Raw genomic sequence first — 144,179 nt, 5'->3', positions numbered from 1 at the left:
GTGCCTCAAGACCCCCACTTTCTCTTCCAGCAATCCAATCAATTTACATTTGGTACAGGTACTCTACTGCGGGCAAGAATACCTCAGAAGAAATGGAGTAGGCTTCATAGTCAATAAAAGAGTAGGAAAAGCAATATTGGGATACAACCCCCAAAATGACAGAATTATCTCAGTTAGAATCCAAGGCAAATCATTCAATATCACAGTAGTCCAAGTCTATGTCCCAACCACCAGTGCAGAAAAGGATGAAATTGACCGGTTCTGTGAAGCCCTACAGCACATTATAGAACTAACATTTAAAAATGATGTCCTTATCATCATGGGGGATTGGAATGCTAAAGTAGGAAGCCAAAAGATAATTGGAATAACAGACAAGTTTGGCCTTGGAGTACAAAATGAAGCAGAGCACAGGCTGACAGAATTGTGTCAAGAGAATACAATGGTCATAGCAAACACTCTTTTTCAACAACCCAAGAGACAGTTCTACACATAGACATCACCAGATGGTCAACACAGAAATCAGATTGACTATGTGCTCTGCAGCCAAAGATGGAGAAGCTCTATACAGTCAGTAAAAACAAGACCAGGAGCTGACTGTGGCTCAGATCATTAGCTTCTCATTGTAAAATTTAGGCTTAAATTGAAGAAAGTAGGGAAAATCACTAGGCCACTTGGATATGAACTAAATCATATCCCTGATGAATATACAGTAGATGTGACAAATAGATTTAAGGAATTAGATCTGATAGACAGAGTGCCTGAATTATGGATGGAGGTTTGCAACATTGTACAAGAGGTAGCAACTAAAACCATCTCAAAGAAAAAGAAATGCAAGAAAGCAAAATGGCTATCTGAGGAAGCTTTGCAAATAGCTGAGGAAAGGAGGGAAGCGAAAGGCAATGGAGAGAGAAAGAAAGATACACCAAATTGAACACAGAATTCCAGAGAATAGCTAGAAGAGAAAGAATGCCTTCTTAAATGAACAGTGCAAAGAAATAGAAGAAAACAATAGAACAGGGAGGACCAGAGATCTCTTCAAGAAAATTGGAGAGATGAAGGGAACGTTTAATGCAAAGATGGGTATGATAAAGGACCAAAATGGCAGGGACCTAACAGAGGCAGAACAGATTAAGAAGAGGTGGCAAAATTACACAGAAGAACTATACAAGAACAAGCTTAACGTCCCTTATAACCACAATGAGGTGGTCACTGACCTCGAGCCAGACATCCTAGAATGTGAAGTGAAGTGGGCCTTATGAAAGCTGAGCAACAACAAAGCTAGTGGAGGTGACAGTATTCCAGCTGAGCTATTCAAAATCTTAAAAGATGATGCAGTAAAAGTGCTACAATTTGGCAGCAAATTTGGAAAACTCAACAGTGGTCACAGGATTGGAAAAGATCAGTTTACATTCCAATTCCAAAGAAAGGCAATGCCAAAGATTGTTCAAACTATCGCACCATTGCACTCATTTCACATGCTAGCAAAGTTAAAATCCTACAAGCTAGACTCCAGCAGTATGTGGATTGAGAACTACCAGAAGTACTGGTAGGATTTCAAAGAGGCAGAGGAATCAGAGATCAAATTGCCAACATATGCTGGATCATGGAGAAAGCTAGGGAGTTCCAGAAAAACATCTACTTCTGCCTCATTGACTATGCTAAAAACTTTGATTGTGTGGATCACAACAAATTGTGGCAAGTTCTTAAAGAGATGGGAGTACCAGACCATCTTATTTGTCTCTTGAGAAACCTATATGCAGGTCAAGAAGCAACAGTGAGAACTGGACATGGAACCACTGATTGGTTCAAAATTTGGAAAGGAGTCCAGTAAGGCTGTATACTGTCGCCCTGCCTATTTAACTTATATACAGAGCATATCATGAGAAAGGCAGGGCTAGATGAATCAAAAGTTGGAATTAAGATTGCCGGGAGAAATATCAACAACCTAAGATATGCAGATGATACCACTCTAATGGCAGAAAGTGAAGAGGAACTAAAGAACCTCTTGAGGCGGGTGAAGAAGGAGATTGCAAAAGTAGGCTTGAAACTCAACTTTAAGAAAACCAAAATCATGGTATCCAGCCCTCTCAATTCCTGCCAAATAGATGGGGAAGAAATGGAGGCAGTGACAGATTTTATTTTCCTGGGCTCCAAGATCACCGCAGATGGGGACTGCAGCCAAGAAATTAAAAGTCGCTTGCTCCTTGGGAGGAAAGCCATGGCAAATTTAGACAGCACACTAAAAAGCAGAGACATCACCCTGTCAACAAAAGTGCATATAGTCAAGGCTATGGTCTTCCCACTAGCAATGTATGGCAGTGAAAGTTGGACCATAAGAAAGGCTGAGCGCCAAAGAATTGAGGCCTTTGAACTATGGTGCTGGAGAAGACTCCTGCGAGTCCCTTGGACTGCAAGGCGATCAAACCGGTCAGTCGTAGAGGTGATCAGCCGTGACTGCTCTTTAGAAGGCCAGATCCTGAAGTTGAAACTCAAATACTTTGGCCACCTAATGAGAAGGAAGGACTCACTGGAGAAGAGCCTAATGCTGGGAAAGGTTGAGGGCAAGAGAAGAAGGGGACGACAGAGAATGAGGTGGCTGAATGGAGTCACTGAAGCAGTAGGCATGAGCTTAAATGGACTCCAGAAGATGGTAGAGGACAGGAAGGCCTGGAGGAACATTGTCGATGGGGTCGCGATGGGTCAGATACAACTTTGCAACTAACAACAACAACAACATAATTTCCATCCTCCTTGACCTGAAATGCAAACATGGCACATACACTGTAGCTACAATGCTAGTCTCTTTTGCCATGGCTTTGTTATTCTTTGTGTAAATACTCCCAGTAAATGCAAGGCAAATAGAGCCTATTTTTAACTATCATTTCAATAATATTAGAATCTTTCTAATTCCTTTCTACAGAGGAATTATTGAGTCCATCATTCGCACCTCTACAACCTTCTTGTTTGGCATTGCAACAGACGCAGACTTCAACAAATAGTTAGAACTGCAGAAAAAAAACTATTGGTATCAGCCTGCCTTCCATTGAGGATGTGTATACTGCATGAGCAAGAAAGAGGGTTGTGAAAATATCTACAGACCCCTCACGTCCTGGACACAAACTATTTCAAATTTTCCCAACAAGACAACACTATAGGGCATTGCACACCAAAACAATAGTTTCCCCCCATGCCATCACTCTGCTAAACAACTAATTCCCACAACATTGTCAAACTACCTAGTAGAGCTGTATTACTGTTATTCTCCTCATCTTTTCTATTATCTCTCTCCTTATCTTCTTATGACTTAGTTGCTTGTATCTTACGATTTATATTGTTTAATTTAGTATCCTAGTATGATCTAAGTTGTTTGCTTATCTAGCATCCTATGACTATCACTAAGTGTTGTATCTTATGATTTATGAATGCATTTTTATGCTCATTATGATCATCATTTTATCATGTGTTGCTTATATGTACACTGAAAGCTTATGCACCAGAGACAAATTCCTTGTGTCTCTTGGCCAATAAAGAATTCTATTCTATTCTCTTGTGGCAAAGAGTTAATTCAGCAACCTTCTGTTAAAAATTGGTCTCAAAAAACTGTTTATAAATTCACAAAGACACAAGAAGAAAAATCAAGGGAAAAATAAAATCACTTATGCTCACCAAAAAAAAAATACAGCCATATGTTTGCAGGTAATGTAAAAAGGAATACAGAAAGTAACTCTGAGTTCCCTCTTGTGGCTGATACTGAAATAATATTCAAATACAATGAAGCGAAGGCTTGTTTGTTTTAACCAATTATATCATAGAAAGCCTTGTACTATCTCAAAACAGTTTATAAGGCAGTTTATAATATAGCATATAAGAACAGAACAGAACAAAACAGAACAGAACAGAATAGAATAGAATAGAATAGAATAGAATAGAATAGAATAGAATAGAATAGAATAGAATAGAATAGAGCTGGAAGGGACCTTGGAGGTCTTCTAGTCCATCTCCCTGCTTGAGCAGGAGAATCTATACCATTTCAGACAAGTCTCTTCTTAAAAATCTCCAGTGATGGAGCACCCACGATTTCTGGAGGCAAGCTGTTCCCCTAGTTAATTGTCCTCCCTGTCAGGAGGTTTCTCCTTAATTCCAGGTTGCTTCTCTCTTTGGTCAGTTTCCAACCATGGTTTCTTTTCCTGCCCTCTGGTGCTTTGGAGAATAGTTTGACCCCCTCTTCCTTGTGGCAGCCCCTCAGATACTGGAATACTGCTGTCATGTCACCCCTGTTTCTTCTTTTCTTTAGACCAGCCAAACCCAAGTCCTGCAGCCGTTCTTCATATGCTTTAGTCTCCAGGCCTTGGATCATTTTAGTTGCTCTTCTCTGAACTTTTTCCAAGGTCTCAACATCTTTTTTGTGATATGGTGACCAAAATTGGCTGCAGTATTCCAGGTGTGGTAGTATAGTATAGTATAGTATAGTATAGTATAGTATAGTATAGTATAGTATAGTATAGTATAGTATAGTATAGTATAGTATAGTATAGTATACAGTAGTATAGTATAGTAGGGACGCGGTGGCTCAGTGGGTTAGGACACTGAGCTTGTCGATCAGAAGGTCGGCAGTTTGGCGGGTCAAATCCCGAGTGCCGCGTAACAGAGTGAGCGCCTGTTACTCGTCCCAGCTTCTGCCAACCTAGCAGTTCGAAAGCACGTAAAAATGCAAGTAGAAAAATAGGGACCACTACGGTGGGAAGGTAACAGCGTTCCGTGCGCCTTTGGCGTCTAGTCATGCCGGCCACATGACCACGGAGACGTCCTCGGACAAGCGCTGGCTCTTCGGCTTTGAAACGGAGATGAGCACCGGCCCCTAGAGTTGGAAACGACTAGCACGCATGTGCGGGGGAACCTTTACCTTTACCTAGTATAGTATAGTATAGTATAGTATTAACAATATAGTTTAAAATATAGAAATTTAAAAAACACTTAGCTTACAAAAAGATTTAAACATACACACACACACACACACACACCCCTACATTGCAGTTAATGTAGAAAAAGAATGGAAAAAAGTAGATCCACGCTTCTTTAGTTCTTTTGTCACACCTCCCTCCTGGCCACTTTCTTTACTAGAGGAACTCCCTTTAGTTTTCTTTCCTATTGCAAGGAGAGCAAGAGAGGCCCTTAGGCGAGTGAGTTAGGAGCAAGTTAGTGTAAGAGAGGAGATGCAGAGTTAAGAATGGAAAATCTCTGGAATCAGGGGACCATAATACCCCCTCAGCCCTTCAGGCTGAGCTGAAGCCTGTTCACTTTATCCAGGCCTTCAATAGCCACCAGTCCCTGGGAAAGGACCTTAACAGCATTGCTTTATCAGCCCAGGGTGGAGAGGCAGTACAGCAACTTGCTTCAATACCAGGAGTCAGAATCAGAATATTGTATTAGTTCATGTCTGCTCCTTGGTTAAGGGTAAGATGTCTACATAGGTTGGCTTATCAAGGAAAAAAGAACAGATTTGACTTTCCAAATAGTCAAAAGAATGTGGTGATGAAAATAGTGTTTGAAGGAAACAGAGTGGGTGAGTTTGTGTTCCAGCCCCAAGGCCTAAATCACAAGAATAACTCATCATTGTTGCTGGGTACAACGTAGAGGAAAGAATCATCAGCTTTTAAGCATGATGAAAACTGCTGAATGATAACCAAGCTGCTTTTCACAAAAATCTCCACTATGGGGATGTGGTTTCTTGCTCTGACTCGCTTGCACTGACTTCCCTTGCTATTGTTTGTGTGCAGGAAGATGGCAATGATGCAAGCTGAAGCATCACTTTCCACCAAAGGCAATCGGCTGAATCATTCCACTTACTTTCTCTGAACAGGTCCCCTCCTTCCCTAATATGATGTCTTCCCATGACAGCTGTTCCACCAGTAGCTACCTCAACTGCCAATTCTTTTCATTCTCACTCTTTCGTGGTATGAACTATGAGTGAAGAAGAGAAACAGCTAGCCTGGCCCAATTGCTCCCCTGCCTGCTATGGCAGTTTCAGAATGAGGTACTCAAGGGCCATGCCCAAGGGCTTTCCAGCTCTAAAGAGAAAAGGGAGGGCAAGGGAGGGAAGTGCTATGGATAATTTTATTTTTTTTTATTTTAATTCCATTTATATCCCGCCCTTCTCCGAAGACTCAGGGCGGCTTACAAGCTTAGCAGTAGCCTTCATTCTATGTATATGCCTGCTTATTAGGGCTTTCACACACACCCCAAGCGGCATTATTACAAAGTCAGCTTAATTGCCCCCAACAATCTGGGTCCTCATTTTACCCACCTCGGAAGGATGGAAGGCTGAGTCAACCTTGAGCCTGGTGGGACTCGAACCTGCACTAATTGCAGGCAGCTGGGGTTACTTAAGGAGGCATTAGCCCACTGCTCGACCAAGGCTCTAATGAATGAAACCAGGAATCCACTCAAAGAACTGGTTGTAGGAAAGTATTGCTCTAAACTAGTGTTTCTCAACCTTGGCCGCTTGAAGATTTGTAGACTTCAACTCCCATAATTCTGGATGGAGAATTCCAGGGGTTGGTCCACACACATCTTTAAGCAGTTGACACTGAGAAACATTTCTCTAAGCATTTGGTAAGAGAAATGGGGGGGGGGCGGGGAAATCATTCACTTTGGAACTGTTCCCAAAGTGAGATGATTTCCAATGCATATTTTTAAAGCCATATGTACCATAATTTATTGCTTTAAAACATTAAATTTCCATACAGGTCTGTGACTGTAATAAAGATATTATTTTTATAGAACTTTTATGGCTGCACAGCTCATTCAGTGACTCACATCAATCAAAAAACCAAAGGTAAAAACAAAACCACCCTTCCACCACATGCCAGTTCAAATAAGATTTGATATTTTTTTTATCTTACATAACTCAATCCCAAGGAAATTAATTAAAGAGGTTCTTAAAATCATTCTTCATAAAAAAGCACACATCATAATCGAAACCATTAATGTTGTGGAAATGCCTGGGACTATCATCACATTCAGCTAAAAAGCCTTGCCTGTAGCACAACAGCGACACTTGTAACATGGCTTTATAAGGTTAGGATTTGGGTCATCAGGAAATTTCAGCTGATCCAGATTATAGCTGTGGACTGTAAATGACTAATTCACCAAGGAATTTAGATCATTGTTTATTTGGCCATATTTCAAGATTCTGGTCTTAATCATAAATCTACTAAATCAGGATAGAGAAACCATTTCTCTTACATCATCTTCATGTGTGGGGTTTTGAGTCATTTATAACTCCTCGCAACTACACTGGTCCCTTCACGTTTCTTGGAAGAATTCAGAAGTGGCTTGTCCTTGCTGTCTTCCTAGAGCTGAGAGAGAAGGTCTGGCCCAAAGTCACCCAGCTAGCTTTAAACTCAGTCTCCTGGTGTCTATCCTGGTGCCTTAACCACTACACCAAACTGACTGTTTAAGTCTGACCTTAGGCTCTATATAATGTAGTTGCTGGCAGCAATAACCAATGTTCCTGACTGCATGCAGAGGACTCGAATGCTTAGCTCTGTTCTTTCATTGTCTTTGGAAACACAGGTGAGCAATCTACTGTAGAGAAAGGAGCAGTGGAGGCTATGAAGATGGGGATAAAGACCAACCACACTCAATGTGTAATCCTCAATAGAACTATAGTATCTACAGTAGAGAAGGTAAGTGAGTGGGAATGGAAAGCAGGTCCAAGGCCTGCAGGAGCCAGGCAGGGTAGGATGGTGGGTGGGGAGATAGGGGCGGGGGGAGTGCAGTGTCCCTGCAGTCGGTCATAATGGTGAATCCACCCAGGTTTTGTTCACATGACCATAGGGACACTGTTTTGATACTTTCAGGAATGAATGATGAGACATCCCTCAACTACATTCAACATGGATTACTATAATGCACTGAATATACTATTGCTGTATGCTTCAAGAATTCTGTATTTACACTATTAAATGGACTGATGATGCAGAGCATGTTACTCCCTTGCTATGACAGTTTCCAAGCAATGTTCATGGGCTAAAGAAATCCTGTATCACATGGATCCAGTCTATAAGAAATATAATAACAATAACAATAATAAAGTTGGAAGGGACCTTGGAGGTCATCTAGTCCAACCCCCTGCTCAGGCAGGAAACCCCATACCATTTCAGACAAATGGCTGTCCAGTCTCTTCTTAAAAACTTCCAGTGTTGGAGCATTCACAGCTTCTGGAGGCAGGTTGCTCCACTGGTTAATTGTTTTAATTCTCAGGAAATTTCTCCTTAGTTCTAGGTTGCTTCTCTCTTTGGTTACTTTCCATCCGTTGCTTCTTGTCCTGCCTTCAGGTGCTTTGGAGAATAGCTTGGCTTTCTTCTTTGTGGCAATTATGAGATATTGGAACACTGCTACCATGTCACCCCTCGTCCGTCTCTTCATTAAACTAGACATACTCAATTCCAGTATATGTTCCTTATATGTTTTAGACTCCAGTCCCCTAATCATCTTTGTTGCTCTTCTCTGTACTCTTTCAAAATTCTCATTTTCTCCCAGACATGCTTACCTGTATCTTGAGATCTCATTATCTGAGATGATGTGGATATTATTGCCAACCTTAATGCGATTAGGTAAATGCATCACCTGGTGAGGTTAGCGCCATATGAGTTTTGTTTATATTGATGATGTTACTAATTTAAACTACCAATAAGCTTTCATTATATGTTAGCATATATTGCTGAACTCTTTTTTGAAATTCATTTCTCTTTTCCATGCTCCATTAGGTGTCTGCAACGTGATCTCAAGTCTCCTCGTTATGATACCAGATTTTGTATCTCTCACTCCTCATTATATATTTCATTGCTCAGGATACAAAATTTTGAGCTTTACCTTAATTAGCATAATTTGGTGCTTTTTGATACTGTAATAGAAACAGTTTTTCCAATTCTTTGTTGCTGTGGTTTTCTATAACTCCTAACCACATGTAGCATTTTGACTGCATCTTTTCAGGTTTTAATAGTTCTACTAGGATTTTCTCAGCCACTGAAGCTTTGTTTTGGCAATGTTTTCTAAGGTTCATTCCGACATTTACTTCCAGAACATCTGGTTCTGTTTTGGTGATCAATGTGTGTACTTATTGATTTGGGGAACTTCTGTACTTTCCTGAAAATCCCTGGAGCTCTTTCTGATATATATGCCCATCAATAGAATGGTAATACTCTGTGTGATCTTGATACTACTTCATTTCCATTTTTCTACAGTAGGTCTGTGCTGAATTCAGAAGGAGACTTAAAACTGCATCTCCAAACTTTCTAAACACCTGCTTCTAACTTAGTATCAAAAGATACAGGTCCAACTTCTGACATGATGTGTTATTCTACCTAATCAGAGTCTGTTCATCACTACTCATTATGTGACTGTTTCTTGCTGAAGTCTTCATGAAATTAAAAAGCAGGAGGCAAACGAATTATCTCTCCCAAAGTAGCAACAGGCACTGCACATTTTAATGAGCAATGAATGTATCAGAATGTAATAGGGAAAGTGGACATGAATGGACTTGCTTCTTGTAGCAAGCAGGTTTACCAACAGTAAAGTAGCATCAGTTCCCAACATCATGTTATGTACAGGTGTGTATGCATAAATTAATGGATTTTTTCTAAAAATTTGCATTCTGAAACTTTAAATATATTTAACCATTTCTTAAAATATTAAGGCTATAAAAATGCAGATCTATTGAGATCTTGCTTACTGTATATTAGATTTGTTTGGAAAATAATACCAAAGCTTCCCCCAAAATACTGAGAAACATACTTGGAAAACTAAAACAAAAGGTCATTTTGTTAAAAAAAAGTAATCTTTATTCAATGTTCAAGTTATAAATATGGTTAATATATGCATATTTGTCTAATTCCTATGCTAAATAAAAACTATTTAGTGAACCAATGTTATGAAGGACTTGCAGTCTAGTCATGTGTTTACTGTTCACATCTATTAATATGATACACAGTGAAACAAAGCAAAAATCATTAAAGCAGACAAACATGTATCAGAAATCTATCAACAACTGATAGAGTGATCTGAAAACCCTTTTTCAAAAAATTGAGAGGGAACCAACTTTTAACAGTAAAGTCAAGGGTTTCATGCCCCATTAACCAATTTTTAACACCATGACATTATGATATTGCCTTCCTCTCTACCCCTGCTCACAGCTGTGGCAGTTAAAAATTGCCTGTAGCTATTGCAGTTGTAAAGTAGCATTTTTCTATGGCCCATCTCAGCCAATGTCTCTGTATGACTCACAATTCAGAAAGATATATTACAATTAAAATCTTTAAAACACTTTATGGATTACTGCCTTGTCGTGGCAAAGGGGCTTGCGTAATTCAATGAAGCTATGAGCTATGTCCTGCAGGGCCAGGACAGGTCATAGTAGAGAGTTCTGACAAAATGTGATCCACTGGAGAAGGAAATGGCAACCCACTCCAGTATCTTTGACATGAAAACCCCATGGACAGTACCAAAAGGCAAAAAGATATGATCCTGGAAGATGAGCCCCTCAGGTTGGAAGGCGTCCAATATGCTACTGGGGAAGAGCAGAGGACTAGTACTAGTAGTGCCAGAAAGAATGAAGCGACTGGGCCAAAGCCGAAAGGACGCTCAGCTGTAGATGTATCTGGTGGTGAAAGGAAAGTCCGATGCTGTAAAGATTTTTTCTCCATAGGAACCTGGAATGTAAGATCCATGAATCAAGGCAAGCTGGACGTGGTCCAACAAGAGATGACAAGACTGAACATTGACATCTTAGGAATCAGCAAACTAAAATGGACAGGAATGGGTGAATTTAATTCAGATGACCATCAGGTATACTACTGCGGGCAAGAATCCCTCAGAAGAAATGGAGTAGTCTTCATAGTCAATAAAAGAGTAGGAAAAGCAATACTGGGATACAACCCCCCAAATGACAGAATGATCTCAGTTTGAATCCAAGGTAACCATTCAATATCACAGTAGTCCAAGTCTATGCCTCAACCACCAGTGCTGAAGAGGATGAAATTGACCGATTCTATGAAGCCCTACAGCACCTTATAGAATTAACACCAAAAAATGATGTCCTTATCATCATGGGGGATTGGAATGCTAAAGTAAGAAGCCAAAAGATAACCGGAATAACAGGCAAGTTTAGCCTTGGAGTACAAAATGAAGCAGGGCACAGGCTGATAGAATTTTGTCAAGAGAATACGATGGTCATAGCAAACACTCTGTTCCAACAACCAATGAGACACATGGACATCACCAGACGGCCAACACAGAAATCAGATTGACTATGTGCTCTACAGCCAAAGATGGAGAAGCTGTATACAGTCAGTAAAAACAAGACCAGGAGCTGACTGTGGCTCAGACCATGAGCTTCTCATTGCAAAATTTAGGCTTAAATTGAAGAAAGTAGGGAAAAGAACTAGGCCACTCATGTATGAATTAAATCATATCCTTGACGAATACACAGTAGATGTGACAAATAGATTTAAGGAATTAGATCTGATAGACAGAGTGCCTGAAGAATTATGGATGGAGGTTTGCAACATTGTACAAGAGGTAGCAACTAAAACCATCCCAAAGAAAAAGAAATGCAAGAAAGCAAAATGGCTGTCTGAGGAAGCTTTGCAAATAGCTGAGAAAAGAAGGGAAGCTAAAGGTGAGGGAGAAAGAGAAAGATACACCCAATTGAATGCAGAATTCCAGAAAATAGCTAGAAGAGATAAGAATGCCTTCTTAAATGAACAATGGAAGGAAATAGAAAAAAACAATAGAATAGGGAGGACCAGAGATCTCTTCAAGACAATTGGAGATATGAAGGAAATGTTTAATGCAAAGATGGGTATGATAAAGGACCAAAATGGCAGGGACCTAATGGAGGCAGAAGAGTTTAAGAAGAGGTGACAAAACTACACAGAAGAACTATACAAGAATGAGCTTAATATCCCAGATAACCACGATTGGGTGGTCACTGACCTCGAGCCAGACATCCTAGAATGGGAAGTGAAATGGGCATTAGGAAAGCTGAGCAACAACAAAGCTAGTGGATGTGACAGTATTCCAGATGAGCTACTCAAAATCTTAAAAGACGATGCAGTAAAAGTGTTACACTCAATTTGCCAGCAAATTTGGAAAACTCAACAGTGGCCACAGGATTGGAAAAGGTCAGTTTACATTCCAATTCCAAAGAAAGGCAATGCTAAAGAATGTTCAAACTATTGCACCATTGCTCTTAATTCACATGCTAGTAAAGTTATGCTTAAAATCCTACAAACTAGACTACCAGAAGTACAGGCAGGATTTCCAAGAGGCAGAGGAACCAGAGATCAAATTGCCAACATACTCTGGATCATGGAGAAAGCTAAGGAGTTCCAGAAAAAGCATCTACTTTTGCTTCATTGACTATGCTAAAGCCTTTGATTGTGTGGATCACAACAAATTGTGGCAAGTTCTTAAAGAGATGGGAGTACCAGACCATCTTATTTGTCTCTTGAGAAACCTATATGCGGGTCAAGAAGCAACAGTGAGAACTGGACACGGAACCACTGATTGGTTCAAAATTGAGAAAGGGTTCTGGCTGGCTGTATACTGACGCCCTGCCTATTTAACTTATATGCAGAGCACATCATGAGAAAGGCAGGGCTAGATGAATCAAAAGTTGGAATTAAGATTGATGGGAGAAATATCAACAACCTAAGATATGCAGATGATACCACTCTAATAGCAGAAAGTGAAGAAAGGGAAAGGATGAGGGGAAGAGAAGAAGGGGAGGACAGAGAATGAGGTGGCTGGTTGGAGTCATTGAAGCAGTAGGCATGAGCTTAAATGGACTCCAGAAGATGGTAGAGGACAGGAACACCTGGAGGAATCTTGTCCATGAGGTCATGATGGATTGGACACAACTTGATAACTAGCAACAACAAAAACACTTTAAAACAATAAACAATAATCATCATTAAAAGACTAAAAACATTAAAATGTCTAATTTGAGTACATACAAACCAAGACAATAAAGCCAGGAGGCAGAGGCCCTTGGTGCATGTAGCACCCTAGGCATAGACAGGTCAGGATTGGAGCCATTCTGATCTCTGAAGGGAGGATGTTCCACAAAGCAGGGGCTGCTGCAGAAAAAGCTCATCTTCTAGTCCCCATTAACCAGCATTCTTTGGCTGATGGGAGCTGCAGCATGCTCAGCCTATTTGATCTAGTTGGTTGAATAGAAACTCTGGAAAAAAGGTGATCCCTCAGGCACTCTAGTCCCAAGCTATGTAGAGCTTTAAAGGTGACTAACAGGACCTTGAATTGCATTCAGAAACCAATTGGTAATCAGTGCAGTTCATGCAGTAGTGGTGTTATGTGTGCCATATATCTGGCACCAGTTACCATCCACAAGGCTACATTCTGCACCAATTGAATTTTCTGAATGGTCTTCAAGGGCAGTCTTCAAGGGCAGCCCCATGCAGAATGTGTTACAGTAGCCTAACCTGGACATTAAAGGGGCATGAATTACTGCAAGCAGGGCTTCTTGGTCCAGATGTGGGCACAACTGATATACAAGACAAAGGTGTACAAAGGCCCTCCTGGCCACAGCTTGCCACCTGCTCTTCAAGAAGGAGCTGCAAATCCAGGAGGACCCCCAGATTGCATACTGGGTCTACTTTGGGCAATGCCATCCCATCCAGAACCAAAAATGAAAGATCCTTGTCTTATGGGGGGGTCCGCAATGCCCAAAGCCACTCCACCTTACAAGAGTTGAGTCGGAATCAGTTTCAACCCTTCCAGTTCCCAACAGCCCCCAAACACTGGGGTAGGGCATCCATGGCATTACTCAAGGGGCCTGGGATAGAGAGCTGCTGTGATCCACATACTGATATTTTCTCACTCTAAACCAACAGATCACCTCAACCAGCAGCCTCATGTATATGTTAAATAGAAAGGGAGAGAGAACAGAGCCCCAAAGCAGCCTCAAAAGTAGGGGTCATGGGCTAGATATCTCTCTCTCTCTCTCTCTCTCTCTCTCTCTCTATATATATATATATATATATATATATATATATATATATATATATATATATATATATATATATATATATATATATATATATATATATATATATATATATATATATGTTTTCTGAGGTTTTCGCGGGTGCCTGTATGTGGATCCTTGGTTTTTCGGGTTTTTCCCCGCGTAGAATTAAAGGTGTAGGCGCAACGTTTCGACGGAATCCCATCCGTCATCATCAGGCTTCTGCTTCCTTCTTCTGGGAGAAGCATGTGGCTGTTAGTTCCTCTTTTTTAAACTGCCAGAGGGGGTGTGTTCTGTGGAGGTGTGCTCTGATTGGGTAGGGGACCAAGTGTGTTCTGATTGGGTGGGAGTGTGTTTTGAATGGTGGGTGTGTTCTGATTGGGTGGGGGTGTGTTCTGAGTGGATGGGCTGGTCTCAGCTGCCAGCTCCAGACCTGAGCTGGTGAGTTGTGCTGCTTTTGTTCGGCTTCGTGTTTGTGGTGGTGCCATGTTTTTATAATGGGTGTCAGTTTGCTTATTGTGTGGTTTGGAGGGGTTTAAAGTGGCTGATGTTGCAGCTGTAGTTAGGTTTCTGTTTTGTGGTTGTGTGTCTTTATCGTTGTGGGTTCGGATTTGCTTTTTGAATGGTTGTGTGGTGGTGATGTCATGTGATGTTATCATGAGTTTGGGTCTGGTATCATTCTTGGTGGTTGGGCTTCGTCTGTCAATCAAGGCGGGTTTCCAAATGGCTGGTGGACGAGAGGTATCATCTCGTTTATTCATGCTGTGGGGGCGTTTTTCTATCTCAATGGCTTCTCTGATTATTCTGTTGTTGAAATGTTCAATTTTGGCGATAGTTTTGGTTTTTTTAAAATCAATTTCATGTCCCGTGGCTTCAAAGTGTTGGACCAGGGAGAACAAACTTCATCCCCAGGTAATCTAAATAGTTAACATTTGAAACATATCTTCCCTTGCAGAAAAAAAGCTAACAGAGCGAGAGAGACCTTGTGGCTTAGAGGCAAATAACACTGCCTCATATGCAATCAGCCCTGGTTCGAATCTCAGAAGGGTATGGCTGGCTGAGGACGACTAAGGAGTCAGAAATGCATCTCAGTTTCCCTTTAATTCTTTGTTAGTAATTTACACAAATATATGAATTGTCCGGTGTGACTACTGCCTGTTCGATAGCCTTCAAGATAGGCTGAAAACAGGAAATAAAGATTTGCCCCATGTTTGGGGCCTAGCAAGGTAATCTAAATAGTTAACATTTGAAACATATCTTCCCTTGCAGAAAAAAAGCTAACAGAGCGAGAGAGACCTTGTGGCTTAGAGGCAAATAACACTGCCTCATATGCAATCAGCCCTGGTTCGAATCTCAGAAGGGTATGGCTGGCTGAGGACGACTAAGGAGTCAGAAATGCATCTCAGTTTCCCTTTAATTCTTTGTTAGTAATTTACACAAATATATGAATTGTCCGGTGTGACTACTGCCTGTTCGATAGCCTTCAAGATAGGCTGAAAACAGGAAATAAAGATTTGCCCCATGTTTGGGGCCTAGCAAGGTAATCTAAATAGTTAACATTTGAAACATATCTTCCCTTACAGAAAAAAAGCTAACAGAGCGAGAGAGACCTTGTGGCTTAGAGGCAAATAACACTGCCTCATATGCAATCAGCCCTGGTTCGAATCTCAGAAGGGTATGGCTGGCTGAGGACGACTAAGGAGTCAGAAATGCATCTCAGTTTCCCTTTAATTCTTTGTTAGTAATTTACACAAATATATGAATTGTCCGGTGTGACTACTGCCTGTTCGATAGCCTTCAAGATAGGCTGAAAACAGGAAATAAAGATTTGCCCCATGTTTGGGGCCTAGCAAGGTAATCTAAATAGTTAACATTTGAAACATATCTTCCCTTGCAGAAAAAAAAAGCTAACAGAGCGAGAGAGACCTTGTGGCTTAGAGGCAAATAACACTGCCTCATATGCAATCAGCCCTGGTTCGAATCTCAGAAGGGTATGGCTGGCTGAGGACGACTAAGGAGTCAGAAATGCATCTCAGTTTCCCTTTAATTCTTTGTTAGTAATTTACACAAATATATGAATTGTCCGGTGTGACTACTGCCTGTTCGATAGCCTTCAAGATAGGCTGAAAACAGGAAATAAAGATTTGCCCCATGTGGGGCCTAGCAAGGTAATCTAAATAGTTAACATTTGAAACATATCTTCCCTTGCAGAAAAAAAGCTAACAGAGCGAGAGAGACCTTGTGGCTTAGAGGCAAATAACACTGCCTCATATGCAATCAGCCCTGGTTCGAATCTCAGAAGGGTATGGCTGGCTGAGGACGACTAAGGAGTCAGAAATGCATCTCAGTTTCCCTTTAATTCTTTGTTAGTAATTTACACAAATATATGAATTGTCCGGTGTGACTACTGCCTTCAAGATAGGCTGAAAACAGGAAATAAAGATTTGCCCCATGTTTGGGGCCTAGCAAGGTAATCTAAATAGTTAACATTTGAAACATATCTTCCCTTACAGAAAAAAAGCTAACAGAGCGAGAGAGACCTTGTGGCTTAGAGGCAAATAACACTGCCTCATATGCAATCAGCCCTGGTTCGAATCTCAGAAGGGTATGGCTGGCTGAGGACGACTAAGGAGTCAGAAATGCATCTCAGTTTCCCTTTAATTCTTTGTTAGTAATTTACACAAATATATGAATTGTCCGGTGTGACTACTGCCTGTTCGATAGCCTTCAAGATAGGCTGAAAACAGGAAATAAAGATTTGCCCCATGTTTGGGGCCTAGCAAGGTAATCTAAATAGTTAACATTTGAAATATATATATATTTCAAATGTTAACTATTGATGTTAACTATATATATATATATATCCATAGTGACTGAAACTGGACCCATAAGGAGGAGGAGAACTAGCATAGTACAGTGCCACCCACCCCAGAATTAAGTCTTTGTTTTCTACTTAATAGAATTATGCCCAGAACTATAACAACAACAACAACAACAACAACAACAATAATAATAATAATAATAATAATAATAATAATAATAATAATAATAATAAGTTGGAACGGACCTTGGAGGTCATCTAGTCCAACTCCCTGCTCAGGCAGGAAACCCTATACTATTTCAGACAAATGGCTGTCCAGTCTCTTCTTAAAAACTTCCAGTGTTGGAGCATTCACAGCTTGTGGAGGCACGTTGTTCCACTGATTAATTGTTCTGTCAGAAAATTTCTCCTTAGTTCTAGGTTGCTTCTCTCCTTGACTAGTTTCCATCCGTTGCTTCTTGTCCTGCCTTCAGGTGCTTTGGAGAATAGCTTGATTGTGGCAGCCCCTGAGATATTGGAACACTGCTATCATGTCACCCCTTGTCCTTCTCTTCATTAAAGTAGACATACCCAGTTCCAGCAACCTTATTGGTATTAAAATCCAGCTCTCTCTGTATGTAATAAATATTCGGTAATTATTCTTGTAAATAATTATTATATCAAACCAACATTTGTTCTGTTTCTTTTGGGCACCTGATAATATTTAAGAACATGTAGCAAAAATTTGTGTAAAAGACTAGTAAATACTATATTTTGTTTGCAAATATTTCTAAAGAGATCTTTCGCTGAATAAAAGGGGAAATAAGGTAAAAAAAACTGCCATTAACTGAAAAGTGCTATTAAAAAAGTAAATATTACACACATTAATACAACATTGTATTTTATAATTATGCATTAGACTGAACAAATATATCTCTATAACTATGCATTTAAGAAATATATCCTAAATCGGACCAACAGACTTTAGAGGTCTTTTTTTTTGTCCCCTATCCAGGAAACCAAATTTTTTTAATTAAATTCCAGAAACAGGGAGGCCCCCTCCAAGTGCTCAAGATTGCTAAAAAGATACAAGAAGAATGGAATGAGCCGAAAGAGGGGTTATCAAAAATTATTTGCAACTACAGTGAAATGTGCCATCAAAGACTTCGAGAATTGTTGTTGGAATGAAATGTTATACACACATTTGATTTTAGTGCAGTTCCCTAAGAATACATTTAACAACTCTAAACATCTGAAGTTCTTCATCTGAGGAACGATGCTGAAACTACCATAACTAAAGATGAAACTGCCATAACTGCCATAACTAAAGAGGAATGTAATAGGGTGGACATAAGCCAGGAATCTTGTCTAAAAGATCCCTTAGGGAGGTAGGTAGGAAGGAACCAAGTTGTTAAGGAAACAAAGGGAAAAATGCCACATGAACAAGACAAAAGAGGCTGGGCCTGAAGCTCCTCCCCAAGACCCATCAACAGCCACCAGATTTAAAAATTAACAAGGCAAGAGTAGCTGCCAATCTTGTCAATCAACAAAGCAAAACAAGCAAGGATTGGGGAAATAAAAGTGGTGTATTCTGGGAGGGATATTTAGAATTTGGAAAGCTGTACAAACTAAGAGGAGGAAAGAAACAGAAAGATTTAATTCTCAAAATCTTATTTATCAAAATTTATTAAAGTTTGAAACCGCCCCCTCCCTCACAGAGTACAAACTTTGAACAGTGTGCAAATAAAATATTAAAACATAAAAACAGTATATAAAATTTTAAAAGTCAAGGGATAAATTAAAAATCAGTGCTAAAAGTTAATTATATGTAATTCTTTGAGCACCCTAGATGTCCTGTGCAGCTGCATATTGTAGCAGTTGAAGGCTCTGGATACTTTTCAAGGGTAGCCCATATACAGCACCTTGCAGTAGTCCAAACAGGAGATGACCAGGGCATGAGTGACCGAACGGAGAGCCTCCCTATCTAGGAAAGGGCATAACTGATGTACAATATGAGGTTGAGCAAAGGTACTCCTAGCCACAACTGCCACCTGCTTTTAGAGCAGGAGCTGTGAGTCCAGGACCACCCCCCAGATTAACTACCAGGTCTGTCTGGGATAGTGCAACCCCATCCAAGACCAAAGATGATAAACTCCTGAATACAGAGGGGCCCGTCCACAGCAACTCTGTCTTACCAGAGTTCAGCTGAAGTCTGATGTTCCCCATTCAGGACCCTACAGCCTCCAGGGATCACAAAAAAATGTCCACAGCATCACTCACTCCACCCTGGAAAGCAGCTATCAGGGCCATGTAGCAGATTAGCAGGCATTTTCCTCAGCTCCCTTTGAAACCCAGTTGAGTACATCAGTTGCTGGGTGTGTACCTCCTCTCTCAGATCACATTGCTACTGCCCTGACAAGAAAACTGTGTCTGGAGTCTGGCCACTGTCCCATGTGAGGTTAAGAATGACCTGAGAGAGGCCCATGGCCATCATGGATAGTCAGGAACTCCCAGATCACTTTGGAAGTCCCCCAGAACCGTAAGTTTGAAGAACTCCACAGCCAGCTCTGAGATGGCCGTTAGCTGCTCATGCAGGGAAGTTGCTATACAGCAGGGAGGCTGGTACAGTCGTAACAATCCCAACTACTCCCATGAGCCTATCTTCAAGAACTGGGTCTCACAACTGCCAACTTGTGGAGCAGTGCCTCTGATGGCTACCAAAGATTCCCGGATGACAACTGCCACCCCTATTCCCCTGCCCTGGAGTCTTAGCTGGTGCTTTGTGTTTTGCTGTTATTTTAAATTCAGTGGGTCTCTATGTATTCTAAAGAACAGGTTGTGCCTCAGTGTTTAGTTGAAAGTCACTTGAGTGCAGCTGTTTTCCAGGGCTGTGAGTGAGTGAGTGAGTGACCATAAGCCGAACCTCGGGCCATGTGTGTAACACATCTGTCTTCTTTGAGGAAAAATACTGAAAGCCAGCTTCAATAGAACATTGAGATTGAGCCACAGCACAGCGTGGTCATCATCCCAAATATTTCAACAGCTAGTTGAGACTGTTGGCCTGGTAGCTCCACCTTTCTTCTTTTTTATCCTAGCATCCTCAGGGCAAGTTTCTTCTCTAGGGATAGAGAGTCTTTGTATAAGCACTTAGAGAATCACAACAGAAGAATTTTTCCAGAGAGAAAATCCTCAGAAATTCCACCCAAAGATGAGGGTAGAAGGAGGGCAGTGCACCAATGCCTCTGTCTGCTTTTGCATGGATGCCAAATAAGACACAATCACTTTCAATGGAATGTCTGGTTGCTTTAGTAGTCTATGCAGGACCTTTCCACAGCATTACTTGCATCTTCAGCATTACATGAAGCTTTTTTTTAAATAACCCTTCTTGAGCTTCTCCTCCAGTTCTGCTATTTGTTACAGTCTCTTTTGAACAGTCTCTTTTTTATTAATCTCAAAGACACCAAAGAAGTTACCAGAGTTTTGGAGAGCCCAGTCTTCCTCAGTAGATCCCTTTAATGTCCCATAGAGTACGTCATTACTTGACAATCGGTAAATCTGAGATGTGGAGTTTGTATAGGATTCATTTACAGTATCAGACAAATGCAAAGTGAGAGTCAGAAGAGCAGGATTTAACTCATTGTTATGATGAATATAGAAGTCAGCCTTCATCACCTTGTTATTACCGGTATAATAGCCACGACGTGTAACATTGATCTGGGCATAAATACAGTACAGCCCATCCTCTTTAATCTTTAGCTTCCGCAAGCTATATTCAAACGATGGTCCAAGGAATGCTCCTTCAACATCATGGTAAAACCAGTCTAATGTCCCTCGATTAAGGCTAGCTGCAAAGAGAGGAAAGAATCAGTTAGAAGCATCAACTGGTGTCCAATACTGCAGTTTAACTTTCCAGCATATAATAGAAGAACAGAGTTGGAAGAGACCTTGAAGGTCTCCTAGTCCAACCCTCTGTTCTGGTTATTCTTGGTGTGGCTCTGACAATATGAATTCATGCATTGCAATCTAACAGGTACAATATGAAGAAAGATTCCTGCATTACAATCTAAGAGCTACCTTTAAATGGATCCTACTTATAAAGTACTGTAAAGTTCTTTTTTATGTAAAATGTAAACACATTACTTGCATTTGGCCTTAAGAAACAAAGTTCTCTGCTAGAGAATACAGGTATTCATTGATTTGCAATTTGCAATTGTGACTGTCGTTTCTGTCATTCAGAAATGTGATCATAAAGCGTAATCACATCATTTAGCAATGACAAACCTTGCAGTTCCTATCACTGATGTTAACAGATCCCAGGGTCATTAGGTGTGGCAATGTCCTGCCAAATCACAACCAAATCAGTGGAAAATCTGCATTGCAAGTCTCAGGTGGTTTGCAAACTGGCTAGCAGGCAGGTGAGTGGCTGCTGCCAAGTGGAGGAGGGTATGAAGAGATGCATGGAGGTGGAAGGGAGGTGTGGCAAAAGTGCTCAAGAATGGGAGGGAAGCACGCAGTGAGGATGCGTGAGGGTGCCCAAAGGTGTGAGGTAGGTGCAGCAAGGCATTAGGGATGCAAGGGAAGTGTTGCAAGAGTCAGGGAGAGTGGGCAAGGGCAGCATGGTGAAGTTGTGTGAGGACACAACAGGGTTGGTGAGAATGGAACAGAATAGAGCTGGAAGGGGTCTTCTAGTCCAGCCCCCTGCTCAAGCAGGAGAACCTATACCATCTCAGACTAGTGACTGTATAGCGCCTCTTCTTAAAAATTTCCAGTGATGGAGCGCCCACGATTTCTGGAGGCAAGCTATTCCTCTGATTAATTGTCCTCACTGTCAGGAAGTTTGTTCTTAATTCCAGGTTACTTCTCTCTTTGGACAGTTTCCAACCATTGTTTCTTGCCCTGCCCTCTGGTGCTTTGGAGAACAGTTTGACCCCCTTTTCTTTGTGGCAGCCCCTCAAATACTGGAATACTGCTATCATGTCTCCCCTATTTCTTCTTTTCTTTAGACACTAGCCAAACCCAAGTCCTGCAGCCGTTCTTTGTATGTTTTAGTCTCCAGGCCTTTGATCATCTTAGTTGCTCTTCTCTGAATTTTTTCCAAACTGTCAACTTTTTTGTGATATGGTGACCAAAATTGATTGCAGTATTCCAGGTGTGGTCTTACTAGGGTTTTATAAAGCAGTTCTAGTATCTCGCATGATCTTGATTCTATGCCTCTGTTTATACAACCTAGGATTGCATTAGCTTTTATGGCTACTGCTGCACACTGCTGGTTCATAGTTAAGTGATCGTCCACTAGGACTCTAAGGTCCCTCTCACAGTTACTGTTTTTAAGCCAGGTCTTGCCCAATCTGTACTTGCACTTTTGATTTTCCTACCTAAATGTAAACCTTTGCTTCTCTCCACATTGAAACTAATTTTATTAGATAGGGCCCATTGTTCAAGTTTGTCAAGATCTGTTTGGATCCTGAGTTTGTCTACTGAGGTGTTGGCTATTCCTGTCAGATTAGTGTCGTCTGCAAATTCCCTCAACTATGTCATTGATGAAGATATTGAAGAGTACTGGGCCTAAGACAGAACCTTGTGGTACCCCGCTGCTTACTTCTCTCCATGTGGATGTAGTGCCATTGAGGACTATTCGTTGAATACGGTTTGCCAGCCAGCTACTGATCCATCTGTTGGTGATGTTGGCTATTCCACCTTTTTCTAGCTTACCAAGGAGTAGGCTGTGGCCTACTTTATCAAATGCCTTACTGAAGTCTAAGTATACTACATCCACAGTATTTCACTGGTCTGTTAGTTTAGTCACTTTGTAAAAGAATGAAATAAGATTGGTTTGACATGATCTGTTTTTAACAAACCCATGCTGGCTACTAGTTATAACTTTGTTTGCTTCTACTTGTTTACAGATCTGTTTTTTGATTATCTTTTCTAGGATTCTCCCAGGTATTGATGTTAAACTGATTGGTCTGTAGTTCCCTGGGTCTGTTTTTTTTTTTCCTTTATTGAATTTGGGAACCACATCAGCTCTTCTCCAATCCTCAGGTACTTCCCCAGTGCTCTAGGACTTTTGAAAAATATGGTGCAACAGTTATGAGATAACATCTGCCAGAGGGGGTGGAAAGGAAGATTACATGACCATGGGGTGCTGCAACCCATAATAAATTTTAATTTAATTTAATTTAATAATATTTATATACCGCCCTACTCCCTGAGGACTCAGGGCGGTTCACAGGGCAGAATAAAATACTAAATACAAACATTAAAAAGAGATTAAATGATTGCCCAAGTTAAAACAATTGGAATACAATTCTAAAAACCCCAAGATAAAATTAAGACACCAAAAATAAAACAACCCCACCAATCCCCATCAGGCTAGGCCAGCTTGTACAAACAGAAACGTCTTGAGATCGTGACGAAAGGAGCGAAGATCGGGCGCCATCCGTAGCTCTACCGGTAGCTGATTCCACAGCTCCGGAGCGCCCACAGAGAAGGATCTCCCCCTGGGGGCCACCAATCGACATTCTCTGATCGGTGGCACCCTGAGGAGGCCCTCTCTGTGGGAATGCACAGGGCGCAGGGAGCTTGATGCCGGCAGCAGATGTTCCCTAAGGTACTCCGGCCCCATGCCATGGAGGGCTTTGAACACCGTTACCAGTACCTTGAATCTCACCCGGAAGACAACTGGCAACCAATGCAGCTCACGGAGCAGAGGTGTAACGTGGGAGTATCGGGAGACTCCCAACACAACTCTCGCGGCTGCATTCTGTACCAGTTGGAGCTTCCGGGTGGTCCTCAAGGGCAGCCCCATGTAGAGAGCGTTGCAGTAGTCCAGACGAGAGGACACGAGCGCATGAGTGACCGTGCACAAATCATCCCGGCTAAGATAGGGCCGCAACTGGCGCACCAGGCGAACCTGGGCGAAGGCCCCCCTAGTCACAGCTCCTATATGGTCTTCCAAGGTGAGCCGTGAATCTAGGAGGACTCTCAAGTTGCGAGCCCTATCTACGGGGGGTAACAGTTCACCCCCCATAGCCAGAGGTGGAATGTCCGAATAAACCCGGGATGAAGGTATGCAAAGCCACTCAGTCTTGTTGGGGTTGAGTTGAAGTCTGTTCCTCCCCATCCAGACCCGAACCGCCTCCAGGCAACGGGACATCACGTTGAGGGCATCACTGGGGTGGTTTGGGGTCGAAAGGAAAAGTTGGGTATCATCAGCGTACTGATGATACCCAACTCCAAAGCCACGAATGATCTCACCCAGCGGTTTCATGTAGATGTTGAACAGGAGAGGCGAGAGGACCGACCCCTGAGGAACTCCACAAATGAGAGACCTCGCGGTCGACCTCTGCCCTCCTGCCAACACCGACTGCGAACGTCCCTGGAGATAGGAGGAGAACCACTGTAAGACTGTGCCTCCCACTCCCAGCCCCCTGAGACGCCGCAGCAAGATACCATGGTCGATGGTATCGAAAGCCGCCGAGAGGTCTAATAGGACTAGAACAGAGGAATATCCCCTGTCCCGAGCCCTCCAGAGATCCAGTCGCCAAGTGCCCAGACCAGGGCATGCTAAATTGGCTAGAACTCCTAGGACTGTTCATAACCACCATTCATCCAGCACCATTGTAACTTGAAATGAAATGGTCACTGAACAAATGGTTGAGAACTACCTGTACTATTGTATATTACACAGTTGTCTATAAAGTCACATGAAAGTGAGAGAAGTTATATAAATTGAATGAATCAATCTATCATCAATAAATACACTGTAATAAAACAAACCTATCACACAAAGCCATGGTTTGTTATAAACATATTTCACGTAATTCTAAGATACAAATGATGATTTATATAAAATAAGACTTCGCCCTTCAAGGATCTTCTATGTTATTATATCCATTTGACAGGCTTTTTTACATCATCATAATTTAAAAATATTTTCCAGAACTCACAACTTTTCATTTATACTATCTTGTCAGTCCATATTAGAGATCTGGTGTTAAAGTCATTTACAAACAGAAGAAAGAGTTGGTGAAACTCTCTTGAAAATATTTAGCTGTACTGTAGATATAATTCAGGGCTTGCCGGAAAAGCTTGGTTTTATCTAATATGTTCTGAAACTGATAAACTCTAAGTGGTCACCTTGGAATTTTTTGAGTCTGACAGAACTCAAATCATACAAAGCTCCAGAAATAAAGAAAAAGATCATATTCTTTACAATTTAGCATCCAGATCTATGCTCCTAATGAATAGCCTGGTAGTATATGATGCTATTTCAGTGTTGAAAGTAAGAAGATAGTTCACATAGTTTCACACAGTTTTTGGGATGACAGACAACTAAGAACTTTATATAAGAAACAACAACAAACTAATGCAAAGTCCCTTTATACCAACTCAACTTAACTCTTCTAAAAATAATTATTTTTCTGACTCTTCCATGAAGCAAAAAAGTTTATTTTAAGCTTTGAGACACCTGAAAATAGCACACAAAACAAACTAGCCATGCTGACTATAAGCATGTATATGTGCACATCACAGCTTTTTAAAATTTATTTATTAATATTCCATCTTTGTTATTTTAATAAATAAATCAAGGCAGTGATCATACACAATACACCTTCCTTCTCTGATTTTCACCACAACAACTCTGTAAGGTGAGTTGGGCTGAGAGACAGTGACTGATCCAAAGTCACCCAGCCAGTTTCCATGGCCAAGGTAGGACCAAAACTCACAGTCTCCAGGCTTCTACTCTGGTGTCTTAATCACAGGACCAAACTGGCTCTCTTAGTGGTCTTTAAAAGACCACTGAATTCCTGGAAGTAGTACTCACTTCTAGGAATCTTTTTCAACTATCAGCCTAAGATTCCCTCAAGCATCTATCCATATTGAACAAAACTGACTTCTGAGATCAGCCAAGATGGTTGGATGCTGCCACCAACTGAGGTAAGTGATCTTTACTTCTTTTTATAATAATGTTTATTAAAGTTTAAAATTATAAAGATAAAAAACTAATACAAACTAAGGACAATAGAAATAAGAACAAGAATAGAAAGTGCAAGAAGAGGAACGGGGCGGTGGGGGGGAGACATATAAGTAAATAGCAATAGCACTTGGACTTATATACCGCTTCACAGTGCTTTACAGCCCTCTCTAAGCAGTTTACAGAGTTAGCATAATCCAACAATCGGGGTCCTCATTTTAGTGACCTTGAGCCGGTGAGACTTGAACTGCAAAACCAGTAGCATATGAAACAAAGTCTGAGACTTATTTCCACTCAGCTCCCACAATATTGCAGCTGGTATCAATACCCAGGGCCACTTGGAATAGCCTTCCCATAACCAGGCATTCTCCCATTATTTATTATTTTACTCATCTAATTTATTGGATTCACCTACAGTACTAGTCTGTACATGACTCAAAGCAGGTGGAACTATAACCCTCGCTATGCCAGCAGACACAGGGCTAGAGCCCCTGAAGAATACCAATTTGGGGAAACAATAAAACTTGGGGGGCCTTCAGAGCTAGTAACCAGGTATCGAGGACATCTACTTACTGTTTCCATTCAGGTTAAGGACCAGATGAGCAGCAGATACCTGAAAAAGAAGGGGAAAGCTGATTTAGCCCTTGCAGAATAAAGTTGACCACAGTGCTCCTTCACTCACCTCAGGGAGGGGTTATGGGATGCCAGCTAAGAGCTACTACCCTCTACCCTCCAAGCTGAGGGCTGGAGCTGTCTCGGCCCTCACTACGGCACGGCTCCCTGTTATTTGCACCCTCCTAAGTACCTGGCTGGCGGTAGTTGGCTGGTGCGGCGGAGACTGCTGCTTCGTCAGACTCAGGACCAGCACGGCGAGCGAGGCGATGAAGAAGCAGATGTTCCCCAAGAACACCGCGCAAACGGAGGCAGAGCGCCAAGACCACCGAGTGCCGTCGACCCGCTCCATCAGACTGCTGCTCGGCTGCAGAAACCCCGGCTCTTGATCTCCGGGCTAGTTCAGGCTCCGCCCCACGGGGTTTTCTGGTGATTTCCTCCGACGTCGGGATTTGGATGATGGACCCGCCCCTCCGCCTTTCTGCTCCCGAGCCAGTGGCAGTTCTTCGGCAGTTGGCTTTCCTTTGACCACCGAAAGCCATTCTAACTTTAATTTTTTTCACTGACCGCACCTTCAAATGGGAGTCGCTTCATCAATGATTTCCGTTTTTGCTTTGAACTCGGCAACGCGTAAGAGTGAGGTTTTGAGGGAGAAAACCCCAATTCTCAGCGCTCTCCACAACTTCCCTTCCTTTTCGCCTCTGTTTCGAAAAGATCGGAGATCGCGTGGGAGGGAGGAAAGCCCTCCGGGAATTTTCAAATGAAACTCGGGGTTGTAACGCGGATCTCTCGGAACTCCTTGGACCGACCTTCCCCAGGCAGGGGCTCCCCGGATGGGTCAGACCGCCGTTTCCATAATCTCCAGTTGGCACCCCCAGAGAGGTTTATGGCTGTGGAAGTCTAGAATATCTAGGGAGCAATTGGTTGGGAAAGTCTCTGATGGTGGGAAGACAGGGATGACCTACAATATACGTCTTGAATCTTGATTATATCTTTAAAACACTTTATGGCCCCAGATCAGGTTCTCTGCCTACCCTCCTGTCTCTCAGAGTTATCTGCCCACCCCACTAGATCAGATGGATAGCAGGCTCCAGATCCCTTCCTTCAAATACTGCTATCTAGTGGGACCTCAGAAGACTTTGCCTTTTCTCTGGCTGTCCCTAACTTATGCACCATCTTCTCTCCGGCATTCCAGCAGACCCCCCCACACACACACACTTAGCCTTCTGAAAAGTCATTGAAACCTGGCTTTACCAGGCACTGGGATAGAGTGATGGGAACCTGCACATGGGTTTGGAGGCACCCTACAAGGATTATTGAGGCACAGTGCTTTTTATGTTTTTTGTAGTTTTACTATTGTGAGCCAGCCAGGTTGTTGTAAGATGAGAAAGCATACAAATCTTCTAAATAAAATAAATACTTTTTGTTAAGCTTATGAAAGAATGAGATGTGGGGAAAGAAGCACAGGAAGGAATTGAATGAGATGGCCAGAGGTCTGCACAAATCTTGCCCCATTCCTGTTAAAGCATTCTGGTGGAAATGTGTAGAAGAAGGAGGGCAACCGAGGCAGATGAATCCTTCAGCTTCCTTAAAATATGTTCCACACGTTAAATCATATCTGTAGTGTCAGTAAAGAAACCAAAGTCTGATAATGGGACAGCAGATTTTGTGCTGATGGAGTTTGCTATGATTCAAAGATGGTGTAAATTCAGCAATGAGAAAATGCCCAGAGCGCCCTAACTGTGCTAATCATTTTCAAAATTTCCACCAAGACAACACTGAACCAAGTTTGCAAAGGGATGTTTTGCAAGTTTATTCTTAAAACATGCCTTGCTGAGCCATAACAATATCATAAAACCTACTCCAAATGATTAATCTTAAAAGCTGGTGAAGCAGGGCAAGCAACTGATAAGGGAAACCTGTTATTGCTGGGCATCCCATTGGAAGATAGAAATTAAATCTGTGCCTCAATTTCTGAGAAAATCTGGATAAAAATTCATTCTATGAGGCAAATGATGCAGGACTTACTTGGTTTTACACCATGGACGTTTTAGCTCCAACCATTGGATATCGGATGAGAGGTAGCTGTCCCTAAGTCATTACTCTCCATTTCCATGGTTGATGATACTTTCCATAAGGTGACAGGCAGCAAGGAGAAAGCAGAACTGCTTAATTCCTTCTTTGCATCTGTTTTTACACAAAAGGAAGAAACAGCCCAACCTATCAATCCAGCACCAAGGGAGACAGAACATATATACAAGTCAAAATACCCAAGGAATTAGTAAGCAAATATCTATCCACCCTGGATGATACAAATCACCTGGGACAAATGGTTTACATCCCAGGATTTTGAAGGAGGTGACAGATATAATTTCAGAATCACTGAATGTGATACTTTCAAACCTCATGTAGTACAGGGGAAATACCAGAAGACTGAAAATGAGCTAATGTAGTTCCAATATACAAAAGGGGAGGGGAGGATCCAGAAAATTGTAAGCCAATTAGCTTGACCTCAATACCTGGTAAAATTCTGGAAAAGATAATTAAGTGGAGAATTTGTGAGTACCTAGAAACAAAGATTATTACCAGAAGCCAGCATGGGTTTGTCAAAAACAGATTATGCCAGACAAACCTTATCACCTTTTTTAATAAGGTAACTAAATTAGTGGATAAGGGAAATGCTGTAGATATAGTACACTCAGACTTCAGCAGGGCACTTGACAAAGCAGGCCACAGCCTACCTCTTGGTAAGATAGAACAATAGTAGGGTAAACAGTACTATCATTAGAAGAATTCTCAGTTGGCTGACTAACCACACTCAGCAGTTAGTCCTCAATAGAATTACGTCTATGTGGAGGGAAGTGTATACTAGGGTACCTCAAGCTTCTATCTTGGGCCCAGTGCTCTTCAACATCTTTATAAATGATCTAGATGAGGGAATAGAAGCTGAACTCATTCAATTTGCAGATGATACCAAGCTGGTGGGGGTGGGTGGGGGAGAATTGCTAATACTTTGGAAGATAGATTCAAAATTCAAAAGGATTGTCAACACTGCTAACATCGGATGTTCTTGCTTTGACAACAGATGGAAATGTAGCCATCTTTTCTCTTTCACTTTTAGAGTTAGTTGAGGGGGGATGTGGATGAGAGTCCAGTTAGTCATAACAATAATAACTCAGCCATGGGAATCAAGGTTATTGTGCCCAGAGTTGATAAAGATTTGGTGGCCTGGAGAGCTGGGGAGAAATCCCATGCTTCAAGCTAATTGGGGAATGTGATTTATGACTGTTAATTGGAGGAGGGAATTGTGTTTTTCTACTTTGTGCCCAAGGGAGGGGAATTCAGTTTTTGGCTTTAACTATGTAGTGCTGATACTTTGTTTCTCAAATAAAAGATTTTTTTAATGTAAACAATGCCTCAAAGTTCTTTTGAAGAGTTTCATCTGTCAGAACTATGACAAGGATCTCAATAGACTTGAGCACTTGGCCCTATCCAACATGATCCAGTTCAGTGGTGAGAAAAGTAAGGTCCTGCATTTAGGCAGGAAAAAATGACACATAGGTATAGACTACTAGGTAGTACCTGGCTCCACAGTAATAAGTATGAGAGGGTTCTAGATGTCCTAGTGGACCACCACTTAAGTATGAGCCAGCAGCATGCTGCATCTGCCAAAAAAGCCAATGCAATCCTAGCTTGCATCAACAAAGGGATAGCATCAAGACATCAAGAAGTGATGGAACTGCTTTACACCATGCTGGTGAGACCACACATGGAATAGTGTTGTGGTCACCACAATAAAAAAAAAGATGTGATCATGGAAAGTGTGCAAAGAAGAACAACAAAGATGTTAAAGGGTCTGGAGGCTAAATTGTATGACAAACAGTTGAGGGATCTAGCTATCTGTAGCCTATTGAAGAGAAGGATTGGGGAGGACACGATAGCTGCTTCCAGTACTTGAGGGTCTGCCACAGAGAAGAGAGATTTGACTTATTTTCTAGGGCACCAGAGGGCAGAATAAGAAGTAATCAGTGGCAGCTTACCAAAGAGAGATCCAGCATAAAAGTAAGGAGCACTTGTGAGAGCAATTAATAAATGGTATAGCTTGCCTCCTGGGGTTGTAGGTGCTCCATCACTGGAGGTTTTCAAAAATAGACTGGACAGCCATTTGACTGAGATGATATAAGGCTCCTGCTTTGAGCAGGGGTTCAGACTAGAAGACCTCTGAGTTCCCTTCCAACAGATATGATTCTATTATATCTCCCAATCAATAAGAGCCTTGGTGGAGCAGTGGGCTAATGCCTCCTTAAGTAACACCAGCTGCCTGCAATTAGTTCAGGTTCGCATCCCACCAGGTTCAAGGTTGACTCAGCCTTCCATCCTTCCGAGGTAGGTAAAATGAGGACCCAGATTGTTGGGGGCAATTAAGCTGACTTTGTAAAAATGCCGCTTGGGGGGGGGGGCGAAAGCCCTAATAAGCAGGCATATACATAGAATGAAGGCTATTGCTAAGCACATTGATTTGTGCTTAGATTGTAAGCCGCACTGAGTCTTCGGAGAGAGAGAGAGAGAGAGAGAGAGAGAGAGAGAGAGAGAGAGAGAGAGAGAGAGAGAGAGAGAGAGAGATGATGGATACCTTGACTGGGGATAAAGGGACTGTACTCTCACCAAACACATCCAGAAAGGTCTAAGTGCTGCAAGATTCTTCTGAACTGTACACATTTCACGCAGACATTTTGCTAGTTGTTTCTCAAACTTTCCTTTTGGCACGTTTTGTTCCTTCTTAATGGAGAATGTGCTGTAATGTAAAACCAAATAGACAACCACCATCCATGATTAATTCCTTTAACAACTGCTGAACTTGTCTTGTCATCAAAATTATGTTCAAAGCCAATTTTGCAATTCAGCAACTGTACCCATTCACACTTTGTGGTTGATCTGACAGCGTGAGTTATTTCCTCTAGATGAACTAGTAACATGGGGAAAAAATCTTTTATTTTAAGAGTCTGTATCAATCCATCAAATCTTTATTTCATCAGCATAGTGAAGCTTTATCTAGAGACATTTTATTTTTTTCTATAAATCAAAAGTATCCCCCAAAATGAACCCTCCACTTTTCTGAATATTTTACCATCATCTCCTGCAATGTAAGTGGGGTTTATTCATTAGAGAAATGGATCTATTATACCCCTAGGCTCAAGTAACTAATTTAAGTAACCCTATATCAGGATTGTTTCCAAAAGTAAAGCAGGATACATATGTTATCAATAGGTTTTAGATTTATCCGTTAGCTTAGATTTATTACATTATTATTAATAATTAAATAAATGTATTATTAATACATTATTACATTAGATTGATTAATATACCACTTTATTCAAACTTTGAGCATGCTATGCCTTTAGTCCTTTGCTGACTAGGTCCTGACTAGGCTTAGCGTCATTTTGGATAGGGAGGTCGGCAGCATATAAATTTAATAATAAATAAAAGAATATAACAGCTGTGGAAGAACTGCTTTTGTGACATTGCATGCACTCTATAGATCAATTTCATAACTTTCATTTTAATTTTGCTGAAGAAGTACTCCATCCCTAACACTGAAATAACCCATGGAGGCCATATTTAATCTTCAGTACCATTTCTTCATAGTACAAATATTGCTGTTTCCCTCATATTCCCCACAACTATTATGGGCAGGGCTTTTTTGTCATAGAACGCTCAGAACGGAGTTCCGGCACCTTTTTTGGATGGAACCTTGTAGGGTAGGCAAGGCAGGTTGTATGACATGTGTGAGTTCCGGCACCTTTTTCTTTTACAAAAAAAGCACTGATTATGGGGGAGGGTGTTTCAGATAGTCAAAAACAAAAGCAGTGTTTTCTATATGCATGAAGGCATACTGACATGAGACCTAAACGATTTTTGTATCTAGAGGCATTAGTACGTGCTACATCATCAGCTAAAAGTCATTTTATCAAAGCCCTTCCACTGAGTTGAAGTTCACACCTACAAAGAGAGACTGAGACAGACCCAGCCATCTGGAGTGCTTTGAACAGCTCTGCCTATCTCAGTAGGACTTGTCAATGCCAATCTCCTGGCCCCAGCTGGAACTGATGTGCCCTGTCTCATTCTGCTGCCATTGGTGCCATCCCAGACAAAACTTTTGAAGAGGGACTACAAAGCTGCACAATCTCTTTCCAAAGTTAATCTGTTTCTTGTTGTTTTGGTCATCCCGAGACCTAATTGTATATTTAATATTGCAGAGATATTACACATTTGCTTGATAAAACTCATATGGCATATTTGGAGTAAATTTAGTAAAGAAATAATATACAAGGACATATGAAATAATAAATAATTCAAGGACATATGAAGTTCTGGAATTGGGACATATTAAATTGAAAAAGAACGATAACTGAAATATGTTGGCTTCTACTAAAGGATTATAAAAATTCACTAAATTTCCAAATGGCCATGGGGCTACATTAATCTCCAAAGGGTCTGAACAGAAGTATCAGGGGACCTTAATGAGATTTGTAGCACCTATCTTGCTGAGAATAATAAATATGTGTAGAAATCTTGTTTGTGATAACTCCAATATAAAGTCCAGATAAGACTTTAATAGCATTCTCTTGTTGACAGAATATCATGGATCAGACATGTCAAACACAAGGCCCGGGGGCCGGATCCGGCCCACGAAGTGGTTCCATGCGGCCCACGAAGCCATCCTGGAAACAGTGAGGGAACGGCCCCCACTGCCTTGGCCCTGGCCCAGAGACCCTCCTCCTGCCAGAGACCCTCAGATCTGTCCCACTCCTGCCCAGGCCCCCATAGGCACCCTTGATGCGAACGATGTAGAGCTGGCCACGCCCACCCAGCAGGCCATACGCACTCTAGCCACGCCCACCCAGTCGGCCACGCCCACCCTGGCCATACTCACCCGGCCCCCTGAGGGCAACCGCAATGCTGATGCGGCCCTCAATGAAATTGAGTTTGACACCCCTGTCATGGATGATCCATCATATCAAGATCAATTTAAGTTCACTTCTGTTTTTATACTGATGCAGACATATATTTAGTATAAATGGGGGGGGGGAAGGCAAAGGAGGGAAAGAGGAAAAGCAGCATGTGTGGAAAGGTGTTCTGCTTTGAAAGTCCGTACCCTTTCTTTCAAAGGTTCTCTACACTTGCAAAGCAGGAATAACTTGTACTGAGCATAGCAGTGCTCCTGAATAAAGTTGTGCAGGACTAGCCTTTATTTAAAAAAAGTGGTGGGAAATAAAACTAATAGCCTTCAGTATTAATATAAAGCACTATCATCCCTTTCCACTTTAAAAACATATGGAAACAATGAATCGTGAGCTCTTTCAAATGTTCAGAAAGGACACAGAGAGCTTGAAGATGGGATGAATGAAAATCCGCAATTTTTGTATAAAGGTAAAGGTAAAGGTTCCCCTGCACATGCGTGCTAGTCGTTTCCGACTCTAGGGGCCGGTGCTCATCTCCGTTTCAAAGCCGAAGAGCCAGCGCTTGTCCGAGGACGTCTCTGTGGTCATGTGGCCGGCATGACTAGACACCAAAGGCGCACGGAACGCTGTTACCTTCCCACCGGAGTGGTCCCTATTTTTCTACTTGCATTTTTACATGCTTTCGAACTGCTAGGTTGGCAGAAGCTGGGACGAGTAACAGGCGCTCACTCTGCTACGCGGCACTCAGGATTCGACCCGCCAAACTGCCGACCTTCTGATCGACAGGCTCAGCGTTCTAACCCACTGAGCCACCACGTCCCTCATTATTGATATCATAAAAGAAAAGTGCAATGTTCCAGACTGCAGATGGCCAGACTCTGTAAAGAACAGAACAGAACAGAACAGAACAGAACAGAACAGAACAGAACAGAACAGAACAGAACAGAACAGAATAGAATAGAATAGAATAGAATAGAATAGAATAGAATAGAATAGAATAGAATTGGAAGGGACCTTGGAAGTCTTCTAGTCCAGGGCTTTTCAACCATGGTACGGGTACCACCTGTGGTACATTGGCACCTGGCAGGTGGTACACGATCATCCTAGAAAAGTGGTAGAGGGGGAGGGGAATGAGCTGAGCTAGTGGCAGCACCACACAAGCCTGAGCGAGAGATGGCTGGAGCTACAGGGCTGTCAGGGCTCAGTGGAAGCGCCAGGATCAGCGCCAGGCTCCAGCTGGAGCTCGGCGCTGATCCCAGTGCTTCTGCTGAGCCCAGAAGAAGTGCCAATCAGCTAGAATGTTGCAGCATCTTCCAGGGTCTTGTGATTTACATTCAGATGCTTGGCAACTGATTCATATTTATGACAGTCACAGTGTTCCAGGGTTACGTGAAGTGACCAAAACCTGTTGCAACCACCCAGCAGACAGGAGGGGGGGATAAAAACCAAACACCCCATCCCCACTGCCAATCCTCAACAGAAATGCTCACAACAATGAAAACCTCGGACAGGAGGAAGAGCTCCACTGAGTGGGCAGGCAGGTGTCTTGCTCGGCTGTGGCTTGCGGGGCACTTTTTTCTGTGCCATTGTAACTTCGAACAGTCACTAAGCGAACTGTTGTAAGTCAAGGACTACCTGCACTTTATTACTTTTTTCCTTTTTTTGGTCATCAAGTTTTTGACATCTGGCTAAGCGACTGGTGGTACTCAGATGTTGCCATATCCTAAAAGTGGTACAATAGGTAAAAAGGTTGAAAAGCCCTGTTCTAGTCCAACCCTCTGCTCAAGCAGGAGAGCCTATATACCATTTCAGTCAGGTGACTGTCTAGCCTCTTCTTAAAAACCTCCAGTGATGGAGCACCCATGATTTCTGAAAACAAGTTGTTCCATTGGTTAATTCTCTTCACTGTTAGGAAGTTAGGAATCTTCTCCTTAATTCCAGGTTGCTTCTTTCTTTGATCAGTTTCCAATCATTGTTTCTTGTCCTGCCCTCTGGTGCTTTGGAGAATAGTTTGTGGCAGCCCTTCAAATACTGGAATACTGCTATCATGTCACCCCTATTTCTTCTTTTCTTTAGACTGGCCAAATCCAAGTCCTGCAGCTGTTCTTCATACGTTTTAGTCTCCAGGCCTTTGATCATCTTAGTTGCTCTTCTCTGAACTTTTTCCAAACTTTAAACTGTTCTGTTCCAGCCTACGACTGGCCCTGTTTGTGTGTCAGGGACAACCCCCTTTTCCTTTTTACAGTCAATAGGCTGGAAAAACCCAACCCAAATTTATTTACAGTTGAAACAAAAAAGCAATAGAATATTTCCTTCAATAAATGAATCAAAATATCAAACAAAAGTCAACAAACAAGAGTTAAACAGAAGTATCAAGAACAGACCGGGATTCTCTTAGAATGTCTCCAAACGGTTGCCTTCAGCAATCAGCCCCGCCCATACCTTCCCCTTTTATTATCAATCCCAAGGCGTGGCTTCTCACTGCCTTCTTCTCCTCTCACTGAGTTGCCTCATTGATTTTCTCTGCTCTGCTCTACTGGATTGCCTTCTGCTTTTAGCGTCCCTGAACAGATTCAGCTGTGACTCCTCTGAGTCTGATACCTTGTACTCACACAACTGATCCTCATGAGTAACATGCCTGGAGGGACCAGGCTGAGAGTCCTGCAGTGCATCAGAGCCTCCCTCTGACACCAAAGACTCTCCAAACCCCTCCTCCTCCTCCTCAGATTCATCGGACCCAGCTGCTTGGAGCACAGGCTGACACTGAATCACAACACTAACATCTTTTTTGTAGTATGTGACGAAAATTGGTTGCAGTATTCCAGGTGTGGTCTCACTAGGGTTTTATAAAGTGGTACTAATACTTCACGTGTTCTTGATTCTATGCCTCTGTTTATACAACCCAGGATTGTATTAGCTTTTTTTGGCTGCTGCTGTACACTGCTGGTTCATAGTCAAGTGATCATCCACTAGGACTCCAAAGTCCCTCTCACAGTTACTGTTTTTGAGCCAGGTTTTGCCTAATCTGTACTTGTACCTTTGGTTTCTACTGCCCAGGTTTAAAACATTGCTTTTCTCCACATTAAATTTCATTTTGTTAGATAGGGCCCATTGTTCAAGTTTGTCAAGATCTTTTGGATCTTGAGCTTGTCTTCTGGCCAGTTTAATGTCATCTGCAAATGTGATGAGTTCCCCTTCTATTCCCTCATTTAAGTCACTAATGAAGATATTGAAGAGTACTAGGCCTTAGACAGAGCCTTGTGGTACCTCATTGCTTACTTCTCTCTATGTGGATGTAGTACCATTGAGGACTACTCACTGAGTACAATTTGTCAGCCAGCTACAAATCCATCTATGCCACCTTTTTCTAGTTTACCAAGCAGTAGAAGAGATACTTGGCAGAAAATTCCAAATCACCTTACAGAACATGATAATTTCTAAAGAACAAAACTATAATTTAATGTATTGCCTGAGATTCTGAGTAAAAGCTGGACTTATACTTAATCACAAAACTTGTACCAAGAAATATAGAATAGTAAACAATGAGATTTTAGCATAGTACTGAAAGAGATTAAACAAAAAACTATTGGATTTACATTTTCCATAGAAGTAATAGGCTTCCCCTACTTCTTTTCCTTTCAGTTTTTGGTAAAGTTTAATCAGACTGAACTAAATAATCATGTTCCCTTCTTTTTTCAACCTTAGTTCTCAATATCCAAGCATTCTGCCCTTTATTTTTTAAAGAACTAAACATTTCCATCTCCAGAAAAATGAGTAGCTAGAATGATCTGTCTTTGTATATCACCCAAAGCTATAACTCTTTTGAGGATGCAAATTTCATCTCTGACTCTGCAGCCTGCAATGCAACATACAGCATGCAAACAGCATACAGCAATAGCTCTAAAGACAGATTTAAATGTAGAAATGCATCAGTGAACAATTTATCAAAATCATATCAATCATACCCATGACACTTCCCGTTTGGGTTAACCAACATTATAGAAAGTGCAGAAAAAGAGTGAGAAGTAATAAATCAAATGCAAAAGATGAAACAAAAAGAAAGGAAACATAGTTAAAAGTAGTTTACACTAACGTCATTCATTAAACCTCTCCATATCTTTCATCTTAACAAAATTTCCTTGTTTCCACTCAGCCCATTATCAGTTGCTATATTATCTTTCTTCTTTCAACTTTTCACCTCTCTTTTTCTGATGTTTTCCTCAACAGAAACATAATACATTTGGATGTTTTGTTTTTAAATGGAATATGTGTACTTTCTCGGTATATATTTTAAGAAGAAGAACAATACTTTATTTGGCTAAGTGTGATTAGACACACAAGGAATTTGTCTCTAGTGCAGAAGCTCTCAGTATACATGCAAAGCAACAGAGTAATAATAATCTTAATAATGATACCAATAAGAGAGGGTAATAGAGAAGATGAGAAGGATAATGATAATGATAATGATGATGATGATGATGATGATGATAATAATAATAATAATAATAATAATAATAATAATAATAATAATAATAATAATAATAATACAGCCATACAACATGGGTAAATACTTATCTAAGTATATTTACTGTGAGGATTAGGTGTTCAGCAGAGCGATGGCATGAAGGAACAATATGTTCCTGGGCCTAGTTGTCGTGGCATGCAGTTCTATATAGCAGCATCTTGAGGGGAGGAGTTGAAACAGTTTATGTCCAGGATGTGAGGGAGTCTGTAGATATTTTCTCAGCCCTCCTTCTAACCCGAACAATACACAGATAATCTATGGAAGGGAGGCTGGTTGCAATTTTTTTATCAGTTGAAGTCAGTACCTGTCCTGTTTGGTTGCTGTACCAAAGCAGACAGTTATAGAAGTACAGATGACAGACTCAATAATCTTCTGTAGAACTATATCAACAGCTCCTGAGGTAGTCTGAACTTCCTAAGTTGACACAGGAAGAACATTCTTTATTGTACCTTTTTGATGTTAGGTGTCCATTTCAAATCCTGGGAGATTATAGAACCCCAAAACGTGAAGGACTCTACTGCTGATACAGCCAGCCATAGACAGCACCAACCCTCAACCAACCCATGCAAGCCCCACACACCAGCAGTTCACCTTTTAATGACCCTGACCTGATGTAACCTCCTCATCACAAGACCCATCATAAGATTCTCACTGATGACTCACACGTAACCCATCACAAGACCCGTCACAAGACCCTCATTTGACACACCTATATCTGAAGTCCTTATAAACAGAAGATAACACTGACACTGACATCCCCTAACTCTGCTGAAGATGTTACCTAGCCTGGTAATAAAATGTTTGGAAACCAACCCACAAGCTTGGAGAATGAACCTTCACCCTCATTTGAATATGTATTGCCTTTACACTAACATCCCCACTGGGAACAAAAGCTTGAAGATGGAAATAGTAATTTAACTTTAACTTTAAATTACCATTTAAAAACCAAATGCACAGGTATAGTATAGGTGGTACCTTGCTCAATAGTAGCAACTGTGAGAGGGATTTCGGAGTCCTAGTGGACAATCACTTAAATTTGAGCCAGCAGTGTGCTGCAGCTGCCAAAAAAGCCAACACAGTGCTAGGCTGCATTAATAGAGGGATAGAATCAAGATCACGTGAAGTGCTAATACCACTTTACAATGCCTTGGTAAAGCCACACTTGGAATACTGCATCCACTTTTAGTCACCACGATGTAAAAAAGATGTTGAGACTCTAGAAAGAGTGCAGAGAAGAGGAACAAAGAGGATCAGGAGACTGGAGGTTAAAACATATAAGGAACGGTTGCTGGAATTGGGTATGTCTAGTTTAATGAAGAGAAGGACGAGGCGAGACATGATAACAGTCTTCTAATATCTCAGGGGCTGCCACATAGAAGAGGGAGTCAAGCTATTCTCCAAAGTGCCTGAAGGCAGGAGAAGAAGCAATAGATGGAAATTAATCAAGGAGAGAAACAACCTAGATGTAAGGAGAAACTTCCTGACAGTTAGAACAATTAACCAGTGGAACAACCTGTCTCCAGAAGTGGTGAATGCTCCAACACTGAAAGTTTTTAAGAAGAGACTGGACAGCCATTTGTCTGAAATGTATAGGGTTTCCTGCCTGTGCAGGGGGTTGGACTAGATGACCTCCAATGTCCCTTCCATTTATTATTATTATTATTATTATTATTATTATTATTATTATTATTATTATTATTATTATTAATTTCAAACACTTCAGATGAAAAATGAATTAGCTGGATTGAGTAGTGGGCCCTATCCAATAAGAAGTGAGGACCCAGATTGTTGGGGGCAATAAGCTGACTTTGTAATAATGCCGCTGGCGGGGGGGGCTAATAAGCAGGCATATACATAGAATGAAGGCTATTGCTGTATTATATGTAAATAAGTTATTACTAATGTTAAACATGTTAAAGTTATGAGGTAAAGCCGTCTGACAGAAGAACACGCGGGAATTTTGACAGCTGTCAAAATTCCCCAGCAGAGCGCAAGCGCAACCCGGTTGACAGCTCGCGGCTGTCAAAACAACGCGGAACCGCCCAGCCACGAGGAGAGAGCTGTCAGAAGCAGCAGAGACAATTGGAGAAGAAAACCGCGGCGCAAAAAGACTGGTCTCTGATTGGACCGGCTAGCCGGCTGCCGGCTATAAAAAGCCGAGCCCGTCTGTACCTTCTTGCCTTGTTCTAAATAAACCTTGTTGATGAGCCAGCTGTCACTGAGTGGTCATTCAGCCACTTCAATTGCTAAGCACATTTATTTGTGCTTTAGATTGTAAGCCGCCCTGAGTCTTCGGAGAAGGGCGGGATATAAATGGAATTTTTTTTAAAAAAAATGTAGTTCAGTGGTGAGAAAAGGTCCTGCACTTAGGTAGGAAAAATCCAAATGCATAGGTATAGAACAGGAGGTACCTGACTCAATAGTAGTAATTGTGAGAGAGATCTAGGTGTTCTGGTGAACCACTATTTAAGTATGTGTCAGCAGTGTGGTGAAACTGCCAAAAAACTAAAGTAGTCCTAGACTGCATCAATAAGAGAGACAGGATCAAGATCACAGGAAGTGATAATACTGCTTTATACTGCATTAGTGAAACCCTGTTTGGAATACTGTGTCAGTTCTGGTTGCCATGTTGAGACCCTAGCAAGTTCAGAGAAAAGCAACAAAGATGATAAAGGATCTGGAGGCTAAATTGTACAGCTAAGGAAGCTAGGTATGTTTAGTCTAATGAAAAGAAGGCTTAGGAGGTGACATGAAAACTGTCTTCCATTTCCTGAAGGGCTGTCATAGGGAAGGGGGGGGTTATGGGTAGAAGCTCATCAGAGGGAGGGCCAACCTGGAACTAAGGAGAAATTTCCTGAAAGTGAAAATAATTAAACAATTAGGAAAGCTTGCCTCCTGGGGTTGCGGATGCTCCATTGCTGGAGGTTTTCAAGAAAAGATCAGACAACCATTTGTCCAGGATGGAATAAGGACTCCTGCCTTTGGCAGCAAGTTGGTTCCTTCCAGTCCTATGATTCTTTGTGTCCTATGAATCTAGGAAAGTAAAAAAAATCTAGAAATCTAGGAAAATAAAAAATATATTTTATTGGGGAGAATCGCAGCAGTGAAAATGAATGTTTTGCCAAAATTTTTGTTTTTATTTCAAATGATACCTATACTTAAAAAGGATTTAAATTTGGAGGAATGGCAAAAAGGAGTTAATATATTTGTATGGGCAGGGAAAAAGCCACGAGTTAAATTTAAGATAATGCAAGATATGCGTGAAAGAGGTGGTCTTAAAATGCCTAATTTAAAATTATATTATGAGGCTGCTGCTTTGTCAGCGATAAGTGACTGGTTTGATTTAACACAAGCGAGATTATTAAATCTTGAGGGTTATGATTTGTTATTTGGATGGCATGCATATTTATTGTATGACAAGAAGGTGGATAATGTGTTTAAGTTACACATTTTAAGATATGCTCTGTTGCGAGTCTGGAAAAAGTATAGACATAAGTTAAATTATAAGATACCTATTTGGGCAATACCTAAACACGCAATAGAAAATATAAATGTTGGATTTAAACATGATGTGACTACATATAATGAAATTTTAAGTTTTGAGAGGAATGTATGGCAATTAAAGCCATATAACATTTTAAAAGAAGAAAAGATTGTACAAACCTGGTTTCAGTATGGGCAATTACAGGCTAGATGGAAAGAGGACCAGAAAACTGGTTTTTAAATGATTGATGAAAATTTGGTAAAGCAAATTAGAGATCAAGGTCAAGCACATATAAAAAGGATATATCTTGCATTGATAGAAATTGATTCAGAGACGGAACTTGTTAAAGACTGTATGATAAAGTGGGCTCAGAATTTTCAAGAAGTTATTACAATGGATACTTGGGAAAAGATCTGGGTTAGAAATGTAAAATTTACACAGGCCTAAAATTTAAGAGAGAATTTTTATAAAATGTTTTATAGGTAGCATTTAGATCCTAAAAAATTAGCAAGTATGTATCCAAACTGCCAGCCCAAATGTTGGAGGTGTGGTTGTGAGGATGCAATGTATTTTCATATATGGTGGACTTGTAAAAAGGTTAAAGCTTTTTGGATTAAAATTTGGTGGAACATGCAAAAAATATTCAAGAAAAGGATAAAGTTTTCTCCGCAACTGTTTTTATTGGGTATTACCACAGATACCACCATTGCAGACACTAAGTTGATGTTGAATTTAATTACGGCAGCGAGACTTTTAATAGCGCAATATTGGAAGAAGGAAGAACTGCCGACTATAGAAGAATGGACTTTAAAAGTTTCTAACTTGGCGGAAATGGCAAAGATCTCAGCGTATTTGAAAGACCAATCGCAACAGAGATACATTGTGGAGTGGAGGAGATGGATTGATTATATTCAGAATAAATATGGGACTAAAAAGTTTCACTTAGCATTTGAATAAGTAGCGGATATATATGATGTATAACTAGATTGTAGTTATTTTACTGAGAGTTAAAGTGCGATAGAACTTAATATTTTATTGTTGTTTGCATATTTTAGATTATGTTTGTTTGTATTTTTATACCCTATTTAGCTCTGGGAAGTCGGGAGGGGGGGAGGGGAGGGGAGGGTTGGGGAGGGTTGGGGAGAGGGGAGGGGGAGGGGGGGTTGTATTCAAAAATGTATTGTAAAACTTTTCAATAATATATATATATATATATATATATATATATATATATATATATATATATATATATATATATATATATATATTTCAAATGTTAACTATATATTACCTTGCTAGGCCCCAAACATGGGGCAAATCTTTATTTCCTGTTTTCAGCCTATTTTGAAGGCCATCGAACAGGCTGTAGTCACACTGGACAGTTCATATATTTGTGTAAATTACTAACAAAGAATTAAAGGAGACTGAGATGCATTTCTGACTCTTTAGTCTTCATCAGTCAGCCATACCCTTCTGAGATTCGACTGATGAATCTTTGTTAGTAATTTACACACACACACACACACACACACACATATATATATATTTACTATCATAGGCCAAAATTTCATACCATACAGAATTCAATAAAAATATAATGTTAAAAATGTAAAGTACAGTACATGGTTAATGATCTTCTGGAACGAAAGTGATCAATCACATCCTATTTAAAAGCAGAGTCTCCTTATAGCCATCAAAACTGAACAAACTTTTGCAATGTTTAAAGAAATTTATCAGGAATCATCCATTAAGAAAAAGGACACTTTCTCTTGCATAAATCAGCCCAAGTGATGAACAAGAAGGCAAGATAGTACAGTGTCAGGTATTGTATAACCGAAGGAGTGATGTAGATTCACCTACATTCCCTGTGCAAGGGCAGATATGACCTTAGAAATGTCTGTTGCCCTATTTCCCTTCCAGCACCACTGAAGGTAAGGTTTTAAGTCTCCCAGGTATAAGTGGGTTTTTGTTTTGGTGTTTGTTTGTTTGTTTTTTTGGTGAAGGACAGAAAGGATATTTAACATATAAGTAATTAAGTGTGGCCTGATTTGAAAAATATTTTTACATCCAGGACATGACACTTAACTTTTCGTATGATAGGAAGAAACACCTTATATTTCTCATTTTATTTTCTCTCTCAGATGATTTAAAACTTCAATCTCATTTGCCCAATTTGGAAAAGAAAGTCTGATTTCTGAAAATGAGTCTAGTGGCTGAAAAACTTTCTATGACTTTTGGTTGGAAAAGTCATTTTGATGGGGAAAAAATCTCTGTACATGATAGGGATACTTTTTGCATATTAGATGTGTAACACTATCATTCAGTCTTTGTTTGATTTATCCTCTGAAGAACTGAAGATCTCAAGCCCATTAAAAGATGAAAGTGGTTATCTAAATAAGATGTGGCCTTAAGGGCCTAAATTGTACTGTAAATCCAACTAAAGCAGAAGATTTAGTTCCCAAATGAAAAAGATGTGACTCAATCTGTACTCCAGAAAAGAGGAAGCCTCCAATAGAAATGTGTGTTCAGTCAAAGTGCAGGGGAAGAATCCTGATTGATCAAGGCAAGTGAAGAAGTAGAGCATTTTGGATTTTCCAACAAGTCACCTCTGATTTTTGGATTTTCCAACCTGTCTCATGCAATGGATGGGGGTATGCCCAGAAGCATTAAAATTGTTTGGAAAGGTCCTTCACCATTGTAACATCTCTGTTGGAAGAACCTTTGATCTTTATCTTGTCGCTAGATAATTGGGAAGTTTGGCATGAAGTATCAGAAAGATTCTGACAGCATTCAGTGTTATTTTTCCATGCCATCTGAGTAAGTGCTAAACTAAGTATTAACAATTTAATAATTGGTGGATGAGAACCAATACACTGAAGTTGAATCCTGACTATAAGAAGAATTAAAATCTACATCAACCGAAAATATTATGTGATTGAAGAAAAAAAGGCATTTCTATTAAGGAACTCAAGTTGAGGAACAAACTTCCATTGCGTCTGTTTCTGTAGGAGATCAAAACCTATGATTTGCCTATGGCCATTTTCATTTAAAACAGGCTTATTAAATTAGATGTACCTGCTTTTTTATTTTGACTTTACATCAAAGTATTTATTATTTCAGATTCTCTAATTTTATTACAATTATTTTTAGTAAATTATCCTAGCATCATCTGAGGAGGCATATAAAAATGAATTCATAAAATATTGAAATATTGTCCATTGATGATTGTTAGTGTGTGAACAAAACCACTTTACTGAACTTCCATACATTTTTCATTTCATTTGTCCAGAACTGCAAAAAAAATAATTTTGGTTTAAGCAGTGAAATAAATAGTGTTGTTTTTCTTGGATTTTTGCAGGGCAAAAAAATGTCTGACATGGACCACGTTGCTAGTCATAATCAGAACCCTATGTTTCTGTGTGCAACTTCCCCAGAATAAAAGAATTGCCACTTGAATGTACCTGGGAAAAATAATGCCCCGTATGATTGAAAATATTAAAGAAAATTATACCTGACTTTTGGATGCAGGTATTGATTGTTGATATGGTTCAACCTAGAATGGAATGCAGAGCTTTCCATAATACCCAGGTTACTGTATGCTTCCCCTTTCATCTCAGTCTATAAGCACCTTCTGTTTCTTTTCCAAAGAAGGGGGAACAGGAACTGTTATTTAGCAAAATCTCATGGCAAATGAGGGCATAAGGAGCAGCTGAAAACAGGAACACAGAAATATAAACCAGCCCCAGATCATTTCCCCCTTTCCTGTATTCTCATCTCTGCTCCCTGGTGCCTCAAAACAGACCATATTCTAAGCAGATGCTTTATACAATAGTCATTCTTCTCGTTCCATTTGGATTACTACAATGATATGGTGGAATCTCTGACTAGATTCCTGAAGCCTTTATCTGCCTGTTCCCGATAGAATGCAGTTAGTCTGGAGAGATTCTTATAAATAGGAGAACAATATTAAAGAAACTACTCTAGCCTGTTTCCGGAGTCGTTCTGGTTCCTTGTGCCTGACAAATGTACTGTAGGTGGGGCTGCCCTTGAAGACTACCTGGAAACTTTCATCTGGTCCAGAATGAAGCAGTGGACACAGGAATGGGGCCCTTTAGGTTTGCCCATGTAACACTTTTGCTGTGTGAGTTGCATTGGCTCCCAGTTTTCTGCAATTCAAGGTGCTGGTCATCATCTTTAAAGCCCTCCATGGCAGGGGTCCCCAATCCCTGATCCGTGGACTGGTACTGGGCGCTGCATGCTAGCAATCGGTCTGCACAAACAAGCAAAGTCCTATCCGTGAAATGCAAGCAGCACACAAAACCACGCACTCTCCACTCCATAAAAAAACCTTTCTCCACAGAACTGCTCCCTGGTGCCCAAAAGGTTGGGGACCTCAGCTCTATGGCACAGGATCAGGTTAACTGCAGGACTGCCTTGCCTAAGGACATCTACCCACAGTACCAGGTCAGATAGAGTAGGCACAGTCCTAGTCCCTCCCTCTAAATATTGCCATCTGATGAGAGTTAGCAAGTGTGCCTTCTCCATGGCAGCCCTGCCCTATAGAACACTCTGCCCCACCCCACTCCAAAGTTAGGCAGTCCTCTACCCTCCTGGCCTTTCGTAAAGCTTTGAAGATATAATGTCAGAATCCATTTATATTTCATTTCTAACTATCTCCTCTGTGCAAAACCCAAATCTCATCTTACCCTGGATTCTGCCATTTCCAAGGGGGAGAGGGGACAGGCATGTGGGCTTTATTGTCTTCACTTCCTCCATAAATGTACTCTTTTGTTTATTCTGCCTGTTGGCTATCCATTACAATATAATCAATTGCTTTCTAAGCTAGGCATTCCCTCTGACCCTATGGACCACACTCAGACTAGTTCCTAGAGAAAGCTATTGACCTGATGAAAAAAACCTTCGGCTCTCTAAGGGAGGAGAAACCTGAGCCCCACGGCTGCACCAACACCTGGGGCTGCAGCTGGAGAGACAGTGGGGGGGATCCAGAACCTGTAACACCAGGGACATTCACTGAACCCGTAGGTACCACCTCAGCAGTCCCCCCCCCACCGACCTGCAGATGGGGATCAGGATGGGAGGCAATACCGCCAGCAGTGAAGACACCAATCCATTCAGAAACTCCCACCGCTGGAAGCGAAATTCAGGAGGGAGCCACCACGCTTGGGGTTTTTCCTAACTCAAGTCCTCAGTTACATGGAAGAATATGGACGGGACATCCCCAGCGACAAAGCCTGCATCCGTATCATGCAATCCACCCTGGATGGACCAGCTGCAGACTGGGTGGTGAACCTGCATGACTCCAACGCCCCAGAGCTCAACGACTTCAACCATTTCATGTCCTCTTTGAGAAGGTGATTCGAGGACCCCCTGGCTGATCACAAGGCCCGTGAGAGAATCAAAACTGTGAGGTAGGGCAGACTGGCTGAATATACACAAGAATTCCGGGCCATTGCCAACAAGCTGAACTGGTCAGAAGACATCCTCCTTAGCCATTTCAAAGATGGCCTAAACTACAACCTGTATGATGCTTGTCTGCCTCGAGGGGACCCACACCTCCTCAGTGACTGGTATGTCCTGGCAGAAGAGGCAGAGATAGACCTACTGAAGAGGCACTGCTGAGGAAAATCATGGGCCCGCCTGCCTCCTGAGCAGATGTGCGAGCCAGCAAAACCACCAGCTATACGGCTAAGAAGTCAGTGGGCTGTTTCAAATATGGGAGAGAGGGCCATCGCACCATAGAATGCTGCTCAAAAGCCCCTCAGCGCAAGTCAGACCCATCACCGGCCAGGAAATCAGGGAAGTCCCCAGCCAAACCAAAAGAGCCTGCCATGAGGGGGACAGAAGCTGTAGAGTTCCCAACCCCTGCCAAGAAATGGGAGGGAACTCCGGCCTACACTGCAGGGGTGGTGGACACCTCAGAGGACAGCTCGGATGGCGAAACCCTGGTAAGTGGATCCATTCCACCCATCCTCAAGACAGTGACTATATTATCTCCCTCCATGCCCAAAGCTGTCAAAGTGAAGGCCTTAATAGACTCTGGCTGCACCTGCTGCCTCATTAGTTCAACACTAGTGGGGAAATTGGGCATTCCGGTGAGGAGACTAAAGCAACCAATCTCCTTTGGCCAGTTAGATGAGTCCATAGCAGGGGGAGTACCAGCTATCCTAGCCACCTTACCAGTTCACCTGTCCCTGGGGACCCATGAGGAAGATATAACATTTGTAGTGACCCCAGACATGGAATGCCCAAATATTTTAGGGCTGGAATGGTTAAAGAAATGGAACCCCTGGGTAAATTGGAGGACAACAGAACTCAACTTCCCAGAGGGGATTCGTGCGAACTTAAAACCCCAAAGGCCCCCACCAACCCTAGAAGCAGAGAAAGCATCAGTGGAAGAATAGAAGGGGTTATTCCAGAAATACCTGCCAGAAATACTGGAAGAATACTGGGACCTTGCTGAAGTTTTCAGTGAGGAATGGGCGGATGAGCTCCCTCCTCACTGACCCACGGACTGTGCTATAGAAATCAAACCCAGGCAAAACTCTTGAAGCCCAGGCTGTACTCCATGAGCCCTAAAGAGATGGAGGAGATGGAAAGATTCATAAATAAAAACTTAGAAAGGGGATTTATTGAACCTGCCAAATCCAAAGTGGTCACCCTGGTCCTATTTAGGGAGAAGAAGGACAGCACTTTGCATTTGTGCATGGACTACCATGTCCTGAATGAAATTAGGGAAAGTAATCTGTATCCCCTACCCCTCATGAAGGACATGTTATCCCACCTATTGAAAGGAAGGATTTTTACCAAACTAGATCTAAGAGAATCATACTACTGCATTAGGATCAAGGAAGGGGACAAATGGAAGACTGCATTCAATTGTCCAATGGGTTGCTACCAGTTCAAAGTTTTGCTGTTTGGACTGCAAGGGCCCCCCACAGTTTTTAGGCGATTAATCAATGAAGTGCTTAGAGAGCACCTATTTAAGGGGGTCCTGGTTTACTTAGATGACATCCTTATCTTCACTGAGACCAAAGAGGAGCATATTCACCTAGTCAGAGTGGTAAAAAAAAACTGTGGGCTGCCCACCTATATGCCAAATTATCAAAATGCAAATTCCACCAGGAAAAAATAGACTACCTGGGGTATCATATATCCCCGCAGGGCATCGAAATGGACCCCCAAAAAGTCAGGGCAGTATTAGAATGGGCACCACCCCACACAAGGAAGCAATTACAAAGTTTCCTGGGTTTCGCAAACGTCTACCGCCAATTCATCCCTTCGTTCGCCCAAATAGCCCTGCCCCTCATGGACTTGTTAAAAACGAGGAGAGGGGAGTGAAACCCAGCCAGCCCCTGAAGTGGACAATGGAATGCCAAGTGGCATTTGAGATGCTAAAGAGACTTTTTTCTACCAAACCCGTACTGAGGCACCCGGACCCAGATAGACCTTTCACAATACAGGCAGTTGCAATGTATGGCAGTGATTGCAATGTATGGCAGTGAAAGCTGGACCATAAAAAAGGCTGAGCGCCAAAGAATTGAGGCCTTTGAACTATGGTACTGGAGAAGACTCCTGTGAGTCCCTTGGTCTGCAAGGCGAACAAACCGGTCAGTCCTAGAGGAGATCAACCCTGACTGCTCTTTAGAAGGCCAGATCCTGAAGTTGAAACTCAAATACTTTGGCCACCTAATGAGAAGGAAGGACTCACTGGAGAAGAGCCTAATGCTGGGAAAGATTGAGGGCAATAGAAGAAGGAGACGACAGACAATGAGGTGGCTGGATGGAGTCACTGAAGCAGTAGGCATGAGCTTAAGTGGACTTCAGAAGATGGTAGAGGACAGGATGCCTTTGTTGTGATTCAGGGTCAGCCTGTGGGTTCGGCAGTTGGGTCGGATGACTCAGATGAGGGGGAGGAGGGGGGTGTTGAAGAACTTGCTGATGATGGCTTTGAGGCTCCGCAGAGCCCCCAGCCAGGCCCCTCCTATCTGGTGGAGACCCAGACCCAGCTGTGTGAGCCTGACAGTGTGGATGAAGATGACCCACAGCTGGCCCTGTTCAAGGACGCCCGACGCAGGAGGCAGTCAAGTAGGAGCAAGCAGAGGAAGGCTGTGGGACTTCTCGGAAGGAGGCAAAGAGAGGCCACGCCCTGAACTCTTTATAAAGGGAATGTTTGGGGGAGGGCTGGTTTGCTGAAAGCAACCGCTCTGATAGAGTTTAGAGTTTCAAAGCTCCGGTATCTTGTTTCATGTTTTGTTTGTTTTTGTAATAAATTTGGCAGACGTATTCCAGCCTTTTGCCGTCTGTAAAGGGGTTGCCTTTTCTGCAAGGCCGGTAGCAGGCTGGTACAGAACAGCCTGGAGGAACGTTGTCCATAGGGTTGTGATGGGTTGGACACAACTTCGCAACTAACAACAACAATACAGGCAGACACAAGCGATGTGGCGGTGGGAGCTGTATTATTACAGGAAAATGATGAGGAGGCACTGCAACCGTGTGCATATATGTCCAGGAAACTCACTGAAACAGAACAATGTTGGGCTGTGTGGAAAAAGGAGGCTTATGCCATCAGGTGGTCATTACTTATGTGGCGTCATTTCCTTGAAGGAAATAAAATCCTCTTCCAGGTCTGGACAGACCACAAAAATTTGGAAACACTAAAAATATCCAGAAAACTCCTAAAAATACCCAGAAAACTCCTAAGCAAGCCTGCTGGTCTCAGCACTCTCACCGATTCCATTTCACACTTAAACACTTGCTGGGGGGAAAGAATTTCCTGGCAGATGCACTGTCTAGCATGCCCTAATGTAACAGCACACAAGCCACTGACTCCAAACCACTTATGCCCGAAGAACAACTGGCAGCACCAGTAACCACCAGGGCTCAAGCTAAAATAAAGCCGCAGCTGGGTAGCCAAACTGGAATTGAATTCCAAAAGTTTTTGGAAACAGATGAATGGTTCCAGAAAAATAGACATGTGTGTACAATCAAAGACGGACTACCCTGGGTGGGGGAGAAGTTATTTATACCAGCCACCCATTAGGAAAGCTTTAGACAAAGCTAGGCAAGCATACAAAGCACAAGCAGAAGAGAGTCGAACACACACCATTCAGTGTAGGAGAAATGGTATATTTATTTACAAAATACCTAAAATCCCTACAGCCCTGTAAAAATCTTGGACCAAAATATATAGGACCCTTTCCAATTAAAAGAATCATAAACCCAGTACCAGTAGAATTAGAACTACCCAAAAATCTTAGATAAATACACCCAATTTTTCATTGCAGTTTGCTGAAAAGGGAACAGTCACACTTACGGCCAAAAAATCCACCACCACCTCCAATCATGGTTGAAGGAGAACAACACTTCGAGGTAAAAGAAATCCTAGATTCTAGAAATTATCACGGAGCAATTCAATATCTAGTAGCTTGGAAACACCTTCCCTCCTCAGAAAATGAGTAGGTCCATAAACGTCACATCAGAGCACCGAAGCTGCTAAAGAGGTTTCATTCAGAATATCCCAACAAACCAGGCTAACATCTATATTTTTGATTCCTCTACAAATGGATCTCTCCTATTTTTAAGGGGAGCAGGATGTCAGAATCCATTTATATTTCATTTCTAACTACCTCCTCTGTGCAAAACCCAAATCTCATCTTCCCCTGGATTCTGCCATTCCCAAGGGGGAGAGGGGACAGGCTTGTGGGCTTTATTGTCTTCACTTCCTCCATGAATGTATCCTTTTGTTTATTCCACCTGTCAGCTATCCATTACAATATAACCAATTGCTTTCTATGCTAGGCATTCCCTCTGAACTTACCAGGCAACTAGAAAAGGGGGTGGGGAGAAAAAATACAACCCTCCAGGATCTGGTTTGTTTCTCCAAAGAAAGTGTGAGGAGCGGTGAAAATGATCATGCTGCAAATGGACTGTTATCTCTCCTTTCCCATGATGGACTTATCACCTGGAGATTGGCTGATCTGGAACTGACCGAATGAACTGTGGGGTGGAGATTGCTTGGGGACACTTTAAAATTATCAAGATGTAAGGGAATTCCTCAGATCCTGTCTATTATGCCTGTTATCTCCTATTTCTTAGTAAAAGATCCTGCTTGGAAAACCCTGTCTCCAAGAGTGCTGCTTTCTTAAGATGTGGAAAGAGGTGCGTTCTGACATTAGACAGGATCTGCATTAATAGTCAACTTGGAAGGAAGAACCTGACTGGGGGACTTTGCAAAAAATACAATGTGGAACAATGAGGTAGGGGAGGGGAAAAGCCCTATGGAAAGGGAGCCGTCCCCCCGACCAAGATGCCACCGGCTATCAGGATCTGAAGCATCATATTCCTCCGGGGAAGAGGTGGTGGAGAGACATGACCACAAACACGGTGGTTGATGGGCATTGGAAGGAAAAGCGAGTGGGAAAAGATATCAATAAAAGTGAGCCTGAGATGAGGTAGCCACCAACCCGAATGGAAGCAAGAGATGGAGAAATCCCTGCATGTTAGCGAAGAGGACAGGAGTTATGCACCACACTCAGACTAGATCCTAGAGAAAGCTATTGACCTGATGAAATCACATCAAAATTTAAAATTATCGAGATGTAAGGGAATTCCTCAGATCCTGTCTATTATGCCTGCTATCTCCTATTTCTTAGTAAAAGATCCTGCTTGGAAAACCCTGTCTCCAAGAGTGCTGCTTTCTTAAGAAGTGGGAAGAGGTGGGTTCTGACACCTAGCTTTTCCCCCAAGTGCTGCAATAAGATTAAATGATCCTACATTAGAAGTCTGACTTGGCACCAGGTTGTTTTAAATGTTTTAATGTGTTTAGTTTTAAAGTTTTGATATGGCTTTCTATGCTGCTTTAATTTTTGATTGGGTGGCATGCTGCCTGGGGAATTCTGGGAGTTGAAGGCCACATATCTTAAAATTCCCAAGGGTGAGCAACATGCAGTGGTGGGATTCAGCCAGTTTGCACCACTTTGGTAGCAATTTTTTTTGTTGCCCAGACCCAGAATGGACTTCCGGAAGCGGCATCCACACAGAAAACCGGTTGTTCACGTATTTGAATCCCACCACTGGTAACATGGGTTAGTGGGGCATCTTTGCCCCACTATTAGCAGGATCTGAGCCTGCTACGTGTCTGGGCCACGATCAGTCATGCTAGAGTTGGGATTAGAACTAAATCTTCATATAGCCAAGTCTGATAATAAAACTGCTTTTCCGATATCCCACTCAAGTAAAGAATGATTGACAAGTGGTTCCATTCTGCACCGATTAACATATTGAAATAGAAGATGATTGTCAGGACAAGAGGAGCACAAACAAAGGGAATTAATTTGGTCATGAGAATCCAAGCACCAAGGACCAGACAACAGTGATAATTACTGGCCCTCTTTAGTGCAGGCCTTAGGGTTAATTATTTCCTTTACTTGCAAATATTGGCTGGAAATATTTCTGACCTTGCTTTAAAAAAAACATGCAAAAAATAAGCGCTGAAATTCCTTCTTTCTTTGTTAGATATTTGATTATGTTTGACCAAGCAACTTCAGCATCTGAAGCAAGAGGAAAAGTATTACGGTACTTTCAATAATACAGTCTTCCAATAAACCTTAGCTGCATCTCTTCTTCCTGCTAGTCATGATGCAAACATGACAGGATGACAGCTTTGATGTAAACTTTAACTCCTCCAGCATTAAAGTACATGGAGTCCTTGACTTACAACCACAACTGAACCCTAAATTTCCATTGCTAAGCAAAACAGTGTTAAGTGAATTGCATCACATTTCACAACCTTTCTTGCCACAGTTGTTAAGTGAACCTCTGCAGTTGTTAAGTTAGTAACATTGTTATTAAGTGAATCTGGTTTCCCCACAGACTTTGTTTGTCACAAAAAGTGATGACATGACCCTGGGACACTGCAACTGTCAGAAACATGAGTCAGTTGCCAAGCGTCTGAATTTTGATCATGTAACCCATGGGGATGCTGCAAAAGTGATAAATGTGAAAATTGGTTATAAGTCATTTTTCAGGCTGTTGTAACTTTGAATGGTCACTAAATGAACTGTTGTAAGTCAAGGACTACCTGTAGTATTTTCTCCCTTGTTCCAACTCTGTTCAAGGGCACCCTCTGGATGTGTAGAATCTCTTGAGCTTTGATACCATGATGAGGGTTGGGTAGAAGTGACTCAAAAAAGAAGCAAAAAAGAGATGGTAGCAATTGGCAACTGAGGACAAGAAATGCCACAATAATTTTCTACTGGTTCAAGAACAAAGTACTATAACTCCCTAATGGGGAAAGGCCCAAATATTATATGTTTTAAGTCAAAATCAGAGTGAAACTCTGTGGATAATTTAATAGGGAAACCACCAGCCCAGTGTGAAAATACCTCATGTAACTTGTGGAGAAGGGAAATTCAACATCTAACCAAATTTTCTGTTTTCACTTACTCTCTAATCACTAATCAGAAACATGGGCTTTGTGTGTAGGAATAAAATTGTTGTGTACTGGGTTCGTTGCTTGAATGAAGAGACAAGGCTAGTAGGTTCAGTCAGGAATATTCTTTATTTGCTTGCAGGAACTGAACTGGGAAATAGGGCTGCGAATGCAGCTATTTATACCTGGCCTCTAGGTGCTTGCTCCTGGAGAGGAAAGCCATGGCAAATCTAGACAGCACACTAAAAAGCAGAGACATCACCCTGTCAACAAAAGTGCATATAGTCAAGGCTACGGTCTTCCCAGTTGCAATGTATGGCAGTGAAAGCTGGACCATAAAAAAGGCTGAGCGCCAAAGAATTGAGGCCTTTGAACTATGGTACTGGAGAAGACTCCTGTGAGTCCCTTGGACTGCAAGGCGATCAAACTGGTCAGTCCTAGAGGAGATCAACCCTGACTGCTCTTTAGAAAGCCAGATCCTGAAGCTAAAACTCAAATACTTTGGCCACCTAATGAGAAGGAAGGACTCACTGAAGAAGAGCCTAATGCTGGGAAAGGTTGAGGGCAAGAGAAGAAGGGGACGACAGAGAATGAGGTGGCTGAATGGAGTCACTGAAGCAGTAGGCGTGAGCTTAAATGGACTCCAGAAGATGGTAGAGGACAGGAAGGCCTGGAGGAACATTGTCCATAGGGTCGCAATGAGTCGGACACGACTTCGCAGCTAACAACAACTCTAGGTGGCAGCCAATAGGTTTGAAGCAACCTATTGCCACCCTAGAGGCAGCCAATGGCAGCGCTGGAGATGGGTTGTCTGAGGAGCTGGGAGCCATTAGCCAGCTCCCTGCTTAAACAACCTTCGTGCATTCAAACCCCATGTGGTATACTCAGTAAAACAAGGCCCAATACATTACACCCCTCACCCCTAGAATGTACACACATTATAGCAACAAAAGAAATAAGTACAGCAATTACAAGGGTTACAAAAGTACAAAATAGTAGTATGCACAATTACAGCATTGTTCCAACTGTATTCACTAATATAGAGACTTTCCTGAGCAGGCAGCAATTTCAGTTACATACACAACATTACAGCACAATTATTTTAGGACAAAATCCTGTAAATACGCTGGAAGTTTACGAACCCTCGTAGATCACCTGGGGGATCCCGGCAACTCCCAGTCTACCAGCTTGCCTACCGGGCTGGGTACACCAGGATCATTGAGTCCATGGGAGTCTGGCTGACTCAGATTCCTCTGGCTGGCCATTCCAGGTCAGCCCGCCCCAGAGTCCATTGTTTGAGCAGAGTTAGCACAGCAGCTGTATTGTTCGGGCTGACTTTCCCCATCAGGGGACCCATGTTGCACTCCCGGGCTTTGCCCCTCTATGACCACCTCTCTGTTGCTCTGACTACTAGGGTGCTCAGAGCATGTGAATTGTTCGGCTTGGTTGCCAGTTTGAGATTCTTGAATTGGACCTGGGACGAGGTCCTCGCTTTGTGGCCATTCTGGGAACCGCTTCCGCAGCTGATCAACATGGTGGTGAATGACTCGCCCTCCATCTAAAGTCACTTTGTATGAGAGAGGGCCTGAGATTTTAGCGATTTTGCCTGGCACCCACAAGTTCCCACGCCCATAGTTCCGGGGCCACATCCCATCACTCACTTGTAACCCCCTCAGAGGCCTTGGGGAGAGGCGTCTGCTGCCACCCGGTCTGTGTGCAGCCTGTCCAGTTTTGTGATTAGTCGCCTACCCCAGCGAAGCTCTGCTGGGCTCTTGCCAGTTGCTGTGCACAACATAGTATGTTGGCAGAGCAAAAAATCGGCCAGTCTGTGGTGCCAATCCCCAGTCACTATGCACTTCAGTGACTCCTTTGTAGTGCACACCATATGTTCGGCTTGCCCATTACTGGAAGGGTGAAATGGAGCCGATGTAGTGTGCCTAATGAGGTTAGTCCTCAGGAAGGCTTGAAATTCTGCCGTTGTGAACTGGGCCCTGTTATCAGATACCACGACGTCCAGCAGCCCATGCATTACAAAAAGTTTCCTAAGCACCTGGATGGTCCTAGCAGTAGTCATATTCGCAACTGGAATAACTTCCAGCCATTTAGAGTGGCTATCAACCACTATAAAAAATAGCTGTCCCTGAAAGGGCCCAGCGAAGTTGGTATGAATCCTCGACCAGGGAGTGTGTGTCTTCTCCCATCTATGGACAGGAGCGTGTGGCATTTCAGGCCTGGACTGCTGACACGTGTAACACCCGTGTACTTGAGTTTCTATGGCCTTATCTAACCCAGGCCACCATAAGTTGCTTCATGCCAATGCCTTCATCCGGACAATGCCCAGATGTCCCTCATGAAGTGATTGCAATACCCTGTCTCTCAATGAAGTGGGGACAATGACTCTGCTCCCCCATAGAGTACAACCCTTTTGAGCTGAAAGCTCGTGTCTACGTGTGAAGTAGCTCTGGAACTCAGGTCCAGGACTGTTTTCCAGCCACCCTGTGTGAATCCAGGATAGCACTCTGCTTAAAACCTTGTCTGCAGCAGTTTCTGCAGCTACATCCCCTGTGTGGAGGGGAAACTCAGGCAAATCCTGAATAGACAAAATGCGAGCTGCTGGAGCCAGAGCTGGCTCGATCTGAGGCAATGGTAATAGGCTGAGGCCATCTGCATGGCCCATGTCTTTGCTGGGTTTATGGATCAGCCTGAAGCTGTAGGCCAATAAGAAGATGGACCATCTTAGCATCCTAGGGGATAAGATGTGGGGTGTCTGTCTGTCAGTAGTGAATAACCCCAATAGTGGTTTATGGTCTGTGAAGACCATGAAGTTCCTGCCATACAAGTAGTCGTGGAATTTTTCAACCCCAGCTATGATGGCCAATGCCTCTTTATCAATTTGTGCATAATTACGCTCTGCAGAGGACAATGTCCTCGAGTAATGAGCAATTGGGACTTGAGTCCCATCGCTCTCCAAATGGCTTAAAGCAGCCCCCACCCCATATGGGGATATGTCATATGCAAGGCACACTGGCACAGACTCTTTAAAGTGGGTGATCACTGAACTGGAGGACAGTAGGGATTTCAATGCCTTAAAACTACTTTCATGTACCTTGGTCCATTTCCAAGCAGCGTTTTTATCCAAGAACCGGTGTAACTGCTCTGCCACTGTGGCCTTGTTAGGAAGGAACGCATGGTAAAAATTTAGGAGGCATGGGAATGCCTGAAGCTCTCCTTTTGTTTTGGGGATGGGTGCCATCTGAATGGCTTTCAGCTTGGACTTGGCAGGATGGATGCCATTGGCATCGATATGGAAACCAAAGAACTCAGTTGAAGGAACTCCTATACTGCACTTGTTTTTCTTAAATTTAAGGCCCACTTCACGGAGCCGTTGAAGGACAGCTTTGAGCCTCCTTGAAAGCACCTCAGTGGACTCACTGGCAATCAGCACATCATCGAAGTAGGGGCAGACCCCTGGAATGCCCTTGAGTGTATGCTCCATAATGCCTTGAAAAATGCCAGGGGCTACACTAACCCCAAATTGCAGACGTTTTATTTTAAAAGCTCCCTGTGAGTTACGATAGTCTGTGCTGCGGCTGTGGCCTCATCCACAGGAAGCTGTTGGTAGGCCTGTGCCAAATCTAACTTTGTGAAAATTGTACCCCCTTGCAGTGATGCCAGGATGTGGCTTACTACTGGCACTGGGTACGCATGCTGTTTAAGTGCATGATTAATTGTGCACTTGTAATCAGCGCAAATCCTGACCTCTCCATTGGCTTTTAGTGGTGTGGCGATTGGGGTTTCCCATTCACCCCCATCTATGGGCTGTAGTACCCTCTGTTCGACTAGCTTATCCAATTCAGTATCTATCTTGTGTTTAAGAACAAATGGCACTCTACGAGGCTTAATCCTGACAGACATTACACTAGGATCAGGTTTAAATGTTATCGGCAGGCCCTTGTAAGTCCCTAGGCTTGAGTCAAACACATCTGCAAACTCCTCGCATATTGTCGCTAGACTCGTGACTTGTGTCCCATTGATACCAGTGACTTGGATGCCTAATGCATCAAACCAATCGAGCCCAATCAGGCTTGTTCACTGACCCCCTACTATGACAATGTCCAGGTGCCCAGAAAACCCCTAGAATTTGACGGCCAATGTGGCCTTGCCCTTGACTGCGACTGTAGCATTCTGAAAGTCGGTCAGTATGATGTCGGATGGCCTAAGCTTGGCCCATCTCTTGCTGCAATTGCAGACGAACTTGAATGTCTCAAATGATATAATGGACACAGCTGCATAATGTGTCTAATTCCATTTTGCAAGGGACCCCTTGCAGCTCGACCTGAAGTCAAAATTTCAGCTTAATGGGGCGTTGAGCTCCCGTGCGGCAAATGCTTCTATGGCTGGAGCAAAACCCAATGCTAAATTGCCTCTCCTGATCAGAATGTCCAACTGGCGGTTCAATGGACCTCTGCAGATGGACACAATGTGGCCGGTCTTCCCGCAGGCCAGTCACGTGGCTGTCCAGAACCTACAGTCTATGTGTTGGTGGTGGCCGCCACACCCCAGGCACATAAGGAAGGGACTTGCCTTGTAAGTTGTCCCATGTTGATTGTTGCTGCGACATTGCTGATTGTCGTTCTGTTGAAGTTTGTCGACTTCTAAGTTGTTGTTGGAGTCTTCAGCATGTTCAGCATCCTTGTGGTGGACAGTCTCCTCGTGCTGTGCATTTTTGGCAGGCCGCATGGCTTTTACGGCCCCGCCAGCAGCTTCATCTGCCATGATCTCCTTCAACGCGTCTGGAAATGACAGAGCCTCTTTGGCAAAGAGTTTTTGTTGCAACTCTTGATTTCAGAGGCCACGGACGAGCTGGTCCCAAAGTCTCTCCTCTACATTGGAGAACTGGCACAGGTGTGCAGCCTGCCTTAACCCCGCGATGAATTCGGATGCTGTTTCACCTGGCTGTTGCACCCTCTGCTCGAATGCGTGTTGCCAAGCTATTACCGAAAGCTTGGGCTGGAAATGGTCGCCAAGCCGTTTCTTCAAGTCCGTGAACGTTACGGACTCCAGAGGTGTCAGAGCAAACAAGTTCTCCTCAATGTCGAATGTGGCTGGGCCGCAAACCCACAGGAGCGTTGCGGCCTTCAGGCCGTCTTTGGCAACTTGATTGGCGTGAAGATAGTTCTCGACCCTGGATAAATATGAAGACCATCTTTCTGGGTGAGTCAGGTCAAATTCTTCCAGCTTTCCAACCTTCGCCATTTCGATGAAGACTTTGTAGCTGGGCTTGTCGTCTTCTCGTCCTGCTCCTCCATAGGCCCAGGGCCTAGTCCACAGGGCTCGTGGTCGCTAGTGTGGCTTTGCTAGGCTGACTGTGGGGGGGGGGAATTGCTTTCCCGCCAGGTGCATTCCAGCCTCACCCCTAGTGATTCTGAGCTCTGTGGAAGGACCAGGATGCCACACTTGTTGCCAGTGTTGTGTACTGGGTTCATTGCTTGAATGAAAAGACTAGGCTAGTGAGTTCAGTCAGGAACATTCTTTATTTGCTTGCAGGAACTGAACTGGGAAACAGGGCTGCAAATGCAGCTATTTATACCCTGGCCTCTAGGTGGCGGCCAATAGGTTTGAAGCAACATATTGCCGCCCTAGAGCAGGGGTCAGCAACCTGAAACAGTGAAAGAGCCACTCAGAACCGGTTCCCTCACAAAAGGAAAAACTGGGAGCCGCAAAAAATGTGTGCACATGCGCGTACATGCGTGCATGCGCAGAACAGGGTTTGACTGAAGAGTGGAGCCAAGGCAAGATATGCACTTACCCTGCATATTTATTTATTTATTTATTTATTTATTTATTTATTTATTTATTTATTTAATTGGATTTGTATACCGCCCTTTCCCGAAGGACTCAGGGCGGTTAACAGGGTAATTAAAACAAGAAATACAAAAATTAAAAACAATTAAAAAGATTATAACAGTCCCTGAAAAAGTAAAAAATCCCAATTAAAATTAGAATTAAAATTCTCAGCCTCGGCCAGAGAGCTCGAAGAGCCAGGTCTTCAGGTCCCGGCAGAATGAATGGAGGTCGGGGGCGGTCCTCAGCTCCATGGGCAGCTGGTTCCAGAGGGCAGGTGCACCCACTGAGAAGGCCCTCCCCCTGGGTGTTATCCGCCGGCAATCTTTTACCGCCGGCACCCTGAGAAGAACCTCCCTGTGGGAGCGCACTGGACGAAGGGAACTTGATGCTGGCAGCAAGTGTTCCCTCAGATATCCTGGACCCAAGCCATTTAGGGCTTTATAGGTCATCACCAGCACCTTGAATCTCACCCGGAGGGCAACCAGAAGCCAATGCAGCTCGCGGAGTAGAGGTGTTACATGGGAGTATCAGGAAACCCCCATCACAACTCGCGCGGCCGCATTCTGCACCAGCTGAAGCCTCCGAGTGGTCCTCAAGGGCAGCCCCATGTAGAGAGCGTTGCAGTAGTCTAAACGGGAGGTCACGAGCGCATGAGTGACTGTGCGTAGGGCATCTCGGTTCAGGTAGGGTCGCAACTGGCACACCAGGCGAACCTGGGCAAAAGCCCCGCTGGTCACGGCTCCTATATGGTCTTCAAAATTGAGCAGGGAGTCAAGGAGGACGCCCAAGTTGCGAGCCCTATCAATGGGGGGTAACACCTCACCCCCCATCGTTAAAGGTGGAATAATCTGGTTAACCCGAGGTGCCGATATGCACAGCCACTCACTCTTGGCAGGATTGAGATGAAGCCTGTTTCTCCCCATCCAGACTTGGACCGCCTCCAGGCAATGGGACATCACGGCAAGGGCATTGCTGGGTTGGTTCGGGGTGGAAAGAAAAAGTTGGGTATCATCAGCGTATTTGAATTGATTGGTTGAACTTTTTTAGTCCCACTTTTTTTTTGGACTGCACATGGCAGAGGACTGGGAGCCGCAAGAGACGGCTGAAAGAGCCGCATGTGGCTCCGGAGCCGCGGGTTGCAGACCTGTGCCCTAGAGGCAGCCAATGGCAGCACTGGAGATGGGTTGTCTGAGGAGCTGGAAGCCTTTAGCCAGCTCCCTGATTAAACAACCTTCGTGCATTCAAACCCCGTGTGGTATACTCAGTAAAACAAGGCCCAATACATTACAAAAATGTTATGCACAGATGTTTTATTCAATTTTTCCTGACTCTCCACTCATATTTTGAAAGGTGCAGAGTTTCTACTTAATCTCTATTGCATATCTGTGGCATACCTTTGTATAATATTCAATAATTCTGTGTGTTTTTTATGAAGGTGAATGAAACTCCACGATTCAGAATTTATTAAGTTGCCTCTTCTACCTAGCAAGCTCTATCAGAGTTTGACTGAACTTTTTAAAATGACTTCTCTGCTTTAATCAAAATCCTGTTTGCAATTTTTTGTTGACTAAGAGCTTATTGGAGTTCAGAAATGTATATTTTCAACATACTTTGAGACACTTATTTGCATTAACCAGTTGCTCTGTCACCAAAATAGGCAGGTAGATCATTTCTGGAAAAGAGAAACAAAAGGCGTTTCCTCTATTACTGTAATACCCTGCTCATCCTCAAAATTACTTGACGGTGCATTTTTCTGCTCCACTTCCAAAGTGTTCTTACTTTTTCAATACAAAGTCCATGTTATGTCAACTTGCATGTTTTTGTCAATTTGATTTTGAGGTTACTTGTTTGTTTTTCTTGGGGGGGGTGTTTGTTTTGGGAGGGCATGCTTTTCATATGATCAATAGATTTGCTTTATTTTTATTTATATTTAAGGTTATACAAAGAATGAAAACCAAAAAGAAAAAAGAAAAGAAAAAAGATGATACACAAATGAACTTTGAAATTTAAAAATTTTATAAACAATTTATAAAAGATTTTTAAAAATTAATGTCATATTAGATTGGAATAAATGTAAAGATATTTATATAATAGTTTAACATCTTAAAAAACTAACCGAAACCAATCAGAGGTTAACAAAAACAGCCAAAAATTAAAAGAATTAACAAGAATTTCTACCTAATTGGAAGTAGATGATTCTTTAAAATACTTTTTGGTAAATCAGACGAACCTATTGTTTTAAAATCTTATAGATAAGATAAGATAGGATAACCTTTATTGTCATTTTTTTACTGTGGGCCCAATGGCAAACATCAAAAATGAAATTTAGTTGCCCGCTTAAAAGAAACCTGAACATCAGATAATGGCAGAAAATAGAATTAGTTTCTAAATTAAATAAAGTTAGCATTAGATAAATCCCAGTTCATCTGGAATAGATGGCTTCAATTTATTGCTGGCTAACTTTAATTGTTTTTAGGCTACTATGCAGCAGACAGAATATTTCTTCAAGTGAGTCAGTTCTTAGTATAATTTCAAATATCTTTTAAAGATGCTTTTGAGTGGTATAATAGTACAATGATTGCAATTCTTGCCTTGCAAATAAAAGTTTGTTCATTTCAAATCCAGTAGAATTTTTTTAAGTCTTTTTTTCCTAACACTTCTACTTTTCAACCTCAGGTAACTGGGAAATTGTAAAATGCACACTGTTTCAATTTTAAAAGTTACAGAGAAAACTATGAAGCTTAGACAATAATGATATATTATTTCGTCAGATTTTGAACCAGAACACCTGTTTACAAAGCAAGAGCTACAGCCACTGTGCTATTATAAAATACATTTTAAAAAATTGGTCTAATAGACATTAGAAAGAAAGAGAACTGTAAGAAATGCATTTTTTTAAAAAAAAAGATGCTTAAAACATTTCTTCCTTGTTGTGGCATTTCTGAAGTTTATTTCTATTGGATGGAGTTATATACCATCTATTACTTGTAGAAAATTTTGAAGCAATTTTCCATCAAATTGTAGCTTGGTATAACTTCTGTTGATTTTTTTTATGTCTTCCCATTAATCTACTAGAATTAGTTCTTTGAAATATTGCATCCATTTTATCATACTTTTTTATTTCTTTGTTTTCTATTTCATATTTAGATAACAATTTATAAATACATCCTAATAAATGATCTTGATTCTGTAGAACTATTTCAAATTCTGCCATTTTTCTCAGGGCTCCTCTTTCTTCTTTAAATTTGCTTTTTATTTTTCCAATTATTTGCAGATACAGTACCATGGCATATTCTTTCCTTCATTAAGCAATTCTTGTTGTGTCTTTAGTCTATTCCTTGTATCCAGATATATGATGATGGCATATGTAATCAAATCATTCTGTAATTAACTTTGAAATAGAAAGTATTGGCTGTTGATCCTAGATGTGAAATCATTGGATTTACCTTGCTTTTGTTTGTTTGTTTGTGTGTGTGTGTGTGTGTGTGTACACAATACCTTCAAGTCAGGGCTGGGCTCTTGGCCTGGGCTAATCCCTGAAATTCTCTTAGCCAGAGCTCCCCAAAGTTTCTGGCTTTGTGGACCAGCGGTGTGTGTGAGGGGATGGTTCCGCACCAGTGGCTGACAAATGCTGACATTCTAAAAGTAATAGACAAGTGCATGCACATGCACGCAGCTCCATTTGTGCAAGTGGTGTGCATGCATACCTGCCACCCACGCAAATTTTTGTGCATTGTTCATGCAAGTGAGGATGCACATGCACATGCTCATGCTTACCAGCCGTTTCTGTAGCCCAATTGCAATCCCCTCATGGTGCACCAGTGGATCACAGCCCACAGGTTGGAGACCCTTGCTCTTAGCAAGATTTTGGAATTTGTTTACCATACCTGCCACAAGCACTGCACTGAGGAGGATCTACCCATTCTACTGAAAAATATAGCTCGCTTTCCATTAGATTTCTCATTTTGATGTGATTAAGCTGGATGTCAAATATATTGGATCAGATCAGTTCTCTGTGACCAGGTTCTTATGTGACATGGTTACACAAAAAGTACACTGTATTTATAGTATTTTTTTTAGATTTATAAATCATTTTTTTCTCCAGGAATCAAAGATTACACTCATAGCATTTCCTCATCTAAATACAACAGATATGCTCTGTTGCGAGTTTGGAAAAAGTATAGACACAAGTTAAATTATAAGATACCTATATGGGCAATACCGAAACACGCAATAGAAAATATAAATGTTGGGTTTAAACATGATGTGATTACATATAAGGAAATTTTAAGTTTGGAAAGGAATGTATGGCAATTAAAGCCATATAATATTTTAAGAGAAGAAAAGATTGTACAAACTTGGTTTCAGTATGGGCAATTACAGGCCAGGTGGAAGGAAGACCAGAAAATTGGTTTTTCAATGATTGATGAAAATTTGGTAAAGCAAATTAGAGATCAAGGTCAAGCACATATTAAAAGGATATATCTTGCATTGATAGAAATTGATTCAGAGACAGAACTTGTTAAAGACTGTATGATAAAGTGGGCTCAGAATTTTCAAGAAGTCATTACAATGGATACTTGGGAAAAGATTTGGGTGAGAAATGTAAAATTTACGCAGGCTCAAAACTTAAGAGAGAACTTTTATAAAATATTTTATAGGTGGCACTTAGATCCTAAAAAATCAGCAAGTATGTATCCGAATATGCCAGCCCAAATGTTGGAGGTGTGGCAGTGAAGATGCAACGTATTTTCATATATGGTGAACCTGTAAAAAGGTTAAAGCTTTTTGGATTAAAATTTGGTGGAACATGCAAAAGATATTCAAGAAAAGGATAAAGTTTTGTCCGCAACTGTTTTTACTGGGCATTATTACTGATACTACTGTTGTGGACACTAAGCTGATGTTGAACTTAATTACGGCAGCGAGACTTTTAGTAGCGCAATATTGGAAGAAGGAAGAACTGCCGACTATAGAAGAATGGACTTTAAAAGTCTCCAATCTGGCGGAAATGGCAAAGATCTCAGCGTACTTGAAAGATCAGTCACAACAGAGATATATTGTGGATTGGAGAAGATGGATTGATTATATCCAGAATAAATATGGGACTAAAAAGTTTCATCTAGCATTTGAATAAGTATTGATGTGATATTTAAATTGCTTGTAGTTATTTTATAAGAGTTAAAGTGCAATAGATTTAATATTTTATTGTTGTTTGCATAAGGTAGACTATGATTGTTTGTATTTTTATACCCTGTATTGAGCTCTGGGAAGTCGGGGAGGGGGAAGGGGGAGGGGAGGGAGGTGTTGGGGAGGTTTGGGGAGAGGGGAGGGGGTTGGGAGGGGTTTTGTTTTTTTAAAAAATGTATTGTAAAACTTTTCAATAAAAAATAAATAAATACAACAGAGTAAATATAACTCCTGTCATGTAGTACACTATTCCTGAAAAAAAAACATTCTAACATTATTTCATAAATTGACAAGATGAAGTAATCTGGATCTTAAAATTGAAAATAAGCTATTAGATGGATGATCTGGAGAATTGTTGGGATTTTTTACTCTAAAGCAATTACTCAATGATAATGAAGTGTTTTGTTGCCTATATTAAGAAATTAATATCATTTGACTTTTGCCACCCACTGGCAGCAGTTACAACTACAACATTTACTGCCTTCTGGACCAGCAGCATTTTCAGCTTCAGGGATGCTAGTTTATTAAAAAAAATACTCATCACCAAATCTTATGAGATTACAAAAAAAATCAAAAATAGTATTATAAAAATACTTGTTGATTGATTTTTCTGATAGCAAATATTAACCACTGAATGGAATAAAGATTTGCAGTTTCTGATTTTATCTAAACAACAGGAGGCTGAATTAACATTGATATTAAAAATTTTAAAGAGATCTTAGACTACAGCTTATTCAGCAACAGATAATATTCAAGATTTGTGGGACCCTATTGCACTTGAATAGAAAAGGAATGAGTAAACGAGTAAATCAAGACAGGGGAGAGAGGCGGACCAGGTGGACTTGGGATCCGGAAAGTGTTGTTGTGCCATAAAGGGACTGAGCAGGACATTAGGGTTCTGCACAAGGGAAAAAAGTATTGCTCACTGCTTCTCTGATGCCACTGAACTTCCTCCATCAGGATATACATCCATATCAATTACAATACTCCTTTGACTTGTAAGCACCGCTTTAGCAAGCAGAGAAAATGAATAAGAAGCCAAGAAAATCGAGTTCCCATGAGGCAAAGGAAAATAGCAGGGCATGAGTGGAGGGGAGATGCAGCTCTGCCCTCTTGTTTTGTCATCCGAGACTGGGGAGTCGGGTTGTTCATTATAGAGCTGGTTTTGTAGATTTCAAAATACACACATCTGCAGCTACAATTGTTACTAAAAATGCAAGAGTATAGATTAAAGGTCATCATACAATTGTCTCACTGCAGAGTGATCTGAAACTGTTGCTCTTTTGCATAAAAACTATTTTGTCTTCTGAGAACAGTTTAAGATTTCTGTTCAACTGGACAAATACATCCCTCTGAGTTACCAGGGTTTTATTTTGGCCTTTCTTTCCATGCATGTCTGTTGCGTGACAAAAACCTCACATAATAGTAGCAATTTCTAAAATAGCTCAGCTGAATATGACTCTCAATAGCACTCATGAGTTCACACCAACCTCACATGGAAATACAAACATGTGATCTATTTTTTCCTTTAGCATCATGCATTGACAAAATATATATATTGATTTTCATTTAGTGAATAAAAACAACAGATGCTGAATTTCCAGGTTTTCCAAGTCACAATTCATTGAGGAAGTTCAGGAGAAAGCTCAGAGAGGAAAATCAAAGAAACAGAATCCTTTCCCATTCTTCCACACTCTGCTTTTACACACATATTTGTTACTTTATAAGAAATGTGCACCAACATGATACCTAAAATGGGCCTTAGCTAATGATCTTGGGTGCTGCCTTACCATGAAAGAAGAATGCAAAACTGTTAACAAAACAGTTGTTCTAGTTTGGGAGCACTTCTGAATCCAGCCTTGATCTTGGATGCTCAATAAATTTGTCCTTTTTAGCTCCATCCCATTACAAAGAAATTGAATCTAGGTGCCAACACTATAAAAGGAAATGTCATGAAAGGAGGAATCCATGCAGAGTGAAGCTAAATAATGCAAGAAGTCTGTCTAGTTCACAGTGGATGAAATATCAGATGAAATAACAAGCATATCATCACTTGGAAGGCTTCCTAATTATTTTTCCACTACAGTACTACATACTGGCTGTAGTTTTCATTGCACTGAAATTCAATGGGATTAATAGGTTTTTGCCAAATTTTAGCTAACCTCAAATCAGATAACAATATTACTACTGCTATAGCGCCAATCTAAGGACAGGATTAGAGACATTAGAAGGTCCTACTCTTTTCAAATTGAATTTGGTAATATTGTAGATCCATCGGCAATGATTATGCAGCCAAATATACTCACTAGGCTGATCCTAATCCATCACTGATTATACATAGTGCTGCAGAATCTAGTATCTCATGTTCTTAAAATAAACAGTTGCCAGTGACAGTGACCATTTTGTAAATATTTTATATATAATAACATTTGATGGCTCTCTTTTACCATCTCTCCATTTTCAACAGCAAGAGATGAAGTTACCTTAGATTATTTTCGCATCTTGAGGTTAAGATTATCAAATTTATTGTATCTATACCAGCTAAGATACTCACAAAGCAACTGCGAGAGGTATCACCAATGAGGCTGTTGAGAACTATCATAAACTGATTGTTTGGTTTCAGCCTGCAATAACTATCCACATTATCAGAAGATAAATCTGTAAGACTCAAGCCTGGTTCAGTCATGATTGTCAAGAAATCAGAAAAGATCTGAGCTAATTTTCCACAGTATAATTTTCTACTGCATAAGGGAAGTCTACTTTCAGAATCACTAAGATTGAAGTATAAGCAGTTGCTCCATCAAAAAAACCAGTTCATGACGGCAACTATTAGCAGTTGCTTCTTTAAAGAACTCTGCTATTTTCTGAAGACAAATAGTCTTTTCTGAATATCTCATGCCATTATGAACTCCTTAACACCATGTCCCCCAGTTTTGTATTCTAAAATAACTATATCAAGGAAAGCTCCCAGTACTGGTTATATGAATTACTAATTATAAGTATTATTTTGACTTGGTGACCACTTCTACTATTTTCCTTATTCAGAACCACAAACAATTCCAACAAAATCTAGAAAGATTAGAGCTTGGCAATTACAATTACAATTACAATTTATTTATTTATTTATCCATCATGTTTCTGTACCGCCCATCACACTTGCATGCCTTTGGGGAGTATACAAATAAAATAATAAAATCATATGATAGTTAACAACAAAGTTAAAAACTAGATTAAAACAAAATTTAAAAAGATTTGCTTTGTTATATTGTGAACAAACTCCATTCTATTATAAGCTACACTGTAATTGCTAATGGTTATGTTGCCTTATTCTGGTTTTGACCCATGGCCATAATTGTGGTGATTCCTCACCAGCCAGTGGATCCGGCAGCTGAGTCTCAGGAAGTAGATGAGGAGGAGGGGCCTAGAGTCAGAGGAAAGCTCTGAGGAGCTCCAAGTCTTACAGTTGGACGAAGAGCCTGGCCCCTCTACTCGTGCTCAGGCTGAGACACAGCTGTGCTGGGAGCCTAAGTTGGACAGTGATGAAGAACAGTTGGGACAAATCCCAGATGGACGAATGCACAGGAAAGAGAAGCGAGTAGGACAGAGGAATGCAATGGGGTGGCTCCAAAGGCAAAGGAGAAGGCATTAGGAAGCCACGCCTTGGCTGAATTATAAAAGGGAGGTGCTGGTTGCCAAAGGCAACCATTCATGTTGAGGATCGAGTTTCTGTGTTTGTTTGCCTTGGACACTGACTCAGGTCTATGAGAATAAAAGGGGTTGTTTTTTTCTTGTGGTTTCTGCCTGTTTCTTGGAAGAGGGGTTTCTCCTTGTGAGCATAACAAGGACTCACATAGGCTGGGACAGAACAATAATAAACTTATTGCTCTGTATTGCCCTTTTATGACAGCCCTAGTCACAATGATCCACGGTCATTATCAATCATTCTCTACTACCTCACCACCTCATTATTCTACTTCTACTACCTCTTAATTGGGTGTATAATAATAATTTAATATTCTTTCAGAAGAAGACTACATCCAGATTGAGAAGTAGTCCAATTGGGAGTCCTCCCCAAGATGGCTGCTGAATGGTAAGAGGCTTTTTCTCTCTTGCCAATGATCTGTTAAGTAAATTCAAAAATTTATTTGCTGCCAAAGTGTTGTTCCCTGGATTTGAGTGAGAGCACTTAGGAGTATCCCAAGATGGCCTTTGGATTGTCATTGACCCATCTGGGAAGAGGAGTCTTGAAGATTCAAGTTTCCTTTGGGAATGGTCAGAAAGTCACGGGCATCTATCTTCCTTTTTAGCAGTTTATTTTCTTAAACACCTGGGTTTTAGCTTCACTTTTTGAATTTTTTGTTTCACTTGTTTTTTATCTTCAAAGGTTAACTGGATGGCTGAATGCTGGTTTATTTTAACCCCTTTCTGGACTCTGTTCTTTTTCCCCCTTTGATTTATGTTGTTGTTTTGAATAACTTTCTTTTTCTCATAAGGAAACACAGCATGTCTTTGGATGGTGAAACTGCTTTCATCTGATTTACATCAATATTGGTCCACAGGGGTTTTGTATTTTTTAAATTTGCAAAATACTTGAAAGTTTGTGTGTTTTTTAATCTTGGATCAAATTATCCAGAAAATATCTTTCCTGGTTTTTTCTGCTTCAGCATTCTTGGCTGTTTTTCCTGGGTAAGTTAAATGTATCAGATTACAGACAACCAAGATTGGCTGATATCCAGAAAAAGACCTTATGGCAATATGCAATTTTTAGTTGAAAGCTTTTTTTTAAAAAAAAAGTTCAATGAAATGATAATACTTGTGGAAAATATTCAGATGGATGTAGGTCTGGATAAATTAGATTCACAAAAGGTATGTGATCTGAAAGCTGCAGGCCTGTAGGAAAGAGATATGGACTACACAAACATAGAAACAACTGAGATGGTATATGCCACACTGCAGTCCAAGCCTGCATTCTTTTACAATAGCAGAAGTTTGCCTGAAGGGAAAAGTGACAAGTTGTTTTTTCCTGGGAGGACTGGAGGACATTGGGTAGTGGATTTGCCTGATTTCATCAGGAAAATTTTCATCTGGATTTTGTTGGGAAGATAGACTGACTGTGGAGACTGAATTTATTATACCTAGACAACAATTGATAAGATATTAAGAAAAAACATGGATATTTGATCCAGGACAAATTACTCTTAACTTTTAGGATGATTTGCAATAGACAAGATGCCGTTATTGTGTAGTGGGTTCAGGAACGCAGGAAAGACACCAGGCAGAGGAGTACAGCAAGCAGCTCTTTATTGTAGGTGAAACTGTACTGAGAAATCAGGGTTACCTGTGCCCCTTATATACCTGGTCAGGTGCGCATTCAACCAATCATTTCAAACCTCAGATTTCCCGCTGAAAGCTGATCCCTGCCACAGCAGTTTCAGAACAGTGCCACCTGGTGATATCAGATGCGCAGCTGCTGCAATTGTTCACATTTAACCCAATACATAACACCCCTCCCCCTTTTAAGAACAAACAATCTATACAGTGACAACAGACTTGTTATGACACGCTGTGATACCATGCCCTATGGCTTCCCTCATATCCGCACATAGTCAGCGAGATAGGCAGGAGGCCTATGAGTCCAGGATGACCGTCTCAGGGGTTCCCCCCTGTCCTGGACAGCAGAGTCAGTTGTTGACTACTGGCTCGGTGTTTCAGGTTGACCCACCCCAGAGTCAGACCCTGTGGCCAGGTTGTCGTGATGGCCCTGGGCCAGCTGTTGCCTGGGCCATGCAGGGCTCTCTGGCAACACTAGTGGGTCTGTGAGGTTCTCCTCAGGCTCGGGTCCTGTAGTTTGTTGGTATGGTTGATCACGAGGACTTGTGGATGGTGGGGGGTGGGGATGGTCCTCCGGTTGGTTATTCTGTGACCTTTCAGGAACCCGTTTCCTGATTTGGTCAATGTGTCATCTGATCTGACAGCCCACCTCCACCCCTACAATGTAGGATAAGGGCCCGGTTCTGTCAACCACCACCCCTGGAATCCATGCATGTCCCGGCCCAAACCAAGTCATTGGTGTGTAGCTCCCTAGGGGCTTTGGGTTGCTCAGTCTCCCTAGCCACTCGGTCGGGGTGTAGCCTGTCCAGTTTGGTGATGAGGCGCCTACCCCAACGAAGTTCCGCTGGGCTCTTCCCTGTGGCTGTGCAAGGTATGGTGTGTTGCACTAACAGGAATTGTGCCAACCTGTGATGCCAATCACCGCTGATGATGCACCTCAACACGTCCTTGGTCGTTCACACCATGCGCTCTGCTTGTCCATAGGTTGACAGGTGGAAGGGCATGGCTGTGACATGCTTAATCGAGTGCCTTCGTGAATGCCTGGAAATCAGCAGAGGTGAATTGAGGCCCGTTATCCGAGACCAACACGTCTGGGAGGCCGTGTGTGGCAAAGAGCCCCCTGAGCACTTGGATAGTTTTAGCTGTGGTCATACTAGTGACTGGCACTACCTCTAACCATTTGGAGTGGCTGTCTACCACCACTAAGAATAACTGCCCTTAGAAGGGGTCAGCGTAATCAATGTGGACCCTGGACCAGGGAGTGTGTGTTGCCTCCCATTTGTGGACAGGTACGTGGGGCATCTCCGACCTGGACCTTTGGCAGGCGTAGCAACTGTTTACCTGTTCCTCTATTGCCTTGTCTAGACCAGGCCACCACAGGTAACACCTAGCTAATGCCTTCATCCGTACTATGCCTGGGTTCCCTTCGTGTAGTGACTGTATGACCCTGTCCCTCAATGTCTCTGGGATGATGACCCTGCTACCCCACAACAGGCATCCTTTGTGGGCAGACAATTCATACCTCCTAGTGAAGTATGCCAGGAATTCCGGGCCTGGACTCTTTTCTTGCCACCCCGTGACTACCCATGACTGAACCCTGCTCAGGATTCTGTTGGATGTTGTTTCAGCTGCTATGTCCTTTGCATTTAAGGGGCATTCAGGTAGGTCCTGGATGGCCAATATTTGGGCTGCAAGTGCCGGATTGGGTTCTGATCTTGCTAGGGGTAACCTACTTAACCCATCTGCATGGCCCATTTCCTTGCCTGGTTTGTGAACCAGTTTATAGGTGTATGCAGAAAGGAATATGGACCACCTGAGCATCCTTGGGGATAGAATTTGGGGGGCTGTCTGTTGTAAACAACCCCAATAGAGGCTTATGATCCGTGAAGATGGTGAACTCCCTGCCATAGAGGTAGTCATGGAATTTTTTGACCCCAGCCACTATCGCCAGGGCTTCTTTGTCAATCTGGGCGTAATTCCTTTCCACCCCTGACAATGTTCGGGAGTAGTACGCGATGGGCACCTGTTCCCTGTCCTCCTCCAGGTGGCTTAGTACTGCACCCACTCCATAGGGGTTAATCCTATTATGTCCAAAGGTCATGTCCTGCTTCCCTGGGGCTGGGGTATGTAGATTTTAGGTGTCTTTGTCTTCTTAATATTCTAGCTCCAACATTCCTCATGGCTTACATTTACATATCTACAGAATTGGTTGGGGAAAGGAGACCTGGGACTATTAAGAAATCTGGGCATGCTTTCCTGGTTCTTCAATATCTTTTAGGAAATATATTTTTTCTGCCCTTTTAATATTTCCTTCTCTGGGGAACTGTCTTCCTACAGTCATTAATATAGCAAATGGATACAGGTCAATAATTTCCAAATAGTTTAGTAGTTTGAATTTTTTCTGGATCTGTTTTGCAAGAGGTGGGAATATTGTAATAATGTATTAATCAATATTCAACTAGAATAATATGTCTATATGTGTGGATTTTTCTTTTTTATGCATCTTTTTTTCAATGTATTTTTTTGTTTGTTTTCTTTAATTAGTTGGAGTTCTGTATTGTAATTTTTTTAATAAAAGAGAAAGATTTAAAGAGAGAAAAGTAATCCAATTGGCAGGACATAGCCATAACGCACCTCTGTGCCAGCAGGCCTATAAGTCAGGCAATTTGACAGATGACTAAACAAGCATTTACTTCTAATTGCCCAACTTCACTCCACCCTTTGTTCATGAGAGCAATTAGTGGTTGTTTTCCTTCCAGGCAATGCTTGAAATGAAGCTAAGGCAAGGCTTTTCAACCAGTGGTACGGGTACCACCTGTGGTACATTGGCACCTGGCAGGGTCATGTGAAGTGACCAAAACCTGCTGCAACCAGCCAACAGAGGGAGGGGAATAAAAACCAAACACACCCCCAACCCCACCTCCCACTGCCAATCCTCAACAGAAATGCTCACAACAATGAAAACCTCGGACAGGAGGAAGAGCACCACCAGGTGGGCAGGCAGGTGTCTTGCTGGGGTGTGGCTTGGGGGGCACTTTTTTCAGTGCCATTGTATTCAAACAGTCACTAAGTAAACTGTTGTAAGTCGAGGACTACCTGTACATCACTTTTTTCCTTTGGGGGGGTCATCAAGTTTTTGACACCTTGTTAGGTGACTGGTGGTACTCGGATATTGCCATATCCTAAAAGTGGTACAACGGGTGAAAAGGTTGAAAAGCCCTGAGCTTAGGGAATCCATCAATTTTTTTCCTTCATTTATCCTGAATTAAAATGTAAAGCTGATTTTAGTCACTGACTATGTTATATGGCAAAAGAGAGCTCACTGATCTAGGTAAAGGTTACTAGAAGTTTAGAAAAAAGCAGATATGTACTTTTTTGGCTTATGTTATCCATCCAGCAGGCATAAAAGTAATATTGTCCAGCTTTTTGAGTTCTGTATCTTGGGATTTTTTTAAAAAAAAATATGACTGTTTTCATAATAGTAGTCATTCAAATTTTCATGTATATGAATTTTGTAAATTATCTACTTCCTTCTTCTCCTCCTCTGCGGATAAGACTCAGCAACCTAGTTTTATGTTATTTGGTTTATTTCCTGATCCAAGCCATCAGCTTCAATCCAGCCCTTCTAATCTATGATTAATGTACTCTGTGGTAAAATTTGAAAATCAAATTGTCATCAGCTCTACATTATGGCTAGCCAATAGTCTTGAAAATGAAGGGGTTTTTTTTTTGAAAAATATTGCAAATGAAAAACCAGTTTTCTGAAGTTGGAAAAGATAATTTTGTATACATTTGGGCCTAAATTTTGATTATCACCTTCATGGTATGGGACCAGATTACTTCAGGAACCATCTAGGTCCCATTTACACTGACCCATCCCACTAGCCAGGCAGGGAGGGTATGCTATTGGCCCTGTTGGTTAAAGAATTTCGACTGGCAGGGTCTAGAAATAGAGCATTCTCTGCTGTTGCCCCTATGGAATATTTTTATTTATTTATTTATTTATTTATTTTTAATTCCACTTATATCCCGCCCTTCTCCGAAGACTCAGGGCGGCTTACAAGCTTAGCATTTTGCCCGAAGAGGTGAGTTTGGTGCCCACATTTGGTTCAGCCTTCGGGAAGAGTGTGAAGACTGGCTTTGCCAAGTGGCAGGGAGATTGACAAGTAGCATGTAACCCTGGGATTGGTTGATGGCTTGAGGGAACTCCCTCTGCCCTTTAACTTGCCTTTTTAACTTATTTTATTCTTCACTTTATTTTAGTTATACCTCATTTTATGGTATTGTGGTTTATATCTGTAAACCACTCAGAGTCCCTTGGATAGTGAGATGGGCATATCTATATTTGATAAATCACTACTTTTTTGCAGGTTTTTGGTATAATTTTTGTTGCAGATGTCAAGAAACAGTTACCCATGTCCTCCTTTTCTTCCCATTTGCCCTCCTTTCCAGTTGTCTGTCCTTCTTTGTCTATTCTGACATCTGGTAACCCTAATCATGGTAGCCAATTTTATGTATAGCACTTTAAGGCAGCCGTGCGGCTAGGTTTACAGCGGGACTGAAAAGAAATTGTCTCCATTATGGTGCTTGCTTTATAAATAGTTCAGAAGCAGTGCTTTGGACTTCCACACAAAACAGAAAATGTATCAAAGGCAGGGGGAAACTGTGTGATAATATTTGAGCAGAAAATCTTCATTAAGAACTATATGCTTACCAGCTAAAGCCTTTGAATGAGAGGATTCTGAAAATTTTTGAGTTACTTTGAATGTATAGTATGCTGGTGTGTGCCGTGTCAGAATAATTTGGGGATCCAACTCAAGCCAGGGTTGCATAAGAATAAAAATGAAAGCCAGACAGCTGTGAGAAAAGGAGAATTGTTTATTCCCCAAAGCATAGAGGTTGCCTATGGGGGAAGCTGCAGAGAAAATGGGGTACAGAAGGGTTGTTTTTTAGGGAGCTTGTCCTGGGTGTGGAAGTGTGTATGTGCTGACTCTAGGGTGACACTTGAGGGGTGTGGATATATGTAGGTACATGTCCATCTATGATGTTTATTCTTGTGAACATGCAATTGCCTTGGGAGAACATTTTAATTAACTCTATTTGTGTTTACAGACCTTCTTCTTTTATATGTGGGTTAGGTCTGAGTAAGTTATTTGGGGGAGTAGAGGATTAAGGAAGTTTGAGTAAAATATTTTCTCTTGTTTGCTATTTTTAATTGATTAACTTAGTTTCAGCTTGACTTGAGAAATGAAATTAAGTGACCAGAAGATTTATTTCTATCATTGAGAACGTGTTGGGAAACACCCAGCCTAGCAAGAGGAAGGCCTCAAGCGCAGAATTAGTCTTGAGTCCTTGCACAGTTGCAAGAGGACCAGAACTGACACCCCCACCCACCCATCCACCCCCACCTTAAGCTCTATTGAACCTTGTCTATCTGTTTCCAGGCTGATGCTCTAGGGAGATTTGTGTATAATAAGTAGAATACAATAGTGAGCTTGAATCTCATACACGTAGGTCTGGTTACTTGTGTTTAACAGAAAGCTTTAGAAGGGTTTTCAGTGTCAGCTGCTTTGAGAAATTCTTTGCTTATTCATAGAGACTTATAAAAGAGGGGGAGAAACTCATCACAACTGGTTTATTTTCAAGGATCAAATTCTGTAATTTTTACTAGGCAATCTCTGAATCAAATTTATGGGAATATGTGAACTTGAGCTGTTTTAAGAATTACACCCATATGTAAAATATGTGTCAATGCTGCAAACATTGACATGTTTTTGCAATGACAATATAAGAGGCAGCCTTTTATTTTGACTGCTTCACTTTGAATCACTGAAGGGAGTGGGGGAAATGTCAACTGGATGTTTGGAGAAGATAAGAAAAGCCCTCGCAAAGAAAGGGAAGTGAAACTTCAGGTGTAAAACTAATTGGATAATGTGATTATGACGTGTGAATAGGGGTGGGAATTGTGCACGAAGGGTTTGGCGGGGAGGAGATTTCAGATTCTGGCATCCCTCCATGAGTGCCGATGCTTCCTTTCATTATTAACATTTATTAGATAAACAATGCTTGAAATTTGTTTGAACTCATTTATCGGAACCATGACAATATGGTCATGTTTTCTGCAACTTCATTTGATTATGTTTCCAAATACCAAAATCTCTTCTCCTGTTCATATGAATAGCTTATGAAAAGATTTTGTATTGTTTCTTTAGAATTACTACCCAATAAGGAACCTAGTCTCTCTCTTCCTGTGCCTGATACACCTGCTTTTCCATGTTTGCTTTCAGACCAACAAATTTCCTGTGGAAGAACCCATTCAGTTTTGACCCAATCATTAAACCATGTATTTTAATAGGCCGTAAGAGGCTGGGAAAGCAGAGGGCAAATCAGATGAGAAACAACTCTGTCCAGTTGGTGAGAGAGCTGGGAAGAAAGATGAGGATGGGAAATTCCTCTTACAATTTTCAGGATTCTGTATTTAACCTAGACTAGCACGAAAGATACCTTCCTAAAATCCACATAGTTTTTTCCTCCTTTATTTTACCCACCTGAGAAGGTCTAGGTAGTTCCAGGGTTCAAAAACATTCCCCTGGAAATTAGCACATCAACTTTTGTCATCACCAATTTCTAAAGATGATTTTCTACAAATAAAGTCTTTTTGCAATGAATCTTACAATTCATCCTCACAGTACAAGCAAATTCTTACAGTACTCATACAAATTAATTGCAAAATGGGGGAAAAACTTTTGGAGCGGGATTTTTAAAAAGCAAATGTTCATAAACACTTCATTGATTTCTTTTAAACAAGGTCACCTGTAGACCTTCAGATTTGTTTAGTCTTCCTATAAGTCTTCCTTGTTTTCCTCATTACCTTAACAAACATTTGTCATGATAATGAGTGGGATGAACAGCTACTGTATAATTTCAGATTTGGCCCCAAATCAAGTTGGGCAGCCTAAGTACTGATCTGAACTGAAATGAGTTGCATTCTAAACCAAATTTACACAGCCAGCACATTCCCTATTTTTTATTCAAAGCAACATGGACTTAGAAAATGGCATGTATTTGGTCTTCTGAAGGTTCAGTTTACTTCGAGTACATATACTCAGATTAAAATCTCCAACTATCTCTTGCAAGAAGTTTAACACAGGAGAGCAATGCCACAATCCTGCTTGCACAGACTAAGGAGTACAGGGCTCCTGGAGCTTCTCTAAATGCTTTTCCTTCACATGGTTGTCAAACAAGGCTCAGAGTTAATCATGAAGAAAACAGCCAGCAGCATCAGTTGAGTGGTTAGCTTGACACGATGGCAAGGACCATGCCTTCCATGAGGAGGCAGAATATCCTGTTTTCATGTTGAGAGAAAAGAGCAGACGTTGCCAAGAGAAAGCAAGGCAAGAAGAAATAAAGAGACTCATAGGGTTCTGAGGTGGGAGAAGAGAGAAAGAGATGATATATAGGGCAATTGGAGGGGGAATGAGATAATTTAGAATATGATAAAAAGCCTATATAATGACCTTTGTTACATTATTAAACAAAAACAGATTAGAGGTTCTAGTTTGATCTAACAGAATAGAATAGAATAGAATAGAATAGAATAGAATAGAATAGAATAGAATAGAATAGAATAGAATAGAATAGAATAGAATAGAATAGAATCTTATCAAATTTGCAGATGACACCAAACTGGCAGGAATAGCCAACACCCCAGAAGACAAACTCAGGATCCAAAAAGAACTTGACAAACTTGAACAATGGGCCCTATCCAACAAAATGAGTTTTAACGTGGAAAAAAGCTAAGTTTTACATTTATGCAGGAAAAATCAAAGGTTTAAGTACAGATTAGGTGAGACCTTGCTCAAAAACAGCAACTGCGAGAGGGACTTTGGCATCCTAGTGGACGATCATTTGATTATGAGCCAGCAGTGTGCAGCAGCAGCCAAAAAAGCTAATACAATCCTGGGTTGTATAAACAGAGGCATAGAATCAAGATCACATGAAGTATTAGTACCGCTTTATAAAACCCTAGTAAGACCACACCTAGAATACTGCAGCCAGTTTTGATTACCATATCACAAAAAAGATGTTGAAAGTTTGAAAAAAATTCAGAGAAGAGCAACTAAGATGATCCAAGGCCTGGAGACTAAAACCTATGAAGAACGGCTGCAGGACTTGAGTTTGGCTAGTCTAAAGAAAAGAAGAAATAGGAGTGATATGATAGCAGTATTCCAGTATTTGAGGGGCTGCCACAAAGAAGAGGGGATCAAACTATTCCCCAAAGCACCATAGGGCAGGACAAGAAACAATGTTTAGAAACTGACCAGAGAGAGAAGCAACCTGGAATTAAGGAGAAACTTCCTAATAGTGAGGACAATTAACCAGTGGAGCAGTGTGCTGCTGTTGGCTGGAAAGGAACAAACAAAACTCCTGCAAAACTCATGATTTAAGGAATTAGATCTGATAGACAGAGTGCCTGAAGAATTATGGATGGAGGTTTGCAACATTGTACAAGAGGTAGCAACTAAAACCATCCCAAAGAAAAAGAAATGCAAGAAAGCAAAATGGTTGTCTGAGGAAGCTTTGCAAATAGCTGAGAAAAAGAGGGAAGCGAAAGGCAAGGGAGAAATAGAAAGATACACCCAACTGAATGCAGAATTCCAGAGAATAGCTAGAAGAGATAAGAATGCCTTCTTAAATGAACAGTGCAAAGAAATAGAAGAAAACAATAGAATAGGGAGGACCAGAGATCTCTTCAAGAAAATTGGAGAGATGAAGGGAACATTTCATGCAAAAATGGGCATGATAAAGGACCAAAATGGCAGGGACCTAACAGAGACAGAAGAGATTAAGAAGAGGTGGCAAAATTACACAGAAGAACTATACAAGAACAAGCTTAACATCCCTGATAATCACGATGAGGTGGTCACTGACCTGAGCCAGACATCCTAGAATGTGAAGTCAAGTGGGCCTTAGGAAAGCTGAACAACAACAAAGCTAGTGGAGGTGACAGTATTCCAGCTGAGCTATTCAAAATCTTAAAAGACGATGCAGTAAAAGTGTTACACTCAATTTGCCAGCAAATTAGGAAAACTCAACAGTGGCCACAGGCAGTGCCAAAGAATGTTCAAACTATCGCACCATTGCACTCATTTCACATGCTAGTAAAGTTTTGCTTAAAATCCTACAAGCTAGACTCCAACAGTATGTGGATCGAGAACTACCAGACGTACAGGCAGGATTTTGAAGAGGAAGAGGAACTAGAGATCAAATTGCCAACATACGCTGGATCATGGAGAAAGCCAGGGAGTTCCAGAAAAACATCTACTTCTGCTTCATTGACAAGGCTAAAGCCTTTGATTGTGTGGATCACAACAAACTGTGGCAAGTTCTTAAAGAGATGGGAGTACCAGACCATCTTATTTGTCTCTTGAGAAATCTATATGCGGGCCAAGAAGCAACAGTGAGAACTGGACACGTAACCACTGATTGGTTCAAAATTGGGAAAGGAGTCCGGCAAGGCTGTATACTGTCGCCCTGCCTATTTAACTTATATGCAGAGCACATCATGAGAAAGGCAGGGCTAGATGAATCAAAAGTTGGAATTAAGATTGCCGGAAGAAACATCAACAACCTAAGATATGCAGATGATACCACTCTAATGGCAGAAAGTGAAGAGGAACTAAAGAGCCTCTTGTTGCGAGTGAAGAAGGAGAGTGCAAAACTTGGGTTGAAACTAAACATTAAGAAAACCAAGATCATGGCATCCGGCCCTCTCAATTCCTGGCAAATAGATGGGGAAGAAATGGAGGTAGTGACAGATTTTATTTTCCTGGGCTCCAAGATCACTGCAGATGGGGACTGTAGCCAAGAAATTAAAAGACGCTTGCTCCTTGGGAGGAAAGCCATGACAAATCTAGACAGCACACTAAAAAGCAGAGACATCACCCTGTCAACAAAAGTGCGTATAGTCAAGGCTATGGTCTTCCCGGTTGCAATGTATGGCAGTGAAAGCTGGACCATAAGAAAGGCTAAGCGTCAAAGAATTGAGGCCTTTGAACTATGGTGCTGGAGAAGACTCCTGCGAGTTCCTTGGACTGCAAGGCGATCAAACTGGTCAGTCCTAGAGGAGATCAACCCTGACTGCTCTTTAGAAGGCCAGATCCTGAAGCTAAAACTCAAATACTTTGGCCACCTAATGAGAAGGAAGGACTCACTGGAGAAGAGCCTAATGCTGGGAAAGGTTGAGGGCAAGAGAAGAAGGGGACGACAGAGAATGAGGTGGCTGGATGGAGTCATTGAAGCAGTAGGCATGAGCCTAGATGGACACCAGAAGATGGTAGAGGACAGGAAGGCCTGGAGGAACATTGTCCATAGGGTCGCGATGGGTCAGACACGACTTTGCAACTAACAACAACAACAACTGAAAAGTAAAATGCATCTTTGTTTGGATTGATTTGTATTTTAAAAACTCTATTGGTTGAATAATTAAGAATATAAAAACAGTCCTGCTGATTCAGACGGAAGGTCATTCTTTTCCCGCTTTTTGTTTCTGAGCACTCATAAGCAAACAGTGTAGACCTATTCTTTTCCTGACACTATGTTCCTGCAGCTGGCATAGTATGATCAAGGAGACAACCAATCTAGAACTAAGAAGAAATTTCCTGACAGTGAGAACAATTAATCAGTGGAACAACTTTCCTCCAGAAGTTATGGGTGCTCCTTCATTGGAGGTTTTAAAGAAAAGATTGGAAAGCCTTTTGTCTGACATGGTATAGGGTTTCCTGCTTGAGCAGGGGGTTGGACTGGAAGACCTCCAAGTTCCCTTCCAACTCTGTTATTCTGTGTTCTGTGTTCTATTCTATATTTGGAGTTATGTTCTGATGTTAGAGGGAATTGAAGATTCCCTCTGAATGGCTCTTGGCAGACTGTTCTCCAAACATTCATCTTTTATCCAACCCTCTTTTAAAACTATCCAAATTCATGTCCCTCGGTCTCTGTTGTGATAATCAATTCCACAAATTAAGTCTGTATTTTGCCTGTTCTAAATCTCCTACCAATCAGCTTCACTGAATAGCCCCTTGTCGTAGAATTTTAAGAGAAGGGGGGGGGGAAATCCCGTCTACTGGCTCTAGGTCATACACCCCTTGGTCATGTCCCCCTTGCCCCCATGTTAGTCTAAAGTTTTAACCTCTGCAGCTGTAAGATGTGTGGGTTTCACTTCCCAATTCTAGGAGCTGATATCCACACATCTTAAAGTTGACGAGGCTGAAAACTCTGGTTTAAGGCATCCCAAACACTTTACTTATTTTTTCTAAGAAAACTGTTTGCCTTCATGATTATGCCAACATTGTTGAGCACTTTCTGTTATTTCCCAAACTGTACACTATAGTGTACTTTTGTATAAGGGCATTACTATATTGGCATTTTAATTTTCAATGTATTTTCTAATGCTAGGATGGAATTTGACTTTTTCACTGCTTCCATGTGAATAGTGGAATAATTCAGTATAAACCTTCATTCTTTTTTCAGCTCAGACCACAACAGTGAAGATGTGATGCTGGAATTTTGCTCAAACTGCTTCTTATCATTGTTTTTGAGGTTCACTCGTTCAGTTGCTTCCAACTTTTTCTGACCAGAACAACATTGCTTTTGCTAGGATTACCAGTAGAGGGCACTGTGTAACCACTGATCTCAAGTGAGACAGCGCCTGTAAGTAAATTAAGACCTTAAAGCAGGGGTAGGCAACCTTGGCTCTTTTATGACTCGTGGACTTCAACTCCCAGAATTCCTGAGCCAGCCGCTGAGGAGAAAGGGAGAGTTTCCAAGCTGAGCCATGCTGGCTCAGGAATTCTGGGAGTTGAAGTCCACGAGTCATAAAAGAGCCAAGGTTGCCTACCCCTGCCTTAAACAAAAGAGATTATTATAATTAAGCATACTGAAATAAGTGAGATTTAATTATTACATATTAAATATATTGAAGAAAATTGGCCTATACCGCTCTATGACAGAGTTCACACTTTTTGCTAATTAGTTAAATATCATTTGTTGAATAAATTGCAATTGACTGAATTCATAGAAGAAACCTAGCCAAAACAACAAACTATGGCTTATTGCAATGTGTAAAACAAATCATACAATGACTCAGTTAATATATACATTCAGTACTTAGTAATTACATTCTAAAAGTTGCCGCAAATACTGAAATCTCAGCTGGGAACATTGGGTGACTCAAATTTTTCCCACTCTGCATATCCATGATTGAGTGTAAAAGAATCATAAGTACTGACCAATGTTAGCTAATAAGTGAATTTACAAATACAGAATCTGCAAATAGCAAGACTGACTGTAACCTGCTTTATGTGAGTCTGTACTTACCAAGAACACATTCTTTCTAAGCATATCCATACTCTGCATGAAGAATTGCTAAATTCTTTGTTATCTAAATCAGGCACATTTATATATTTTTTCAATTTTGCATAATATAATCTGCATTGTTTACTGTTGGCATTTTTTCCTGCCTCTGCTGTAAGAAGCAAGAATGATATCATGTCACTGCATCTGCCCTGGAGCATTTAGAACAGTGTTTCTCAATCTTAGCAACTTTAAGATACATGTGGACTACAACTCCCAGAATTCCCCAGCTAGCTAGCATATCTTAAAGTTGCCAAGGTAGAGAAACACTGATTTAGGGAATCAGCAAATGAGAAGGCAAGGTCAACATTCTCAAAACTCTCCATCAACAATGTTCATTTTTGGCAAAATGTATCCTTTGGGACGCGGTGGCTCAGTGGGTTAGGACGCTGAGCTTGTCGATCAGAAGGTCGGCAGTTTGGCAGGTCAAATCCCAAGTGCCGCATAACAGAGTGAGCACCTGTTACTCGTCCCAGCTTCTGCCAACCTAGCAGTTCGAAACCACATAAAAATGCAAGTAGAAAAATAGGGACCACTGTGGTGGGAAGGTAACAGCGCCTTTGGCGTCTAGTCATGCCGGCCACATGACCACGGAGACGTCCTCAGACAAGCGCTGGCTCTTTGGCTTTGAAACGGAGATGAGCACCGGCCCCTAGAGTTGGAAACGACTAGCAGGCATGTGCGGGGGAACCTTTACCTTTTATCCTTTGGCTTAGTCTTTATGTCTAAATGGATTGTCTCCATCAAAAGACAAAACTTAATGCAAAAGAAGTAAAGCATGAGTGGAGAACTAAAAAAACACAATAGTTGCACACTTCATAAAACTATCACAGTCAAGACACAGGTTGCACATAAAGACAGCAGTGTCATGCTCTGTCCCCAACATTCTAGAATATAGGAGCTGCAGACCAATGAAGAAAGTAGGGAACTGCAGTCAGTGTTTGCTGTTCTTCTTAGGATGTAGGTGGATGTTGGCAACAACAATAAAAAAACACTTTTCCATTTCAAGTGTGGTGAGAGAATAAAATCTACTCAATGTTGGCAGTTTTCCCAAGCAGTTGGAAGACTATATAATGTCAGCCCTTCTCACAATACAGGTGGTGATTTCTCAATTTCAGGAAGGAGAGAACTTGAAAAACAAGCAGAGGTGTACAGTTTCTCTCTTTTTAAATCTGAAATTTCCTTCCAATTACAGAGATGAGAAGGAAAATTGATATACCCTATGACCCTTGGTGACAGAATTATGCCCTTAAGAGGAACCTCTGGCAGCAGCCAAAACAGAGTTGAAAGTCAGCACTAACTGGTTGAAACTGCAACTAACACAGGCTGAACCAGTTGTGTCTGTTGAATAAATCATTACAGGACAGAGTTGTTGCTGTGTTTTAGTTTAGTCAGATATGTGGAAGATAGAGTGGGCCATTCTGCAGTTGTAAGGTGGATGCCTAGCTAATCAACAGTGGAGTAGACTGAGGAAATAGCATGTGGATATGTGGAGAGATTAAAGAAATCAGGAGGAAAATATTAATTATAATTAATTACGACCTTGTTTTAAAAAATTAAGTGTTTTCATCTGCACACTATGCAAAGTTACCGGTACTTGTTTTCTTTGAAATTTTTGTTGCTTCTGATGAAGACTTAAGGAAAGACTTCAGCTTCTTTGCTTGTAGATCATCCTACTTACACAGCCAAACACCCCCAAGCATTGTTGCTACAGAGCACGTGAAGGGTAGAGTTGGACTGCAGACAAGGAAGATTGGTCTAAGGGTTTTTTTTCCCCTCTGTCTGGTGATCCATGCTATTAGAACCATTTGTTTGTTTTATAAGATCTTAGTGACATCACAAACATGATAGATTTATTAATAGGAACTCTGTGTGTGACACACATAAACAAACACATGAATTGTGTGCACATGAATTTTTTACAATTTCTTGCAAGTTCCCATTTGTATGTATCTAATCCCTGGACCAAGGAGACAGCTGGAGCACCAATGTGACTAGCATACCTTCCCTTGGTACCTGCTAGTCTCTACTTGTATTATTATTGTCTTACAAAGAAATGAATAAATGGAAATGCAAAGCACCAGCCACAAGCATGGGTTTTTTTCCAGGAATGCCTTTGGAAAATAGATTCCATAAGAATTATTTATAAAATAACAATAATACAGACCATTGCTTTGCTTGGAAATGCCCCCCTTCTTGTCCAGGAAAAAGAAAGTTGAAATGGTAGATTAGCATACTGAGAGGCCACAGGGGGCAATAACACTCACTGGGTTTTTGGTTAAATGGATTTTTTAAATTATTTGCATGGTTAATGTGTAATGTCATTCTGTGACAGCATGTATCATATGCTGTCAGAATTGTAAATGTGTCCAAAGGTTGGAGACGCTTGGACGTATGCAAAAAAAGAGGGGGAAAACAATAATCTACAGTAGAAGAAATGTCTTTCTCCTGTAGCCAAATGGGTTTCAGACCGACCTTCTTTTTCTTTATATATTTCTTTATATGTTAAGATTCCTTCTTGCAGATTTGAAGGCAGCTGCACTGATCAGAATATCTTGGTCAGAGACGTAAAGTTATCCTTTACTTGACAGGAACAAAAGAAAGAGGGAAAAGAAAAAATGAGTTTCTGTAAAGTCATTAAAATGACAAAATGTATCAGAAATAGGAAATCAATTTTTTTGGAGTTTTTAAATTAAATTTTATTGGAGTTTTTCTTAAAATACTAATTAAAATAAAGACAATATGAAAATGGGGAGGGAGAAAGGGGAGAAGAGAAAGGGGAAAAAAGCAGTGGCTTCCAACTTTACATAGTAAAGTTACAATCTCTACTTTTTACTTTTATATAATTAGTAAGCAGTAGAAATTCATTTTCTTGTTAAAACTACATGAGTTTGAAACTGTAGCTTCAAAAATCAGCTATTTAGCTAATATTTTTCCTACAATCTAGGCAAGAATTCTTGTCTAACCAATTTGGTAGGAGGGTTATTATTATTACAAAATTACACTTGCCCCACAGCTGAAGGTTAAATACTAATATTTCAGGGTTCCTCAAATTCAGAATATCAGTAATGTTCAGGAAAGATTGGAAATCTAGCAAAATATGTGAGCTATTTAAAGAGAAACATAGAAAACTGGGGGTAGAAAAAGACCATTGAATCTGCCTTTGAGGGTTTTTAAATTTTCATATATTTTCATATACACATATTATTATTTTTAATTATTTTTAATTTATTGTATTTTTTTTCATTTTTGTTGAATGATGGACAAATGTCTATCCCAAGCATTTTAAACTCAGATTGGCCCACTACCTCTGCTGGAAATTGGTTCCAAATTTCCATTAATATTTCCGTGAAGTAATACTTTCTACTGTTACTTCTGAACTTCCCTCCTGTCAGTTTGAGGTTATGTTCCCATCTTGATTTTTGCTTAATATTTTTTTCTTTTTTTTATTCCATTTATATCCCGCCCTTTTCCGAAGACTCAGGGCGGCTTACAAGCTTAGCAGTAGCCTTCATTCTATGTATATGCCTGCTTGTTAGGGCTTTCACACACACCCCAAGCGGCATTATTACAAAGTCAGCTTAATTGCCCCCAACAATCTGGGTCCTCATTTTACCTACCTCGGAAGGATGGAAGGCTGAGTCAACCTTGAGCCTGGTGGGACGCGAACCTGCACTAATTGCAGGCAGCTGGTGTTACTTAAGGAGGCATTAGCCCACTGCTCCACCAAGGCAGTATTGAAAATACTGTCTTCTATTCACATCCTTAACATAGTAAAAGTTTTATTTATACCCTCACTTTCTCTTCTGTCCTCCAGGCTGTACATATTCAGTTCCTCCAATCTCTCCTGATCTGTTTTTGTCCCTCAGACCTTGCACCATTTTTGTTGCCAGTCTCTAGACCAGTGGTGGGGAACCTATGGCACACGTGCCAGAGGCGGCACTCAGAGCCCTCTCTGTTGGCAAGCGCGCTACTGCTGCCAGCAGCAGGCCCATCAGGCCACCGCCACCACCTGGAGCAGGAGCCCCACCCAGCACAAAGGAGACGAAGCGGCCGACTAGCAAGCTTGAGTAGAGGTGGTGGAGCAGAGGTCACCAACCATTGTCGATTGGTGGACTGGAAGAAAAAGGAGGGGGAAGCATTTTACATGCATGAACGCGTGCATGGGGCTGTGAGCACACACATGCTGCAAATGGGACAGGGCGAGTGTCTGTGTGATACTCACTAGCCATTTTTACGCCCCCAGTTTTTGCATGCCAGAGGCGGCACTCAGAGGTGCCTCCCTGCTCCCCCTGAGGGCACTACAATGCTGATGCGGCCCTCACACTTTGCAATAAATAAGTGTGTTTTGGGTTGCGGTTTGGGCACTCGGTCTCTAAAAGGTTTGCCATCACTGCTATAGACTCACTGCTACAGGATTTGGGTCTGGCTAGTCTAAGGAAAAGAAGAAATAGGGGAGACATGATAGCAGTGTTCCAGTATCTGAGGGGCTACCACAAGGCAGAGGGGGCCAGATTGTTCACCAAAGCACCAGAGGGAAGGACGAGAAACAATAATTAGAAACTGACCAAAGAGAGAAGCAACCTGGAACGAAGGAGAAATTTCCTGACAGTAAGGACAATCAACCAGTGGAACAGCTTACCCCCAGAAATCATGGGTGCTCCATCAGTAGAGATTTTTAAAAGGAGACTGGACATCCACCTGTCTGAGATGGTATAGGTTCTCCTGCTTGAGCAGGGAACTGGACTAGAAGACCTCCAAGATCCCTTCCAGCTCTATTCTATTCTATTCTATTCTATTCTATTCTATTCTATTCTATTCTATTCTATTCTATTCTATTCTATTCTATTCTATTCTATTCTATTCTATTCTATTCTCATCCTTTTTTAAGTGAGGTATCCAGAACTGGACACAATATTCTAAATGGGGCTTGACCAAAGCCCTATATAGCAAGATTAGGACCTCCTTTCTCTTACTGGTGATCCCTCTCCTGATGCATCTCAGAATTTTGTTTGCTTTCACAGCTGCCTGGAACACTAATTGTTCATTTTGCAGACATCTGCTATGAGCACACCTAAATCCTTTTCTTTGTTCTGTCTAACACTGAGTCCCAAATACTGTATCCTGCCAAAAGACTCTTTTTTCCCTAAGTGCATGATCTTACCTTTAAAAGCTTATACCAGTATTCAAGAGAACTATCTAGAGCTGTGATGGTGAACCTTTTAGAGACCGAGTGCCCAAACTGCAACCCAAAACCCACTTATGTATCATCAGGTGCTGGGTGGGCGTGGCCCATTGGGTGGGCGTGGCCCATTGGGTGGGTGTGGCTTTGGTGATAATGGCAGATTGGGACTAAAAGGTTCAATCAATTCCAACTTTGCAAGATCTTTTTTTCCCCCATGAGAAGTTGAAATTGATTGATTGATTGAACTTTTTTTTTTGCACACGGCAGCAGAGGCCTAAAGTGAAAAGGTTTTATAAAACCCAGCTGAAGGTCTAGGACTGGGGCAAGAGCACGTGTGCCCGCAGAAAGGGCTCTGCGTGCCACCTGTGACACACGTGCCATAGGTTCACCACCACGGATCTAGAGGGCTCTCTTGGCATAAAAGGAGACAATTGCTTCAGCCAGCAGATTTTGGGTGTTGTCTGGAAGACTAGCAAATGAGGCATGCAGTTAAATAGGAAATGCTTCAGCAAGATGAGTCTTTACTTGCATAGGAGCATCTCCAGGTGAATCTTGTGTCATGTAAATGAGCTTCTGTATAAGGATCAATGTAGAGTATATAGTATAGTTCTTGAGGGAGGGAGGGATCAATTCCCTGGCCCAGAGAACGTAAACAACTCACTTCTGCTTCCTGGACCAGGCATTCAGATGAGTATTTACCAGCCAACTCCAAGCAGGTGTCTGAGCTGGAGCTTAGATTTATTTGCAGGTATACATAAGCCCAAAGATGTGACCAGACCAAGAAATCAACTCCACAGGAAGCCTAAATCTACTTTTATTAAGATTGGTTATAGTAACTTTATTTTATTTCTATTTTTAATTTTTTGTCAGATAATAGACATGTGTTTATCCCAAACATATTTAACCTAGTCAGCATCCTTTTCTTCTGTGTCCCTGGAATGCAATTTTCATCTTGTCCTCAGCCCTGAAAAAGGCAAACCTATTAGTGATAAAGCAGGACACAACAGAGCCATGCTGAGAATCTACCAGAATTGTGCAATATGGCATGGCTGCTCAGTCAACAGTGCTTTAACTTGACGGATTGTCTCTGATTTAGGATAAGGGTGAAGTAGCCTAACAGTTAAAATGTGGGTTCTCACCCCCACACCAATTGTCTCCCTAACACAACCTGGAAGAAGCTGTTTTATTTCTTGCCGTTACAAAGAAGAGGAGAAAAAATCAAAATAAAAGTAATGCTTGTAGTGGCACAGCAAAATTCATTCTGAAGTATTCTTCTGCTGGCTCCAGGAAGGGTGGATATCACTTTAACTCAGCAGCAGGGGAGGCCCTTTCTTTCAGTGGCACCAGTCTTAAGTATTCATTCAAGAAACCAATTAAGCATTCTTTTGTTTATATTCAATCTGTGCCTGTTTCTTATATTGTAACAGTAGACATATAGTTACAAAAGCTCAGCTAACTTTGACTCACTTCTGAGGAAACATTCCACTATACCATCTGCACAACAAGTCCTGGCTTTCATTGTCATAAATGTTTGTGTGGGAATGAAAGCTTCACTGAGGGTCACCCATTCCTGAGTCAGCAAAAACTATTGATCGATTAAGTGCCCAGAAACTCCTAATAATGATATATAGAGATCTTTTTACCCAAGATGATTTGACCCTTACCCAATCCTTCAGGTCTTCTATCAATGTACCCGTTGCCTCTATAATTGCAAGTGTATATCCTTGCTGCTGATTGTCCCTTTCTTCTCTTTCCTTTCACCTTGCCTAGACTTCTCCAGACAGCTAGTTCTCTGTGGTCCTTGGTGCTCTCTCAGCTTGGTTGTTTTCTTGCAGATCTTCCATTACCAAACTAAGTAACATTATACCTAGTTTGAAAATAAAATGACTACAAAAAACAACCAAGCTGAGAGAGCACAAGAACCCCACAGTTCGACCTTGAGCTAGAAATATTCTCTTCCATTGGTAGCTAGTTCTTTGCATAATATGCCCAAAGTACAATAAATTGAGCATGGTTGTTTGTGACTTAAATGGGTTGATTTGTTTGATTACCCCTTTGTTAATTTTTTGAGGGGGGCTACTCATTCTCAAATGTCTCCTCCAACACTTCAGTTCAAAAGTGTCAATACTCTTTTCCAGAGTAGAGTAGAGTAGAGTAGAGTAGAATAGAATAGAATAGAATAGAATAGAATAGAATAGAATAGAATAGAATAGAATAGAATAGAATAGAATAGAATAGAATAGAATAGAATAGAATAGAATAGAATAGAATAGAATCTGAAAGGGATCTTGGAGGACTTCTAGAACCTATACCATTTCAGATTAGTGACTGTCCAGTCTCCTCTTAAAAATCTCCAGTGATGGAGTGCCCACAATTTCTGAAGGCAAGCTGTTCCACTGGTTAATTAACTATTAGGAAGTTTCTCCTTAATTCCAGGTTGCTTCTCTCTTTGGTCAGTTTCCAACCATTGTTTGTTGTCCTGCCCTCTGGTGCTTTGGAAAATACTTTTGATGCCCTCTTCTTTGTGGCAGCCCTTCAAATACTGGAATACTGCTATCATGTCACCCCTATTTCTTCTTTTCTTTAGACACTAGCCAAACCCAAGTACTGCAGCCGTTCTTCATATGTTTTAGTCTCCAGGCCTTTAATCATCTTTGTTGCTCTTCTCTGAATTTTTTCCAAACTTTCAACATCTTTTTTGTGATATGGTAACCAAAATTGGCTGCAGTATTCCAGGTGTGGTCTTACTAGGGTTTTATAAAGCGGTACTAATACCTCATGTGATCTTGATTCTATATCTCTGTTTATACAACCCAGGATTGTATTAGCTTTTTTGGTGGCGGCTGCACACTGCTGACTCATAGTCAAGTGATCCTCCACTAGGACTACAAGGTCCCTCTCACAGTTACTGTTTTTGAGGCAGGTCTTGCCTAATCTGTACTTGTACCTTTGATTTTTCCTGCCTAAATGTAAAACTTTGCTTTTCTCCACATTAAAACTCATTTTGTTGGATAGGGCCCATTGTTCAAGTTTGTCAAGATCTGTTTGGATCCTGAGTTTGTCTTCTGGGGTGTTGGCTACTGCTGCCAGTTTAGTGTCATCTGTAAATTTGATGAGTTCCCCTTCAATTCCCTCATCTAAGTCATTTATGAAGATGTCGAAGAGTACTGGGCCTAAGAATGAACCTTGTGGTACCCCACTGCTTACTTCTCTCCATGTGGATGTAGTGCCATTGAGGAATACTCATTGAGTGTGGTTTGCCAGCCAGCTACAGATCCATCTGGTGGTGATATTGTCTATTCCACCTTACCAAGGAGTAGGTTGTGGTCTAGTTTATCAAATGCCTTCGCTAGTCTACTAGTTTAGGCACTTTTTTAAAGTCTATTATTTTATTTCCATAAATGTTGCAGAGCATTTATTATTATTCTGATCTTCTTAGGTATAGACAAATCACAGCACCTGCATGTATCTTCTAAGGCTTTCACTGCTACTCTCCAAGTACTAATCTACACATCTTGACTCCTTATTCTTCTCAGTTAATTGATCCTAAAAAGCAAAAGTACCATCTTTTCAGTATTTTCATTGTTTATTCTAAGCTGCTTACTATGCCTGTTATTAGTTTGGTCTTCTTTATATTTAATCTTAGTGCCATTTTTTTCACTGTGTTCCTTGAATTTCAGTGTTAAAATTTCAGCAGTAAGAGTAGTGTCATCCATACGGCAGAGGCTTTGAGATTTCTCCCTCCAGTTTTAAAGTCACGCTCATCTTCTTCCAGTCTCCTTTCCCTCAACATAAGTTCCATATGTAGGCTGAATAAATAAGAAAGTTCACAGCCTTGTCTTTCTTGTTTGCTGACCTAAACCAGGCTGTTCTATCATCTTCTGTCCATACTGTGGCTTCCCAGCTTGTCTATAGGTTTCATATAAAAACAGTATGTTCAGGGACTGATATGTTTGACTCAATTGGAGACCCTTCTAGAATTAATGAAATACATATTGACATATTGGGTATTCTTTGGCTTTCTTAATTATCCACTGTGAATCAGCAATAATGACTCTTGTTGTTCAGTCTTTTCTAAAGCCATCTTGAACATGTAGCATCTCCCTTTCCCATGTGAGATTCTAATCTATGTTGGATCATCCTAAATATAACTTTGCTAGCAGGTAAAATTCTGGATATTTTCTAACAGTTGCAAGTGCTGATAAATCTCCTTTCCTGGGTATATATTGATACATAGATTGACCGCTTCCGAACTGTTTGCTGGCATAGCTTTGTGAGAACCTTTACTGATTCTTCATCACTGCTTGCTATATTTCTGTGGCATCAATTCCTGTAGCCTTCTAACTTGGCAATGACCAGAGAGCTGATCTAGTGACAGGTGATCGTCCAGTCTCTTCTTAAAAATCTCCAGTGATGGAGCGCCCACAATTTCTGGGGCTAAGCTGTTCCACTGGTTGATTGTCCTCACTGTCAGGAAATTTCTCCTTAATTCCAGGTTGCTTCTCTCCTTGATCAGTTTCCAACCATCGTAGTTGCTCTTCTCTGAATTTTTTTCGAACTCTCAACATCTTTTTGTGATATGGTGACCAAAATTGGCTGCAGTATTCCATGTGTGGTCTTACTAGGGCTTTGTAAAGTGGTACTAGTACTTCATGTGTTAAGTAGGAAATATATTGTAAGGTATCCTGGATGTTGATATCTTTACTATCCAGAGATTCTGTATACTCTTCCATTTTTTATTTTTTAAAACCAGTTATTATCTGTTTATTGGTATCCTCTATTTAAAGCTGGAGCCTCCTTTTGAGTTTAGAGGAGGGGGTTTGGAAGATTTTCTGTTTTTCCATGCCTGTTCTATCTTCAATACTTTACAGATGTTGCATTACTGTTTATTGTCTCTTCTAATAGCTGTCTGAAATTCTTTGTTAAGCTGCTTTCTTGGATCTTTGTCTTTCTTGAATAACAGAATAAAATAGTTGGAAGGAACTTTGGAGGTCTTCTAGTCCAACCCCCCTTCCCCTCCCCCGTTTCAAGCAGGAGACTCTATATTGTTCTGGACAAATGGTTGTCCAATCTCTTCTTAAAAGCCTCCAGTGATGAGCCACCCACAATTTTTAAGGCAAGCCACTCATTGTTTAATAATTCTCACTGTTAGGAAATTTCTCCTTAGTTCTAAGTTGATTAGTTTCTATCCATTGTTTCTTGTCTTGCGTTCTGGTGCTTTGGAAAATAGGTTGACCCACCTCTTCTTCATGGCAGCCCCTCAAATATTGGAACACTGCTACCATGTCACCCCCAGTCCTTCTTTTCACTAGTCTAGACACTTGCCTAAGTGTAAACCTTGTTTTTTCTCTACAATTCATTCTCTATAATGAATTTCATTTTGTTAGATAGGGCCCACTTTGATTTTGGGTTGTCTTCTTTTCTTGGCAATTTCCACCATTTGTTTTGACATTGTTTGCTTTTTTATATTTCTTGATTTTTTTTGTAATCTATTTTCACATTCACAACTTAAAGAAGCTGTGCTTGACAAGGTAACATGGAGACCACTTGCCTATACAGTCACCAAGAGTCGGACATGACTGAATAGTTAAAAGTGCTAGTACTTTTCACATTCATTCTTGACATCTTCTTTAAATTCATTGCACAGTTCCTCTGCTTTGCTATCAAAGTGATTCCTTATGTTCTCATTGACAATGGTTGGTATACAATGATTCAACATCATATTGTAGAAACTGCATGGCTTTCTTTTTTTAACTTAAGCTTGACTGGGAACTTGCACAATGAATGTTCTGTTCCAGCATCAGCCCCTGCCCATGTCTTGGATGCTATAATTGAGTTCCTTCACCTTCTATTAATAATATAATCAATTTTATTTCTACATACCCCATGTATATAGGCACTGTTTGTTGTTTGAAAATTGTGTTAGCAATAAAGAAGGGAATGGATTGGCAGAAATTATCCTGATTCATTTCAATTTCCTAGATCATATGGTCCAAATATTTTCCCCTCCTTAATATTTCCAGTTTTGACATTGCAGTCTCCTACCACAATCAACAGATTTTGCCTGCATATTCTGTCAATTTCAAACAGAATTTAATCACAAAACTCACTATCCTCCTCCTCTTCTGCATTTGTGGTGAGAGAATAAGCTTGGATAATTGTCATGTGAAAGGATTGTCTGTGAACTTTCATTGCCATTATTTGATCATTGAATGTGTTGCAAGGAAACTGTGTTCTTGCTACACATTTCCTGACTATGAAAACAATGCCATGTCTTGTTTTCCATTCCTAAGCAGTAGACAGCATGACCTTCTGACTGAAAGAGTCCAATTCAATCCATCTCAATACAATAATGCCCAAGATGTCCATGTACAGTTGATGTCAGGCACGAAAAGCCAGGTCCACATGTGAAGGTTCAAATTAGCTGATATATTGCTAAAAACCTATGCACAGGTATCTTCTCAGCTAATGGTCAGCACCTGGTTAGTATTAGATAAGGGTCAACAGCAATTAATGGGGGTTACTAAGGATTCTAAACTAATCCCTTTTTTTTACTCCTTCCTTGGCTCTTTCAGTTTATTTTAATTATTTATTTTGCATATGCTAATGTTACTTTAGCCAAGAGACTACAATGCTAATACAGAATAGTGGTTTGGCTGCCTAACATGCTAGTCCATTCAATTCATGTTTCTATACTTTCCAAGGTGCACCACAGGGGCAAGCTAGCTCTGCACCAGAAAACAAGGCAAACAGCATCCTGCAGCAGCATCCAGGGCCTTTTCCCTCCACCGAAGTCATCTCGTAAATGGGCATCACATCTGGCACTGGCAGATGTGACCATATGCAAGAAGTGCTGGCTCATCTTCCCAACGAAGTGGTACCTATTTATCTATTGCGTATATAACTGCTAGATGGGCAGAAGCTGAGGCAAGTGACAGGAGCTCACCCCACCATGTGCTGCTATGACTCAAACTGCTAGAACAAAAACCATCTCCTTAAACTACTGAGCCACCTTGCCTCTGCCAGTCTTTCTTCAACAGTGGATTCACTTCATTTTCAGTTATTTTACTATGTTCATGCTTCTTACATGCCATGTCCCCTCTGTAATTCCATCTCTGAAGCTTCAGATTTTCTTTTCCTGAATGGCAACAGCAGCAACTGGATGTCTCCAAATCTAGCCACATCATAAACACCATTAATATTCCAAATGATCTTTAGGTCTTTCTTAGTAGCATGTTGGATGTCATTCAAACTTTGGGGCCATGATCCAGTACCATATTGTCAATCATTTTATACTTTCTATCCATGTGGTTTTGATGAAGTACAAGCATGGTTTACCCTTGCCTTCTCCTGTGCAATATGAAATATCTTCACCATCATCACAAAACTGATCATCTGCTTCAGGCATTTCCTATGTCGCTGCTGTCCAATAATAATTGTTGGGTGACCCTATGTTTCCAATTTATCCCTTCCAACCCACCACCACCACCACAATAGCATATGGAAGTTTTATAGTACATCTATGATTATACCATTGGTAAATCTGGAATTAAGTTGCGCAGAAGTCCATTTCAGTTATAAAATAATGCATTTCAATAGTAAAATCAAAGGGTTTTTCCTTCAGTGAACAATTGACCTACAGGTTGGAAGCTTTATTGAAATTAACCCATTCTTGGGAATCAAAATTTCCTGATGCTTTGTTTTATCCCAATCCAGCCCTCAACTGCTTAACTCCAATAAAGACAATATTTCCTCCCATTTGTTGAAATGATCATCACTCATCTCTCCATACTAGAGCCATTCTCAGTCCCACCTGTTTCAAATCACTATAGTCTTCTAACTTAACTAAGAAGTAATAAGGTCTAACACAGGGATTTACAACCAGTAGTACAGGTACCACCTGTGGTACATTGGCACCTGGCAGGTGGTACGCGACTATCCTAGAAAAGCGGTAGCAGGGGAGGGGAATGAGCTGAACTGGTGGCAGCACCGCACAAGCCTGAGCGAGAGATGGCTGGAGCTGCAGGGCTGTCAGGGCTCAGCGGAAGCGCCAGGATCAGCACCACTTTCCAGATGATTGGCACTTCTTTGGGGCTGTCCGGACTCAGTGGGAGCGCCAGGATCAGCGCCAGGCTCCAGCTGGAGCTCGGCGCTGATCCTGGCACATCTGCTGAGCCCAGAAGAAGCACCGATCAGCTGGAATGTTGCAGCATCTCCAGGGTCTTGTGATTTACATTCAGATGCTTGGCAACTGATTAATATTTATGACGGTCACAGTGTCCCAGGGTCATGTGAAGTGACCAAAACCTGCTGCAACCACCCAGCAGATGGGGGGAATAAAAACCAAACACCCCCCACCCCCCCACACTGCAAATCCTCAACAGAAATGTTCACAACAATGAAAACCTTGGACAGGAGGAAGAGTGCCGCCGGGCAGGCAGGCAGGTGTCTTGTTTGGCTGTGGCTTCGGAGGCACTTTTTTCAGTGCCGTTGTAACTTTGAACAGTCACTAAGCGAACTGTTGTAAGTCGAGGACTATCTGTACTTCATTACTTTTGTACTTTTTTGGGGGGGGTGTCATCAAGTTTTTTGACACCTTGCTAGGTGACTGATGGTACTCGGATGTTGCCATATGGGTGAAAAGGTTGAAAAGCCCTGGTCTAACAGATTTTAAACGCCTTGAGGTTGTCAAAATTAAGGAGGAAAATACTATTGAAATGCAGAAACCATAAAGATGACTTATAATCCATCTCACTTATGGGCTGGGAACAAACTAAAGCCAATACCAGAGGATTACTGGGAGGGAGGGGGGAGAGAGAGAGAGAGAGAGAGAGAGAGAGAGAGAGAGAGAGAGAGAGAGAGAGAGAGAGAGAGAGAGAGAGAGAGAGAGAGAGAGAGAGAGAGAGGAGAGAGTGAGAGTGAGTGTTGCCAGATCAGGATTGTGCTATGATTAGGTACAAGTGAAGAAGATCGGTACGTTTTTCCTCCATGGTGCCCTTTATGGGTTAAAGTACAATTCTCTTACTCTGCAGATAATTTGATTGGATACACCTGACCTTTGCTCAGGTGGAGCAGATAGCCGAACGCAAGCTGTGCGCTTGGCTCCCACGCAGGCCAAGTGGAGGAGCAAGGATATGGGGTTTTGAGAAGGGGGAAGAAAGCGTTGAGTAACGTCGGTGAACATTGGGACTATTCTTCCAGAACTGCCACCTGACCTTGCCTCCTGACAAGGCCCGCCCTCGGAGCTAGGCGTGGGGAGCGCGTCTGCCGCCAGAAGCTGCCGGCCGATGCGGTTTCTCCCATCCCGGGAAGCTTTCGGCGGCTCTGGGCACGGAACTCTTCCGACGATGGCCCACAGCGACGAGGGGCAGAGGGTTGGCTCGGGGACCCGCGGCGCGCCGCCCCGAGCTCTCGCCCTTCGCCCCTCCCTGTTGCTTTCCGCAGCTTCCCAAGAGGTCAGCGGCAGACCGGCTCGGAAGTAAGCCGAGGGGCTTACGCGCAAGTGCACGTGCGATCCAATTCGATGGCTCTATGACGCCAATTGGATCGCGGCCGCCTGGCGACTTCCTTTCCCGCTCGGACTCTCCGGCAACTCAGCCGAGCAGAAGGGAGGGTAGAGCGGGCGCGTCAGGAAAGGAAAGGCAAGAAGCCGAGGAAAGGCCAGCCGACACCGACTCGAGCTTGAGCCGAGATTCAGCCCCGCCGGGAAAGAACCGAGTCCCTCCTCCTTCCCCCTCAGAGCTCTGCAGTCGCCCACCCGGACGCGCGGGCTTTGAAGGAGAAAGCGACGTTCGCCAGGTGGGTCTCTGCCCCGAAGCAGCTGCCGCCGCCGCCCAAGCTGCCCCGTTCCCTCCACAAAGTTCCCTCAGCTGGGTTCCTCCGGATCTGCCACCTCGTGGCGCAGGGGGGGGCCAACGTAAAAAGAGCCTTGCAAAGCGTCTCCTTCGCGACGGGGCGCGCTGGGCTAATAACTGGCAGAGAAAAGTTACCGGTTGTAGTTTAACCCAGCGTTTTCCAACCTTAGGAACTTGAAGATGCGTGGACTTCAACTCCCAGAATTCCCCAGCCAGCTATGCTGGCTGGGGAATTCTGGGAGTTGAAGTCCACGCATCTTCAAGTTCCTAAGGTTGGAAAACGCTGGTTTAACCTCACCCCCGCCCTGTCCACCTCGCCGCCTCCAGGCCCCTTGGAAGGTCGGGCAGAATCGCCCGAGGACCGTGGGAAGCCAGGTTTGCCTTCTTTGCCGAGCCCGACGTCGCTTTCCTTATTTTGCTGCCAAGAGCTACTGCCTGGATCCTAGTTAATCCTCTCTCCCCACCTGGAACCAAAGCTCTGGATTCTGTTTTCCTTGCAGGCGCGAAGACGTTGGATCCAACTTGATCCTGCAGAAAGCGAACTGACCTGAACAGATCATGCAAAACAATCACTCTGAACTCCAGAATCAGGCCCTGCAGCCTTTACAGTGGCAGAGTGAACACAGAGAGGTCCGGGTGACGGTGCGGAGCTCAAGAATCCAGCCCACTGCCTTTGCTCCTCCACAAACATTGCTGAGGAAGACCTTGGTGGCCTTCGATATTGTGTGTTTACTTGTGGGTGAGTGAAGGATGGGGGCTCTGCAATTTCTACATAGTAGTTTATCAAGAGATGTTTTGCCACAGAGGAATGAGAAATGAGAAGGAATTAAATAATCAACTTCTCTGCAATAGAGGTGATGGACCAGCTTATTTTGTACTCCTACTGCTACCTCCTTACCCATATAACTGGGTATTCTTGCATATATCATGTTTCTTGTCTGAACCAAGGGGAACTGGGAACCTCCAGCTTCCCGCACTCTGATATCGTTCATTGAGTAAAACCATATCGGCTAGAATTCCCACCATCCTGTGCAGGTGTAGAAATGATGAAGATTGCAGCCCAACATATCCAGTGGGTAATGGAGTGTTGAAGGATTCTTGCAGTTGAATTAGTCTTTATCTGAAAATCTAGAAAACAAAAGTTGAATCATTTCTGTTTTCATCTCTGGTCATTTGTACATGCCTAATTTATGGGTCGTCTCCATGGTCATGTGGCCGGCATGACTAGATGCCAAAGGCGCACAGAGCGCTGTTACCTTCCCACCGTGGCGGTCCCTATTTTTCTACTTGCATTTTTACGTGCTTTCGAACTGCTAGCTCTTCGGCTTTGAAACGGAGATGAGCACCGGCCCCTAGAGTCGGAAACGACTAGCACGCATGTGCGGGGGAACCTTTACCTTTACCTTTTAATTTATGGGTCAGTCCATTTTATATTGGTTTTGGATAATTGAGGATCTGGTAATGCAGTACCAAACTTGTTATCATATGGAAGAATCAGAGTAACCAGTACTGGGTGCTCCAACTGGGCATGCCCAGCTGTTATGTCTTACATCGGTCCAACAAAGTTGGAATAGGCAGCTGAAACCGCTGCTCAGATATTCATTTAATCCTCCACAGAGGACTTTAATTTAGTCCCTAGCAGCTGCTGTGGAAATGTTGTCACCATGAATCATAGTGGTCCATGGCTGGGACGGAGCAAACAGCTCTTGGGCAAAGTTAAGTCTTCTGAAATAGCTTTCTGATAGGGTGTTAAGTTTATGACACTGAGTTATCAGGTTCACTTCCACTTTCTTGCTCTGCAAGTGCTCTGCTATAGAGGTTGCTGTTGGGAAAGCAGCAACAGTGAGTGGGCGCCATGTGGCAGTATCAGGAGAGATTGTAATGGATGCCACTTTGCCCACTCTCCCCTCCAATGAGATAAGTATCCGATATTTATTGCTTTCTCACTAACACAGAAAGAGCCTACAGAATGGCTCCTTGAAGGTTGAGAAGATCTGCCAGGAAAGCCAGTTGTATAGCCATTGGTAAGTATGGCACTTTTAGGAGTACTAAGGACCCGCCGGTACAGGTTCCTTCGCCTTTATTCAAGGGGAGGTAGCTGTTTGGAAGTCAGAACGTTTCTGGTTAATGATCTTCTTATTGGTTAATAATTGTAGGGAGACGAGAACAAATTCTTGAGAAGAATGAGCAATCACAGCAAGCAGAATTTTAATTCTTCGCTATACCCACTGATTTCCCCCCACCTTCTGCTGGACTCTTCTCATACTTAAGCCTAGCTGTCAGGGGTGGGGGGGTGAAATACCTAGGAAAGAAGTTTGAAACCCTTTCCCATAGGTCACTCCCTGCAACTATCCACAAATTCACACAGATATTAATAACAAATGAGGGTTGGGCCCCTTTTGGTAACATCTGATTCTGCCCTGTAGAAATATATATATTTAATCCCATTTATATCCCGCCCCTTCTTCGAAGACTCAGGGCAGCTTACAATCTAAAGCACAAATCAATGTGCTTAGCAGTAGCCTTCATTCTATGTATATGCCTGCTTATTAGGGCTTTCACACACACCCCCAAGCGGCATTATTACAAAGTCAGCTTAATTGGTCCTCATTTTACCTACCTCGGAAGGATGGAAGGCTGAGTCAACCTTGAGCCTGGTGGGACGCGAACCTGCACTAATTGCAGGCAGCTGGTGTTACTTAAGGAGGCATTAGCCCACTGCTCCACCAAGGCTCTTGTACCAGGTTTTGTGCTCACAAACAGCCTCAATTTTATGCTAGATGATCCAGAATAATAAGGGAACTTTCAGACAGAGCTGATGAGGGAAGGCTCAGTTTAAATCCAGTCCATCAGAAAATTTTGGCTTCTTCCCTTTTCAGCCACCGTCTGGCAGGGTTTCAGCCAGTGAGAAAGACAAGAGTGTGCTCAGTACACAGAGAAGTGTTTGGTGCTTGGAGACAGATGTAAGACCATCAGAAAGAGCATTCATCAGAATGGCACAAGGTCTAGCTGGGGAGGAATTATAGAAATAGAAACAGGGACTCCTAGGGTTGGAAGGGACCTTGGAGGTCTTCTAGTCCAATCCTCCGCCTAAGGCAGGAGACCTTATTTAAATTCTTATCTCCTCATTCCAGGGGGATATTCCATTTTTGCATTTCAATAAGCCACTTTTTTCTTTCTTTCCAAGCTATGTTGTACATTTTTGAAGGCTAAAGTGCTGTGTTTCAAAACACAAAAGCTGAGGCCAGCCACAGTGCTAATGGGGATGATAGCTCTGAGCAGTCATTTGTGTGTGTGCCCTGCTGTTACTATAGGTTTTTTTTTTGGGGGGGGGGAATTCCTAAAGGATTTAAAAGGTGACCTGGTTGGTCTCCAGAGAAGCCGTATTTCACTTTTATTTAATTTTTTTAGGTAAAAAGTTCTGATATGAAAACCTAGCCCACACTGGATGGTCTGTTGTGTTCCAAGTTGACATGGAGCCTGAGAAAGCAAAGGGGAAAGACAAGAAAGACAGACTGGAGCAAAGGGAAAGAATTATTTTCACTGTTTGCTGACATTGTAGAGATATCAGTTTTCACTCACTGGCTTGAAGGAATCCTGTCTTGGGGGACTTTAACCTCTTCAAGGGAGCCTGTTTTTAATAATAATCACAAGCAAGTATAGAACATTGTCCAGATAAGGACAACTCCAGTGTTCCCCAACCAGCACGCCTACCCATCCTAACCATACTTTAAGGGAGTGGGTGTTCCAAGCCATTAGGGAGACATCAGGTTGTGAGGTTGCTTTGAAGTATTCAAAGACCTTCAGATCTTTTATCTTGTAATTCTTAGAACAATCTTGTTATCCCCATCGTGCAGATAAGGCTAAGAGAAGAAATCACCTGAGGTCACCTAATGAGTTCCTGGCAGATATGAATTTTTAGTGGCTAGTTGTAGATTTGAGAGATCAAAGGTATCACTTCAGTTCACAACTGGGGCAGAACAAGCTATAAAGTATGTGACCGCATTTGAAATGTGACACTATCTTTACATGTGAAGCGGGGGGGGGGGGGGGGAATGGATGCTAGGAAAATACCCATTTTCTTCTCCCACAGAATTAGCTGTAAACAAGATCAGGGGTCTGAATGAGAGAACTGCATATTACGTAGCTTTATTTTTCAATGTAGTTTAATAATTAGGAATTCCCTCTGGGAATTCTGGAAGCATTCCAACAATATTGGATTGCAGCCTAATTAGATTCATTAGGAAAATACCCTTTTAATAGATACACAACAAATGTCAGACAAGCAGCTTAGAAGAGAATGCAGAAAGGAAATAAAGTAAGATTAACTGATTCTAGGTATATTTAATCACAGCTTGATGGGTGGGGAAATCTGATTTGTCCCTAGGCAGAGTAGCTATTGTCTTTGGAACAACTTTGAATTAGACTTTGCAGACGAATTTCCTAGAACCCTATACGTGTTCATAAGTCGTAGGAGATGGGATCTACACTTTCCATCTCAGACACCAAAATATCTTTCATCGCTGTAGAAAATAGGCTTAAGTAAGTGTCAATGCTTCCTTAAGAACCCCTTATCCCCAGTATAAAGCCTGCTTTTGCGACCAAAGGTATTCACCATGCTGGTTCTCCTTTGTGTAGGAATTAGGAGTGGAAACTTCATAAACATCACAGAGATAGACGATGATACACTGACTACCATATGTCAGATGGAAATAGGCACACTGGTTTTAGATTTCATTCAGAAATAGTTCTCCCGTGTGGTACAGTATACTGTCAAACTATTACCAGTAGCATGTGCAAACATTTATTTTAAAAAATTGGAAATTGTTCAGCAATGGCCGCTTTAGAAAAATCACAAGACAGCTGCTGCCCTCCAGGATCTGAAATATCAAGGAACACTTTGAATGAGTAAGATTCATTTTAAGTTATTGCTGCTGACCTCTGTGATGGATAGTTTTTCTGTCTGCGTGTCCATTATCAAATAATAAAACAAGAATTCTGCATAATAATAATAATGTGCACCATATGATATGTTGTTTGTAGAAGCTAGTCCTGAATCTTTTTCATACATTTCATTGGTTCTTGAATTTTAATACTTTGAAAAGGATATTAGAAATTTTCCATCCAGTTTCTTCATAATTTTATAAATGTCTATTATTCCCAGGCAATTGTATCTATAGTCAGAGGCAGATAAGTTAATGACTTTGGGACAGATCTGGGTGAAAGGCAAAACTAAGCTTTGTCTGGAAAGCAGATCGGTTTGGAAGTTTGGATGATCTTTCCTATAACTCTGGAACACTGGGAAATTGGGGATCTTTTCATCCATCATGTTGTATCAATAGTCATCTTATGACTCTAGACAATTTTAGGCCAGCATTAGGTAGATGCTAGAAGCCAGGTTGTTGGAAAATTTGACCAGACCCTAAGAAGGAGATTTGCACCAAGGTTGTCTGGATGGATTGATATGGATGGCTAGTAAGGAGCTGACTTGTTTAGGCCACTAGTTCATCTGCAGAGTTTGACAGAGATCTGGAAGGAGCTAGAGTTCAAGTTGCAGGCAATTTGGCAGACTGGCAGTGATACTGTAACAAGGTTTGTTCAGTGGTGGTGGGTGGGCTGCTAGGCAGGAAGAGGCATCCAGAAAGTATCTCAGATAAGAATTGGATTGTCCCTCATGTGCTGACCCAGAAGTACTTGCAGCTAGCAAAGCTCAGGTTGACTTGGGACAAGCGGAGTTCAAGTTGTAGGTAGGCAAAACCTGTTCCCAGAGAAGAAAGATCCTGGTTTTATCCTCAGCTGGAACTCCAGCCTGCTTCTGTTTCTGCAGCTGATCCCAATCCAGTTTTGTGGGCTTCCTCCAGCCTCCCCTCTACTGCTTTCCTACTTTCAGTTCTTCATGAACCTTCTCCTCCTTCCCTGAAGAGGGAAGACATCACAGGCTGAGTCTTGCTCTCCTGGGTGTTGCTGTGGGAGGTGGGCGGACAGGCTGCTGCCTGTTTTCAGAGACCAGGAGTAACACCCTGCCAAATACAATGTCAAAGGAGTGTCACTCAGAGCTCAGAGCAGGCCCCTTTTGTTGAGCAGTTGAACTGTAGGAGATAATTGCTTTGTAGTTGAAGGCTGGATACATGCATTTTGCTAAGCTGCAGATTGTTTCTATCATGGTTTGTTGAGGAATCTGTCTTGCAAAGAAGCACAACAATCATGGGTTGTTTGGCTTACTTTGTTTCCCCACTTTTTAGCTGCTCTTGTTTTGCATTTCTAGTGAGTCTATTAGAGGAGAGTGAAACACACAAACAAAAAACCACAAGCAAACCAGGTCCCCCATCTGCTTTGTTTTATGCAGAAAATGGAACATGTTGTGCCATTGTGATTGGATTGTGTGAATCCAATCAGTTCTTCAGATGGGGATCTTCAACCTGGTGGAACCGCTCGGCCAGTCTCACTGTTTGTTAGGGCTGCACCTGGGCAGTTGGCCAAGGGAGGCAATGGGAATACCTCGGCGCCAAAAGAAGTGGATATTAATAGCTCCCTCCAAGTGCCAAGGAAGATCTACCTACATGGCAGGGCTGGGGCACCATATAAGGGGAGCTGTGGGTGGGGGAGGGAGATGATTGCAAGAGATGACTATTGTGGGAAAATGGAAAGTTTATTTTGTGAGCTAGCAAGCAAGACCTTCAGAAAATTAAGAAAGGGGGTAGGAGGAAAATTTGGATAATGCAAAAGGAATATGTAGCTTCTTAGCAATACTCATCAAATAAAATCAAAAGATTGAAAAGACAGGTATTGGCATAACTGAAACGTGTGAGGCAGGCTTGTGTATGGCCTCAAAGGATCAGGGGTTGTTACTAGCCACGCCCCAGATAATCAACATGTCATCCCTAAAACCCCACTGCTAGCTAAAAGGTAAAGGTAAAGGTTCCCCCGCACGCACATGCGTGCTAGTCGTTCCGACTCTAGGGGGCGGTGCTCATCTCCGTTTCAAAGCCGAAGAGCCAGCGCTTGTCCGAGGACGTCTCCATGATCATGTGGCCGGCATGACTAGATGCCAAAGGCACACGGAACGCTGTTACCTTCCCACCGTAGTGGTCCCTATTTTTCTACTTGCATTTTTACATGCTTTTGAACTGCTAGGTGGGCAGAAGCTGGGACGAGTAACAGGCGCTCACTCTGCTACGCGGCACTCGGGATTTGACCCGCCAAACTGCCGACCTTCCGATCGACAAGTTCAGCGTCCTAACCCACTGAGCCACCGCTGGGGGGGAAGGGTAGATTCATTTGCATTTTAATGAAGAAATATGTTCAGGAGCTCTCAAGGGGGAGCAGGCCTCACCTTTCTTTTTCTAGTATCTAATTCTAGGTCTCTGGTTCTGGTCTTTTGAGTTTTTTGCTTAGGTGTGCTTTCTGATACGTTAACTTTGAAAACAGTTTTAAAAAACTATATAATTAAACAAAAGCAAAAGGTTATTTTGAAAATGGGGTGGGGAAGGAAGCTACCCTAGCGAGAGTAGCATGCAGATCCAAAATGGCACTCAGAAACCTCCTTAATGTTAAGCACACTTTCCCTGTCCTTCCCCCTTTCTCTTCAGCCAAGTCCCCCTGTCAAGAATGCCATAAGATCATTCTCAAGGTAGCTGTTGATGGAAGAGGAGCCTTGCGTGGTAAAGTCTATGCTCTATGACAGCATTTCTCAACCTTGGCAAATTGGAAGATATGTGGAATTCTGGGAATTGAAGTACACATATCTTCCAATTCACCAAGGTTGAGAAGCACTGGTCTGCTTTATGAGAAGGGTGTGTTCAAGAGCGTAAAAAAGCCTCTTCTCATATAAGTGTAGTAATACCCGGGACAGCCAATTAATTATAAAACAAAAACACTGGTTAGTTTCACATCTTATGAGGGTTATTTAGGCATAGCATGTTGAGCAAGCCTTATTCAACAAATCATGATTTTAAAAAGCACAAGGTGTGAACTAGGATAGAGACTCCCTCAATCACATTATAAAACCATCATCCTTTCAGCAGCAAATTTTGCTTCTGTCATCATTCATATTTCTTTCCCCATGATTTGGGTTAGCTTCCCACCTACCTAATTTTGCTTTTTCAAAGCATCCAACCACTCATTTGTTCCTTTTTTTAATGTGGTTTGGAATTGTGGGGAAGCTTTTGGTAACATTATGTCTCCACTCAGACACTACGCTTAACTAGATTGCTAAATAAGCCCATTTTCTTGGTTTGTACATACAATCCCTTGAATCATGATCAGGATTCAGTGCTAATAGAAAGCTAACCAAGGAGAAAACAAATTGCAGCATGTTAGGCTTATATCTGACCTAGCTAACCAGAACGTAATCAGTAGGCATCAATTAGAGCTACTTTTTCTCACAAATGTAAGCCATTCCTCAAACTCACTTTATTTTTCTTCAGCATTAAGCTTGAAAGCAAAAAGATTATTTTGGCTGAATGAGGCAGAGATGCATTCACCACCTTGCTTAGTTAGCTGCAAGTGAGGAAAAACATATGAGACCTAGAGAAGAAATACAACTACAGTGGGGTTGGTTTGATTTGGACTTACATGCCATGTAAATCCAGTCACTGTGGTTCAGCAAACCGCAACTTCATTTCGTTCCCTCAGTCTAATAATAATAGCCTACCTTGTATACATTTAATTACTTAATTGCATTTTATGATGGTGAACCACAGGCTTATTGCTCCCTTTTTTCCAATGAAGCTCAGCGAAGAATCCATAAGTTTTGCTTTTCTTAAACTACAGTCAGCCTTGTCACCTCATCCCAGATAAACTATTGTTAGTCTTAAGCCGTGGTTGTTGAAATAAACCATGGTAAAATGTATGCATTGAGGCTTGTCTCAGATTAGTATCAGATGACATCTTAAGTAGTAAATCAAAACTGTAACTGTTTTGCAGCTGCATTCAGGGAGAGAGGAGAACTTAAGTTGCAGAAGTGCTTGTCCTCAAACCTAATGCAGGTTTAGGTAGTAGATATGTCTCAACAGAAGGAATAGGTCAGAAATGAGTAAACCACCATATAGCATATAGAGAGAGACTTACTTTAAAGTTCCAAAGGAAAATCCTGCTTGAGCAGGGTGTTGGACTAGAAGACCTCCTTGTCCCACACTGCCAAGCTCTGTTCTGTGTTCTAAAATTCTTACATGTATTATTTATTAGCGAAATGTCGGTTACAGGTACTGCATACTTGGAGGAAGGTCCTGTGAGATACAAGAATGTTGTCGGATGTATTTCATATCTATGTAGACACTCTCTCGCTGTGTATCCCCCTCCCCAACACTATTCCACCCCAGTGCAGCATTTTGCATTTCTCAAAGCAAGCAATACATGCTGGCTGTTCATTTCTAGAGGATTAATTTAGCCTAGACAGGGACTATATCTGTCTGCTTACCGGGGATCAGCCAGGCCCCCGAGAATTTATTTATTTATTTTTATTTTTATTACATTTATATCCCGCCCTTCTCCGAAGACTCAGGGCGGCTTACAAGCTTAGCAGTAGCCTTCATTCTATGTATATGCCTGCTTGTTAGGGCTTTCACACAAACCCCAAGCGGCATTATTACAAAGTCAGCTTATTGCCCCCAACAATCTGGGTCCTCATTTTACCTACCTCGGGAGGATGGAAGGCTGAGTCAACCTTGAGCCTGGTGGGATGCGAACCTGCACTAATTGCAGGCAGCTGGTGTTACTTAAGGAGGCATCAGCCCACTGCCCCACCAAGGCTCTTTTTAGGCTAATTTTGTATTTATATGAATCAATGTCTTATTCTGATCATAAGAAAGTATACTTTAATAAAACATAAGAACTAGAATTGCCCTCAATACATGACAGCTAACATTTATACTTCCGGAAGGCACCAAACTAGGAAAATACCGGGTTTTTTTTCTTTTTCCCTTGGTGTGGGGTCCTTGGTGCTCTCTGAGCTTGGTGGTTTTCTTGCAGATGTTTCATTACTAAACCAGGTAACATCATCAGTTCTAGTAACTTAACAATAAATGGCCTGACCAAAGGACCTCCGGGACAATTCCCACCCACACTGAGAGCGCTAGAATTTAAATTGAGAGCAAACCCCACACCTTACTAGCACTGATGATTTTAACTAGATTGGTATTCTATATCTGCCTCATTGTTTATATTTTTCTATACATTGCATTGTGATGTTTATATGATATGATTAGGGATTATTACCATTACATTATTTAGCTGGCATATAGAGAAAGGAAAGGGAAAAATATATCAACGTTAATTATCATTTAGGATGTCAATATTATAAGTATAAAATTTGGTTTTTTCCATCCAAATGTAAATATAACACTAAAAAGAACTGCTGCAACTCATATCATGTGATCAGATAGATGATAATGGTTTCAGTCTTAAGCTAATTACTTAATATTAAGATCTCCACTGAATTGTTACTCTGTGTTGTGTGAGTATATTTATATGCTGATAAAAGATAAAGCAAATTTAAAGTTAAAATAATAAGAAAGAAAAAAAATAAAAGAATTGTCCTGTTTCTGTAGCGTCCATCCCATTCTTCATCTGTGAATTTGGCCTCGTTTCTCCAGTGCGTCGTGGCTTCTTCTGCAATGACAGTAGCATCAGCTACCCACTGCAGCATCCTGAGACCATCACCGACACAGTGCTCATTTCAGCAGGCACCCTGATCTCCTTCCTAGCAGTAAGTCAGGAGGGAGGGAAGGGGGAAGAATGCTAGGTCATTTTCTACAACTCCTGACTGTGGAATTCCCATAGCCAAATGCTCAAAGAATTAACTGTGTAATTAGATACATTTCCTTCACCAGGTTCCCCTGTTAAGCATAATGGCCTCTGTATCCCTCTTGAAAACCTCCAGGTTTTCAGGAAGAGATTGGATAGCCATATGTCTGGAATGGTATAGGGTATAGGTTGGACTAAAAGACCTCCAAGGCCCCTTCTGACACTATTATTCTATGTTCTCTTATATCAGTGCTCTGTAGTTTTTTCATTAAAGATGGATCCCTCTTTTCTCTTTCTCAGTGCATATCCCATATCCCATTACCTAAGAAACATTTATTCTCCTGTGTCTACTTCCAAATTTTAGAATTGCTTGTAGAACAACTTCTCTGTTCTTTCTTGCAGATTACTATAGGCGAAATCTTCCATGTGCATTATCTGCCTCACAGATCACGCTCTACAATCTCCAATCCTTATGTGACTGCCCTCTATAAAGAAATCGGGGCCTTCCTTTTTGGCTGCTGTGTGGGTCAGTCGCTCACTAACATGGCAAAGGTTGCTGTAGGTCGCCTCCGTCCACATTTTCTGGCTGTCTGTCAACCTAATTTCACTCACATTGTCTGCTCTGCTGGATACCTGGAGGACTATATTTGCACTGGTAGCCGCTCTAAGGAAAAGGAGGCCAGGTATGTATTGTGACAATCTCTCCATGCCCAGCTTCCCCCCCCCAATGGCGTATGGACAACGATTCACAGAAAAAGTGATGGATTGTGTGTATTTTTTATTCCTGTTATTTCACAGGCATCATAGCCAAGCTGCATGCTTGTGAAAAAGATTCATGGACTGAATCTCCCTTTTCCCTTTTCCTTCTGATGCTGCATGCAGCAACCTTCCTTGATCTGATGGCCTCCAGCTAAGTTAGTTTCCAACCCAGGCAGTGTGTCACACTAGCCAGAAAAGATAAGAATTGTGTAAGTCTAGCTCAAAGGTGTGTAAAGTGAGAGCAACCTGCAGGTCCCATGTAGCTTTTAGTAGGCCCTGGAGCCACCAAAAAGTTCCCAAACAGAAACAACAAAAAAATCTATTAATGTGTGCAACTGCAGCCTCGAAAGCTTTAAAAAAGCATGACTCAGCCACAAAATTGTGCCGATGCTTGATCTGGACTGTGATGGAGAACAAACAGGCTCCAGCCTCCAAAGTGATATCAAGAAGTTGTCTGTCTACAGGCATCAGTGCCGGGTATCAACCTGAAATCAACGTACTTGCTGCTGCTGCTGCTGCTACTCAGGCTGCTCGTTCATCTCTCAAGTTGGAATAGGTATGGAGGGCCCCACTAGCTTTTATCATGAAATGTCCTTTGGAGGACAGACCATAAGAGAGCGAGAAGAACCTGAAATCTCAAAAATGAGAAAGTGAAGGGTACATCTCTAAATCCAAGAAAGAAAATGATTTTGATGTAATAAAGAGAGACAGCCACTTTCTTGCCCCAAATGGCAAGTTTTGTTCACTCACGACTACTGAATTAGATGGACAGTTTCAAGAAGTGGCAAAATGTTTGTCCATGCCCGTGGAGAAGGATGTGAGTAGTATATCCCTTGCAAGAGACAAAAATCCAATAGAACAGGAAGGAAAAACCTTGGATTTCCCATTCTGCCATACTCAGTCCTGCAAGTTCCAGCCAACAAGGTAGAAGGCAATTCTTATGCCATCCAAGGCTTAGATTATCTTTGGAGAGTAGGAAATCTCTTTTCTTTGTTTTACCATTATATGTTTCTCCTGATGTGATGTTCAGCCTTCTCCTCTGCCATTTCCATTAATCTCTTCTGGTTCTTCCTGCTGAAACACTCTGCAACAGATGTGTTTCGTGTAAGTTCTGAGGATGTCTGGACTGAGGAGGTATAAGTTGGAACAATGATGGGCAATTAATCCAGTCAGAACTAGAGGTCTGTGCCGTTCAGTCTGTCATTATCCCAGCCTCAAAGGAAGAATGGGATCAGATTTCATTTTAGAAGCAAAAGAAACATGTGCAGAATCTATCTTCTACCTGCAGTTTACCTCTTTCCAACTTCTCTGTTCTATCCCTATCTGGCTTTCTCTGATTTGAATAAATTTGCTGTGGGCTTAATCATGATGGAAGTGGAGGAGACAGAACACTTTTAAAAAACAGGGAGGACTGATAAATAAAATGGATCAAGTGAGGCTTCTGTTAGAGAACAATGCATTTATCATATTGCAGTTTTATTGTTAACTTGATCCAAAAGCTACAGTCAAAACTGACTTCAGCCTTCACTGCTTATCAAGCCTTGCAAAGCTGGCAAATTCAAGAATCTCTTGGATTTCTGGAAAAACCTTTATTGCTAGAGGGGTAATGTACCAAAAGTCTCAGAAGCCTGTCAAAGCACTTCTCCAGATCAACTTAAACCTAGCCTAATTAAGATGGAGTTACTGAGTCTCTTTCTCATATTTCCCCCTTTCTCTGTTTCCAGGAACTGTTAAATAAAGCTATCTTATCTGGGCTACAGAAATCTGGATGCCCACTAAATGGCAGCCAAGAGAACTTTCTGAAGCCTTCGTTGTGTAATCAAATTAATCTTGTCTCTGTGTACTCAAATTAATCTGTGTCCAAATTTTCAACCGAATGAAAATTATGAGCATGTAGGTCTCCCTAAAACACGGGTGTCACATAATGTATTGTGATGTATTGTGACGTTTTTGGCCTTTGCGGAGCCGGGGTGGGTATGGCCTGTGCATGATGCATGCGGCCTGTGGACCACCAATTTGACACCCCTGTCCTAAAATAATGCATTTTAATTGCATTGAGTTCTGGGGTACTTATGATTAATATTGGTGGGATTGGAGCTTTTCAGGATAGCCATCATATCATGAAAAGGGCATCAGAAGAAGGTGGTTTACTGTAGTCAGATTAAGGTTGTGCAATGATCAAATTGCACAGATTTTGTGGTTGGAGTCAGTATACCAAACTAAGCAGTACATATCATGTCCTCTCCAGAGAAATATCTTATTTTCTCTTCCAGAAAATCCTTTTACTCTGGGCATGCCTCCTTTGCCATGTATACCATGATGTACTTAGTGGTAAGTTCCTCTCTTCAGGTTTACAGAAGTGAAGTTTGGGAAGAGGCTAGATCATCACACTACATGAACCACAGGGAAAAGGAGACAGACTCATGCAGGCAGCAGCCCACTGTGGTAGCTGCTTAAACATAACCCAGTGGAGGAACAGCCTTGTGACACTGGTACAAGGTGCTCTCTTAAAAATTATTCATTAAAGCAAACACCCTCAAGCTTTATACTGGTGTGGGAAATACAATTGGAAGATGTATCGTCTGAAGAGTTTGCTTTAAGGAGTAAGCTCCTCAGAGTTCGTTTTGTTTTTGCCTTTGTGAATGGCAGCCTTCATAGCAACACAATCCTTCTAGATAGCAGAAAATTTTACAGACTAGTAGGAAAAAATGTTTGGTACTGAGTTAGCAGGCATCCTGAAATGTATTTTGTCTGCTCTCTTCTTGCTTCAGATTCTGATTTTAGCTTCTGAATTTTCACTGGCTAAATACATTGAAAGCATATTTTCATTCGTCTTCCAGAGAAGGGAGATAGGTATTCTCTGCTTTTTTATATACATTTTATTCAAAAAATTAATACAGAATAAAAATTAACAAGAACTAATATTTAAAATGAAGGAGAAATGAAAGAAGAAAGGAGCAGAAGCAAAGGTGCAGTAATCAAAGGAAAAGAAAAAAGAATTATAAAGAAGTGACCTGATTTTCTTTTACAACAGTTATAAGAATAAATACAAAATAACCTCTTACTTTGTGTTTATCGCATTGTTTACAATTTCTATATTATTTTTATTCTAGTACTCAATACCATATAACATCATTTTTTTCTATTTCCCACAAATAAAAGGTTTTGAATCATCATTATATTTAGACATTTAAATTTAAAGCAGTCAGTTTGGCCATCTCTATAAATTCCATCATCTTCACCATCCATTCCTTCACTGTTGGTAAAATCGCATCTTTCCTCCTTTATTACATATAATAATCTTGCTTCAGTCATCATATAAAAAAACAAGGTTCCATATTTTTTTCCCAGCTGCTTATCATTCTATCCCAAAATACAAACTCTGGCTTTAATTGCATACGAGTCTTTAAAATCTTCTGTATTATTATATGTAATTGAGTCCAAAATTTCCTGACTTTTTTTATCCATTCACCAAGCATGATAAAATGTTCTTCTTATTGATTACATTTCCAGCATAAGTTTGAAGAGCTTGGAGATGTGTTTTCTAGATCAGGGATCCCCAACCCCCAGTCTACGGACCGGTACCAGTCCACAGCCCATTGGGAACCAAGCCGCACAAGCTGCGAGTGAGCATGCAAAGCTCCTTTTGTGTAAGCAGCAGTTGTGCGTGCAAAACCATCTCCTCTCCCTCTGCCGCCACTGCTGCTGGTTTGCAGAGCCGGAAAGATTGGGGACCCCTGTTCTAGATTACCACCACTGAGCTCTGGTCTTGAGGCAGATCTATCCACAAACTTCCACCGATTTAATATTAATATTTAATATTCATTTGGATGGAAAGCTAGTTATGCAGAACTTAATACCCCTCCCAAATTGCCACTTCCATTATGGAGGAAAACAGCATGACTGTCTGATTTATAGTATGAATTTTCAACATAAATGGTTAAACATAATATGAAATAAAATAGCAGTACTATACAACCCAGCCAATTTTAGCGAATTCAGTTTGAAGTTGAGTAGTGAGTTGTTTGTGGAAATAGCAGAGGAAATGGACCAGGCCACAAGCCTGAGACCTTTTTCTAAAACTGAGGAAGGGGCTATCTCCTCCCAAAGAAACGGACTCAGAAACTCTAAGCCCTTCATCCAGAGTGGGTGGCAAAGAGGTGCTCGGAATACCCCGTCTCTGCTGTTGGAAAAGGTTCTTCCCAATAGGTCCAGCGCACTGTTTTCTGAAATCTGCCACTGTCACTGTTGTCATCCTATGCAGGGGGTCTACAGTAGCACACTTATGTAGGAAAGAGGGCAGGTGAGGAGAAGGGTCTACTACTCTCCCACTGTTACCCTCACATTTGTGTTGCTCTCCATGTGTAGAAGGCAGTTATGAACAACTAATTTTCAAGGCAATATGAAATCTGGAAAATTTTCAGTTCTGCATAAATTGTCTTAACTTTGTTTTTAAAAATGTTGCCATTAATTGTTTTTACAGCTGGAAAATATAGACGGTGAAAAGGGTTAAAGTTGTTGCTCTCATCCTTGCTTTCCTTTTTCATAATAGAATCTGAAAGATTTCTAATTACCAGTATAAGGCATCAATTGGTTAATCTATTATGCTAAGCAAAAAAGCTCCATTTATTTGCATTTCGATGCTGAATCTAGCCAGCCCCTTCCTTTAATTTTCCAATTTCTCTGGAGTGTTGCTCTGAGATTCCTGGATCATTGTCATTGCTTCTGCCAGAGTGCAGATTTAAACAGATTGCGGTGGGGGGGGAATTATGTGGGGCTTCTGTTTCCTAAATATTCGGTTTTCATTGCTTGCTCCCCAGTTCTACCTGCAGGCCCGATTCACCTGGCAAGGCGCTCGATTGCTACGCCCACTGGTCCAATTTGTGTTATTGATGCTAGCCATATACACGGGGCTGACTCGCATCTCAGACTATCAGCACCATCCATCTGACGTGATTGTGGGACTGTTGCAAGGAGCACTTGTAGCCTGTTGGGTGGTAAGTTACAACCTGTGTTTGTCAGTCAGTCTGGGCCTCTTTTGCCCCTCTGGCTGCCTTTCAGAGAATGAGAAGGAGATCAATACCTGACTTTTATACTTGGGGAAATCCTGGAAAAGATAATCAAGCAACAGATTTGCAAGCATCTAGAAAAGAGCAAATCTATTACTAGAAGCCCTTAGGAGTATGTTAAATACAGATTATACCAGGCAAAACGTATTGCCTTCTTTGACAAAGTGACTGAATTAATGGATCAGGGAAATAATGTGAAAACAGTTTACTTAGACTTCAATAAGACATTTGGAAAAATAGACCACAATCTACTCCTTAGTAAGGAAGAAAAATGTGGGATAGACACCATCGCCACCAGATGGACTTGCAAATGGTTTACTAATCACACTCAACATGTAGTCTTCAATAGTATTACATCTAAATGGAAGGAAGCATGCAATGGGGTACCTCAAACTTCTGTCGTAGGTCCAGTTCTCTTCAACATCTTCATAAATGATTTAGATGAGATGAAAGAAGGGGATTTCATATAATTTGCAGACAACTTTGGAAGATAAATTCCAGACACAGAAAGACAGACTTGACAGACTTGAATTTTGGGCCCTATCCAACAAAGTGCAATTCAATGGTGAGAAAAGTAAGGCCTTACATTTAAGAACGAAAAACTAAATGCACGTGTATAGAATAGGTGGTACCTGATTCAACAGTAGTGACTGTGAGTGGGACCTAGGTGTCCTAGTGGGTAACCACTTAAGTATGAGCCAGCAGTAAGCTGCAGCTACCAAAAAAGCCAATGCAGTCATAGACTGTATCAACAGAGGGATAGTTTCAAGATCACGCAAAGGACTGCTTTATACTGCAATAGTAAGACCACCCTTGGAATACTGTGTTGTCACCATGATATAAAAAATAAATTGAGACTGTAGAAAGAGTGCAGAGAAGAAGAACAAAGATGATAAGGGGTCTAGAGGCTAAACTGTATGATGAACAGTTGCAGGAACTAAGTATGTCTAGTGGTCTAATAAAATAAGGATTAGAAGTAATAGGTGGAAGAGAGATCCATCCTAAAACTAAAGAGAAATTTCCCGACAGTGAAAAGAATCACTCAGTGGAACAATGGCTTGCTTCCAGAGGTTGTAAGTGTTCCTCCATTGGAGGTTTTCAAGATGTTGGACAACCATTTGTAATGGTATAGAGCAGGGATCCCCAACCTGTGGGCCACGGCCCATAACTGGGCCGTGGCTTCTTAGCCACCAGTGCGCGTACTACCCCCACTCGTGCTAGCACTGCTCCCAGCGTCACGCGGGTGCTTCATGTGGGCATTAGCCCTACCCCGAACGTTGTGCGGGTGCTAGACCTGCCTCCAGCATTGCACAGGTGCTAGCCCCCACCTCCAGTGTCACATGGGCACTAGGCCCACCCCGAGCATTGCGTGGGCAATAGGCCCGCTCCCAGCATCATGCACACACACCACCCCTGTTTGCATCACTCATGCACAGGGGGCCCCATGCCTGCACCTTCCTTTCCCTCTGGGCCACCAATCTAGAAAGGTTGGCAACCTCTGGTATAGAGTCTCCTGCTGAAGTAGAGGGTTGGACTAGAAGACCTCCAGGGCCCCTTCCAACCCTGTTCTATGTTCTTTCTGTCATTCATGAGGAGAAAGATCTAAAATGAATTAAAGTGTGTTATCTTGAAAGTCCTGTTTATTAGTACTTTTTCCTCTTATACTTCTCAGAATTCACCATCCAGCATGAGTCTTTGGGGAGTTGAATTTCATTTGTGTGGTGCAGAAAAATCCAACTCTGAAAGGCTGGTTTACCTATTCCTCCCTTAACATGAACTCTGGCCTTGTTTGCCCAACACATTTAATGGAGGTGGGGGCTACAGGGAAGCATGTCATGCAAAGTCTAATTAGCATTGGATTTAAGAGGTTTACTTTTTAAGCATCTTTAGGTCCTATGACACCCAAACTGAGGGTTAGCCCTCTGATCTGGCTGCTGAAACAAAGTTGTAGAGTAGTCCCCCACCCCAAAAAGGACTTCTATAGGAATGGTGTATTCACATTCCCACAGGCAGGGATTGACAGTCTTCCGGCCACTTTTGCAGCAACTGTGAGGATGGTGAAAATTGGTCATTCCTATTTGACTAAACATTGTTGACTGTGCCACTGGAAAAGAAGAGGTGACCAAGTTAGCCGTATTGGGCAGTAGGGAGCCTGTGTGGCGATGATGCTTAAGAACAACTTCCCTTAACTTCAACTGAGGTATTGCCAAAATAAAGCAAGAGATAAGGGCTTCCCTTTGGAAGCTAAAAAAAGAGCAGGGTGGGTCAGGAGAAGAAACCAGCAATGATGGGTTGGGTACAATGGAAGATGTAGCCCAGCGGATGTGAAAGTGGACAGATGTTCTTATATGTTCTTATATGCAGAGACTGACCTTATTTATTTTAATTCTATACTAAATCCTATAATGTTCTATGTAATCAAAAATAAAGTGAATCTGTGCAGATTGTGCAAGTTAAGTAAGTGTTATACTTTCCTTTTTATTTTGCATGATCTTTTTTTAAGAGAATCCAAGTGATATAGGATATTGGACTAAGATCAGAAACCCAGGATTAACTCTCTATTTGTCTATGAAGATATTGGGGCCAATGGGTTTTTTCCATCCTGATTCATTTTACAGTGTTTTTGGAGGGATGCAATTGGTGGAGGAAAGGCAGATAAGAAAAACTTACCTGTAGTCAGGGGTGTACTGTACATCCACTGTAAAATAAAGGAGAACAGCATGATGGTGATAATAAAAAACAATATTGTAAATGGTGATCCAATATATTAATGCCCTTATATAAATAAATGGTGTAACCACATCTAGAATATCTAGAAAGTTCAGAGGAGGGCAACTAAAATGATCAAGGGAGTGGAGCAGTTTCCCTATGAGCTAAGGTTGCAGTATTTGTGGTTTTTTAATCTAAAAAGGAAGAGACTAGGAGGTTTAAAAGATTATGCATGGTTTGGAAAAAGAAGACATTTCCCCATACTGGAACCCGAGGTTATCTAATTAAACTGAATGCTGCAAGATTTGGGGCAGACAAAGGCAGGGGGATTACATTACATGTATTTAAACTTTGGTATTCACTAGCACAAGATGTGGTGCTGACTACCAGTTTGGCTAGCTTCAAAAAAGGGTTGGATCAGTAAATGGGGATCAATGGCTATTAGGCTCCAAAGCTGTGGGGTTGCCTCTGAAGGCATTCTGCTGGAAGAGTCCTGGGCATCTTGGCTGCTGTGGGTAAAGGCTGCTCGCCAATCCAACAGGGCATTGCTTCTGCTCTTACCTGCACAAGTGTATTTGATCAAGCAAGCTTGAAATTGTTTCAAGTAAGGCTATTGTGTTTGGACTAAAAATATCTGGATGGCCACAATATCTGGATGCAGCTAAGATTTTCAGAGAATTCTAAGATTGTCTTCCCATCTTAATAGTTGCTGGATGTTTACAGCCCAGATATGATAACTCCTAATTTGCAGTTGAACTGATTCTTCAACCAATTGCTGTTTATGTGTTAGTTCTGCTCTCATAGGAAAGCCCACAGACATGCTTCTGGTTTGCAGGGTTGTGCAAGAGTTAGTCCTTATTTTGGACCAGCTAATAAATACTTTTACATACTAAATACATAATTACATGCTGATTGCGCAACTATGTATTACAGCTCATCCGGTGTTGTATCCTGTTTCAAAGGTCAGACATGGATCTGATGTTCCTAGACACACACAAGCTCGGCTCAAAGGCCACTGACCTATGTTCCCATTTGCCCACCAGCAGATTTTTTGTGTCCAGGTTTCATTTGGCTATTATAGAAAATTGCTATTGATTGGTCTGCTAATCGTCTTCTCTCACTTTTCGAGCTGTCAATGCTAGTAGACATTGTGGCAGTGAATCTTTAGCTAAGGAAAAATACGCGGTGGCTCAGTGGGTTAGGATGCTGAGCTTGTCGATCAGAAAGTCGGCAGTTTGGCAGGTCGAATCCCGAGTGCCGCATAACAGAGTGAGCGCCTGTTACTCATCCCAGCTTCTGCCAACCTAGCAGTTCGAAACCACATAAAAATGCAAGTAGAAAAATAGGGACCACTGTGGTGGGAAGGTAACAGCATTCCGTGCGCCTTTGGCATCTAGTCATGCCGGCCACATGACCACGGAGACGTCCTCAGACAAGCGCTGGCTCTTCGGCTTTGAAACGGAGATGAGCACCGGCCCCTAGAGTTGGAAATGACTAGCATGCATGTGCGAGGGAAACTTTACCTTTATAAGGAAAAATAAGGTTCTTCTGCCTGTCCTATTTGTAGTACCCATAACATTATTTGAATATAATCTGCATGAAGTCTGCTCTAAACATAAGAGGGGACTGAATATTTAACCTATATCAGACATGTATCACTTCATAAAATGCTCTCTCCCTCTTTATCTGTTTTCCCTCCAGCTCACATATCCCCCCCAATGCCTTCACTGTTCTTTCTATGATAGGTTCTTTAATTCTTTCACTCGCCCCTTTTCATTAATCTTTTCCTGCTCTTTAAAATCCATAAGGATTCTGTTGCTATGTTGTGGAGAAAATTGACGATGGCTAGCTGAGTTAGAAGGAACTGGTTTGGGAAGTGAGCAAAGTCACAGGGCTTAGCACAACTGCCAGGAAACACACACCCTTGTAAGTATTGTCTGTAGACAGCCTGGAGGAACTCATTCCATTTCCTACCCTGGTTGCGTGATTCCAGCCCCTCCCATCTGCCTCCAGCACAGCAAAGGGATCACAAGGCTGAGATTACTGAAATTCAGAAAATTGTGAATGTTTTTAGGAAGACACAAACTGAAAGCAAATTTATGGAAATTTGAAATTCATAACATTTTGATCAGTGTCTTCTATTTCTGATATTAATAGCCTAGCCAGTAAATCAGAAACTGGGAATACTTAGTAGCCGTACCAGAATGTTGGAAGGGACCATTTTGGCCAAAGATTTAAACTGTAGACTCAGTGCAATAATAGTGGACTTGGATGTTGTCTCTTAACTGTGCTGACCTTTTTAGTAGTTACTGTTCTAAAGTGGTTGGCTCTCTTATGCCATTTTTCTCATCTTTTCCTTTGCAGGCTTTCTATATTTCCAGCATGTTTCACTACAAGCAGCAGCCTCATCCTGTACCGTCAAGCATCTTGGACAGTCCCAGCTCAGACCACCAGACAGATTGCTAGGAAAGACTCAAAGATAGACAGAGACTACTTCTGTTTTGTTAGCTGCAGGACCTCAAACAACTGAGCCATTGGCTGGGCATTCACAGCTGTACAAACTGCATTGGCACAGTGGCACAGTCACAACCAGCTTGGGGCTCCTTGGAAGCACTGGTCCCTGTTGGATCAATGGCCACCACTACATCAATTGATAGAAGCACCAGGAGGAACAGCAAGTGGTGCGCTGAAGATCTCCCCTTCCTCTGAGTGTTAGGCAGGGCAGCCTGGTTTTCATTGAGATGGGAAAACATTAGACCACTCCACACATCTTCTTGAGCCTCTCTCCTATTGGAAAACACCAATGTCCATTCCTGTTGGGCTTTCCTTTAGAACACAAAATCCACTTTTTAAAAACCAGAATTATTTAGGAAGATGCGCCCTTCCTCTTCACTGATATTGAGGTGATCTCATCCCTGAAGTAGTAGTACACACTCAGATGACGGTGCTTGGAGAAGGATAACAACTGTGGAATATTTAGCACCTGTGGTTTTATTTCTACTGCTTTGAAAGGTAATTGAAAGTATAGGTGGGAAGAAAGTACCTAACCTAACCACTCTAGGCATCTTCCAATTAGGTTGAGATAGCATCTGCCAGCTGTGCAGCCAAATCTAAAAAACTGAAGGTGTTACAGGCCTAACCTATCTCATGGGTGCTAGATTGCAGTAAACTGGTATAGAAAAAGTCACAAAAGACCTGATGAGACCTTTCTGTCTTCTAAACCTGATCTCTTCCACCCCTTATAATGTTAAAGATGTTTTTGTAATAAATGGTACTGACAATCACATAATTTAATGGTTGCACCTGGGTAAAAGTTAGTTTGTAAACCTGAAATAACCTTTTCTGGATTTCAGAGTATTCCTTTCAGCCAAGTGTGTGGAGTGCTAAAAATGAGCCAATCTCTTTTTCTTTACTATTAATATATGTAGGATTTTGGTATCTGACACAGGATACATTCCTAACATATTTAGCTTTCATTGAAGACAACTTTGTGGTTCTAAGGATATGTAATCTCTTTCCAGCTGTGATTCTCTCTAATCACACTTCACTGGAAACAGCTGCAGTGCTGGCCAAAGAACTTGGGTCTCAGAAGAGATTGTATGAATAGAATCTTATCAGAATCTCAACAGAGCCTTGGTGGAGCAGTGGGCTAATGCCTCCTTAAGTAACACCAGCTGCCTGCAATTAGTGCAGGTTCGCATCCCACCAGGCTCAAGGTTGATTCAGCCTTCCATCCTTCCGAGGTAGGTAAAATGAGGACCCAGATTGTTGGGGGCAATTAAGCTGACTTTGTAATAATGCCGCTTGGGGGTTGTGTGAAAGCCCTAATAAGCAGGCATATACATAGAATGGAGGCTACTGCTAAGTTTGTAAGCCGCCCTGAGTCTTCGGAGAAGGGCGGGATATAAATGGAATTAAAATAAATAAAAATAAATAATTATTAGCCTTTTCAGTGAAGCAAGCAGGAAAGCATAGAAGAGAGAAGCATTTACAGATTCAGGGAAAATTTAAGGTCCAAATTTAGAAAAGTAGAAGACAAAGGATGGATATTCACAACATTATCGAGCAATGATTATGTTCACTAATTGTTAGTAGACAAGGGTGGATGGCAGAGAAACCAAAAAAACAAACAACTGATAGAATTGAAAGACTTATCTGGTTTAATGACGCTTCAACATTTTGTTGGTGTTGGCTATTTTGCTTAAGAGTAAGCCAAAACGGGGACAATGTTTATATCCATTAAATTCTTATTCTGGGTGCCTGTAGTTTGCTTTTGAACTCCACTTAAAACTGGGAGATCGTTACAACATACTGAAGTATGTTTACAAATACCTCTTTAGTTGCACTGCTAAACCTACTTGAAAGTAAAGATTTACTTTTAGATGCAATGAATGCAGTCCAGGTATGACTGGTTCACTTCTGCTCATATGCATCATGAAAGGGAAATTGCATCACCAAACACTCAAAAGAATCCACAGATTTCTTTAACAGTTGACCTGTTTAGCTTTTGTGAATCCCTTTCTGGGAATCTCTGAAGCCACCAATTTTTGAACTCGGAGGCCTGAAGAGGGGAAGTGCACAAGAACTATGTTTTTTTTCCCATTAAAACAAATACCCAAAATGACCTTGAAAAATCTTGCATCCCTAATATTTATCCTACCAAACCCCACCACTGTTGCTGCTTGTCTGCTTCTGTTTTTCAGAAAATAAATCCTAACCTGCTACTTACGTCTAATAAGCACTGATCCCAGTGGATTACTCAGAAAGGTCCTGTACGAGATTACCTTTTAAGCATGACTCCAGGCAGGCAAGATATTGGAACCATAAATTGTGGAGGGAAGCAGAGACTAGTTCAACCATTTTCTTTAGTGATTGTTCAAAGTTATGATGTCACTGAAAAAAGTGACTTGTGACTGTCTTCACATGTGTCAAGTGTCAGAGTGTGGTAATGTGATCACAATCCAGGTTCTTGACAACTAGTTCATATTTACAAAGGTTACAGCCTCCTAGGATCACATAATCGCCATTTGTGACTGTCCAAGCCAGCTTCCAAAAAGCAAGCTCAATAGAGAAGCTAGCAGGGAAGATCACAAACAGCTTTGCTTAATGATCACAGCAAAAAAAATATAATCAGGTGCAGTTATGTGATGTCTTCCTTAATGATTGAATTGCTTGACAATTTTTCCATTTGTGGTCATAAGTTGAGGACTACTTGTAATTTTTTTCTATGCAATCCTTTACCTGGAGGATAAAGACTGGACAATGGACAAATGCATTTTGATAAGGAATGTTCTTTGTTTACATGAAAGGGAGAGCTAGGAGAAGCTACTATGGAACTGCTGAATGATAGGACCTTGAGTTAGCCTTGGGTTTCTGTGTACTTAGCTTAATTATTAATCAAGCCCTGAGTGGAAGCAAACTCTGGAAGGAAGGTGGAGGATTTAACAAGCAACAATTCAAGTGAGGGATGAAGAAAACGCTAACTGGAATCACAGTTTGTGATGGGGACCTATTAAAACAAATGCAGTCCAGCTGAGGGTCAACTGGGCCCTGATTGCATGTGTGTTTCTTACTTAATAATCCAGCACAAAGGAAAAGGAATGTCCAATCGCTGGGAGATTGTGGCCTGTAACAGATGGATTGCAGATTGTGCTGCCCGAGTTGGAGACCACAGACTGTTGGGGAAAAAATTATGGTGGTACATGTAGCCAACATGTCACAAGATGCACTGCTATGGAACTTTGAAAAACAAATGAAGTTAACAGTTCTTGTTTTTTCACTGATGTACTTATTTTTTTTGTCATAGACTTTCTCATGCTTATCTTCTGGACAAAAATTGAATGAGAAACATTCTGAGGTGAAAGTTTCAGCTTGGACATAAGCTATTCACTCCAGCGTTTAACCAGCTGATGCCCTCCAAATGTGAATTGTAATTCTTCCCCAACCATTAAGGGCTATTTTGCCTAGAAATGTTGAGACCTGTGTAATTCAGTGCTTCACGTTGAGGGCAGCAATTCTGCTCTGAAACAGGGTGTTTCGAAATATACTCAAAATGTTTTCAAGCCTCAGACCTTGATTTAAAATGATCTTATCCTAACCTAAAAGTGAATTGGCTAGATGGGAAGTGATGTTTCTACCCTGAGATTTGAGAGAGCTTTGTCGTTCCTGATCTCTGGGCTTCTGAGCTTGAGAAGTAGCTGGAAGAAACCAATGCCAGTTGTAAAACATGACACAAATCCAGTGTCCAGAGGAGAAGGTGCTTTGCTGGAAAAAGCTAACATGATAGGAAAGACAGACTCGGGTTGGTCTTGGGGCTGATTTTATTGTGGTTTAGAAGAACAAATTCCCCAGATATCCTTGGAGAGGCCAGCCAGCATGGGGAATTCTGGGAGTTGAAGTCCATAGGTCTTAAAGTTGCCAGGTTGGACACCCATGGTCTAGATTTTCACTGAGTGGAAATACAATTTCATATTGTTTTGGCTGGCAACTACAGTGGCAAAGATAGACACAATTACTTATAATTTACAGCACATCTACTCATTACCTGGATGAGAATGAAATGAGGCTAATTATTCTCTGCCTGAAGCCAAACTATGGTTAGAAATCCTTTGTAGCATACTGGTTTTTTTCCCCACTGGCAGGTTATTTAAATTTGTAGGGTAAGTTAATTATTGGTTTTTTAAAAAAATAAAAGATTATTACAATATTATGAGCTTCCTTGGGAAGGCAGAGCACAGATATGGGGATGCCTTTTTAAAGAATAATGTATTAACTTTTTTACAGAACATACACATAAAAACTAACAATCAGAAAGAAAGATGGAGAGATGCAAAAAGATATATATACATATAGGTAAAGGTAAAGGTTCCCCCGCACATGTGTGCTAGTCATTTCCAACTCTAGGGGCCGGTGCTCATCTCCGTTTCAAAGCCGAAGAGCCAGCGCTTGTCCGAGGACGTCTCTGTGGTCATGTGGCCGGCATGACTAGACACCAAAGGCGCACGGAACGCTGTTACCTTCCCACCATAGTGGTCCCTATTTTTCTACTTGCATTTTTACGTGCTTTCCAACTGCTAGGTTGGCAGAAGCTGGGACGAGTAACAGGCGCTCACTCTGCTATGCGGCACTCAGGATTCAACCCGCCAAACTGCCGATCTTCTAATCGACAAGTTCAGCGTCCTAACCCACTGAGCCACCGCGTCCCTTTATACATATACATGTATACAAAAAATATATACAAAGAACGTAATTCCTTTTTTGAAGATATAAGTTCTTCCTACTGACGTCTGACTATCCTTGTCCATATGAAACTGCAACAAACATTTTCTTTTCAATTTGTCTGGTTCTACAGAACCTCTGGGCTACCCACGTTTCTACTGATGTGATGTTTTGCTTCATTCTGAGCCACCTTTACCTGTTTCCTCTTTCCACAGGGTTTCAGCATCCTGTTTCCAAAGCTTGTCCAGTTTCTAACATATCCCTTCTCTCCTAATCTAACCAACCCAGCAATATGCAACCCTGGTCAGTGAATGGGGAAGCCACCCTGTTGCACAATAGCGGACTTGCTGTCCTTTCGCCACCGATCACAGGAGCTTTAAAAAGCAACAAACGGATGGCAACAAGTCAGTCAGGAATCTTTTAGAAGCAGTCAGTGCTTTTGTTCACTTTTTTTTTTTACTGTAACTGACCCTCCCTCAGATAACTTGCCTCCACAAAAGGTTCTCAGCTTTCTTGCAAACCTCAGGAAAATGCATGTGAGCAGTTTGCTTCCTTTTTATGAGACTGGGATGGGGATTTTTGTTACTCTGTGTGGCTCAGGGGAATTAGCTTGAAAAGTGATTCCCACTGACTCTCTTCTAGAGTCATAAAATCTCCCTCTCCCTCTCTCTCCCCCAAGATAGAGCTAGCTAGCTAGCTGATAGACAGATAAAAATGATAGCAGACTGGTTCAGAATGAAATGTTATAGATTCTTGTGTTTCCGTTTTTCCACCCTTCCCCAACCAAATGTCCTACAAATATGTTGGACCAAGTCAATAAACCTTTAGCCAGTCTACTGGATGATTAAGAGAGTAGTCCAACATATGGAAGATATCAGACTCAGGAATCTTAATCTTTGCCCTCTGCAATATACAAGTGTGGAAAACAACAATCAGCTGTTGTTTTCTACACTTGTATAATTTGGGCAAAATGCCATTTCCACGACCTCTGTACAGTATATAACAGCCATTCAGATAATACCTACAGCAAGTCCTGGCAGAGCCCAAGCCAGCCTGTGCTTCCCTCACAAGGGAATTGGATAGCATAATCAAGATGCCTGCCTTTGGCAGACCGGCTCTCCCTCAACCCCCAGTTTGTCATTCTTCATCGCAATCTTCTGAGAGAACTTCGGCCTCCATTTAAGATCATGCTGAATGGTTCCTTTATCTATAGACTGAGGCTGTTGGGGGAGGGGGAGGCATGAGATCTCTGAGGCCAAGATGGGAGTGGAAATAGACCCAAGCTGGCACTGCCAAGTCCAGGCATAGCTACTGTTTCACTGTAGGGACAAACACTGCTCTTTGCTTTTGTTATAGCCATTTGCATAGGCTTTTTCATGGAAAAAGCACAGGGCCCAGCCAAGAAGCATCAGAAAGAACAGAGCTGCAGGGATCTGAAAAAAAGTTTTCCTATCAACGCTACTTCTTTCACCTTAAGTTAACAGTATTAACATTTTGTTTTTTTGTCCTCTTGAAAAACCTAAGAAACCTCTGGAATCCTGGGTGGCAGCAAAGAAGAGTTCTGCTGGACTCCTTGCCTCTTTCATATAATACTTTTCCCAGTTTCTAAAATAAGGGACATAAGGTCTTGCCCTCTCCAGTTCATTTCCATTCTAAGGAAAGCTGATTTTCTCAAAAAAAACACCCAGTGCCTTGGTAATGCAGGTTTCTGATGTCGCCTCAACTAGTCTCAGAGTCAACCTATCAGTCTAATGCAGTTCCAATACTATAAACTGAAAACTGAGCCTGAAATGGAGATTATAAGGGGAAAAGAGAATTGGCTATAAAATCCAGAAGCTGCCTCAGGAAGCAAACTGGGAGTAGATTCAGGATGAGCACTGAAGCACACAATAGATGACGTGGAAGAGGAAATCTATAACGGATGAGCGATGTAATAGCTTCAACTTTTGTTCTTGGAATTGGCAACACAAAAAGCAACTTGTCAGGAATTGCAGAAAAGCCGTTGAGAATTACAATTCTCAGACATGGTGGAACAGCCTGTAAATCCTGGCTGGCATAGCTCTAATTTTGGTTTTTCTGCTGAAAATGAGTGGGGCCTGCTGTCTAAAGGGCAACAGAGATCCTCTGTATAGTCTATTGATGGCCACTGAGACTCAGTCAATGGCAGGAAAGAAGCCAATTCCTTCATTTTATATAGGGCCTTTCTTGTCTGTCAGAACCCACTCCAATCCACATCTTAAGAAAGAAAGACTCCTGGAGACAAGATTGTCCAAGCAGGAACTTTTACTAAGACATAGATGACAGAGGGTATAATAGACAGGATCTGAAATTTTTTCTCACAGATTGATATTTTTAAAGTGTCCTCGTGTAAAACACCCACCCCTCAGTTCATTCGGTCAGTCCCGGATCAGTCAAGTCTCAGGTGTCAAACCCCTCGTGGTAAAGGGAGAACCATCAGTCCATTCGCAACACAATTACTTCCTCCCCTTCACATTCCATCCGGAGATACAAGCCAGAATTCCCCCCACCCCCTTTCTTAGTTGCTCCTGGATCAGAGAGAGAGGCCGCGGATTCCTTTCATCTACCTTTTTGTGATGGCCAACAGGCAGGCTGAATAAACAAAAAGTTACATCTAAGGGAAAGAGATGAGGGCAATTTTTTTTAATTCCATTTATATCCCGCCCTTCTCCGAAGACTCAGGGCGGCTTACAAGCTTAGCAGTAGCCTTCATTCTATGTATATGCCTGCTTATTAGGGCTCTCCCCCCCCCACAAGCGGCATTACAAAGTCAGCTTAATTGCCCCCAACAATCTGGGTCCTCATTTTACCTACCTCGGAAGGATGGAAGGCTGAGTCAACCTTGAGCCTGGTGGGATGCGAACCTGCACTAATTGCAGGCAGCTGGTGTTACTTAAGGAGGCATTAGCCCACTGCTCCACCAAGGCTGTCTTATTCCCTTTCCTCCCTGGGAATGGCAGAATCCAAAAGGGGGGGTGAGATTTGGGTTTGCACAGAGAGTTAGAAATGAAATATAAATGGATTCTGACACTGTCCAGGGAGTTGACATGCCCTCCAGCCATCCTTGAGTGGGCAGAAAATGTCTGTCTCTGTTGCCTCTCTTTCAAGTCACTGCAGTCCCTGCCTTCCCTTCAACCGATTTTACAGACCCCCATTCGAGTTCTTCCTCTGGGCCTTTTGGGAGTGATTCTCTTCAGAGGATGGTTGTGGGGAGTGGGGAATGGAAGAGGAGGGAATGCGAAATAATATCACCTTGAGCAAGGAAAGGTGGTATAAAATCTCACAAATAGCAACAATGAAGAGGCATTGCCTTTGGGGAAGGGGCTGCTCTGGATTTCCAGCTCATTTTCTCCACAAAGGCACTGGCAAGGTTTGGAAATTCCCCTGCAGTTTGCTGGATTTGGCTGGTTTCAAGATGGGCCTCAGCCAAGAAGGGCAGTGGAACCCAGAACAATGCTAGGCAGCTCGGGTTAAAGTTAGTCACTGTTGGTCAGGTTTGAGTGTTTATATCACATGCTAAATCCATTCTTAAGCTTTCTGTGCAAATTTAGCTGATATGTATCTGACCTGGAACTTTGCTGGCAACCTTTTCTTGCATATAGTGTGGTCCCATTTCCCTGAGCACAGACTGTATTTAACAGTGGTGCAGTTGACTTGCATTTCAAAACTCCTTATGCTTCCTCTTATGCTGCATTTTGGAACTGTAGATTCAGGAGCCCATTTCACCCTTCCCTTCAATTCAATAAGGCACCTGAAAAAAGAAAGATCTTGGGGAGATGTTTTTAAAGGGATGTTTCTTCTTTTTTCTGGCAGCTATTTCTTTGTTCGCCCTCCCAATCTGTGCTGGTGGTTCCATCCTGGCTTCACAAGGCAGGTTTCAAGTGATACTGCAGAACAACTCATCTTTTGTATTCCTGCTGAATCCTGATACCTCTGTCACATTTCCTCCAGCTAAGAAGGCAGAAGGATGTGCCTTCCTAATCAGCCCCTGGAGATTTGCTGAGCTTGCCAGTGCAGTGAAAAAGAAAAAAAGTGAGAAAGAAAAGGCTCATCTTCCTAACCTGGATGGAACGCAGTCTGTTCTCCCGGTTTCTTTTTTAACAAAAGGGTAGGGCAACGCACACTTAATCAATGGAACTCATTGCCAGTGGCTATTGTAGAAGAAGCAATGGTGCCAGTAAACTTAGAAAGGCTTTACAAACAAAGCAACTAGTATGTGTGAAGAAAGGGGTTGGATTCTGTGCCTCCATGGTGTGAGATGGAAATTCAGTGGAATGGACATACTGTATCACAACTGAGCTGCAACAAAACCAGACAATTGTTAGATAGCTTTCCTGCCATCTAACAGTAACTATTGCAGTCAAATACAACAGGTCCAGAATAGGTCTATGATTGTCATAAAGCCCTCTTCTAAATAATACTTTCTAAATAATACTTATGCCAAACCATAGACCAGTATTTCTTAAACTTTTTGCTTTCAGGATGCCTCCCCACTTTTAGAAATTATGGAGCAACCTCAAAGAGTTTTTGTTTGTATGAGTTAGATTTACTGTTATTTTGATGTTGTTCACTCACTAAGTCATGTCTGATTCTTCATGATCCCCATGGACCATAGGACATCAGCGCCCGCCCCATCCTCCACTGTCTCCAAGACCTCTCATCCTCTGTGGTGCTCATCTCCTTTGGCTTTCAGTCTTTCCCAACATTATAGCCTCTTCCATTGAGTCCTCTCTTCTCATCATGTGGCCCAAATATTGGAGCTTCTGGTTCAGTATCTGTACTGATATTTACCACATTAAAAATTAAATTGATGCATCCCTAGTTGAATCATGTAAAATAACAATATTAAGTCCATTAGATATTAACAAATATTTTTCATGATAGAAACCTACATATTTAGAACAAATAAAAATGAGGATAGTGTCATTGTTTTAAATTTTTGCAAATATCTTCAATATCTAGTAAAAGAAAAAAAGTTCTTTCAGATTGGAGCAGATATTGGGCAACCCACAGGGATCCTCAGGCCACACTAAAAAAACACGATTGTAGAGGATCTCCTGCTTTATTTCTGGTAATTATATAGCCATAGATGCATGACTATGTGTCTACCTGAGAACTTGAAGGAGGGGAAGAAAAAAATGCAACATGTATTGAATAGGCAAATATTTAATTAAATGGCCAAGCAGCCAAAACAAAAGAGCTTTATAAACCTGGTGCTTATCTAGCTGGGAGACTTTTCAGATATGTGGATCTGCAACTGTCACAATTCCCAGCCAATCCAAAAGTTGGGAGGTTGAAGAAGGCTGGCAGAGTAGTTTCATGCAAATGAACTTGCAACTCTGAAGACACCTCTTGCTCTAGAAAAGGGAGGATGCAACATGTGATTCCCAGAAATCATATGGCTCAGTGTTGATGACAGTGCTGATTTCAGTGGTTGATCAGCAGGGGAGGGAGGATACCACATAACCATTTGGGATTTTACTGTAAACCAAGCAGAGTGAAATGCCCCTGGTTCCTAACTCAAGGAAACCAGGGCTGTACCCACTTTGAGGGCACCATTACCAATCCACTGTAGCCCTTAGACTCTTCCACACAGTTTCTTTTAAATTGCTGTCTCTAGTTCTTCTGCACTTAAATTGTGCTATAATTGGCTGCTTAAAGATGAAGGTTGGTGTTATAGCTGCATAATTAACAGGGAGACCACAGCTACTACTGTTCAACTCACAAGACTTGTTCAAGTCAACATCTGTATTTCACTTCATTGTGCAAGACTCCTTAAGTGCTTCTATGCTTATGTAAGCGGAAAGATGAAGTATTTCTTTTATTATGATGATGATGATGATGGTGGTGGTGGTGGTGGGCTGCACAGTCAGCCTTATTATTATCATCAACAACAACCCATAAAGTCTGCTCCTTCCAGGATCGCCCTTCCATTCATTTACCTCTCGGGCACAGAGAGCTGCTTGGGATATTTTTTATTTTTATTTTTTTTATTTTTATTACATTTATATCCCGCCCTTCTCCGAAGACTCAGGGCGGCTTACAAGCTTAGCAGTATACTGTATCCCTGTGGAGACAGGGAAGACTCATAACTGGGGTGAAGCTGATGCCTTGGGAAAAGATTCTCTTTGATACCAATAATGCAAGTTCTTTGGGATGACTGAGTAATCACCATTATCCCAGAGCAAGTTTAAGAACTTTCCCATCCATGTTAAAGAGGCCTTCTGCTGGGGGGGGGGGGGAGTAATCAGCTCTTGACCTTTCTAATGGGTTCTCATATTTCCCACTGGAGAGGCAATGAATGAACATCCACCAGAAAAAGTCAAACACAAAACAATGAAATTAAGGTTAGAGAAAGTCTGCAGTTTATGTTGCTTCAAAGTAAGCTGGTCAACCAGCATTGTTCTGTCTTTAGAGTATTTTTTCTTCTTCAGTTCCTCCCATTGTTATGTCTTCTCAAACAGGTCTGACAGGCTTGTGTAGCCCTTCAGAAATCTGAAAACCTATTTGTCTAGCAATGATGTTGAGTGTATATTTTATCACAATATTCAAAAGGACTATCAAATAATTTTCACTTCCATTTTTTTTTTAAATTGCTTTATCTTATGGGTACATTCCCAACACACTCTAGCCCATGATTTAAACCCATCATTTTAACCAGTTTTCCGAGTTCACTTGATACATTGAGCCATAAACTATAAGACAGCCTGAATTCGTAAAACACCCTGGGTTAAAATTGCTCCATTTGTTATGTGACATCTACAGAAGGCTTCTAAATATTTTGGTTAGTGGAACATACCATCTGTGTTAAAATTTGTGATAGGCACCACTCTAAAAGACATTTCCCCCATTTTTATTTTTATTTTTTGCACTCTGTGGCAACTATTGCCCACCACCAGTTGTATTAATGAATTGATGCTTTAAGCACTGTTGTGGACTGAAAGCATTTTGCCCAAGATATTGATTTTTGCCAAGGCGCAAGAGGCAAAGTGATCTCCTTTAAAAGCAGGTAGCCCTAACTTACATCTGTCAGTCATTCCCAAGGCAGACATAATAAAATTACCTGCCTCGCAGAAGCCTGCCTGGAAGGAGCCAAACCCAGAGTTACACAGAAGCTTTTAATTAGTTAATTAATTAGCTTCTCATGGCACTTTCACGATTCCCTCTGGAAGAATATCTAGTTTAAACTTTGGAGTGAAGCTGTCTGCAAAGCCTTGGGTGCTGTCTTCTGGTATCACGTGTCATATCCACTCTTGTTTTCCTTCAAAAGCATCTAAATTGCCTTTGTACTTTTGAATGTTCAATTAACAATTAATTGAAACACTGAGTTCCCTCTCACTTTATTTTATTATTGTATTTTATTTGGCAGAGGGGATGTTTTGTTTTTGATTTGGTGCTATTGTGTCAGGGTTAACTCCTACAGCTATCTGTCCTGCAGGAATTTTTTTTCCAGGTTTTTCCCTTCACTCCATCCTTGGGTTGAGGGAGAGTTACTAGTTCTAGATCTCTCAGCTGTTTTTATGCCTCAGGCAGGACGAGAGAACTCACCGTCTCCCCATCTAGCCTGGTAACTTAATTACTACAGCAAACTGGTTCTATCTTCTGACAACCATCTGTCCCTTCCCTAAGGGCTCTTGCATGGGGAGGAGGAAAGGAGAAATAGGAAGTAGCCCTGATCATCACTGGCTTCAATTCTCTTCAGTAACAGATTCTCACTTTGCTATGGCAAGTCCAAAAAATTATCCATCCTTGCCTTAAACCAGACTTTTCTATCCTTGACAAGTTTTAAATATGTGTGACAGTGTGACATGGTGTTTAAGGTGCTAGATTAGGAGCAGGAAGACCCAGATTCTAGTTCTCTCTTTAGCTTGGAAGCTGATGGGGTAACTTTGGGCCAGTTGGTCGCACTCAGACCTAGACTGGGAAATTAAAAAAAAACCATCTACAGTATCTGCTGACCCACACTGGACCAGGATGCTAGATTATAGTCCATAACCTTCAACCAAGAGACCTTTATCCAGCAGTGGAATTATTTAAATAGAATAAGCACGCATGTGCGGGGGAACCTTTACCTTTTTAAAAAATACAGAATAATAGAGTTGGAAGAGACTTGGAGGTCATCAAGTCCAACCCCCAGCTCAAGAAGAGACCCTATACCATTTCAGACAAATGGATGTCCAGTCTCTTCTTGAAAGCCTCCAGTGTTGGGGCACCCACAATTCAATTGTTTAATTTTTCTCACTATTAAGAAATTTCTCCTTAATTCTAGGTTGCTTCTCTCCTTGACTAGTTTCCATCCATTGCTTCTTGTCTTGCCTTCTTGTGCTTTGCAACTGTTCTTCATATGTTTTATCCTCTAGCCCCCTTATTTTTCTGCTCTCTTTCCAGAGTCACATCTTTTTTATATTGTGATGACCAAAATTGGATGCAGTATTCCAAGTGTGGTCTTACTAAGGCTTTATAAAGCAGTACTAATACTTCATGTGAACTTGATTCTATCCCTCTGTTAATGCAGCCTATGACTGAGTTGGCTTTTTTGGCGGCGGCTGCTGCACACTACTGGTGTGTCCACTTGAACAAGGTTCCTCTCACAGTTATACTGGCATTAAGGCAAGTTTCACCTAGTCTGTACCTGTACAATTGGTTTTTCTTGTCTACCTGTAAAACTTTACTCCTACCTACATCTGAGCTGATTTGAGTACATTTATGTACTACATTTGAGTAAATCTGGATTGATAATACATGTGCACAATCTCACAAGCAGGCAGTTAAATTTAAAATGTTGTGAAAGAGGGCAAGAAGTGAAGCTTCATGTTAGAAAACTAGTTATAATGTCAAAATGGCTACTGAAATATTATTTGAAATTCATTAGAAGTACTTCATTACTCCCTCCCAGCACAAGTAGCCCTCGACTTACAACAGTTCATTTAGTGACCGTTAGAAGTTACAACAGCACTGAAAAAAGTGACTTATGACTATTTTTCACACTTATGACCATTGCAAAATCCCCATGGTCATGTGATTTACATTTGGATGCTTGACAACTGGTTCATATTTATGAGGTTGCAGTGTCCCAGGGTCATGACAAGCAAAGGCAATGGGAAAACCAGATTCACTAAACAATGGTGCTACTAACTTAACAATTGCAATGATTCACTTAGTTATCTTTCCATAGACCAATCCAGACACTAAGCTCTACAAGAGAGGCCTTATGGAGGACAATTCACTGAGGGCTCTTGGCCCTACACCTGGGAAGGTGCTTGTCTCCTATGTGCCTTTCTAGCTGTGGATTGCTCCCACCTGAAAGCTGCAATTGGCAATCCTTCCCTTAGTTTTCAGCAGAAGACTTTTAAGTGTGTCTCCTAAATTGTTTTTTTAAATTGTGGGATGAATGTTTTAGAATGATTTCCCTATTATTGTTGTTGAGTGAGGATTTTTATGCCTCATTATTTCCCAACAGAAGGGTGGTAGGGAAGTAGATTATACCATAGAACAAGTTCCCCTCATTCATAAGATCTGTTGCCCAAGAGATAACATGTGGAAACGTGCCTGTGATAGTTCAAGGAGAAGTGTATTTGGCTTGACTTGGAACACTGATAGACCCTCTGACACAATCAAACTGAATGCAACCAACCAGTATAATAGATACTCGTGGTTTCATAAACCTCCAGGCTGTGTTGGCAACCTGCTATTGCAGAATAAAAACTTATCGGGCATTTGCTTCATCAGACTATAAACATGTCTCTTATTGACTTAATGCTACAATGGGGAAGCAGGAGTTTTACCTGAAAGATGCTCACTGAGTGCAAAAAACAGGACAGACAAATGTAGACATTCAAAATCAGAGCAAGGAAAGTCTACTGAGAAAGAAAGAACTGCTAAGTAACCCATAACTTGGACTTGGGCCCAGATGTTTATTTTTTTCTTTTTTTCTGTTGTTGGTTCTTTTGCTGAGGAAAGAATCTCTGTCCTTCTAGGCACTTTCCTCAAGAGAATTGCTGAAAAAAAGACTTCTGAGAAGAAGAATCTGGGAATTTGGGAAAAGAGACTTAGCAGGAAGCCAAACATACAAGTTGCCTGGTCTGTGGTCAGAAAGCTGAGGAGCACCTGTGACAATCTCCTGGCTTTTAAATGTGGTACAACAGTGCCCCCTAAAGTATCTGGTAAACTGACTGTTGCCAAATCCTGCTAGCTTCTGTTGACTCAGAAACCCTCTTCAGGAATAAAACATTACAGAACAGAACAGAACAGAATAGTTCTTCAGGCATTCTGTCTATCTGATCTAATTCCTTAAATCTACAGTATTTTTCACACTACAGTGTATTCATCAGGGATATGATTTAGTTCATACCTGAGTGGCCTAGTGCTTTTCCCTACTTTCTTTAATTTAACTCTAAATTTTGCAACGAGAAGCTCCTGGTCTTGTTTTTACTGACTGCATAGAGCTTCTCCATCTTTGCCTGCAGAGCATATAGTCAATCTGATTTCTAGGCAGTAAATAGCCATTCCCAAAGTAAACAGGAAATCTAGTGAATTAGAAGGGATCAATTACATCCTACAGCATTTTCAACCACTTCAAACCTGCCCATTAAACCTTTTTCAAATTCAGATTACAAAGCCACTCTCTCTTTCTACTCCTTAGACTTAGAGGGTTTATTTATTTTATATAGCATATGGCATATCAAACATGGACAAGCAATATAAATTAACATTTCAACTAGATGTCAAAAAGATCTATGTTCAAATATTAGTGTCTAGGACAGATACTACTGGACCGGTGTATGCCCTCAGCTTACAGCCAGCCATGATGTGATCTACATTCTTAGGAAGTGCTCCGGGCTGTGGCATGCCAGCAACCGGGCCACACAAACAAGCAAAGCCCCATCCACAAGATGCAGGCAGCACACAAAACCACATACCTTCTGGTCCGTTGAAAAACCTCTCTCCACGGAACCGGCCTCTGGTACCCAAAGGTTGGGACCTCTGATCTACAGTATATTCCACTGACTGATACTGGATGAAAGCCTGATCTATTGACTGTAGCTGGAAGCAACCATTTAAATGGATGTACCGTAGATTCCGGCGTATAAGACTACTTTTTAACCCATGAAAATCTTCTCAAAAGTCAGGGGTCGTCTTCTACGCTGGTGCTGAAACTTTAGGGACAGGGCTGGCTGGAAAACCTGGAGTGGATCTTCCATTTAGTCTGCACAGGGAAAGCGGGACCAATTGGAGTAGAAGCTGCAGTCTGTGATTTTTTTACAGGCTGGGGTCTGGGCTTTTTTCCTTCTAAAGTTGAAGAGCAGCTGTAGGCAGGTGGGGAATGCATAGCCAGAGCAGCAGGACACATTTGACTCAGGAACTGGGCGGGCTGGCTGGAAAACCTGGAGCGGATCTCCCATTTGGTCTTTTTTTAAAATCCCATTTATATTCCACCCTTCTCCGAAGACTCAGGGCGGCTTACAATTTAAAGCACAGATCAATGTGCTTAGCAATAGCCTTCATTCTATGTATATGCCTGCCTATTAGAGCTTTCACACACCCCCACAAGCAGCATTATTACAAAGTCAGCTTATTGCCCCCAACAATCTGAGTCCTCATTTTACCTACCTCGGAATGATGGAAGGCTGACTCAACCTTGAGCCTGGTGGGATGAGAACCTGCACTAATTGCAGGCAGCTGGGGTTACTTAAGGCGCAGGGAAAGCTTTAGAGTGAATTAGGAAAAGTGAAAAAGTGAATTAGGAAAATAGGAAAAGGGTTGCTGGAATTGGGTACGTGTAGTTTAACGAAGAGAAGGGTGAGGGGTGACACGATAGCAGTGATCCAATATCTCAGGGGCTGCCACAAAGAAGAGGGAGCCAAGCTATTCTCCAAAGCACCTGAAAGCAGGACAAGAAGCAATGGATGGAAACTAGTCAAGGAGAGAAGCAACCTAGAACTAAGGAGAAACTTCCTGACAGTTAGAACAATTAACCAGTGGAACAACCTGTCTCCAGAAGTGGTGAATGCTCCAACACTGGAAGTTTTTAAGAAGAGACTGGACAGCCATTTGTCTGAAATGAAATAGGGTTTCCTGCCTTAGCAGGGGGTTGGACTAGATGACCTCCAAGGTCCCTTCCAACTTCTTCTTCTTCTTCTTCTTATTCTTATTATTATTATTATTATTATTATTATTATTATTATTATTATTATTAAGTTTAATCCACTTGCACTGTTTTATGTTTACATGTTTGATGACAAACAGCCTTATGTTTATAAGTGACAGTTTTCCTACTAAGTACCTGCATGTCATAAGCATTTGAATTAAAATTACCATATTAAAATCAAATCTGATGTTTTTAATTTTTATTTGGTGTGCGTTGGAAGAGGGGTAGTCTTATACGGCAAGTATAGCCCAAACCCTATAATTTAACAGGAAATGTAGGGGGTCGTCTTATACGCCCAGTCGTCTTATACGCCGGAAAATACAGTATTATATTTCTACATGCTTTGTTTGGTTTGGGAATTGGCTAGCTTGCTATACTCTGTTTTCAACAGGACTGTGAATAATGACAGACACAAGTGAAATTGAAATAGGAATGTTTTAACTACTATGTAGCTAGTCCATTTTTGGCACCAAAACATATGCATTGTGTAGCACTGAGGGGAGATCTGGCTATGTCACATTCAATTTAGTTTGAAAGAGCAAGAAGATGAAAAAGCAAGATGTTAGTTCTTAAGTCCTTTATTAGGGGGCTATTGTAAGAATTAATTTAATATCAATATATGTGTGAATGAAAAAATGTACAAGGTGGTTGTCATTCCCATTCTCTATTTCAGTAAGGGATTAATAATACAATACAGAATTGCTGTAAATGTTCCTTCCCCCACTGGTCATATCATCTGGGTATTCTGAGATTTACAGCCCCACAGATCTATAAATATGAATTATTTCTAGGAATTACATTGGCACCCACAACTGACACAGATTAAACAGAGGCAGGAGCCAGGTTGATCTAGTGGTTAAAGCACCAGGTTGGAAAGCAGGAAGCCATGAGTTCAAATCCCACCTTAGCCATGAAAGCCAGGTGGGTGATTTTGGGCCACTCAGCCCAACCCAGCTCACATGGTGGTTGTGGGGAAAATAGGAGGAGGTAGATGTGTTGGATATATTGGCCGTCTTCAGTTATTTGTAAAAATAAGGTGGGATAAAAACAAACAATTTTTTAAAAAGGAGTGGAACTGGTTTCATGGTTGGAACTGCCCTACTAATGAGGGCAACAATAGCTAAATTTTGCTGTTTCACAAGCAACATCCCCAGCAAGCAACAGTCAGGGTGGCCAGAAGTGGTTCAATGTGCATAAAAATGCACCTGGAGAAAAACAAAGCCTTTTCTGCAAAAAAGAAGACAATAAGACATGTGCAGAAAAGATGCAGAAAATGGGATGTTTGTAGCCCTCCTCATTAGGCCTTGCAACAGCATGGGGGAGGGTAAAAAAAATCAAAATGGCAACTTTGAGTGTACAACCAAAAGCCCCACTTGGTTTTGACTTCTGTCACCATCTTGATTATTTTTCACTCCACATTTCAAGAAGCATCATCCTCTGAACTAGGAAGAAGCTTGGACAGGCTTTTCACCTGGATAGTATTTGTCATAATGGGAGAATAAAACTCTGGCATTGAGTCATAAATGCTCCTTTTTTGTCGCTCTAATATTGTTTTGTATTTACATACTGCTGTAACAGGATTTTAAACCCAATTGTTTAAGGTGCTGGGTGGGAGGGAGGGAGGGAGAGAAGAAAGGGGAAAGAAAAGAAAAAAGAAAATATGTGCAATTTTGTTTTTTGAAAACAAATCCCAGTTCCTGCCCTTCTAATTTTTATTTCCTCCTGTAGTTTCAGGCTTTCCATTAATGCCAAGATGTAATAGGATAATAATGGATAATAGATACTCTGGAGTTTAGGTAATTAATACCCTTTGCAAAGCATGCAGTTCCATTCTGTTCATCCAGCTTAATACTGACTGAGGTGCTACTTTGTGGAACTGTTTTCCTTTAGAAGAAAGATTGCAAGGTTCAGCAACCCACAAGCTACTGTTATTCTCTTTACTACAGTGTGCGGCAGCAGCCAAAACAGCCAGTGCAATCCTAGGCTGCATTAATAGGGGGATAGAATCAAGAGCACATGAAATTCTAGTAGCACTTTACAAAGCCTTAGTAAGATCACACTTGGAATACTGAGTCCAGTTCTGGTCACCACAATACAAAAAAAGATGTCATAAGCATTTGAATTAAAATTACCATATTAAAATCAAATCTGATGTTTTTAATTTTTATTTGGTGTGCGTTGGAAGAGGGGTAGTCTTATACGGCAAGTATAGCCCAAACCCTATAATTTAACAGGAAATGTAGGGGGTCGTCTTATACGCCCAGTCGTCTTATACGCCGGAAAATACAGTATTATATTTCTACATGCTTTGTTTGGTTTGGGAATTGGCTAGCTTGCTATACTCTGTTTTCAACAGGACTGTGAATAATGACAGACACAAGTGAAATTGAAATAGGAATGTTTTAACTACTATGTAGCTAGTCCATTTTTGGCACCAAAACATATGCATTGTGTAGCACTGAGGGGAGATCTGGCTATGTCACATTCAATTTAGTTTGAAAGAGCAAGAAGATGAAAAAGCAAGATGTTAGTTCTTAAGTCCTTTATTAGGGGGCTATTGTAAGAATTAATTTAATATCAATATATGTGTGAATGAAAAAATGTACAAGGTGGTTGTCATTCCCATTCTCTATTTCAGTAAGGGATTAATAATACAATACAGAATTGCTGTAAATGTTCCTTCCCCCACTGGTCATATCATCTGGGTATTCTGAGATTTACAGCCCCACAGATCTATAAATATGAATTATTTCTAGGAATTACATTGGCACCCACAACTGACACAGATTAAACAGAGGCAGGAGCCAGGTTGATCTAGTGGTTAAAGCACCAGGTTGGAAAGCAGGAAGCCATGAGTTCAAATCCCACCTTAGCCATGAAAGCCAGGTGGGTGATTTTGGGCCACTCAGCCCAACCCAGCTCACATGGTGGTTGTGGGGAAAATAGGAGGAGGTAGATGTGTTGGATATATTGGCCGTCTTCAGTTATTTGTAAAAATAAGGTGGGATAAAAACAAACAATTTTTTAAAAAGGAGTGGAACTGGTTTCATGGTTGGAACTGCCCTACTAATGAGGGCAACAATAGCTAAATTTTGCTGTTTCACAAGCAACATCCCCAGCAAGCAACAGTCAGGGTGGCCAGAAGTGGTTCAATGTGCATAAAAATGCACCTGGAGAAAAACAAAGCCTTTTCTGCAAAAAAGAAGACAATAAGACATGTGCAGAAAAGATGCAGAAAATGGGATGTTTGTAGCCCTCCTCATTAGGCCTTGCAACAGCATGGGGGAGGGTAAAAAAAATCAAAATGGCAACTTTGAGTGTACAACCAAAAGCCCCACTTGGTTTTGACTTCTGTCACCATCTTGATTATTTTTCACTCCACATTTCAAGAAGCATCATCCTCTGAACTAGGAAGAAGCTTGGACAGGCTTTTCACCTGGATAGTATTTGTCATAATGGGAGAATAAAACTCTGGCATTGAGTCATAAATGCTCCTTTTTTGTCGCTCTAATATTGTTTTGTATTTACATACTGCTGTAACAGGATTTTAAACCCAATTGTTTAAGGTGCTGGGTGGGAGGGAGGGAGGGAGAGAAGAAAGGGGAAAGAAAAGAAAAAAGAAAATATGTGCAATTTTGTTTTTTGAAAACAAATCCCAGTTCCTGCCCTTCTAATTTTTATTTCCTCCTGTAGTTTCAGGCTTTCCATTAATGCCAAGATGTAATAGGATAATAATGGATAATAGATACTCTGGAGTTTAGGTAATTAATACCCTTTGCAAAGCATGCAGTTCCATTCTGTTCATCCAGCTTAATACTGACTGAGGTGCTACTTTGTGGAACTGTTTTCCTTTAGAAGAAAGATTGCAAGGTTCAGCAACCCACAAGCTACTGTTATTCTCTTTACTACAGTGTGCGGCAGCAGCCAAAACAGCCAGTGCAATCCTAGGCTGCATTAATAGGGGGATAGAATCAAGAGCACATGAAATTCTAGTAGCACTTTACAAAGCCTTAGTAAGATCACACTTGGAATACTGAGTCCAGTTCTGGTCACCACAATACAAAAAAAGATGTTGAGACTCTGGAAAGAGTGCAGAGAAGAGCAACAAAAATGAATAGGGGGCTGGAGGCTAAAACGTATGAACAACAGTTACAGGAATTGGGTATGTCTAGTCTAATGAAAATAAGGATTGGGTAGAGACATGATAGCACTGTTCCAATATTTGAGGGGCTCCTACAAAGACAAGGGGGTCAAACTATTGTCCAAAAAACCAAAAGGCAAGACAAGAAACAATGGTTGGAAACTAATCAAGGAGAGAAGCAACCTGGAACTAAGGAGAGCAATCAACCAATGGAACAGCTTGCCTTCAGAAGTTGTGGGTGCTCCATCACTGAAGGCTTTCAAAAAGAGGCTGGACAACCATTTGTCTGAAATGATATAGAATCTCCTGTTCAAGCAGGAGGTTGGACTAGAAGACCTCCAAAGTCCCTTCCAGTTCTATTTTTCTATGTTCTAAATAGCTCTTTCTGGACAGATGAACAGATCTGGGGACAATGGGAGAATCAGACTGTTCCTTTTTCTTGCACTCCTCTAATAATTCCGATTTCATTTAAAAAAATATCCTCAAAATTGTGAGAGATTCCAACCAAACAAAAGGATAGATTCACACAGAGAACTTTGATAAATCCAATATGAGGCTATTAAACTCTGGATGATATAATAACAGGGTTATCACAAACCAGAAAAGGGTATTCTGTAATGGGAATACCAGCTGAAAAATGGTAATAGGCCAGGAGTTCCCAAACATTATCAATTCACAGCACTCTTAAGAATACCTAACAATTCTGCTTCTCTAGCACCACTGTGATTTTGCTGCAGTGCTTTCAGTGCAATTTCAGAACCATAGTAATGGACACTTCTGGCTAGAGAAGTCACATGGATCTTAAATGATAAATGACTTTAGGGCCACCCAAAACCTAGGGAATGAAATCAGTCTGGATGGTCGTGTCCCCCAATTTCTGTACTTGGAAATGACCTGGCCCTATAGCCTCTGCTTGTGAAGTGAGACAACCTCAATGTATTGGCCTTTAATATATCACTACATACAAGTACTGATTTAAAACATCCTTTTTGTGGTATTATTGAAAATAGACCTGAATGTCAACCATGTATCATTGCCCAAATTCCTACTAGCTTTGTAAAGATGTTAATATTGTGGATTCCAAAGCTCAGGGACCAGGGCTTAGAGACACAGCCAAACAAAGTAATTCTCTGTAATTTTCTTAGTAAATAAAAATAAAACCCCTTTCCCAAATGCACAAAGCAATCTAAAATATTGTGATCAGCAGTATCAAAAGCTGCTGAAAAGTCTAAAGGGGATTTGTTGTCCTCTTGTCCCTCTTCTGAAGAAGGTTAACCAATAGAACAGGGTTTCTCAGCTTTGGCCACTTGAACTCTCAGAATTCCCCAACCAGCACAGTCTCAGGCAGAGCTGGGCTGGCAGAGGAATTCTGGGAATCGTTGAAGTCCCCAGGTGTTCAAGTGGCTGAGAAACACTGCAATAGAGTCAGCTACACTTGACTGGAGTGAATTCAAACTGAAATGAATCAAGATAATCAGGGACCTCCAAGGTTTGGGATCCACTTATTTTGTTTGCTAGCAGTGTGCTCCAGCCTGCATAGATACCAGTTGTGCTGCCACCACGTGGTTGTTTGGGGAAATTATAGTATGCTATCTTGACCTGGTCAGCCAACTCCTCCTTCCCTATGACATATTTCCTCCTTCTCCTGACCATGTGCCTTACACCCCTCCCCTTTCTGGGATGGACTTCCTCCTTCTTCTCCCTGGGTAATCTCCTCCTCCATAACCAGCAGATACAGGTGCTCCTCCATTACCGGCAGACACACATGCAGACACTGTGAGTCGATACTGTCTTTTGACCTTGGAAATATCGTGCGTTATCATCTAATTCACCTCATCTGCTGTAATCTACTCTGCATGCAAATAAAGGTATTTCTGGATGATAAAAGATATTTTTATGAGTTCAGCTATCTGGCAAGAGCTGTTATCAGTGATAATATCCACCTATACAGACCAGCACAGGTGTCTTATCAAGGGGAAAAATCATTATACGACAGCTTGATCCAGAATAGTCAAAAGACAGTTTGAATTCCTTGCCTGCCTGCAATAAAAAAGGAGATGATTTAATTCGCCATTCTCCAGCTGATTCTGCAAGAGACAGAGTTGTGCTTCTAGGATTTGTGTTTCTGTGAACTGTTGTCTCTTCCTGTCTTCCTGAGACCAGCCAAAAGACCCGCTAAAATCTTACTGTCTCTTTTGCCATTGAATTTCTAGCCAGCGTCTTAAAGTAATTTGGAGAGACTTTGAAATGCAAATGGGTTTCTGCTCAGATCTACTTTGAATGCTTACAAATGTTCCTTATTGCAAAGAGAGACTGTTTGCGATCTCCAAGCCTTTGTGAAATCAAATGCAGGACCAAAATTTCACTGTCTGTCTTCTCCAAAGGGAAACTGCCTTTTCCCCAAATTTGACTGGGAAGATCAGAGATATCATCCTCTGTTGCAAACCCAATTTGTGTTTAAAGCTGAATTTTACTCAAAAGGGAGAAAAGTCTGTTAGTTTGCAAAACCCTTCCTCTCTAGCTCAGCCATAAAGTAGGCAATAAAAGAGCAATAAAACCATAAATTGTCATGGAAACCAGGCTTTGGTGGAAGGAAGCCACTGCTAGTCTCTACCCATCCCTTCAGAATTAATGAATGGTATGCGGAGGCACAGATAGCCTAATTCCAAGCGGCAGCGAACCCTGGTGGCCAAACTGAAACACTTATACTTTCTGCAAATTTAAACTGCATGTGAAGCCTGTATAGACAGAGAAAGATATTGATTCACACTTATGACAAGCCATGAAAGCATCTTTATATGGAAAAAACAAGTGATTTAGTTAACAATCCTAAAATATATGTTTTGAATCTCCAGAAGGGAGATTATTCAGCAAGCCTACAGTTAAGTTACCTGCAACTGAAGACCTAGAGCAAAGCAATCCTACCCAGTCCCGCTAGCTCTAAACAAAGGAACAAGGAGCAAATTAACAGGCTTGCTTCCAAACAGCGACCTCTAGTGGTCAAAGGGTGAACTTCGTTGAAGCACCCACTTACGCAAGCAGCACCCGGTGGCTGCTCTGCAAATAAAAGGCTTGTTCCCAGGCACGTGTAAAGTGTCTCCTAGAGGTTGAAAGGTGAACTTCGCTGAAGTACCCATTCACGCAAGCAGCACCCAGGTGGCTGCGCAAAGCTGAAAACTGTACATTGGACTTTGTTTAAACCCTGCTTAAGCTGCAATCTGCTTAAGAGACAGTACCCAATTTTATTTTATTTTGCAAACTTGAAAAAATGTCTAGACAAGGCTCTGAACACTCTTTCATCGCTGAATCAAAAGAGATGCATCATGTTTCAGACCTCACAGACATTCAAGGAGCTGAGTGTGCTGATCCTGTTGTAAAACCTAAGCATACAATAAGACCCACCCAGAAAATCTGGGAAAATTATGAGACAACTAGGAATGAACTTTCCAGTAATCTGTCAGACCTATGGGACAGAACTGCACAATGCATGTCAATTTTGCTGAGCCTTAATGATAATCCTGCTGAATTAAGAGGCTCTATAAATCGCCTATCTGCAGCTTATGAACGTTACCAGCGGCTGTCTGCAAAATACACAGCTTTTTTGAATGACTCTAATGTAGATGATTCCTCAGCAGAACTAACCACGATTGGTGATCTAAACCAGCAAAGAGATTCCCTAGTGCAAGATGCAAAGA

At 41.6% G+C, this 144,179-nt stretch overlaps 1 protein-coding gene across 1 annotated transcript; it reads left to right on the top strand.

Moving 5' to 3' along the window:
- The first annotated feature begins 97,235 nt into the window (after window positions 1-97,235).
- Window positions 97,236-120,324, top strand: LOC310634432 (phospholipid phosphatase 3-like). The gene is made up of 7 exons (XM_083352815.1): window positions 97,236-97,623; window positions 98,180-98,418; window positions 108,227-108,384; window positions 108,825-109,105; window positions 111,455-111,512; window positions 114,002-114,178; window positions 119,324-120,324. Exons 2-7 carry the CDS (start codon window positions 98,238-98,240, stop codon window positions 119,423-119,425), a joined length of 957 nt encoding a protein of 318 aa, XP_083208941.1. The 5' UTR covers window positions 97,236-97,623; window positions 98,180-98,237; the 3' UTR covers window positions 119,426-120,324.
- Window positions 120,325-144,179: the final 23,855 nt, after the last annotated feature.

The sequence above is a fragment of the Vipera ursinii genome (genome assembly GCF_947247035.1).
Source record: "Vipera ursinii genome assembly, chromosome: 2".
In the NCBI taxonomy this organism is placed as follows: domain Eukaryota; kingdom Metazoa; phylum Chordata; class Lepidosauria; order Squamata; family Viperidae; genus Vipera; species Vipera ursinii.
This window is presented reverse-complemented; position numbering and strand designations above follow the sequence as displayed.

Coding starts and splice junctions, on each gene's coding strand:
- LOC310634432 (XM_083352815.1), top strand. CDS start 98,238: ATGCAAAACAATCACTCTGAACTCCAGAATCAGGCCCTGCAGCCTTTA. Junction 108,385..108,824: donor CCCTGATCTCCTTCCTAGCA/GTAAGTCAGGAG, acceptor TCTTTCTTGCAG/ATTACTATAGGCGAAATCTT. Junction 111,513..114,001: donor ATACCATGATGTACTTAGTG/GTAAGTTCCTCT, acceptor CTTGCTCCCCAG/TTCTACCTGCAGGCCCGATT.